Source organism: Embiotoca jacksoni, unplaced genomic scaffold (assembly GCF_022577435.1).
Source record: "Embiotoca jacksoni isolate LCO1_2020_lvr unplaced genomic scaffold, fEmbJac1.0.p SCAF_14, whole genome shotgun sequence".
NCBI lineage: Eukaryota > Metazoa > Chordata > Actinopteri > Embiotocidae > Embiotoca > Embiotoca jacksoni.
This window is the reverse complement of record NW_027185274.1, coordinates 9,824,112-9,946,007: the sequence shown is the minus strand read 5'-3', so window position 1 is coordinate 9,946,007 and position 121,896 is coordinate 9,824,112. Positions and strand designations below refer to the sequence as shown.

Below are 121,896 nucleotides of genomic sequence, written 5' to 3'. Positions count from 1 at the left end.
TGCTCCTGATCTCTAATGCTTGTCAACAGGAAATACCTAAACATGATCATCTTGGATGACTGAAGACAACTCCAAAGTCTGCTGGCAAAAAAAACAAGGATGATTCAAAGCTCTAATCAGTGCTATAAATTTATCTTGATGCAGTGAGGATTTTAATTGAAGGGGAATTCCCACTACTCATGATTACTGAGGCAGTAGGGGAACTGAATCCAGTGCTTATTCCCAGAACAAACAAAGGCATACCGTGATAATCTTTTTAAAAGGCTGAAGATTAGTCAACAAATTCAGACAGGGAAAAGTTTACAACACGCGCGCACACACACACACACACGCACGCGCATGCACGCGCACGCACACACGCACACGCGCACACACACACACACACACACACACACACACACGCACACACACGGTGAAACCAAGGAGATGTAAATGAATACGTGGAACAAAACTGCTTCCAGTAAACTCACCAGCTGCCGTGCTATCGCGAGAGAGAGGCATTAGTTGCCATAGCGACAATCGCCCAACAGAAACCCTCCGAGGACGGAGTGAATCATGCCACCGGCCAAAGCCAGAACTACTGGATGAAAGACAGCGAATCATTTACATAAAATGAAGAGCTGGTTATGGCATGAAAAGCTGGTAAACCAAAGAGAACCACGGAGACATTTTGGTAAGTTCAATTTAAGTAAACATGTTGTCGGGTGAGACTACGGTGCGCCATCAGCTTCACGTTTACAAGCTTCTTACTCAGCAGACAATTTGACGAGCAAAAAAAAAAAAAAATGTCAGGTGGAATTAATAACCCGAACAATGACCCAAGTGTCACATTAAGTTATTCTGGCGAGCCGGCATGCAAAATACCTGTTGGGAACAGCATGCTACGTGACATGGCAATTCATCACGTGTCTGTCACCAGCATGATAGTTTCTGAAACCTTTTAGGTGAGTCACCAGTAATTTTAGCCTCAGTTAGTCAATCATCTCTCTACACTCAACTCTCTGTTAGATGCTTTGCAAAAAAAAAAAAAAAAAAACCATTGTTACCATTGATTGTGTTGCATTAAGAGACAGGATTTCCCCATAACCCATTGTTGACTGTAGGTTAGGTTAGGTAGTTACTTTATTAATCCCAGAGGGGACATTTTTTTCGCTACAGCAGCATACAGGAAGCAATAAGATAATAATAGAATAATAGAAAAGCAATAAAATAGCAGTAAAATAACAGTAAACAAATATAAAATATAAAATGTAAAATGCACAGTATGCGGATTGTAACATATTTCTGTTTCCGGGTAAGAATCTAATTTGAAGTTTCATTTTCGATCAAGGGGGTTCAACAGACCTTTTGTAGGAACCTGTGCTCTCTAACTCCTAAGTGTTTAAAATACTGTAGATTTCCACTCAGAGCACCGATAAGCATTCGAAGCGTCAGTTGTTTGCTCTCTCAAATTGCACACATTTTTGTCTTTTTGAAGTTAAAAAGTAAGTAAGTTCAGGACTGGCGTAAGGTGTGTAAAGGTTTACAAGTGGAGTTTCAATGGGCACTAATTTATCCTAGATATCTAATGTATTTACTTACACGTTTGCTTTTCTTGTTATGACAAGTGAAAACAACCTCTCTGAAAGAGGTCTGTTAGTTTGCCATCATGTAAGTTGACTTTTAATTGAGGATCTGATTTTAGTCTAAATATTCTCCGCTTTTTACATTCTAGAGGGCGAAAGTTTACTTTTGCCAGCTACTTTTTAGTTGAGCTTTAGTGAAAGTCTTTGTGGTGACCCACCTTAAACAAAACTTAGACTGGCTCACTCATCTTCACCTCCAGCTGAGCAAGTGTGGCTGTCTTCCTATTATAATATCTTGTCTTACTGGCTCGTTTTCTTAAATGTCTTTCACTGCCCCAAAAACCACTTGTCATCCACATACTGTAAGTCTGCCAGATACTATTTAAACACCCAGAATTGCTGGTTTTAACTTCCTCTTATTCACTTGAGCAAATGCGTCCCTGCTCTTTTGCTCATTTCACTGGAGCAGTATTCATTTATAGTTGTGTGTGATTTAGCCCGGGCCCTGCATGATATTCAGTCTGTGTTTTTAAATTTTTTTTTTTTTTTTTATTGCAGAAGAGAGTCTTTGTAAAAAGCACAGCAAAAGACACGGGAGGAATTCCTGAGCCACCAGAAAGAAGAGACATGAATTTAAATGACTTTGTGGTGCTTCCTAACAACAAGGCCAGATCTGTCAAGCTCAATGCCAGGTAAGATGAGATAAGATCAATGATGTGATTTAAGGCATTTGGTAGAAACCCATTAGGGTTACTTGGCTGCCGTACTATTTTCATCTGGAGCCATTTACATTTTTTCAAGATAATGGCTTTCTCACAAAATGGACTTTCAGAGAAGGTAACCCTTATGAGCTGGGTTCTGCAGTTTTCAGTGCAATCTATATGTTTTCTTAATTATGCCCAGTGCAAAATGAAGTCCAGCCATCTACTGTAGTTCTCATTTGTCAACAGGTAATCGACCGAATTGATGCCTGGCTTGGTGGGATCCTGATCCAGTAACTAATTGATTAACATATTGATTACTCACAGCAACGGGGATCTGCTAGTACAGAAGAGGAATTGAACATATTGATGCAAGCCTGGCTGTCCAAGCTGATGGAGTAGGTCATTCGTATGATTGATTGTTGTTGACTGATTGCATGTATGTGTGTGCGTGTGTTTACGTTACCACAGGAACCTGCAAGAATTGAAAATGGAAACGGTGACTCTGACCAATGAGAGCAAAGACATGGAGGAGAAACTGCAACAGCTGAAATACAGCATGAGTAAAGAGAAGGAGGAGAGAGGGTGAGTATGAGTGTTAAAGACCTAGAGAAGAAGAGAAGGAGGAGAGGAGAGGAGAGGAGAGGAGAGGAGAGGAGGGCACAGGGGCAAATTTAAGAGGGGTGTTGAGATTGGAAGTAAGACATCAGCCTATTGCACAAACACTGTTGCTTCTCCTTGTGTTGTCTGCACCCCATCACGAGAGATGTTTGTGTAATTAGTTTGTTGTGATTTGACTTTTGACTTTTTGTTTGATTTTATATTGTAAACCCCACAAAGCACGAGGTTTCAAGAAAGGAGCTTCACATCTGTCTGTCTCTATGAGTGTTCAACACTTTAACCAACAACTATAGGCCGGATTACCATTCAAATTAAGTGCTGGACTATACAGTGTTGGATCATGCATGTTCCAATATTACAGTTGTACCATTGTCTGATTGTCGATTAATCTCCTCATACATCACTGAAATGTATTTTACTTAAACTCTCGGTAAAATGCTACATTGAGAAATCTCTTTGCAACCTTTGGTGGTTGCGAGAGCAGGACTAAGGATATCTTCCGACTGTCAGTCAAAATCCGATTTCTGTGCGTATCCAATTGGAATCCAATAGGATGTGAACAGCTTAACATCACATGAGACCTGGCTTTTACAAGTCTGTTTCAGACCACCTTCCTTTGGGGTTTGAAATACAATTACACAGTTCAGTTCTATTTGACTGCTTCTATTACTTTACATCTTTGACTTTTGATGCCACGTAAAGTTCATATGCACGTCACACGTACAGGAAACGTGTGAGTGTGGTGGCTGAGGGAACCAATCACAGCGGGTCTGTCTTGTCCATGGTCTTTGTTGGAAAGTGATACTGGTGTTGACAGCTGTGTGTATGAAATAAATCAGAGCAGGCAAATTTTCTCCATCCCTGACGCTGTCATATAATGTTTTTAAAAACTCATATCATTACCCTTGGTTATGTCAACTACTTCTACTTCCCGGCGCAGTGTCATTACTATAGCAACCACTGTAAATCAAAACAAAAATGAGGATTGCCACACAGACACACAGATCTGATCACTTGCAATGTATAATGCAGGCAGACAATCAGGAAGATTGGATTTTGATTGGATTTGCAAAAAATTTGATTCTGACTGACAGTTTGAACATCGCCTAAATTAAGCTGGTTTTGTTGTCTTCAGCTGTCACTCTTCTGAAATATGCTCCACTGATTGTTTCCTGTTGACTTTTTTTTCCCAAAACTAAAAAGATGTCCAAATGTTTTGGGTGCATACCACGAAAGCAAAAATTCCCTTAGCAGCAGAGTACCTGGTTTGAGTCCTGGCTGGCAGGGCCTTGACTACATGACATCCCCCGATCCTCTTTCCCAAATTTCCGGTCTATCTTCATTGTTACTGTCTAATAAAGCCAAAAATCCCTAAAAAAAAAAAAATAAAAATAAAAAAAGTCTTTTAATGAATGGAACAGGGAGAATATAAGAACTGCTGAGAGCAAGAAGGACAGATGAATGATTATCTTAATTGGTGAGAAAAAAGGAACAGAAGAAGTCACTGAAGGAGAGACATTATGCAGTGTGTGAGGCAGAGAAGGTGTGAAAAGACTGCAACAGCTTTAAAAGAGCAAGCAACAAAGAGGGACACTGAGTAACAGAGACAGATGAAGGAGGACACCAAACGAGAGACGAGGCAGGTCAATGACTTCTTCACCTATAAAGGTCAAGGAAGGGTTGCTGTGGAAGAAATAATGGAGCAGTCAGTGAATTGAAAAAGCCACTCGTGCAGTGAACTATTCTTAAAGTTAGTGGAGCAACTATACTTCCCTTCACTGAACATGTTGGCAGACAAGAATGACTAACAGTAATGTGAACGACCAAAGAGGGAAAGTTTTTTTTAATGTTAAGAGTAGCTTTTAAAAAAAAAAAAGGTTATAGAACTACTGCCACATGACCATTAACCCCATTTGTTTTTAGATTTATTTTCTCACATTTACTATCATCATCAAAGTCCTGATTGTACCTGCTGTTGATGTCATCATCTTGACATGCTTTTCTTTAGCGCCTCTAATTGCTGTTATGTATTCAATAAGGCTTATATTTGTTTGCAACCTTCACGGTTCTTTAGAGTAATTGCAGGTCTCACTGTTTTCTGGTGAAACGGGCAAGGCTGCCTCTGTTTGTATTTATTTCTATAAATTCATAATTCATTTTGACAGGCCAAGGCAACGATAAAGGCAAGTGTTACAAAAGTCAGTGATAACGGTGAGAAGTAACTTTCAGTATCTTTGAAAGTTTTACTTCAGCTCAGATATGAGTGCTGTTCCGGTGGCTTGTGAAAATCACTCTTCAAAACAGATGAACCATATGTTATTCCCATGATACAGTTCAGTGAACATTCAGATTGCCAGCAGCTACCCTTCAGTGAGAAATTGTGGTTATAAATTGTTAGTCTGTCATCTAAAAATAAAAAAACAAGAGAAAAAACAAAAAAAACAAGCGACGTGACAGGGAATACAGCATCAACTTGATTGATTAGAGTTTAATATAATTTCTTTGAGGTTTCACACCTCAAAGAAATAGGGTTAAACATTTATAACAAACCTTAACATGCCTGAAGTTGTCAGTTTTCTCCAAATGTAGTTCAGTTTAGTTTGTCTCTCGTTTGATAACGTCTGAGATATTTTGCATAGTTAACAAGAAACCTTTGTAGTCGCACTAGTTTAGGCTGAACATGCCGAGAAACATAGTGATCATGTTATATTTGAGGTGAATGCTAAATGCCACCGGTTTTCTTCTTGTAAAGGCCACTGCACTTAGTCACTGTGCAAATTGATAGTAAGCAATGGAGACAGACCTTTCTGCTGTTGCCGCCAGTTAGATTTCCAAATTCTCACTGGCTAAATGAAAAATGACAGGTTAAAGTCAAGATGGGTGACTAAAATGTTCTGTCCGTTTTTGTTTTGATGATAAACGCCATCTAAAAGTGGTTGTAGATACATGTTAGTGTCATAACAGGCCACATCTGCTGTAACTGATTCATAATCATCAGACATGAATCAATTAACGGCTGCTACACTGAGAGATGACGTTAGCCTATTGAAAAAGTTGTTTCCATCATTTCAGAGGTATTATATTGACTCACCTCACCCCAAGCCAAATCAAACCATACCCGAAGGTTCTTATTCAGACATAAATTCAATGATTTACATTATAAAGACTTGTTTTTGTCCACAAAACGGATGCAGGTTCCCAAAATGTAACTGTAAAACAGATCTATGTCCCGATAAGTAATACAAGTACACACACACACACACACACTGTGGACAGTCGGACACTGTGTGTGTGTGTGTTTGTCCTCTTGTCATTTGTTCTGTGTTTTCCAATAAACGTTTGGATTGCACAGGAGACTTCCCAGCATTTTCAAGGAGAAAGCGGGACAGTCGCTACATAAGGGACAAACACGTGCCTCCAAATGATAGTGGCCCATTACCAAGGCATCGCATCTTCACTTTATTTAAATATGCACACACACACATAAGATATTAATAATACTAATAGTAATTTCCTTCCCATGTCATTACAGGATATAGTGAAAATGTACCTGGCCCATTACCACGACAAGATTAATTTTCAGAACGAAAACAAACACTGGTTATTAATGAGATGGTTTTTATTTTCTATTCCCAGTTCACCTCATTTCATCTCATTTCATTAATAACTCTGCGACGTGTTACCCAGGTGAAGTTATGGAGAACAGCGTAATAGGGGCGTATATCACAATATATGTGCACATAACTCCGGGACAGCTTTAGGACGAAGCAGAATATGTATTTTAAACACACACTCTCTCCAATAATAACAGCCAGAAAGTCGGACACAAGCAAATGTACATTTAAAGGCATCACAGCTAATTATTATATCCGTGAGTAAGAGTTGAGGTATGGTGAGAGACATATGATGGATTTCTCCTGGTTCAGCTTCATACATCAACACCTGGGAAAGCAATGCATTTATTGTTTTAGAAGAGGGGTTGTACTGTAATGTACGTCCTTGTATTTGAGTGCTACTTTGTTTTTTTCAGCGGAGGCATATCTCTAATTAAGAAGCCATATATCATTATGGGGAGAGGGCCATTTTGTGAAGGCTGCACAAATGATAAGCACATAAACACAGTGTTTTCTGTCACACTGAAATACTGCAACATTTATCGCTCCACCGGCCACAAGATACGACAAGATGTCCGCGTCGCTGCCTGTGTGTATTTTTGATGCTGCCCCTCTATAAATAATGGCATTTGTGTTTGTGTGTGTCTTTACCGCTATGTGGATTTGTCTTTCGGTTTGCATTCCTTAATGAGTAAAGACGCACACAACTTCACCACGGGACTCCTGTTCAGGCTCCATGTCTTTGGATTATTACAGTATATTCTACAGCTAGTTTGAGAGCGATTTTACATTTTTGTTTGAAAGAGGTGGGAAACTATGGCAAACGTTTGTGTACGTGTGGGAGGGAAGGTAGGTGGAAGACTCAGCTGGCACAACCACAAAAAGAAAAGAGACGAAACGGTGCTCTCTGGATATGGTGGCTGAGTGGTATCTGGAAACAGAAAAAAAGGAAAAAAAAAAATATATTTTTGGTCTAATTTGTAGAAAATAAATATTCCTTCATTTTTAGATAGGTCATTGCTGATTATGCTCTGCCAGTTTGTTTTCATGTGCAGTCTTCTCTGTCCTGACCGTTGTCAAGGAGCACAGGGCAGAACATTTGAACACCCTTCAAATGTGGCTACAGATGATGAGTACTAAAATATGAGGGTAGATCAAAAAGTTCAGAGACTGCTCCCGTCGCACGCGATTGGTGCGCAGCTGTAACAGACAAGCTACGACCTTCATTAGTGAGTGAGCAGGGACCTCGGTGGGTTTCCTTGTCTTTATGCGTCTGAAACTTGAACAGACAGCGCACATCACATTTTTTGTCAAACTCTGGAAATTGACAACAAAGACCCTTGAAACGCTTCAGGAAGCCTACCGAAGCAACAGGCTGAGACAATCTGAAGCGTCTAATTGTGGCGTGATGGCACTCGGGTTCTCCAAAAATGACAAAGCACCTGCTCAGTGCTTTGAAAACACGCAAGTCTCTCGTCCACGACGACACAGTAGTCGCTCCCCACCACCCCTACTCGCTGGATTTTGGCTCTCTGCTGCGTCTTTCTGTTCCCTGATAGTTTGTTACACGCTTTGATGTGTGCTCTCTGCTCAGGTCTCTGGTGCATAAAGAATCACTGACGCATCCGAACCACTGCTCACAAAAGAATGTGAAACTCGTGGCACTAATTTTGATCAAATGACAAAGCTCGGAGTACTTACTCATGAAGGTTGTAGCTTCTCTGTTCTACGTGCACGTCACGGCAGTGCGCGCCATCTGCACGCGACACTAGCAGTCTCTGAACTTTTTTTTGAATCCACCCTCTTACAACAGTTGTCTTTTAAATTTGAAATCCACATTCATGTAACTGCAGTTCCCGTCTTCCTTTTGTCTGAAAGCCGTGTGCGTGTGTAGCGATCCAGCAGCATCTCGTGTGAAAACCTAGCTCAACCGTTTGAATCAAGTAATTGGTCCACCGACCATGAACGAGATGAAACGGCTTCTCATTTGTTCCTCTGTGACGTACGTGGCGGAAACCAGACAAATGTGAGGATTTGGTTAATCGTGGTTCTTGGGTGCGACGTGAACGTTACCTGAATTATCTCTAAACTTTCACCTTTTCCTCTCAGAACATCTTTGACAAACCTTTACTGTGGAGCTTCAAGCTGTGATTTATTCTCAGGCTGTGCAGAGTACTGTGTGCCTGGGTTATGCACTGCTCTGTTTTTCATACTCTGTCTGTCTGTTAGATCGCACAGTTCCAGAGTCGATGAATTGTTCATCTTTGTCTTAGAGCCTGGGCTACACACACACGCACGCACGCACGCACGCACGCACGCACGCACGCACGCACACACACACACACACACACACACACACACACACACACACATACATACATACACTTTCTCTCATGTATGCACCCAAAGAATAAGCGAACAAATTCAGTTTGCTGAGAGGGGGGTGTAGTATAATCAGTTTGTGAAGGGTACACAGGCGATAATAAAGCCCGAGCGGCAGCTCGGGGCAAACGCAGTACATCATTCTGTGTTGTGGCCTGCCCGACTCGCAGATTTAATGTAGCTTTGTCTTTAGGCCTTTCAGCTTACAGACACGAGCTCTCGTCTTATCTAAAAGTAGGGTTGAGCTTTCTTTTTCCCTGTTTCCTTTTCTGTCTCATCGCTGTACTTCTCATTCTATCGGCTGCCTCTTTTATTATTTTTTTTCCCTGCCGTCCTTTATTCCTTTTCTTTCTTTGTTTCATTGGGCTCCACCTACCACGTACCTGTTTCAGTAGGTATGCGTTCATACGTAGATGTGTGCGACCCGGTGACCTGACACTAATGCTGGAGTACAATGTCTTAAAGTTTGTCTTCACAGGATTTCATGTCTGGACTGTTCTTGCCTTTGGTATAAATTTCCCTCCCGTATCAACGCTCCATTTCTTTTTCCGTCCTTCCGTCTCACACCGATAAGGCATTAAGAGGAGACACGATTACTTTGGCATTAGACTTCAAAGTCTGCTTGCATTTGCATGTGTGTGTGGGGGGCGCAGATGTTGTCTCTTCTCCCTTTGGGTGCGAAGGGTCAGTTAAAGGTGATAGCCTCGTGTGTGTTTGGATGTATGTCCCAGACCTGAGTGTGCCCAGGACCGACAGGTGGTGTTTGCCTTGGGTTAACACTGAATCATTGGTGGTTCCTTCTCCTTTCATTGCAGTCTATCTGTATATTGTTTAAAAATATGAGTTTGCTCTAAACTAGTGTTTTCCTCAATGCATTTCGTCTGCTTTAAATGTGATGAAACACTTTTTTTTGACGGAGTGACAGCTTGATTTTGGTGTTTGATGTTTGTTTTCTAATATTGAAGTTGTGACACTGAGGCTGTCATCAGCAGTACATCTACTAGACAGTGAAAGGTGCACAGCCTTGTGTGATAGCGGTGTTTGCATGTGTGTGTGTGTGTCTGTCGTTCTTTCTTCATATAACATGAACATCTTTCTCACTGAATTGCAGATTTCTACATGTCTTTTTGAAGACTGACATTCATTCACTGACATCCATTTATTTCCAAACCTCTAACCTGAACCAGCACAACTAAATGCCTGAACCCGACCCTTACCCTAACCTAAACCTAAAGCTATTCAATCCTTAACCCCGAAACCAAGTCTTAACCCTCCAACAGCCCTTTGAAGGTCTCTGCCAAAGTGAGACAGGCCAAATTATCGAAACACAAGTACACAAACACGCAAGCACATATATGCTGTTATTGTTAGTTAAAAGTAGAGCAAAATAACTTTGGTTGTGCTTATTAAACTTTGCAGTTTGGAGTGTTGGATTCACTCAATGCAATGGGCTGAGATGAAAGTAAGTGTATGTGTGCTTCTGTGCGTGATTGTAAGGCAGAGAGACATTGACTATAGATGTGTATCTGCAGGCTTTTAAAGACAACAATTACGTTGAGGTGTTCGTTTACTCGTGTGTGTGTGGGTGTAATTCAGTGAGTGACTGTGTGGATTAAATAATGTGATCTAATGCAGTCCACAGAGATACACGAACACACACTTTATCTCTCCAGGTTGCCTGTCCTGAGGGGACACCCTGTCATCCCGCACCGACAGGGGTGTGCCTCAACTGTCTCCCCTAGCGACAGTCCAGTTGCCTAGGTGCTGTCGCTAGGATGATTACCTGACGCCGACCCTCAGTGTCAGCAGAGCCCAGCGATGGCATCACGGGTGTTGGGAACTCTTCCCGTCACATACACACACTGTGCCTTGACAGGCTGCCAGCTCAATCCAAAATAAACTTCTTTCCAAGACAGCCTGACATCACAATAGCATAAATAGCATAAATAATTCAACAAGATGAGCATGAATAACTCGCATCTAAATGAGGATCACTCTGCACTTCTTCACCTTCTGCAACTGACAGGAGTATCCTGCATGAGTGTTTACACGTGTGTCTGTGTGTGCGCCAATTAGTTTTCATCTTCATGTATTTGCGCCTGCATCTGCCTCTGTGTGTGTAGATACAATTCTTGTAACCTTTTCATGTATATTTTTGATGCGGGGCAATCTGTCGTGCCTAAATTCAACCAGCCTGTGAACTTCCCAACAAGAGTTGAGAACTCCATAGACTTGGTTTATACCCAAATCCACAGGTCTTACAAAGACACTCTCACATGTTGATAAAACCGATCCCACAGCAGTAGGGCTCCTACTATCTGATACCTCAGTGTTAAAACTATACAAGCCTGCCAGAAATAAGTCAATCAAGGCAGAGGGAGCAACACCAGCACTCCAAGACTGCAAGAATGCAGGGACATGTTCAGTTCTGCATCTGCCTCAGAATATACAGAAACTGTGGCCAACTACATTTGCAAATGTGTGTAGGGTGTCACCTTAGCTCACAGCAGAGGTGCGTGCACTATTGAAAACATAGGACACTGTCGTTTAAGTGGGTAATCAGGCTGAACTCAGGACTGCCAGAACAAATCTGTCTTGGGTTGTAGGGAAAGCAAAATGTACTCATGCACAGAAAATACAGGCTACGTTGTTAAATGGCACCGAGCCACTTCTGGGACGCTGTTGACATGAGCCATGGCGCGGACGGTGGAATCACGAGCATTTCCGGAACAGCAGAGATCAACTCCGGTGTCTGTTTCAGAGCCAGAACACGACCCAGCCTGTTACGGTTAGAATCTAGCTTGAGGCCTGGCGTATGTGGCAGGGCATCCTGTCTGACCACACTGACCACAAAACAACCCTGCAGGCCGACAACAGCCACGGGACCCCTCCCTGTTAGACTCAAGAAGCTTTATGCATATGTTGAGGATCTGAGCAACCTTCCTCCTACGGACGGACACCTGGACCTCTGCCGAATCACAGCTGAAATGAGGAACACTCTTCCCAGAGTGAGACCTCACGAGGCAAAGGGTGCCGACACCACTCTTGGTCTAACTGGAGTATGTGCTAACAATCCCTAATCTCTTTAACCCCCTCCTCTCCAGCAAGAGGTTCTGAAGCCTGAATGCTGAAACATTCTGCATGATAAACAGCCTTTACCTGCCAGCTGTGAGACTCCTCAACACCCTGCTGCCGCCCATCACGCAACTCCTCACACCCATACGTAGCGCAAATATCAGTGGCTATAAAGCATACATTAATCAAATCAAGGACTGAAACAGATATAATCACCAATTCTCTCTTTTTTTTTTTTTTTTTTTTATAAATCAAAGCTATGATTGTGTGGATGAGCTATGCTTGTCAAATTCAAAGGGGTTGTAATTTGAGATTATTGATTTTCAAAGAAAAACTCTCCCATTCTTGTTCACTCTGTTAGACATTCGGGACGGTTTAGGTGGACGTCTGGACAATGTGGTCCTTTAAACAGCAATTCTCAAACAAACAGCTCCAAGAAAAACAAGGAGCGCACACTCCAAAAGGTACAGTCGAAATACTTACATTTTTCTGTGCACATGAGCTTACCATTGTGTTTGTGTCATCCTGTTGAAGGTGATGGAGTCACTTTATCCACGGCCTCCATAAATGTCAGTGATGTAATATAATTATATTATTAAGTAAATTAGCTTACACATATGTTAACGCGCTAATTACTATCAGAACCTCACATGCAGAATCTGTTCTTTCTCTGAAGAAGATCATTCTCGTTGCCGCTCACCTGCACTGTAAAAGACGTCTCCTTACTCCTGTATGCTGTAGATGCACCATGTGCCATCCCAAAGCATACTACTAGTCCATCAGTGCACGCTGCCAAGCAGACTTGAGATAGCACTTTGCACCCTGCCTCTTGAATTGAGAAAATTAGCGTCCTGCATCTCAGGGGAGGAACCCTAATGACTGAGTTTACACGAGAACAAAGTCACTCCTCCTGTAAAGTTTGCAAACACCTTTAAATGGCCAACCATGAAACACGATGGTGGTAGGATGGTCGTCAAAGAAAGACAAAAAAAAAAAAATGCTTATTCCCATTTGGAAGCTGTAACCGCAGTATAGACTTTCATAAAACAAACAAACAAACAAACAAACAAAATCAAAATACTAAAATGAAAACACCCTTTCTAAATGACACAATGTGGTACATTCAGGGAGTCTTCAGGGTATGGTCTTTAAGTCAACAGGAGAGTTCGTACTAAAAAGATGTACTTTATTTATTCATTTCATTTCTATACTTACACCCATACACCCATAAAAAAAAAAGAAGTGCAGTGTTGTTAGTAGGCTGTGAGCATAAACAAACTGTTGCTGCTGAGTTGTTACTCTCCCCCTCCTCAACAGCTGTCAACAGGTAAACTGAAGATCCGAGTGCTGAAGGACGAACCACTGACAGGTGAGAAGTTTACAGACACAACCTGAGCTTGAAATGTGAGATATCTCCACCGAGCAGACTTGACACTGATGTGCCCTCGACCCCACACTGAAATTATTTCTTTTCCCTGAACCTTCATTTTGGAGCGCGACGAAGCAGTCCTTTTAAGCTCACAGCTTCAGTGTCCTGCTCACAGTTACTTCTGCAGATGCCAGACCTTGGAGCTCTCTTGTTAAGACTGATCTCTCTAAATATTAGCCAGCCTTGGCAAAGTTATTAATGTTTTAAACATGCCCCGAGGCTCAGATTCACACCTTGAATCGGAATGTTTGAAAATGTGCTGATGTCTTGTGTTAAATATATATACAGCACTTACATGTTTACAAGGACTGTCTTTGGTGTGTACAGTTCTAACAGGTTATGTAGCCTTTCTTTTTATTGCAATTACTGTATTTCACAACAGTGGCGGAAGATTCCACTTATCGTATGTTTATTGTTAATTTATTTTGTATAAAAACAAAAAGCCCTTTCGGTTCTTATACAATTTCGCCGCACATACTGAACTGTATTTTTGACACTCTCCTTATATCTCTGCTTGTGTGTTTTGCTGTCAGGCAGGTACTTGGTTACATAAATATTATTTAAATGGAAATTATATTCAATGAAGTCCCCTTGCCAAGTGTGAACAACAGTGTACTTGCTGTTCTTAGTTCCACCTCAGCCACCACCTCCAGCTCGTACCACCGGTCTCTGGATGACAAGAAAAAGCAGACTGAAGGGAACGATCTGTGGTCAGTGTGAAGTCAAGACTGCTGGAGTGGTACGCACACACACACACACACACACACACACACACACACACACACCAGTCTTGTAAAATTACCTGTTTTCAGGGATCAGATGTCAGTACTGAACTCAGATTAAACGTTTGTATGGAAACTGATATCTCGCACTGATCATTACAAACACAAACATGTACAGGTGGTTAAAAACACCAGGTGTCGTTTAACTTCACCTATATTCAAAGTTGAAATGCTTAATCTTTCATTTTCTGTCTCGCTCTTCCTCCTACTCTCTTTCTCTCCTCCTTGCTCTCTCTTCCCCCTGCACCACCTGTTTGCTCCATGTGCCACTCAGGTGCCCATTGTCTCCCACCCTGGTTCCCTCTTTGTCTCTGTGTTTACCCGTCTGTCTTTCTACCGCCACCTTTTCACCTCTCATCATTCTCAATTTTCCCATCTGCCGTATTCCAACCTGTTTCTGTCTGTCTGTCTGCACTCCCTCAGTCATGTTTATCTTTTTCTTTCTTCTCCCTGACTCTCTCTCTTTCTGTGCCTCAACTGTCCAATCTGCTGGTCTATCTGTGTGTTTGTGTTTGCACTGATAACAGTTTTGTTGGATCCATTTATCGATACTCGAGACCCCTGAGGGCACCATTGTTTATTCTCTCTCGCTCTTCATCTGCAGCTGCTCAGAAGGAGGGACCACATCCTGCAACTGTATGTGTGAATAAGAGGAAGCGGGACAGAAATGCTTTGCGTGTATGTGTCTATAATGGACTGTGGCAAACTGAGCTGAGTAATGGATGTTTGATGACCAGTTGCTCCCACTTCCCTGCCTCCTAAATCCTCAGCTACTTGTGTAATTCCAAGCCTGTTTCACGAGGAAGGCAGAAGACTCCAGTATTGAATAACTGATGCTTCGGAGAGGCTGTGAGACAGAAAATGAGTGCAATGGGGGGAGAGAGCAAGAGAGACTTATAGAGGAAATGAGGCAGAGGGAGGGGTTGAGCTAGTTGAGCAGGCATCCACCATTTTTCTGCCCCTTTTGTTATGGAATAACTTATTTAAGTGCAGCACACACAATGAGTTAAATGTAATGTGGCAATTTGCTTGATAGTGCATTTGATGGTGATGGCACTGAACTGTCCAATGAAGGGCCCAGTGCCCCCAGTGTCCCATAGTGATGGGCTTAATGGTGGCGCTCATAGTCGTCTGGGCAAGCACATAGGCCAAATGCACACACAAATACACACATTGCACTCATACACACGCACGTTTTGGATAGCTCTAGTATAATGATGGCAATAATGGGAAGCGTTACAACTGTCTCTGCCATTCTGTCTGGAACTGCACTTAGGCACACACACACACACACACACACACACACACACACACACATGCAAACACACAATCATTCGCACATCTGGGCTTGTTTTAAACAATGACGCACACCTACTGGCACAGATTTGACCATCACCACATGTGCACACATGTACACTCTGCACACCGAGCCTTGTGCTGTATTCTACAGTCATCCAGGCGAAAAAAAAAAAAAGTAGCTCATTTCTCTCTGCATAGAACAAAGAGTGCAGCGTTATGCTGCTTGGAGCCTGATAGGGATGCCGCGTCCCTGGGGAGTGGCTGTAATTTATCCTCAGGCCTGAAGAGGGGAAATGAGGCCCTGCTTTATGGGACCAATAAAGGACAATGTCGCAGCTGTAGGCTTGCTTGTGCACTCACACATACTGAAATGTGTGACAAAAGAGAATGAACACAATATTACACCTAAATGCATTAGTTACAGTAATCCATAACAAAGAACCAAAAGAGGGAGGAAGATAAGGGAGGAATGGCAGAAGTAGGGTTAATATGTGAATCAGTTGGTTCAAGTTTGCACAAGACCTCTTTCCTCTGCAAGGAATTTGTATGAAGCAGTGATTTGTTTATCTTAATTATCTTGTAGAGTAAGCAATGAATAATCAGGTAAGGAAGTAGAAAATATGCAAGTGAGCAAGAAAGGGACTATGGAAGAAGGTTCCAGGTCATTAGGAGCAGAAATATATCACACAGTAACACAAAAAGAGTCTCTCGACGGAGAAGTAGAATTTGTACTGTTTCTTCAGAGCCTGAACTAAACTACTACTGGCATTAATTAAATATCAACAGCATGGTAAATGAAAGGAACCAAAAGAATGCTAGTCCTTTCCTTCCTGTTTGTTGTTACGCAGCCTTGGTCCTTTTTTCTCCATCCCACCCTCCCGTCTTTGTGTCTCCACTCGTCCTGGCCTTGCCTGTGTTCCCAGTCCACCTGGTTGAGGCCTATTTTCCAAACCTGCTGATGCAAGGACTTTTCCCCACTAATAAGACCAGATTCTTAGAGATAGAAATGATAATGACCTCCCTTAAGATGCATTCACACACCCACACTCACATATAAAACACACACACACACACACACACACACACACCTCGCACAAATGCATCTGCACACAGGCACTCTCCTTCCCATGGTCTCTCTCTCTCTCTCTCTCTCTCTCTCTCTCTCTCTCTCTCTCTCTCTCTCTCTCTCTCTTTCTGTCTCTCTCTAAGTGTGGCCAAGGAGGTGCAAGCTTTCAGTTGGGATGGCTGGGCCGAGCTGTACTTGTTATTCTGATTCTCCTTGATAAAGTGTGTCAGCATTTTTTCTTGAGACATCAGATGGTTGTCTTGGGCTTCCTCCAGCAGTGTTGATCAACTATTCCTATCATAATGCTCATAAATGCATGTAAGATCACTTTTAACCCTCGTGTTGTCCTTGGATCAAAATGACCCGCAGCTGTGTTCAACCAAGTTCTATTTTATTTTCATATTTTTTTGGGATCATTGGTGACAAGGAGGCTGTGAGGGTTTCTTTAAAGAATGATGACCAATGATCCCAAAAAAATATAAAAATATAGAAATAAAATAGAACTTGGTTGAACAAAGCTGCGGGTCATTTTGACCCAAGGACAACATGAGGGTTAAATACATTTTCTGCTTCCATAAGATATGTAAACACACAAATCTCCACACTCCTCTTCTGCACCTTGTCTCTCTCTCTCTCTCTCTCTCTCTCTCTCTCTCTCTCTCTCTCTCTCTCTCTCTCTCACACTCTCTCTCACACACACACACACACACACACACACACACACTAACGGCACCATGTGTCTCTGTATTGTAGATGTGTGCTGAATGCACCGAGAACTACTGCATTGGCTGCTTTGGCAGATTTCACCAGAAGGGGGCACTGAAGCTCCACAGAATGATCCCCATTAAGGTGAGCTTCGTCACGTGCATCAAGTCTCTCTCCTGCTCTTGATGTCATTCACTGATACTTTAAATTAAATATTTTTCGATCCCATTCTCCTTCTGCTTCACTCATTCCTTCTTTTGCATTTCTTGCATCCCTGACTACAGTTTCTACTTATTTTAACCTCTCTTATCTTTCATCCTCTTTCTGTACTTCAGCCCCCTATCCTCCCCTTTGTATGTGTACACACACACACACACACACACACACACACACACACACACACACACACACAAACAAACCACGGCTGGTCAGTAAATCAAATAATTTGTTTAATCGACTTTCTCTCGTAAATGAATTATTTCAACTTCAACAATGAATCAAAGCTTACTTTACTAACAAACAACCAATCGCTGTCAGTTAGTATGTGTTTAACCCAGTGAGTATGCCATAACGATGTTATTGTCAGAGATATACAATTTGATACATTTCAGACAGTAAACAATTGGCAAACTCAGTTGCAATCTCAGAGATATATGTTTTGTTCTATGAGGCACCACCTATGGCATTAAGCAGTAATTGCAACTGTGTTTTTGTACTTCACTTCCCAGAGATCCAAACGCTGTATACTGTGCCATCAGTCAGTTGGCAGTTGAGCCTATTGTGTTAGCTCTGCCAACCCTCTCTGGTGGAATAACCACTGTTAGGTGATGGCAATTGCATCACTAATTGTGCGCCACTTCTGATTTTTCTTGGGAGCGTTGCCACAGACACAGAGCCTGTTGTTCGCATTGTAATAAATGCAAGGGCTCTCATCAGTGGGCCACCTGCTCAATCACCATCCCTTGACAGTGAGTTAGCATCTATTTAAATGAAAATCTCTGAGATTATTACTTTAAAAACTAAAAAAATAGTAAATGTTGAATTAGTGGGGCAAACAAATCAAAATCTCTTTGGAACTCTGCTAAAAGGAAATTGTTAAATGAATCATCCTTACCAAGGTAAATGTGGCAATTAATTGGGATATTGATTTTAAATGATGTCATACAATCTTACACAAACTCACGCAAAAACACATTCTGACAGAGAACAGAGAACAACAGGCCTCAGGCAGCACTCAACCCAACACCAGCAACCACAGTCGTCAGTCAAAGAAAGGACAGAAAGACAAGGCAGCGGGTCGAGGGCAGAGAGTTTGATTGAGCCAATACACTTGTGCTGGATCCACAAAGTAGACAAAGATTCTGCAGTACATCTACCCAGACTGCATCTATTAATTTTAATAATTGTGAGTACCGATAAAAGCCATGGATGACAAATGTGACATTCTATTTTGCACATCCATGTATTAAGGCAATGTAGGATAAAGAAATAAAACGAAGTTGAGAGCTGATTGACCTGCCAGAATTAAACATCGCTATGCTGTGCATACATCAAGAGTTGTAATAGAAAGATGTGGCAATTTAACATACTATAGTCATGTTGGACGTTGTTGATATCCGACAACTTTGACGGATCTTCGGTCACAAACTTACGCAAAACCTGCACTTCTTAAACCCCTCCAGTGTGTATATTTATGGGTATACAGTTAAATGATTTACATGAACACACAGATCTGTATGCTGAACTCACACAAAACACTTCACACTACATCACGAACAGAATACAGGGCACACCCAGCTCTGACCACACATGCACAGACTTACACACACACACACACACACACACACACACACACACACACACACACACACACACACACACACACACACACACACACACACACTCACTCACTCACTCAAACAATGGTTTGTATTTGTTAAGCAATGGACTATTAAATAAAATTTGTATGGAAAGCATTTTTAACAGGGAACCTCATTTATCCAAAGATATACCAAATGCTCATAATGAGACAGAATATGCTGTGTTGTTCAAACACCCTGTGAATGTGTAAACATGGGGAGTTTTCAAATGATCTTATCGATACATAAGATCATAGCAGTTTAAACTACATAGTATGGGATATTGAGCAGATATTGCTTGTTTTTCACACGACAATAATTTTTCACCAACATTCTTAACAAACTTTAGACTTAAACTCTTTAGATAACATCAAAAGCACCGATTTGTTATCTTAAGTATGCTTGCTTTAATGAACTGTTTCTCAAAGGAACTTTTTTTTTATCAAACTATCAATGAGTTGGTGTAGGAGAAATGATTCTGCTATTGTCACCCCCCCCCCCCCTCCGTAGCATAGTATAGCATGCTTTAGAACCATGCCAACCTGCTGCATTAACTGCAGCGACCTGTTATATTATCGTTCATCTTGGTCGCAAGACCAAGCGCTATTTGGGACTAGAGAGAAAGAAGGAAGCTGGTAAACAGACAGAAGGAGCCTCTTGTGGCCAAATTCAGGTCTCGTCCTTTTTTAACTTGATTAATATAAGATTAGCGAAGTGGAGTTTGTTTTTCTCTTTTGTGCATTCATACTTACTTGGTTCCTTCTATATGCAGAGGGCATGTATTCATTTTCTTTCGCAGTGTTTCTTCATGTGGACTGATTTAATGGCTTGCATGTTTTGTGTTGTTCCTATATGTACTTTTGGCTTTTGGGGGATCTTCTATTTTCTGCTAGCGGTGCTGTTTTCGCTCCCAGGATGTGTGCAATGCTCCCAGCTTCTTCGTTGTTTTCTTGGGTGCTATTATTTTCATCTAAAAGTACTCACAAAGAGACGTACTCCTCTGTGATGTACTCTTTGTGCAAGGATATAGCTCTGTGAATATGTACAGTAATTTCTGGGATTGATCCGACAACATGTTTTTCCTTACGTGAGGCCTGAGGCTTTCTGCTTGTTAATGTGTAGAACTGTACGACTTGGAACAACCACGATTAACCAGCCCTTTTACAGAACATATCAGTTTATCATCGTAATCTGCTTGTTCAGTTGTTATGTGGACGTGCTACCTGACTGCTGGTTGGGGTCAACACACTAATATGTGTTGGGTTACCATCGTAGTGGAACAAAGCCATGCACACTGACAGAGACAAAAAGTGCACACACTGAAACAGCTCAGTGAAACCACACACGACAACTCACTCTCCGTATCTCTTCAAGTGTTCATTTGTGTTTCTGTCCTCACTTTAGCCACCGGTAGCGCAAAACTGTCTATTTTGGCAAGATGTAAAGGCTGTGGATTATACACATGCAGCTGATGCAGGCAAATCTCTCTCTTTCCTCCGCTAATCCTTTTTCATTTGCCTTGGAAAGAATGAGTGAGAGAAAGATAAAATGAGTATTCATTTCATCAATATCCTGTGTTGGGGCTTTCATCAGGGCTTCATCAGCTCGTGTGTCCGGCCTCTCTCACACACACACCCACCTAACCCGTGTAGAGTACAGGATGGGTGTGGTTGTGCCATGGCATATCAAAACACTTAACAGGTCGTTTTTAGTTATACAATAACACAAACATTTACATTAGCATGTTTAATAAAGCTAATTTAAATTATATGATTTTTTTTTTTTTATTGTCCCCACTCACGTCTCTTTTTTTATTGGGTGCAACATTAAGGAAAACTACAGCACCATGTGAGCTTAGTCTTTATATTGCAGTTTTTATATTTTTTTTACTTGTGTAATAATCCGATTTGAGGTACCTGAAACCACAAAGAGCTCTTGTACAGTTGAATAATAGAGTAAGGGTAGGAGAGACACTAAGCCTGGTCACATGAGAAGTGGAAAGCCTCCCCTGCATCACTTTAATGTATGGTGTTTCAAAGGAAAATTTAATTTTCCATTGCTCCCTAAAAGAGGCAAGTCAAAGGTGGTGATTGCAGAGCTGAAACAGCATCCTGGAGCTGGTGTAGTTGAAGTTGCCCCACATAGATGTTGCTGATACTGTGTGCCAAAGTGTTGGCTTGAACTGTAGATTTTCCATTCGTTCTGTGCACAATTCACAGCAGATATCAATAGAGCAGGTTTTTTTTGGTTTGGTTTGGGTTTTTTGCCCACTAGCATGATTATGGAACCTTTTTCAATTATATTATTATTATTATTTTTATTATTATTATTATTATTATTGTTATTATTATTCTTGTTTATTCATTTGCTTTCTGTCAAATTACACAGTTGACTGTTGAAAATGACTGTTAGTTAAACGTTTAGTTAACTGTCAACCCAAATGAAGAAGAGATGAAGCCTAAGCAAACCTGACTTTGTAAACACCAAGCTTCACCACGTTGTCGAAAATAGTTGGACGAATGGACAAAACTTTGCACGTTACTCCTTGGTATATATAAGAGTGAAAAACTGTATAAAGTCTCTGTGAATTCTTGACAGTGCACTGTGATATTTTGATACCAGCACACACTTTTGGATAGTGTCTCCTTGAAGGCAGTCTTTGCATTGATAATAATAATAATTATAAACTTTATCTGAATAGCACCTTTCATACAAGAAATGCAGCTCAAAGTGCTTTACAGCAAGATAATTATATGCAGTGTGTCACATAAAAACAGATATAAAGGAACATTTAAAAATGTAGAAAATAAATGAGATGCAGAAGAACAGATAAAATGCATCAGAACCCATAAAATGCATAAGAAACAGATAAATGCATAAAATTAAACACAACTAGAGTTAAAATATAAAATAAGCAATATGCACTTTAAAGGCGCGGTAGTTCAAGTGCAGGCAAGTGCAAGAGAGCTTAAAGAGTAGCTAGTTAAAATGTGAATGTAAAGAGATATGTTTTGAGCTTTCTTTTAAAAGTATTTACCAAGCTAGCTTCCCTGATATCTAACAGGTAGTTTGTTCCACAGCTTTGGAGCGTAGCTGACAAAAGCTGAATCCCCAAATTTCTTTCGGCTGTTGCTGGGAACCTCCAACATGATATCAGCTGTACACATGAAAAGTGACAGAAGTTATTTAGAGAAGGAAAAAAGAGAGCTTGAGAGACGTTCAAAGCCTCACCTACTCCTACAACTCTGAACAGTTGGCGATTGTGTGAGGTTGGGATGATTTTTGGATTGTACGTTTGAGAAAGTTACTGCCAGACTTGGCCCATAGCAATTGTACCTCGAAAGGGGCATTCAGATACTGCTGGATGAACTGACAAGCTCTTAGTTTGAGGCATAACAGCACCTTCAGTGTCCATTGACGGGCACCTGTAAACCCAGCTGGCTGATGACCGAATAGAGAAAGAGAGCGAGAAGGATGGCTTTAGCATATGTACTGTTTAAAACTTCGTACGATGCACAGATTTGCCATGAGAGGGTCTTAAGATGAGAAAAATTATGTCCCCAGGCTTGTAGGATTGTTTTCAGACAAAGATTTGATTCTTAAAGATTTTATAGCCACTGGCAAATTCCCTCCCACGAGATACTGAATTCAGCACACGGATAGAGCATCACTGAATGAGCTCTGTTTTGCTTTCATCACTGAGTAGACCTAATATATTTCAGTTTCTGTCTTTGCCAAATTGGACTTATACAAATTGATCCATGTATAACAGCGTTATTACAGTATGCAACTGTTCAAGAACAAATGGAGAATCCATCACATAGACAAAGAGGTCCTGACAAGGATCCACTAAACATATGATGTTGCTTCCATCCTGCAGGAGAAAATGTCTGGTGTTGCCAAGAGAAGTGATGTAATGCTCAAAGAGGTCTGCTGTGTGTCACAGTTAATGCATATTTGGTTGATAGATATCCCACCCACATGTTAGATAGTGTTATGAGTTAAATTACCAAGGTCACCACAAAGGTTCCTGCTCCTTTTTCCTCTATGTTCAAAAAGTTTCTTCTATTTTAAAGAATCTCATCAGGCAGTGTGAATCTCTGTAAGGGCTGCAGGTCCACGTTTAGGAGCTCACAATGCAGAAGTCATTAAAACCCACAAATACCACACTGGAAAACATGGTCTCATGCTGCATGCGTGACAGTCAAGCTCCACACAAATGTAGAAATTCAGGTGGTTGATCATATCAGAGTAAAGCTGCTGGTTTCACCAGCCGACATTGAGATTTTAAAGAGCTGTTAAAAGTGTCACGCTTAATGTCATCAAATCCTCCTTTTGTCATAATTCCAACATAGTAAAAATGTACATTGGAGGTGTGAACTAGGGCAAACAAAGTGTCAAAGCCACGTGAGATATAACAAAACGCTTTTCTGAAAACATAAAGCAATCAAAAAGAAATGCAAAGACTGGGTTTCCTTCCCTGTTTGAAAATATAAAGTTGAAAATCATGCAAAAGAAAAATGATACAGAATAATTGGCCTGTATTGAATGCCAATCTCTGTGAATTGTTTTTAACAACAATAACTGATCTGCTGCTGGAAGCATATTGTCTCATTTCTGGTTGGCATTTCTGTGCTACTGATTCTTTGGTGCTGTATATTCTTCAGTACAACAGTTACTTACCTGCTGTACATTTAAACTTACACTTGTTTAGCTTAAGCAGATCCTCAGATAATTCAGATCTGCTACTCAATTGTCACTGACATTTCTTTGGTACAGTTTATTATATTTTAAAACCGGTTAACCCACATTGTTTGTCCACACTTACAAAATCTAAATCACAGACCATCAGGCTTTGGCTGCAGTATAGCAGTATGTTAGAAAAGTAAGCCTTCTACCTTTCCATTTTTCACAGCTTTTGTTGGGTTCCTAAATGGTGAAAGCCAGTTTTGCATAATGACTTAAGTCACCCACTGACTAAGAAGCTGACAGGCTTTGTTTGCCAATGGCTATGTATATTGTCAGCTGCACTCCTTTTTGTCATGGAAACCTGTCAATATGGAGCAAAACCGTTGTTCACTTTAAATGAATTCTAGATAGAGGTGATTGGTGATAAATAATTGAGTTTGAGGTGGAGTGTGAAAGAGATCTACAAAAGAGCATCATTCTAGTGTTAGCTGTTGTCAGTGGCTGCCAGCAAAGGTGACAAGAATTGAAAAGCAGTAAAATATTTCATGAAATTACCAAATTTATTTTTAGCTTCTTAGCATGGCCCAAACCTGTTTCAGTTCCTCCACCTTTCCGTAACTCCTCATTTGTTTCTGTGGTTCTGTTGGACACTCTAAAGGACGAGATATCAGTTTCCAAATGGGTTAACCTGAGCAGCCCTACTGGTCAGTGGTGATTAATGAAAGAGAATAATGAATTCAGCCTGTGGTATACAGAAAATCAATCAGCACTTTTGTAGTGTGCTTCACATTCTCTCATCCAATAGGGAGATATCTGATCACACTGTATGTAAATGCATTTTTTCCAAGAAAAACTGAGGATGTGTGTGTGTGTGTGTGTGTGTGTGTGTGTGTGTGTGTGTGCGCGCGCGTGTGCGATCTTTTATTGGACAAAGTTTAAATCCGCATTGCTTTGTAGCTAAAATGGGATATAATAAAAGCAGTAAACATGACTTGTGCTACCAGCTTGGTCATGTGATACACACTCCCAGTATCTTTCTGCTTTTTGTGGATTAATTTACATAAAATAAAGGTGCACATATTACGTAAAATGGAGATCACTGCTGTGGCTTTCAAGGTTATGCCAGTGATGTAGGTATGAGCACTTAAAATGATTAGGCTGTACCCTTTAAATGGGGTTCATGGCAGCTGTCTGGAGTGGCCTCATCTCATTGCCTTTATGTCATTAGTGTACATCAAGTGGGGCTTGCTTGGTACTTATTACCTTCATTTGTGGAAAAACTGTGACTGATACATCTCGTGTCTACAGTTTGATCATACGAAGCTTGTTGTTGTTGATCGCAGTTGCAGTGGTGACAATAACAGCACTGGCGATGAGCAGTCTACTTCCTTACTCTCAGTGAACAGAAAAGCCATCTGATCTACATTTTTTGCTGCTTGATGGGCAGAATCGTTGCTGACTTTGGTAATGTAAACATTCAACAAGAAGATTGAACTGTGAAATATTTCATCATAGAGTGGAACTTAGGCTAGCTGAATCGTTACAGTCTATAAAAACCTAAATAACAAAAAATACATTTTTAAAAGATTGCCTCATGGATCAATTTCTTGTTTTATGCTTCACTTCTTGCTTTAACTCGATGTATAATGCATCAACTCGCTTGCTTTTATTCATTGCATGTACATTAGTTTGTCTTTTATTTTCCATCCGCTCCTGATTCACTTAATATCCCTGCTATTTTATTGTATTTAGATGCTGTAATTCTGTTCAGCGTCAACAATCTTAATCTTGTGTCACACACTTTGCTCCTCTGTTACAGACAGACTTACAGACCCATGTTAGCACTCAAGATGTTGTCAGGTGCTTCCAGAAACAGAACAACCCGAGCTCCTATCCCAGTCCCAGTACCACCCCAAATTCCGATCCCACCATCACAGACTATGCGATTACCAGACGAGGAGACGAGAGCCCAGAAAAAGGAACACAGGCTGAGCAAAAACATATGGAATATTACTCTGACTGCAACGAGGTAGGTGGTAACTACGGCTATACTTATTTTCTCACCTTCACCACTACATGTACTGTATAAGTGATAATTTATTTATACATTTATAGAATTTTGTGAAGATGCATTGACTTAATCCGGCCTATACTCTACAGTATACGCAGTTTATTGATTTGCGAGCACATAACAGACAAGCACAATAAACAAACTCCTCCTAACTCACCACATTAAAGACTGCAGGAAACCACTTACTGGTTTGACTCCTCTGAACCTGATCAAGAAATGCACATGGTATTGAGTTTTTGACAAACCAAGAGAAGACAGGATCTCTTAAAAAGGAATTTAGAAAAACTAGGTTGATGCAGATCTTCTGCTTGTGCCAATGAGATTTTTATTACCTCAGTATGTGCCCTTTCATATGCTTCTGAGTATTAGCTTGTGACAACACAGGTCAGGTTTGTCTTAGTGTTTGTTCTGGACATGCTTTTACAAAGACTGCCCCAACAATTAACAAGTATTATTTTCAAGCGGTTATTGAACTGTGAACCAAATTTCTTTCAATTTAAAGTTCACTTGCTGTGACAATGCAGTAGAAACATATTAAACAAGCCTCTACACCATGTGAGTTTTACCTCAGCACCCTGTGAGTCAATTGAAAAGATTTCAAACAAACCCTAATTGACGCCATATCCACAGGCTGTATCTACAGGCAGGCGTGTGAACTGTATGTACCTCTGGACCAAATAATGCCCTCCAGCAGTGTAGGTCTGGCAAAAACAGTTAGATTGACATTTCAGACTCTTTACACCACAGAGCTCAGTTGACCTTATTCACACAGCAGTCATTTCAAACAGCTGGGGTCAGAAGGTACTGAGAAAATTATATATATACTGTATCAAGCTAGTATTTAACTTACTGAACATGTTTAGGCTTCAGAAACAGCCATGATAAATCACCAATCTGAAAGGCAACAGCTACATCAACTTCCTTCCTGTACATGAAGGTCAATATATTTGAAATCCTGTTGGCTGAATATATAAAAAAATATGAACCCTCTGTACACCTCTGTAGATAATTGAGATTCATTATTTTGACACATACATTGGAGCCAACTGTGTTTTGGTGTGCAGAAAAAATGCGTAGACTGGTATAACAGTTTTCCTAATTACAGTTTTTCATATGTGAAGGTTCCAAGAATACTTTTAGTGTATTATAAAGGGAGCCCGAGGAGGAGAAGCCATTAAGGTGTCCCATCACTGTGGATCTGAGGTGTAATAGTTCAAATTGTTGAGTTTTTAGCAGACCTTGTTTACCTTTATATGATTTCCAGAATCTGGAAATGAGAAAATTACTACTGCTACTGAATGACGGCTGACTCTTTAGTTGTTCAGGTGGATACTTATGTATTAAGGATGTAAAGACATAAATCATTCTATTATTTTCCTTCCGATGAACATTACTCTGAAATTTCATATGAATTTTATTTCAGTTGATCTGATACTTAGAGGTCTAATATGAATATCGATTGCGTTCCTTTGAAATAATGGAAGTTATAGTCAACGCTACAACAACGTAAACTTAAAAGACGCATTGTTGCTTGTCCCTGCCTGCAGAATCAGCAGACAGTAGTGCATGGAAAATCGTCAGCAACACATTTATATTTAGTAATGCAAACATCTACTTCATGTAAATTTGTTTGTGTTAGTATATGAGAAAAAAAAGAGTATCTGTGAGTCGTACTTGTGCTGCCCTTTAGTAATGAGACTGTATGCTCACACAGTTTGGGAGCTTCTTTGTCTTACATCACATTTTGGCCATCAGTTACTGAAGCTACATTCATGAGATATTCCTTTTGTTGCAGGTGTTGGTTGTGAGTCATGGAGAAGTGAAAACGGAGGTAATCGCCGGAGAAGATAGGAAAGAATCCCCCTCCCTGCTTCTTAACGGAGATTACAACGAGGAGGAGTCTGCAAAATCTTTCCAGGAGGCTCTGAGACAATGGAGAGGGGAGAGAATGGATGGAAGAAGAGAAGCCATGACCGCGGAGGCAATGTGGATACCCGTCAGACCAGGTGAACTGCTTCGACATGGTCGAAGGCACACAGACAAACACATAAACACAGGAAGGGGGTGGGTGAGGGAGGGGGTCGATGTCATAACCTGGCAACACATAAAACCATCATCGATGGTCACATGTACGGTACTATCCTGTTAGAAACGCCATCCTTCTTTTGGAGAAAACAGGCCTAATTCTTCGGTTGGAAAGTATTCATAGTTTCTCGAGATTTAAATGTTGCCAGTATTATGGATGAGACTGATGAGGAAATAATCCTCGTCCTTTACTTTCATGCTACTGTTTCTCATTATTTTCTTTCTCTGCCCTCTCCTCTTTCACTGTATTTACAGTGCGTTAGAGTGGGGCATCTAATGCAATGCAGTACAAGAGCCTCGCAGCAAATAACTCCCCTGGAACCTCACAATGTTTAATTTGTGTTGAGAGTGCCACAGATTCAACGAGATTAAACTATAAATGATGTTATGTATGCTGATAGTAGGTGATCTGCTGCAAGGTGCTTGAGTTGGACTGCATTAGAATGCATGAGTGTTCATAAGGTGAACTTGCCCATAATCTTTTCATATATTCTCCTTCTCCTCTAGCTTGTTGTTAATCCATCAGCTGGCTGGAGTACTGTGTAGAAATGCAGTTGGGTGATAACTGTATCGGCATTTTACCGTCAGTCAAACCTTTCACATTACACATAGTCATTTCATAATTAGTATACAAATATTAATTAATGCAACTTCAAGTAAAAGTAGGTAACCCTACTTTGGTAAAAAGCAAAGTTCCGTTTTAATCGTGCATCAAAAGACTGCATTTACTGCCTTATGGTTGCATGACTTAGCCAACCAGTTTCAGTTTACATCCATAGGTTGACTTGGCTTGACTTTGTTAGTCTTTGTTGTTCTTGTTCTGCTATCTACTGTATTAGTCTGTAAATTAATTAAACAATACATAGATCGATAAACAAAGCCACATTGTGTTCACATCCTTGGCCAATAACACTGATTCAGATAGAACACAAAGTTGTAGCCATGACTATTGACAATACTTTAAATATGGATGTTGCTACAGAGAAGTTATAAATTCTAAACATGAATGCTTCAAACACATTTTCAACCAAATGTGAGATATGTTTATAATCTGCCCTTCTGTTCCTAAGTTATGGTGTTGAACAATGGCCAGAAACATGTTTTTGCAGAACAGTTTGATGAAGGTGAAGGTGACCTCTGCCCTTTCGGATACAAAATGTCATCACTTAATTTTTTCCTATTAGAATTGAAAATGTTGTTGTAATTAGCATATGAATTATTGAGTTATAGCCACAAACCTGTTTTTTGAGGTCACAGTAACCTTGACCTTTGACCTTTGGCTAGCAAATTCTACTCGGTTTATCCTTGAGTCCAGGTGAACCTTTGTGCCAAATTTGAAAACATTTTCTCAGGGTGTTTCTGAGACGAGAATTGACAGGACACACAGACATCCCAGAAACATAATGCCTCCGCTCATGGCTCTCGCGGGCATTGATGGGAATGGAGTGAACGGGCTGTTGTATAAGAATACTACTAACCACATATCAGTAAAAATTACATGCGTTCTTGTAATTTTTTTCACCTTTCTCCATACTTCCCTTCCGAGCTCTTCCTCTACTCTTCCCTTCCATTTTCATGTTCTCCTCAGCTTTCCCGCTTCCTTCTCCCTGTCTGTGCATTGATCTGTTAGGGCCGCATAGAAAGTGCTTACCGCTGCAGTAGGAGGTAATCCATGGCAGTTGCATATTGAGATAATGAGAGCAATGTTAGTGGTGGCCCAACTCCACACCACACCACTAATCGCCTCTGCTGTATGAATGTGTGTGTACACAAGCTCCACTGTGTCAGGCAATTTTTGTGCCTTTTCCCATATACTGTGTTGCCACACGTGCAGTGCAGTTATTGTGTGTCCAGTTTTATGTTGGTGTGTATTATTATCATTATTATTCCAGGTTCTGCGTGTATGTGTCTAGGTGATTGTGCTTTTTATTAGCCCTCTTATTTTCTCTTCTTTACTGCTTGGACATACTCTTCTCCTCTACCTTTCGCTCTGCTCTGCAAATTGCTGCTAGCCCCTCCAGCCCTAATTATTTCTGTCAGACCAATGGCACCCCGGCCCAATTTAAAGCTGCCACTGTAGACTGCCAAAGTGTCTGGAGTACAATCATAACATTTCTTTCTTACTTCTATCTTTCCCTTTCTCTTATGCACTCACTATGTTCCTTTTGTATTGTGTGCATCTTCTTCTCATTCCCAGGGGGCTCTCTCCTGTCTGTTTGTGTTTTGGCACTTTTGGCATGGTGACAAGGTGTTCTCTCACTTCTTGGAAGGAGGTGTGTTGAGAAGCTGGCGGATTATATTTCCCTGCTTCCCTTTCTACCTTAGTCTCACTCTTTCTTACCTTAAGGCTATGTTTTCATCCTCTTATCTTAACTTTATTAGTGTGTGATCTCCCCCTCCTCATATTCCTCTTAGTATCAATGACAGCTATGGCAACCCAAGCGGACCTTCCGCCAGACAGAGGAGCTGAAGGACGAAGAAGAGGAGGGGGAGAAGAGAGGCTACCTGTCAAGGTGGAGTTCACAGAAAGCAGCCTCACCTACATGAACAGACTGCTTCTCAAGAAGCACCGCAGGTACAGACAACAATGTGCATGCACCACACATACAGTACATATTCTAAACCACGTAGGCTTCACTCATCATATTCAGACAGTAGCCGCCATGAAAAGCTTTGCTTCTCCCCTCTTCATTATGCATGACAACATATAGTTTTAGTTCTTTATAATTTTAGAACTTTACGTGATTGAAGAAGCTCACAGTTTGGTTTTGTGCCTCCAGAGGAAAAACATATGGTTGCTAAGCGAGACATAACTCTTTAGTTTAGCCACTGACATGTCTCGTGTTTATCACAGATTTTACCACAGCTTTTAATGTGACACAATCTGTCAAAAGTAAGGACTGTGATTATTTTTTAAATAATTACTACTTTACGTGGTGATTATAGCATTTTTACTGTTTGTGTAGGTTTGATACAGTATTTGTCATTGCTGTGCCAAATTATTGTTAAATTGAATATATTTAGTGCAGTTGTGCAAAGCTTTGTACTTACTTTTAGAAAACAACTAAAAACCCAGATAAAACCATTGTGATGTAATTCAAATGACATATTTCTGCACTAATGTGAAGGTAGATTTCCTGCTTCCTTTTCTACATCTATGTACATTAAGGTACATTTTTATTTATATTATTCATTGTGATTCATTTAGTTTTCATCATTGAGGTGTTGCATCATGGTGACTTGTATCCATGGACATCAAAAAATTGTAGTCAATTTGCCACCATTTTAACAGACACAGTCACTAAGTGACAATTTGCTGAGGTCACTGCTTGTACAAGTGTGAACATTGATATGACCACATGCACACACATTTTTAACATCAACTCCCAATTTCTCACATCACACACACCTTCTCTTGCTTTTTCCATTAATGGGGACACAAATGTACTCTCGTGCACACACACACACACACACACACACACACACACACACACACACACACACACACACACACACACACACACACACACACACACACACTTTCTGTCACCACAGCACATTTCTCCTGGCTCTCTGTGGTCAGCCTGCAGAAGTCACCAGTGTACAAAGCAGTTTCTTAGTACTTATTGTGTGGTGCACTGCCTGCGGGCTTGGCTTCAGCAGGTCCCATTATTACAGCCTTTATTTAAGCGGCTCCTTTTGGGCTGAGTAGTCCACTGGAGAGCAGGTCAGGGGAGAGGGGAGCAGAGTGCAGTTTTAGGCCCTTTGACTGCCTGAGCAGGAATGCTCTAAGTCCCCGGCCATAGCAGCCTTTAACTGTGGAATAGACCAGAGAACCAATCTAGAGTGCAATAAGCCTGCAGCAGTGATGGTGGCAGAGTTTAATGGAGAGACAGAGAGACTGGCTGGCTGGCAGAAAGATAGAAGGGGTGGTTGAATTTTAACAAGCTTCAATAATAATGGGGAAAAGAGTGAAAGAAGGAGGGAGTGTGGAGGAGGAAGAAGCTCTAAAGAATCCGCTAAAAGTGCTCAGCTACATTACAGTCGTAAACTCTATCACCTTGGTAGATTTGTGCGTGGCCTGCAGGTTACAGGAAGCGACCTTGTGACCAGGGCAGTATCACTCTGATTCCCTGGGTTGGATGGGCAGTGTGGGTGGGGTAAGTGAAGGCTTGTCCTTCCATCAACTGCCGGAGTATCTGTGATCAAGGCACTGAACCCTGAAATATAAGTCTGCAAAGGCATAAACCTGAGATCCTGGCACGTACCTGAATCTGTAAAACCTGATTTGACTGCGCCAGAGATCTAATGCTAAATTTATGACCCAAATCTGGCTTTTCTTATCTAAAAAAAAAAAAAAAAAAGCCTTTTAAAAATACATTTTCATTGTCAAACTATAAAAAATTACTAATCTTGGAGCCCCCATAGAGGCTTACACACAATAAGGTATGTTGGTTAAAACACAAATGGCTTCTATGAGATCTTGAACAAATGTTGGCTTAAAGACTCCAGTCCGGTCATGATGTTGCTCCATGTCTGAGCAAAAAAGAATGAAAGCAGAGCTATGAGGTTTTTCGATTCATATTTGGGCACCACTTTCCGTCTAGCAGAAAGAATCAAGATTTAATTTTAATAGGCTGTATAGGCATATATAAAAGTGATCAGTCAACATAGTCTGAACCATGACTTCTACATTCAGGGATTTCTTTCAATATCTTCCAGGAAATACACAGGAGCAAGTGCTTGGTCAATAAGGATATTTATTGAACAATTTTTACACCAACAATAAACTATATGAATATATATTGTAGTGTATGGATCATGTCATGAACAGGATTTCTGAGCTATAGCGGAGTGATGGTGGGAATGCATAATACTACACTTATAAGCGCAGCAGAGAGAGAATAAAACAGCGGCGTTGTCGGTTGCAGGAGATAATTCAAATCAATTAGTCTCAATTAAAAGTATGTGTTTTTCACTTGGTTTAAAGTCTACTTAGGTTTAATAAGAAATATGGAGCATGGTAACTCTAAGACGATCAGAAAGTGTGAGATTAACTTAAACACAGAGCGACTAATGATAAATATTAAGGTTAATCAGAAGAAGAGAAAAAGCCCGCTTCAGTCTGAGATTTACAGTTTTTATGAATAAACATCAATGATATGTACAAGTGTTATTAATTTGCATGAGAAACAAACAGAATAAAACATTATACGTGCATTATAGTTTCAGCTTGAAGACTGAGTTAGTCATTGTGGAGTTGTAACAATGTTCAACCATAGGGCAGCAGTCTGGATAGTTTCACCTTGTGGGGCTGATGGAAGGGTCAGAGATCAGCTGGTTCACAGCATGAGACAGAGTCAAACCCAAGATTGAAAGGGGAGTTTATGTTTGTCTATTCGGCCTGATGAGTTTTATGACGTGAAAGCTTTTTGGAGTTTATCTGTAGATCTGTGGTGTCCTGTGTCGTAAGTTCCTGTGACTTCAGGATGACCTGATGCTCTATGTGCTGAAGAGGATGTCTTGCTACACATACATACTGTAGATGCCAGGATGCCTCAAAACATGTTTTTCAGCAAAGTAGTTCAGTAATTACTGAATTATCTCCAATTCATTTTTATTTTTTTTTTTCATTTTAAAGAGACAATAAAAATTTGCCACTGCATTGCTTAACATAGAACGTCTCCAAATTGCTCTTTCTTATTGTGAAGAACAATGTTGTATGGATTCAAAAGTCTCCTCAAAGACACTTTACCAGAGTTGGTCTTTTCAACTAGGGATCTTAAACTCTTCATCCTCTGCTCCATATTGTACTTTTTCATAAATTTAAATACATTATATACTGTGTATGATGTATCAGGAAGGATTCAAACATACATCTCCAAAGGGAGGTAAAAATGCAGGACCAGAGGGAACCAAAAGAGCTTCATATATTTTTTTTTACTGCTTTCTGGCAAAAGCCTCAATGCAAACAACCTAAGGCGAGTGAGGCTACTGCATGTAAAGTACTGGATGTATGGAGGATGAAGAAAAGGACCCGCAAGATTAAATATAATGATCTGAAACAAAGAAAAGACAAACATAGCCAGGTTTGAAGATATGAATTAAGTTTGAAGAAAAGATATAAACTACAAGCAACTCCCCTGCTGCCTGCAAAGTGTGGCTCAACAGCCTCGCACTGGAGAGTTTAGACTTAAGGTATTGCTGTGGGCTGTTTGCATGGGGCTGCAGGATAGTGATCTAACAAGAGAACAAAACCATAAGGTGTCCATCTAATGGGTGATCCAGCTTTCAGGAAATAAGGAAAATGGAACGGTTGTTAGTTGATATTACTTTTTTGTCAGGAGTCCGGCCTGATTTCAACATGATTTTTCTGTTTCCAGAACACCAATTGAAATTTATCAGCCCTCACTGGCCTTTGGGACAGATTTAGTATCGGTACCTGCTACAAACACTGTGGAGAAGACTACAAGCAACCTAACTGGTAATACACACACGTGCACAACCACATACGTGTGTACATCTCTATGTTCAAAAACACCTTTTGACACTAAAATAGGACATTGACATACAACCTTGAAAATTATTTTCCTGTGCACTCCATCCTTTTCAATACACATACGACAAACAGGCTCTCAAACAGAACAGCCAAACCGCTCAAGAGTAGTTTGACAGATGGCCTGCATGAGCACACACACACACACACACACACACACACACACACACACATATACACATATATACAAATACACAATAGCAAAATCTCTCCCTCTCAACGGGTCAGGCGTATCAGTGCCAGCCCATCCATCCGTGGCACTGTGACGGGTAATCACTGGCTGTGATTGTGTGGGCAGCGGGCTGTTAGTGGTGGCTCAAGCCTGACAGGGTAAGGAATGGGGCAGGGAGAGAGGGGTGGGGTTCGGCCTGTAGTCTGGAGCTCACGGCCTGGAGCTCATCAGTCAGTGGAGTGTTCTGACTTTCTGCCCCCCAGTCAAGGCTGAACGGAGACAGGTACACCAGGATTATCTCTCCCCTTCCAAACCTCTCGACCCCGCGGCTGTCAACTGCCTCTCATCACCTCAATCAACATTCTCAAGAAGATGTGTTTTGAAGAAAGACTTGATTAAGCAACAGTGAACTTAAGTTCAAATCCTTGTTTTTTTGCTTGCTGCAAAGAAAAAAGAAAAAAAGTCACGCCCTAACAATTACTTTGTAATGCCATGAAAACTGTTAGAGGACAGTTTTACACAGGGAAAGTGGTCAGCAATGTCTATGTGGAGTTTGCATGTTCTCTCTGGGCCTGGGCTTGGTTTATTCCAACGGTCCAAAGAAATTTATGCTTGGTTATTAGGTAATTCTAAATTGAATTGAAATTGTGAATATAAGCACAGATGGTGGTCTGTCTCCTGTGCTGGCCCTTTAATGAACTGTCCTCGTCCATCCTGTGATGGACTGGCAGCCTGTCCAGTGTGGACCCAATGTCAGCTGGAATAGGCTCTAGCATCCCCTGTGACCCTGTACAGGTTGAAGTGTGAAGAAATAATGGATGAATGGATGTTTTTTTTTATCATGCTGGAAGATGAGTCATTCACATCAGAGAATTGCACTACTAGTTCCAAATGGTTATTTTGTAATATTAAATTGAAAACGCTCTGCTGTTGAGAGACCCTCCTGAAGGAGGGGTTCTCAATTGAATTTGATTTTTTTTTTTTTTTTTTTTTTTTTTTAAACTGAATGTTTCCTTGTGAAATTGAATTGATTTGCTCTGAAACTGTATTTGCTCCTCACGGAAACGTCAACTTTTTACATTCAGTTCACAATTCAAATTCTGTTAATGAAATTCTATTGTAGTTTGTGTCACACATCCAGGTCTTTGAGAAAGAGCAGGTAAGTGCAGATTCTCAGAACTTCTTTTCATGGCTGCAGTTATGCTATCATTTGTATACATACATTTTCCTCTCATACGAAGCACAATCAAAAAGTTCTTAGACTGCTTTTGTTGCGTGCAAACCGAGCTCCGCATCATGACATGCACGGACCGGGGGGAAGCTATAAGTTTCATTAGTAGGCATGTTTTATACTTGCCTATTAAGAATGGTTAGTGAACAGTTGGTTATCCCTCACTTTTCTATAGCAAAACTCAGCCCTTCTCTATTCATATAGAAATTCACATCAGAGCTTTCATATTTGTGCTCACAATTTAATAATTGATACCTCACTGTTTTTTGTTACATGCAGATGTAAGGAAGACCATATTGTGTTTGGGAAATGTAGAGCTCTTCAACAGCTGATAAACTATTCCTTCCACCTGCTTCAAACTTTCCTAATGTACGCCAATTACAACAGGCTGCAGAGCTTCTCCTCCTCTCCTGTCTTTGAATATGAAAGGGTGGGCAATGTGTGTGTCCATGAATAATAAAAGATGTTTTCTGGCATCATGGAGGGAGCACCCCCCCTTGTTTTAAATTCGCATTTTCCTGAGATGTCAGACCCATGTGGTGATGTGATAGAAAGATTGTTAGTATGAGAGAGAAAGAGGAAGCGAGGGAGGTGGCACAGACAGGTATCTTGCAGTGGTAGAACAGCAATAGAAGAACACATACAAATCAAGAGAAAAGAAAGGGAAATATCAGCATACAGGTTTTATAATAGTAAGTTGTACAAGTTATGATCGTTTGATCAACTTGCGTTCATGTGCCTATCAAAGTAAGATGATGTATACTATGGATATTAAACACATATCCCCAGAAGACGAAGGCATACAGTATAGGAACTGTAGATGATCACATGTGTGTGCTGTACTCATAGCAGTGAGGTAGTATCCTCAGCCATGACACCATCATTCATCCCCTGCTGTGTCAGCATCATCTTTCAATTTAAACAAAATTATAAATGAATACAGAACCAAGTGAGCAACTCTCTACGACCCGGACTTCTCATCAGTGGAGGAGGAGGAGGGTATAAGGGAAGACATATGTCTGTTGATCTCAAGTATTCAGTCATGGCCGTTAGCATGTTTCACCTGCAGAAGAATTTACACTCCTGTGCAAAAGTCTGAGGCAATACAAGTAAGTGCAGGATACTTTAAAAAGTATGAGTTTTTCTACCTCAATGCAATGTAAAGTAAACAGTAAGAAATCAATTTAAATTCTGGTGTTCTCTGAAATGCACAATTATTCAAGGTACTTGGCACAGGTAGGATGTTTCAAGCACCTCTGAGAACTTGCCACTGTTCTTACTGTCTCATCATGCAATCCGACTTGTTCTTCTTGTTGCTGAAGATGCTTCTTATCACTGTGGCTGTAGTTTGGGGCCACAGTCGTGCTGCAGATTTCATTTGGGACAGATAAGACACATCCCTGATGGTATTGTTTGATCGACAACAAGAACATGTTCTATTCAGTTTTTGCCATTATAAATAATGCAGTAATGATAACCCATATTTAATAGCCTGGCCAGTTTTGTTTTGTTTGTTTGTTTGTTTGTTTTTTTGCCAGTTTTGGTTTGCCTATCTGAATGTTGAGGTATTTTTGATGGAAAAGTTATTTTTGATGGCTTGGAAGTAAATGTATATAATGAGGGGTACCAAAAAATAAATAATAAAAACAGATTTTTTTTTTTTTTGGGGGGGGGAAATTCTATTAAATATTTGGTTTTGATTTAATCCCCCAATTTATGTCCATCATTTATCATTCAGAGGTGGGTCACCTTCAGTGCTGCCGGAGCATAAAAAAAGTTCAGTAGAAGAGTTGGCTGAATGCCAAAAGCTGAGCATTGACCTGAGAGGTGAGCAGAATGCTGAGGGTTGGTTCGGCCTGTGATTGGTACATCGGCCAGTATGCATGGTTTATGACAAAGGCTCCTGTCAGTGCAAACTCTGAATGATAAATGCCTTACAGAGTTGGGATTTCTTTTATCAACTATAATTTTACCATTAAAGAACACGTTTACCTGTAATTATCTTTTATAAAAATATGTCTTTAATTAATGTGTTCCTCTTAAAGTAGCTTTCTAAAGATAATATGTTTATACAGATAAATCTGGCAGCATCAAAAACAAAGGAAGGTAACAGATGCCCTGAGTCTCTCATATTACAACATACATCATGGCTCTCTTTTTCTCTTGCCCTGTCTTGATTTGTGTGTGTGTGTGTGTGTGTGTGTGTGTGTGTGTGTGTGTGTGTGTGTGTGTGTGTGCGTGCGTGCATGCGTGCGTGCGTGCGTGTGCATGTGCGTGTGCACGTGTCTGTCTTTAGCTGAGGAGGAGGATTTGCGTCGCTACTGTGCATCACTGTTCACTGTCCCTGTCAGCAGGGGCAGAACTGAGCCACAGATTACTACACCTGAGTCGTGCCTTGTCATAGAAGTCCTGGATGAGGTGAGAACAACTGAAGCAAACATTTTCCCTGCATGAACACATGTTGAACCTCTACACAGGGCGAATGGGAGAGTCTACACAGATAATGTTAACACCTGCACACAGGGCTTCACAACACCGCCGTATTCTGTCTTTCCATCTCTGCCTCACTCACAACACTGATCTCTTGTTTTCTGCAGCCATGCAGAGACATAAAGGGGAACTGTGCTGCTGAACAGAGGACAGACATCAACAGAGAGTAAGCCTCAATTTAAAATAAGTGTATCAGGACCTCTCGGGTACCTACCACATGCACACTACCCTGCTTGATAAAAAAAAAAAAGCAGAGGTTGAACCGACTACACTCATCTTACATGCAGACACACAGCCAAGGGAATTCTATGGAAAATTCCAAAAGTGGATCTACTAAATAAGATTGACAGAATCTCCATTTATTATTGATCAGTTCTCGTTCATCAGCTTTTCTACCACAGTAATATTCCTCTGAGAAATACACACAAGTTTAAGGCCGGCTTATTCCATGCCAAAAGATACCAACAATAACTGAGATGACTCCTAAATCCTTTTAATGACAATTGCATGTTACGCAACATGTCATGGCTATGTAGTGTGTTAATGTGTGTTACAGAGAGAATACAAAAAACTCTCTTAATTCCCATTTGTCTCAAGAAAAGATACTGATACTTTCTCACAGAATGGAAATTTGTAGCTGAAACCATAAAACCCAATAATTTACAATATAATTTGTAAATACTTAGTAGATGAGTCTCATGAGTTGACAACCTCTCTTTTTTTTAATTTAAGGGTTAAAGGGCGATTTCTGAACATTTCTAAGCAGCTGGTAACCCATCAGGTGAACAACAGGTCTCCACTTCATTTAATTAGCTTTTTGTTCCTTGGAGACGAAAGAGAAAATGATCAGATCATTCACATCATTTCTGTGCATATCTTAGTAAAATCAAAAGAGCAATATTGTGGAAGCTGGTGTCAGTATTCAGTGTTTGTGGTATAAACAGCAGAATGTTAATTGCATTATTTAACCTTCAGACTATTCATATTTAAGAAGGAATCCTGTTATTAAAGTAAAATGTGTTAAATCTTTCACATGTTTAGACATTATCAGGTGAATGTGGAGTCATTCACAAAGTGCTGTTTTTCACACACAGGTTCCCCTCTGTTCAAGAAATCTCCAGGAAAGAAAAAACACTGGTGCCCCAAACAGCTGTATCCAGTGGTGGGTTGTCAAGAGTCAGCCCCTCTTCTGCCGGTCCAGCACAACTATCCAGACAGTCTGGAGCACCCAAAACAGCCCAGAAGCTGCATTCATCTGAGACTCAGACTTCACAAGCACAACGCTCAGTTGAATGTAAGTTTTTCAGGGAAAAGTAAAAGGGCAAAGCTTTCTGTGGAAACATTTTTGTACCAGGGGGAGATCAAAATGTTCAGAATGGTACATTTTTGGGGTGGTTTGCAACATGAAGGTGCACTATTTAAACTATGTAGATAAATACAAAGATATCCTGAAATTAAACCTCTATAAGTTCCAGTGTGCCCACTGATTCATCATTGTTAAATTCATGTGACTTTTTTGCAATGTAAGCACATTTGCCATGACTCTGCACTCTGCAGTGGCTCATGAGGAGAGATGGATGGCAGACATTTGTTTGTTAAGGGGCACACAGTGTGGTGTTACACTGACGATTTAGCAAAACTGAAAATGATGTCACTGGTTCATGTTTTAAAGTATAGAAAATACAGTACCTGACTGAAGAGGTATTTGCAAAGTCAAAATACAATTCGGAGCTGTATAACTTGTTCATTTTATAGTGATCTAAGCTATTTTATGAGAGCCATTTGCACAGTGTGATAATACAGGGTTTTAGTGTATCTGGCCTCAAGGACTGAGAACATTGTTGTCTGTAGATCAGGTGTGAAAGGCAATTGATTGATTCTATTTTTACATTGAAAAAAACAATCCAAACATCATGCTAGAAGTAAATTAGAAAAGATATAAAGCTATGGGGTAATGCACAGGGACTAATTGGTTTGTTCTGATAATCCTGTGTGGGAACCTTTTTTTTTCCTATATCGCAGAAACGTGACCGCATGCTTGCAAAATAATACACTTAATATTGATTGTATCTCATCCTTTTCACAGCATTGCCCCATACAAGTAAACCCACAGAAACACAAAGAACTTCAATGGCATCAATCAAGACACTAGCCTCAGAGCCACCAGGGACCATCTGCTCTCCCACTATTCACAAATCAAAAGCTAAATGTAAATCACCACAACTTTTGTCCTCATTGCCACATTCCCAGTCTGAGATTCCCAAATCTTCACCCTCCCCTCTCTTATATTCAGCTTTGGATGGTAACAGCTCACCAGTCCCAGAAGAACATTTCTCCCCTTCTCCATCTATATCTGTGTCCCTTAGGTCCACTTTCACAGTCTCACCATCAAGCTCTAATGAGTCGACCCTACTACCCAGAGTTTATTCAGCCCCATTACGAAAAGGTTCAGACTCATCTTCCTTTCAAGAACAACCTCAGTCCTCCCAGTTATTTGCAGAAACAATCTCATCTCCAAAGCTTTGCGAATCACCAAGAAGCAATCTGATGTCCCCACAGCAATCCCAACATTCCTTGTGTGACCCAGAGTTTCTTCTATCAGATAATCAACTCCTGCTGCCTTTGTCACCCGTGTCTGCTAGTCCACAGCTGCCACTGAAAACACCGGCACCAGGTCTGGGACAAACCACCTCTGTGCCATACGGTGTATTTGCAAAAACCCCATCAACGTTATCTCTATTTAATGAGTCCCCTCCAGATGCATATTCTAGATATAGGTCAACTCCAACATATGGGGATGGTCCGGTGTCCATGTCATCTACCCCAATATCTGATGACCTCAAATCAACTCTGTCACATCAGGAGACACATTGTGTCCCTTCATCCCATCTCCTGAATGTCATCCAGAACCCTGCTTTAGCTGTGGAATCGGAGGAGGAAGAGGAGCTATCGATAGGTAAATAAAGTGTAATAACAACCTCTCTTTTGGTGTGTGTGTGTGTGTGTGTGTGTGTGTGTGTGTGTGTGTGTGTGTGTGTGTGTGTGTGTGTGTGTGTGTGTGTGTGTGTGCTATTATTTGCACCAGCGCAGGCAGATACGATTAAACATTCATTTCTTTCTTTATCCTCATTATTCAAAAAGAAGTGCCAATTTACACCTCATACAATTAACAGTTCTAACTAAGAGAATTTTATTTGGGAAGAATATTTCCACCTCTGCTCTCATGGCCGAGATCTTGAATTTGTCAAAGTAGGGTTTCTGGTATAATTTCATCCACTTGCAAGGTGGAGAAGGAACGTGAAAGGGCCATGCCTAACAATTAGTTTCTAAATAGCCAGGTTAATAAGGGTTAGAAACAATTTTAAATCAGTAATGATTATAGAGCTGCATAAATCTGTTGGTAATTAGCTACATTTTGCAGCTACAAGTCTGCTTGAAGGCAAATATATACTCTATATGCCTATCTACCCAAACCTCCTTACTTACCACTGCACTAATACAATTTGTACACAGTACTTCTGTTATACAGCCTATTTCCCATAAATTGATTTTATTCATTTTGCATTTCAAAACAATATTTGCAGAGATTCCCAGAGACCACGCCATACTTTCTTGGAGTTTAGATTTGGGTTACAAAAATATGAAAAAGAGAATTAAACACATTCATGTTTATGGATGGAGAGGCACAGCTCTTTGCTGTAAAGTGATTCCTACACACTACACCACAGTTTGGACACAATTCTCAGTAGTCAGGCAGTTTATGTGAATAAACTGTTTGTGGATCTTTTTATTCTAAGCCAATTTAAATCCAACCATAAAAAAAAGTGTTATTTCTATTTTTATTCATATTGATTAAGGTTTGGTTTTAAGTAAATACCTAACATAAAACTACAACAGACGGAAAGGTAATTAAAACTGCAAGCAGTGATATGCGGGCCCTCGCACGCTGCACGTTGGGGATCCAGCGGGTCGGGGCCGCCGGCTCCCAGACGTGCAGCGTGCGAGGGTCCGCATATTCCCGCTTGTAGTTACAATTTTTTTTCTCGATCTTGTTCCTTATTCTTTTTAAACAAAAATTGCCTTTTTTTTGGCAGCTTTAACATTTTCAAAAACTCATGAAAGTTGGTGCCTGACGCACGTGCAAAGTTTCGTGAGGTTTGGAGCATCGTTTGACCTTAAACATCAACTTCCTGTGTCACAGCGAAACATCAAATTTAGCCGCATCGGCCGGGCTATACTATATACAAAAATGACTTTTGGGTCACTTTTTTGACGTGATGCTATCGACATGTATCTTTTTTTTTTTTTTTTATCATAGTTTGGACAACATGCTATATTATGACTTTTCTTTGAATATTTTGGATGACATACTTTGGATATTTTGGATTACCTTTTTATCACTTTTTGTATTAAAATGTATGACCTTTTTCTGAACTGACACGCATGCCTCAAATTACTTCTCACTGTGAGGCAACTGCTCCAACCACTACACCACTGTGTCATACATGTTGTCCGAAATATGAAAAAACATGAAATGAAAAGTGTCTTTTGGGGGATTTTTATTTTTGTTTGGGTTTTGTATTGTTGTTGCCCTTTGGTTTGGTATTAGTATGACCGCATTTACAAACTTGAACCAGTGTGGCTTACCCTTAGAGGGCACACGGGTGGGCCACGGGCACACCGATCGACGAAGACGTATAATTTTGATAACTTTTAATTCCAAACATGTTAAGAGTGCACAGACTCAATTTCAAGTTGGTCCGACAATATCTGCAGGAGAAGTTTGTTAAAGTACAATATGTGTGAATTGCCAAAAATGGCGACTAAATTTCAAAACGGCGGACTTCCTGTTGAGTTGACGTAATGGTGAGTTGGAACTTTTTCGTTCATCTAGGTGTGATACGCATGTCCAAGATTGCAGTGTGAAATATTTGTATTATGTACATCAATCTGCACACGAGCAGATCGGTTTCCTCTTCAGGGAAGAGTTCTCTCCAACTACTTTGCAAATCTTCTGTCATAATGGCAGTCCGCCAAGGTGCACCTGTCTCTCAAAGGGAATGAGTGATGACACTGATGTTACACCCAAAATAGACCTATGATTATTTAAAAGACTCGATACCGAGCTGTGAACGATGCACCTTACTTTGTGCTCAGATTATCTGTCAGACAAGCAAAAGGTTTTGGACGTGGGCCTAAATGCACTTGCTCTGTGCGCTTAGATCGTGAGAATAGTGTGCTCCATGTTCCTTCGTAAGATTTTCCACATGTAAGACCTGTTCACAAAGCCCCCCGAAGAGAGCAAGTCTTAGTAAGGAACAGCAAGAACTCCGAAGCTGAGAGGAAGGGTGGAGTTGACCTCGTAGCTATGGATGACATTGCGTTTCATCAATTAATTTAAGGACAAGTCTACATTGGTTGGTTGACAAATGCCAGGTCTGTGTCTGGGAATGTGAAAAATACATGCAATTAATAAGGAACGAGAAGTAACTTTTGGTAGATAGATAGATGAAATACTGACTGGTTAAGTGTGTTTGTATCTGGTACCAATTAACATAATAGGACGTTTATTTTTCAGCTGACTAAACCAATCATTATATTTTGATGTTATAATTCTGTATACATTCTACAGTTTTACAGACAATATTCCAGTGATGATGATGATGAAATCACCTTATTTTATGTATATATCACAGTTTAAATAATGTATTTTGCTCTTAAATAACAAGCCTTAAGATGTTTTGTGAATTCTGCCCCAGATCCCAGTTAATGACCCGACTGTTTGCATATGTCCCATTTGTTTTTCACTGACTATATTGTTGTGGGTCTGTTTGTGAGGCCATTCATGTGCCCACACTATAAATGTGTCTGTACAGGTTATGATTTGCTGAGGCCTATTTGTTTTTCAGAAACATTGGTAAATGTAGGAGATCCTTTTTAGAATTAAAACTGTGCAAAAAAAATCTGGGCTTTAAATTCAAAACCTTGTGTCTTGTGAACTGTGGTATCAGTTTAGAAAAGCCTATTATTTCACAACTTTTCTTAATCTTGCTTTTACTTTATCTCAGTTCCACTGCCTGCCTCACACCTCTACCTCTCTTCCTCGATTCATCCATCATCTCTGTTCTTTCCTTCATCCTTTGCATCCTTCACTTCTGCCACTTCCTACAGCTCTTTGACCAGCGTGGCACTGAATGCCTGCTTTATCAGTTTATCAGAGCTTTTCAGTGTCAAGGACACTCACATCACGTGTTACGTTTTTCCTTGTATGTTAGAGATGAAAATGTTGCTTCAGTGGTTCAAAGCACAATAAACAAGGACAGTCAGCGTGTTTTTACCATTCACCTTGAAAGTCCAACATTGTTTAAACCACGTAAATACAATGCTATTCTTTTAGATTAGAGTCCAGCACGAGGAAAAATAGCCTTTGTTCATCTTGAATCATAACTAAACTGCAGTTACTTAACACGTGTGTCTGTATTTTTCATGAAGACAGCGGAGATGAAATGTCCAGTGATAGCCTCGGTCTGGCTCCACATGAAGACGACTCTTCAGACGAAGAAGCACAGATGCAAGGACGTTTAACGAGAGAGAGATCCAGAGAAGAGCAAAAGAATCCTGCCATATCTCATCAAGAAGATTCCTTTGTTCCTGCAGAGGCAGAAACGGAGAAAGATTTGCAGACTGATAAGCCAGAGCAGCTGTCAAAACCATCCACGGTAACATATTTCAACATTCCTGTGTGCTTTTGGTTCTTAAAAGGGTGGACACAGAGTTGTAATAGCTCTGGGAAGCTCTAAGTACGTTTTATAAGTGGGAAACTCTAAAGGCATGAATATGTAAGAAATTACTGGCATGAGCCTACTAAATTCAATCCATAATGTAGTCTGTATTTAACCATTGTTTCAATGTGACTTAGTTTTCAGTCATAAAAGACTGACTCATTACTTTTGAGAAGACATTTTTTTGGCCACCCTATTGAAGCCTGGATAGCACTTTATTTTGATGCAGAGGTGCAAATTACTGATGTAACAAAATTCACAGCACCACAAAGTTTTTCATCTCAAAAGCAGAAGTCCTTTTGCTTAATAAAGATTCAACACAGTCTCTGCAAATGACTGTGGTGAAAAATATTTGATTGCATACAAATTGCCAACAAACGAACGGAAGAATGTATGGTTCTAGTAATATTCCCGTGCACTGAAGTTTGTCTTAGAAATTTCTCAAGGCTGGTTAATAAAAGGAATACATTGGCAAGTTTTAGAAGTTCAGTACACCGGACATAATTGCCGTGTGGAACGAGAAGACTTCCGCGACTTACAGTCAGTTTCTTATTGTACCTGACCCGATCTATTAGATAACATTTGTATCCTGGTAATTACTTTACATGATTCATCTATAGCTCAGAGATATCTAAAGCTGTGGTGTTAAAGGTGCTAACCATTGAGGGAAGAAAAGAGAAACAGAGTGGATTAAAAAGGCACTGCCTGAATGGTCAATGGACTTATCAGCCATTTAATGGTATGAATCCTTTACACTGTGACAGAGGAATGAAAAAATAAGGGGTGGGGTGGGGGGGGAGGGTCTAGTTGCTTTATTAAAAAGCTGGAACAAAATTAAATTCATGATTGTAAGGCTGGTGGTTATCAGTGGCCTTTGGACCTGAATCAAACTGCTCCTAAAATGATTAGATAGTGTTTCTCTCTCTCTCTCTGGCCCTGATCTCTTCTGCTCTCGTCTTCCGTAAATGTTTTACACTTTTCTGCCTCTCTTTCCTTTTATCCATCTTTTTTTCGGCCCTCTTTTCTGATGTTCGTCCTCCTTTTTCTTTTACCTTTTACCCTTGTAGTTAAGGCAGCTAGTCAACTACAGCTCCCTTTCCTTATGAGGAGATCTGGTCTGCACAAAGAGACCTCACATTTTTCTCACTGCACAGTGTCATTGTGTCTGGTCACTTGCCGTTTCATTCTTATGCCTTCGTTCCCTTCTTTTACCCTTGTCTTCCTCTTGTCATTCTCCATCCTTGCTCCTTCCTTGCTCTAAGTAGCGCTATTCCCACATGCCTTCCTTTCTATCTCCCGGTCCATCTGCAATGTCCTGCAAGGCTAGCATGCTAATGCATCAGATCTAATCTTAACCAAACAGAGCTTCCTCATTTTACCCTTGTCTCACAGGAGCGCACCTGCACGAGAAGAACAGCTAACCCACCACGCCATTGTGAGATTCTCTCACCAGCTCCAGGGGTTAATTAAAAATCAATTCATCAAGTGGAAACAAAGGAAACAGGGAGAGAGGGGAATAATCTCCAGTAAAAGACACCGGCTTAATATTATGCTTTTACACTGTCGAAATGGGAAAATAAAAATGTAACACACTTACCTGAATTGTTAAAAATTAATTAAATTAAGCTTTGAGACCAGTCTATGTTTTTTTTTTTTTTTTATCTTAATCACTCTATTTCCATGTTCTTTTTATATATATATATATATATATATATATATTCCCCCTCCTATAACCTCCTCAACTCCCTTCATAATGTATCCATATATTCCTTCCCATTTCCCTTTGTGTATCATCTCAATCTCACTCTAACATGACCTGTTTTTCTCCCTGTCTTCATTTTTCTATTCCCTTTTCTACTGCTTACCCCCCTTCTTCGTTCCAACCCTCCTTCTCCTACATCCCTTCCATCTGTTTCCATATCCCCTTAGGTGATGCACAACCAGAGTGCTGGGCCTGGATCAGAGCAGTTCTGTGATCTGGATGGGTTCTCGCCTCCAGGTTTTGACGTGAATAACACTATTCACGCCGGCACACCAGAACATGCACACTGTGAGGCTAACCACACAATCCAGTCTTCGCCGCATGACCCAGGCCCAACAGGTAGGTTGAAGAGGGAAAGTCTTTTAATGTGTGTGGGTGAGAGCTTGATTTTTTTTATGGTTCAGTTTCAATGGGAAGTTTGTCAATCTGAATCATGTTTTCCTATAAACTACATCAGAAAGCGATTAGATTTTGAAGATTACCTCTGTGTCCAGCTTTTGCCTGGAGATATTTTCCAATTTGCAAGTGTTATTCATATCACAAAAGCCTCATAATAGGATTTAGAACAAATATGTAAAAATGTGGAGCTTACAAGAGACATGAAAATGAGTTTTAAACCCAGAGGAGTGCCGGGTGCTTTGTGAAAAATGAGAGATGGGGGACAACACCAATAATTTACTGCTGGTGGGTCCGAGGGGAGCTTTCCTGAGTTGTTGTTGTGTGTGTGTGTGTGTGTGTGTGCGCGTGTGCGTGTGTGCGTGTGTGTGCGTGCATGCATGCGTCTTTGTTTATGCATGCTTCTAAGCCTGTGTGCCTCTTTTTTTTTGTTGCCTATATTTAGTTCCTAAATTTTCTTAAACCGGAGGAGAATGCAGGCACACATTGACGTGCACAGACCGCACAGCCGACACCACCACCACCACCCATAAACTGCCCATAAATCATCACAAAGACTCACTCAGACAACACAGCCTTTCTGTCTTGTTTCTTTCTCAGCTGAAAAGTGTGGATAACAATGCCTGTGTCCTTCACACGGCACACAAAGAGTACTTTGACTTTACTTTTCAGAGGAATGTTGTAAGGCATATTTTATGTCGTCTCTGTATTGTCATGTTTTCACTACGCCTCTGAAAACCTGTTCTCTAATCAGTCATTATTGTCCAGAAGATTCTGGACAAATATAGTTTAAAGTAAAGCCTAGTTCTGTACATCTTTGTGGGAGGTATTTTATGCAGTAGTTATTGCTGTTGCTTTTGTTTCAGTTTACTTTATATAGTTTTTATCCCCATCACTAGCCTTTGCCTGTAGATACATTTTCTTTCATGGTTTTGGAGTATTTTCCTTCATTGCCAAGTTTCACCTTCAACTACATCAAGCACATTCTGCTGCAATAAGATGTTTTTTTTTTTTTAAATGGTCAGACATTAACTGTGTCTGGTAGACCGTGCTGTAGCTACTGAGGAATATGCCCCCAAGGTTCATGATGAATTTCGTATTTGTGGCCACAGCATGGGCGTTCAGAATTTGTTACCACTAATAATTAGTAAACTGCTCAGACTGTGCACTGGTGGAAGTCAAGCATGCACCTCCAAATTGCAAGAGTTAAAGTAATTTTATTTGGATTGCATCAGATGCTACGATTTATCTGAACACATGGTGCTTATTAAACCTCGCTATCTTGTCCAAGGCTGTTGAATTACATGCATTTCAAAAAGCGGTTACTGTTTTCATTCAGCAAGGATTTCAAATTGTTTGCTTAAGTTAATTGCCTCTGCCCAAAATGATCCCATCAACCTTTTCTTTCATCCATTGTTCCATCCTTTTCACTGTTCCATTGTCAAGCCTGGGTTAAATGAACGAGGTTAACAGTGATAGACTCCCACAAGGGCACCACGAACCTCCTCACACCAAGCAGCCAGCCACTCGTCAAATCCCGCACTGTCTCTGCCACCATCGTTAAAGCTCCAAAGTTAATGAGAGGGAAAGGTTAGAGAGGAGGAATATCACCTTGACAACACTTCACACTCATTTATACCCCTCCATCCCTCCATCTGTCTACTCTATTTTCCTTTTTTTTTTTTTTCCTGGCAGGGCTGAGATCCAACAGGTTTTTTATGTCTCCTGTTTTACCGTTTCACCTTTCTCACCTTTTTCACATTCTCCCCGTCACCTCATCAGTCAGAAAATGAGGTTGTTTGTGTGCAGTTTCTGTCGCACGTGCATCCAGTTCAACAACAACGAAAGGGAGAGACCGACACTCAACAAAAATATCAACGCAACGCATTTGTTTTCGACCCCATTTTTCATGATGTAAAAATCGAGCCCTTATTTTATGCACGCAAAAGATTTATTTTTCTCAAATTATTTTCATAATTTGTCAAAATCTGTGTGTGTGAACACCTGGCAGGTGTGGCACTGCAATATGCAGATTAAACCGTGTGATTATTGCACAGGCGTTCCTTGGACTGTTTTTTTACGGTGTTTGGCAAAAAAAACATTCAGTATCTGATGTCACCATTCCCCTCATGCAGTGCGACACATCTCCTCGTCATAGAGTTGACAGGTTGTTGATTCCCGGTGAGAGCTCAGATGAACTATGATTTCTGAGAGTTTGTGTCGAATTTCTTTGGTTGTGCAAACGAACTGGTGCATCAGCATGCCCATTGCGTGCTCCCTCAAAACTTGTGACATCCGTGGCATTGTGTTGCAGGATAAAACTTGCACATTTACAGTTTACAGATTTGAACAAATTTGTGAAAAACATTTGGGAGAAACAAACCTGTTCTGTGCGTAAAAGAAGTCTTCGATCTTTTACTTCAACTAATACAGAATGTATTTTTATGGTTTGAGTGTACATAGAAAAAGAGCAAGAAAAGTGACACAGGTAGCTGTTGGAGTCACTAGCAGTAAGGGATGGTGCAAATCAGACACATTTATGAAGAAATAGGCAAAAAGACAGGGACATGTACAGCTTCTCTGAAAGACAAAAGGCAAGAAGAAGAAAAGACAGACCATCAGACTTGCGGAATTCCAGTGGTATCTTCGAATGATCTTCAACTTTCTCCCTTCTTTTCTTTAGTGGGTTTAGAAGCTGGATATCTGACTGCTCTCCCACTATCCTCTCTTTATTTACAGCGTATTTAGACTAGTTAGTAGATTCTTCTTTCAGTCAATAGTATTAATGAATTGACTGACCACTGGAGAGAAAGAGGAAAACAGCAGTAATTGCATTGGAGCTGTCAGAACCGGCTGAACAGGCTTGTTAAGCAATATCGGTTTGGTGCTGAATAGGTAAATAGATTATTGTATCAAATGTAATTACTAAATTTACTTCAATTCATTTAGGGAATTGTCAGCATTTATTGGCAAATAGATTTTTTTAGTAAACTGAGATCCTCTTCACAACCATCCTTTATTCTGGCATTTGAGGCTGGTGTTGTAGTAGCCAGTAGTTTGTCGGTGCACCGTCAGCATGGGTGCCTGTTTAAGCCTGTAGGGATCGTTGAGGACTCTTCATGTATTTATGGAACTACGGTAACAATGATAAGCTTTGTTTTGTATCTGTGTTGCGAACTGCTATTATTAGCTATTCATTTCTACATTTTATGATATAAAGCATTAAAAGATTTGAATGATTCAGGACCATAACCTAGACTGACTTTTTTAATTGATAAACAACCATGAAAAAAAAAACGGGAAAAAAACCCCACTATTCTTAATTTCCTCTGCTTTATATTCTGTGTAGCATTCATATGCAGTCATGGCTGCAAAGTTATTTAATATGTCGGAGCTATCGAAAAATCTCAAACTGTTGGAGTTAGATAGCAAAGCAAATGCATTGCTAGCTATACATCCAACTGATAGCGGCGTGACAGTGCATGATCGGTGTCTTTGGATTTCATTTATCTTGTATGCAGGTATTCCAACTGCCTCTAAAAGCGCGTAAAGGGCAATGACGGAACGTGAAAGTGGGTAGAGTGATGGGATACTTTTCAAACAGAGCCGCTAGAAGAGAAACCAGAGGAAAAGTTGATGGGATATAACAGAGTGCTCTCAAACTACAGACATGCTGCTGCATGCTGTTTGTTTTTCAATGTTTTGTGTCAGGCATTTATGCATGGCTGGTCTTGGTGAGCCTTTTTATTTATTTATTTATTTTATTTTATTTTTTTATCCAACTCTGAATTGATGACCCCTCTCTTACTTTTTCACCCTCTCTTTCAGGGTCAGAGAGTTATGGATCAAGCAGCAGCCTCTCAACCTCCACTGAGGAACACCTGCTTTTTAGAGCGATGAAGGACAACCACACGCAGCCAACTGGAATTCGCATTCACTCAACCAGGAGAAGAGAGATATTAGCGTGTGAACCAGGAACATCCGGTAAACGCATGCACACGTGTGCTCTCGCACATGCTTGTGTGTATTTTGCCCGTGTGAATATTTTCAGGCACGCTGAGCTCTTCCTGTTATTCATTTACTCTCCGACACCCAAAACTCCATTTCATACACAATCAATGCACCTGATTTCCACATACAGCCACACTCTCACGGCACTGAGTGTGTGCAGGTTTCTTAAAGAGAGTATACAGTCTTACTCTCAGGCACAAACTGGCACGCATGTCACGTACCCGCATACTGTGCACAAATACATGCAGGATTGGACGTCTCATCACTTCCTTCACCCAGATCCTAGAAACACTGTAGTCAACTGTTTTTGTAGACACACACACACACACACACACACACACACACACACACACACACACACACACACACACACACACACACACACACACACACACACAAACAGACAGCTGAGAGACAGAGTGGTAATCTGTTTTACGCAGCGATATATCTAATACCCACCAATGATAATCGGTTCTCAGGCTTACTTTTCCCTCCCCCCCCCCACTTTACTGTAAACAACTGCATTTTATTCCTCCACTCTCTACTATCACTATTTAGCCCCGGCTGTCTTGTGTCATGTCCATTCGTCGTATTGCGAAGTCGTCAAAACTTTGACCTATTTATTGTAATCTTTATTTCAATTTTATACTCACTCTTTTCTAGCCACGGTATCAGCTCCAAAGTGAATCATTTGTGACATTGAGGCCGAGATTGTCCACACTCGTGGCAACTCGCACTTAAGATCCACAGTTGTTAAACCACTCAAGAGTTAAAACAAACTTTTTTTTTTTAAAGCCTATTTAATTATAGCATCACGTTTCCAGTGTTTTTACTTCCACAAGGGAACCTAAGCACAGACGTTTCGGCAAGTTGCCTCACTGAGGGTGCTTCATTGTGCTGTCTTGTCAGTGTGCCGCTCCAGCGTGCTGTCTGACAGCACGCTGAAGAGGGCTCCTCGCCAAAACATCTGTACTTTGGCTCCCTTGTGCTATCAGTGAATGTCTCGAAATAGCTCCTGAGCATATTTGTGTAAGAGGGGAACTCCTTTTAAAGTTCACCGCGTTTAGTTTACCATGTTTTGTCCTCGTGCATTTTTTTAGTGCGTTGCAAAGATCTGACATTATAATTTGTAACACGAAAATGATACACACGTCAATGACTGCATCTTAATATGACTCGAGGCTATGACTACAACGAACACGCAGAAACACGCAAAAAGTCAAATTGAAATCTGACCACCTTCAGGAACTCTTGAGGGAGGAGAGATCAGATTTGAATCTTTCTCTTATTTTACACTTGATACATTTCAAAGCTGGCACAGAATTTGATCAGCAGCACAAATCTCGACGCACAATATGTCCCGTCTGCTTTGAAATGGAAGTAAATTGAGTCCAGAAGTATGTGTACATCTACGTGTGTTAGCAGCACCGCACCGCGCGCTTCGCTCCTCCCATGCTGCTTAGTTTGACAGCGCAGGTGGTTGTGAAACACTAAGTGGAGGTTCTGTGCTTGTTGAAAGAAGGAGTCAGGCACTGAGAGCGGAGGAGAGAGGGATGGGGTGACGAGACAATGGAAGATTGAAAGACTGAAAGACTTAACACTGGAGCTAAAACTGGTTAGACAGCACGCAGCATGAGGAACCGGTGTGCTGCCGACACACACATGCACACCCACGCCATCATAGCTTCTCTGTGGGGGCCTCGATGTAATTTACAGTGAGCAGGTGGGAATGGATGTTCAATCTGATTCAATTTGATGTGGCTCGCAGTGGAGTGGGATGAGACACCACTCGTTCCTCTGACTGTTGTGATCGTTTTTGTATCTCTCACCCTCTTTCCCTGAATCCTGAGCAGCACAGCTTCTTCTTACATTCTCCTTTCTTCCTCTCCGTGCCCTCTCATCACTTTCTCACACACACACACACGCACACACACACGCACGCACGCACGCACACACACGCACACACACACACACACACACACACACACACACACACACACACACACACTTTCTCTCGTTATTTTCTCAAAACGGCCCATCATTGCATTTATCCATCGGTCCTTATGTGCACTGTTAAGTTTCTCTTTACATATCTCTCTTTTGTTTTTTATTCAGGGTCGGGGTCGAACCTGCCTGGCAACCCCACACCTATTGTTTCTCACCCTCGAAGGACAAATCCAAGTCCTCTCTCTGCATCTGTCTCTCCCTGCCTCTCCCATTCCCCCTCTCCTCTTCCTCTCTCTGCCCGCCTGTGTCGTCCCACATCGGGATCCCAATTTGTTCCGGCATTTCGTCCGTTGTCCCGAGCGGCCCGAGAGATCATGGAGATCTGTGGTGTGGATCGGACAGGCTGTGAGGACCCGGACCTGGACGCCGACGCAACTGCACATACACTCCACGCTCTGGAGCGGGAACTGAGACTCGGAGCCGAGGGTACAGAAACACACATACAACAGCAAGTCATGCACGCAAACACATTCAATTTAGCCTTTCATGAATCAATGTAGGACTTTGTATATTGATGACAACACAAGGGTGTTTGGAGGACAATTACAGAAATGCCTGATGATGAATTATGAGTTACAACAGTGACAGCATTAACCGTCTTTTATATCTACCTCAGAAACAGAGACTCTGGTGTTTGGTACCAAAAACAGTGGAAACAAAGATGAGCATGCGAGTCCTCGTTTCACACGGTGGGTAACAAACTGAACACACTCCCATGTAGTAACTTTGTTGCTCAGGGATCACAATGTACATGACCTTATCCTAAAGGGTAACCTCAAGTGTCTGTTATTGGACCTGGAAATGGTAGTAATGTATGATTTCTGCCCATTCGGGACAATTGCACGTCCTCTGCAATTTAAAGTTAGAGTTTAAGCAGTTGTTAAAATTTCCATTCTAATTTGATATCCTAAAAAAAAAGGAGGGTGGGGGGGGGGTTATCCCTCTTTTTCTTTTGTGCGCCGTCAATCCCCCGTCTCTGCCGGATATGTGCAGTGTGTAATGGATCGTTAGCCAGCAGAACGACTTTAGCTTTGACAGCATGTTGGGTATCGGGCCTTAATGTGCTGCTTAACGTGTGTGTGTGTGAGACGAGAGTGTGTCAATGTATTTTTTTCTCGTATATCAGATGCTGAATGCGTGGGTGTGTGTGTGTGTGTGTGTGTGTGTGTGTGTGTGTGTGTGTCTGTGCATTGTTGACGTTTTGCGCTAGTGCGTGCGTGTCGCGGGCATAATCTGCGCTGGAGGCCTTGTGCTGAGCACAGCACTGTGAATATCACATTGAGACGTGTAATAAACGGATTAGCACATAGTACAGAGAGAGCTCCCAAAACAGCTCTTTACATCTTTAAAACATACACACATGCACACACCAATATATATACACACACACACACACACACACACACACACACACACACACACGCAGGCACGCAGAGGCACTTAATCTGACTGCTTCTGCTTCGCTGTACAGGTATCTTTTTGTTCCTGTCTCGGCGCAACTCTCACCTTTTGCGATTACTGTCACTTTTCCTTCTCGCATGCAGTTTTTTGATAATATTCAGCTGACAGAATATCCAAAAACACAGGCTTTTGGGATAATAGGAACCCTTTAATGCGGTTAGTTGACGCGTTGCTGTAACATTATTTTTTTTTTTTACAACGCTCACTACAAACGGGAAATACAAATTCATTTTTAACGTAGAGCTATCATTCTGTAGATGTTTAACTCAGAAGTCACTCCCTTGATGCACAATGGATTCACTCTACCGTCTGAGAGGGACACTGTCCTAATAGACCGAGTGGGTGGCTGCTGCAGCATCGTAGAGCAGATGTATGTCGACGATTTCGGCTGCGGAGCGGTCTCTGCCGCAAACCAGTCGCGAAGAGTTTTCAATCTGGTCTCGTATTGAATCGATAAAATATACATTTGTTTCATTGAATATTCCAGTAATAGGAAATGTACACTCTAAAGTAGAGTCCCGCTACACTAAAGTGCATCTTATGACATAGCATGTTACGTGCAGTGTGCGTGTGTCCCTTGATGCACGTGTCTGATGTGATTCAGCCTCAATCTTCAGACAGCGATTCATCACGTATCTTTGCTCTGACTCATTCAACTGCCTGCAGTTGCTTGGCTGTGCTTTCGTGTTGCCCCCATCTTTTGGCTGTCTGTGATCTAACCTGCAGTAAGTGCAGATTTTTCAGAGTCTTGTCACATTAATATTCCGAAAATGGACGTATTGAAGTTTTTTTCATGTTCAATTTATGCAACTCAGAATTCACAGGAGCATAACATGAATATAACAGGAATTAAATATATATATATATATATATATTTTTTTTTTTAAATATATCAAAAACATGACTGTACCCTGTATGAATGTTTTGACTGACTTCCTGTAAAATGAATATCAGCTTGTTCTTTCTTGTCTGTGGTCACACTCCATTCATTAAACCTGCAGCACAGTTTGCAGCTTGAAGGTACAACGCAGGTTATGACACAAACAATGAGTCGGAATGATTATTCAGTTTTACAAGTCAAGTCAACTTTTAAAGACTCGGTTCAGTTGTGGACCTTTTATGATATGTCAACCTGCTCAGAGAGGAAACGTCATGCATATATAAAGTTTAAGCAAAGCAACATTTTCAATCTGAGAAAACTTCTGAACTTCCAACACTCTGTATGAATTGAATCTGAGTCACTCATCAATCATCTGAGGAAAATAAGGGGATTCTTGATAAAAGAAAAAGGCCGTCACACCTGCTGGCCGAGTTGACGCCAATAGAGCAACTCTAGTTTCAGCGCAGGTGGGCAGTGAGGATGGCATTGATATGCCTGCTGTCCTTTATGACTCCCAAGTTAATTTGGCCTTGTCATAGCTGAATGCTAAGTTGGGGAGGCTTCTCCTAAATGTCTCAATAAATACAGGTGGCGAGGGCCAGTTGGTGCAGTTATTGTATCTTCTTCTTCTTGTGGATGTTTTAAATATGATCAGTCACAACATTTCTTCTTTTGTCTTCTTTTTCTTCAGTTTTTTTTTATTTTATTTTTTTTATCATTCCTAACATTGCTACACAATCTATACTTTGGTGGACCTTAATTTGCTCATTAGATGTGTAAGTGAGCTGCTGTGTCCATCTGATACTTGTAAGAAATGTGTCTGGAACAAACTCTGTGATGTCAGCATCTGTAACTACCTACGAAAGGCTCAGCACATCTTCTCCTTTAATCATAGGCTGGTATTTTAGCTTTGAGTATGTGGGATGCTCTGCCTTTAATTGTTGGATTCGGTCTTGCAGGGCCGAGGTCACCGAGGAACAAAAGGACGAGGAGGAGGCTGCGAAGAGAGACCGGCAGAGTGTTCTATTACTACCCTGAGAAACACACACACACACACACACACACACACACACACACACACACACACACACACACACACACACACACACACACACACACACACACAAGAGAGTCCCGCAAGAGATCAGAGACAGGACAAATGACACAATGGATGTCATTTGAATTGTGCTCGTGTGGTGGGAAGGCTGGTGCAGATGCCCTTCAACTCCGAAAACAAATTCACCAGGGAACTCTCTGTGTGCAAATAGATGAAAGTATAATTGTTATGCTTTGAAAAACAATGAGGAATAAATGCTGCTTTGAGCTCATTTATGATCAGTCTCTTTTTGTATGTGTCCTTGTTTTCTGTGCAGCATATTTAATTCACTCGTGTAGATGAGCGGTTACTGAGATGCATGCCTGTGGATGGATTAGCTGAAGGTACGAAACAATGAGACAGACGAAGAATGATGAGGATGGGAGGGGGGTTGGGTGTGTGTGTGGGGGGGGTAGGGGGGGCAGCAAATGGGAACTTTGTTTTTACTCTCAGCAGGGGTCCCCTTTGTGTGTTTATCACAGTGTGTGTGTGTGTGTGTGTGTGTGTGTGTGTGTGTGTGTGTGTGTGTGTGTGTGTGTGTGTGTGCGCGCTGTCTGAGATGTGCATTAAAGGGCAGACGTCCAGGGGCAGGTGGCTGCAGTACCAATTTTACCACAAGGGGTTAGGAAGAACAATTTTCTCTGTTGTCATCAGTTTGTTTCTTAATAAGGTTAGGGTGGCACTGGATCAGGTCACAGTGTACACACACACACACACACACACACACACACACACACACACACACACAGTGGGGCTCCTGCAGGTGATAAATTATGTTTGTGAGGGAGGGAATAAGGAGCTGTGCCAGTGCCTGCCATCTCTATGTGTGTGCTGGAGTGGGGGAAGATAAACACCAGGCACTGGAACTGGTTTGTTGTCGCTGTGGTGAATGTGTACATGCTCCATTGGTGTGTGTTAGTGTGTACTTCGTGGTGTTTTGTTTTTTTTCCCAGTTCTGCTGTTTTTCATTAGTCTCCACAGCCAGTCCTAATCTATCACGACTGCCACTGTCCTTAGCTGAGTTAACAGCCCACCGTCCACTACTTTATCTCCAGCTGATATGCATGCAAGGATCAAACGAGGACAAACAGGTACGGGAGAAAATCAGGCCTATATTGCGCAACCAAACACATACCGAAGCTCAAGAAGTAGAATGGACGTCAATAGATGCTAAACTTTGTGATTGAATTCAGGATTAAAGTTAATTTGTGCGCCGCAGGTGGTTGCGTGTGCCAATGTGAGCGCACGTGGCTCGGCTCTTTACTCTCGTCACCGTGGAGGGATAGAAGGGTATTTTATTTGTCCCGACGTTAATCGCTGGGTGCAGACAGCAAAAGCCCTGTAATCCAACAGCAATCACCACAAGACTGATTGATAGCACAAGGACAGAGCGAGAAAGACAGAGAGACCAAGAGATAGACAAGGAGAGAGAGGTGAAAAGGTAGATCTTTGTTATTGTGTCCTTCACTGAGTTTATCACTTACTGTTTAGGAGAGGAAAATAACAGAGACATAAATCTGATGGATATCGAACCGCAGGGCTGAGTTTAAACTACTCTGAGATCTGTGCACTACATTCCTCGCCCATTCACTCCCTCTCCCACTCACACACACACACACACACACACACACACAGACAGATGCATACAAACAGGAAAAGAGAATAGAAAAAGAGAGCTGACCTTTGTTAGATTTGGCGTTGTCTGTGATGGTGTTGATGCTGTCAGAAAGACTGTGAAACTGGGGGAGTTGACATTTAACTCCACTATATTAACTGACCCTTCTACGGAACTGGAGCTCAGACTTGGTGAGCCGCAAAACCGCTGGCAGACCAATATGCTGGGTTATGAAACTAACTTTTTTTTTTTTTAATCTTGGGTGAATTTAGAAAAGTTTTCCTTTTTTTACAGTGAATTCTGAAAGACATCTTGTACCATTTTCATTTTTAGATATAACACAACAGTCGACATTGGTGACAAATGGAAGAATGCTGTTGTCCCCTCTCCCCCCCCTCTCTCTGTCTGATTTCTTTTTACCATATTATATATTTTGGTTTTCATGGGTTTTGGTGTTTTGTTTGACAGCAAGTTGCAGAGCAGATGCATTTTCTTCTCTTCTTGGATGCACATCTTGTTTTCTGATGAAAAGCCATTCAATTTTCCACACCCAGAGGGCCCTGAAAGCACTCCCTTGTTCACGGTGTCTAACAGGTCACCTACAGTGAGCCGCAAGGGAAAAGCTGCTGCATCCTCGTGACGATGTGAGTCCACAAATAAACCACGCAATGAGTAAAACGGAAGAAAAGACAGTCCTAATATACTGTAGAACTGGGTTGTTTTCCCTTTTATGAACTGTCAAAGGAACAGTTTAATATTTTAGAGCACAAATCTTCTGTCTTTTATGTCTTATGTATAGTCTGCAGCAACCCAAACTGGGATTTGAAAGAGGCAGGCCAGAAACAGGAACAAAGGATGGAACTGTAGGCAGGCAAATAATGAGTGTAAAGTTGAAATGAAGGGACAGAAACAACTTGTCTGTCAGACAGAATACCTTCTTTCTTTACAGTATCACAAAATAGATGCTCAATACATTTGTTTTACGCATTCTTATTTTATTTCTTTAATGGGGGCATATTAATTGCATGGTTTTCCTGATGTTTCTGAGGGCTTAGGTGCTGTTGTTACAGCCTGTGGTGGGCACTGAGCACTTATTTGATTATAACTGTGCTTTCTTAAATACACTGTTTTCTATTTACGTGTTACTGTAATTAAACCCAACAGAAAAGGTTTCATTCTACAAAAATTATTAAACATATTTTCCCTAACTTTGAACTTTGAAGTCAATTTGATCCATAACGCAACAGGAGGGTTAACTAATATGTTCCTTTAAAATCTTTCTCTGATCATTTTTCCTAATGTTGTTTAAAAAAAAGAAAAAGAAAAAAACGTCTTGACATCATGAAATAGTTTTCAGACATGTTTGGTATCATGTTTGTTGTACGTAGACAGAGTTTGATTGCTATTGATATAAAGTAATAATGTGATATAATAATAATGTGTTTGATGGGTGCTAATGGTTGGTTTCAGAAAAGTATTTCTAACTGCCTTTTATTACTGTTGTTGAAAGTAAGAGATGTATTTGGAAAAATAGTGGAAAATGCTCCTTTTCCCCTCAGGGAGTGGGGTGGAGGGTGGGGGGGGGGGGGATCTGCAGGTGTGTATTTGAGTTTGATTGACAGCAACGCGCAGGTTGAGCGCCAGAGGTGGGAGCAGACAAACGGACCCTGTTGCTAACATGTCTGGGGTACTGAGGAGTAATCGGGCCTCACCGGCACGCAAGCGGACCGAGGTGACACCGGCAAGTAGGCCTAGGTTTACCTGCAGTGTAATTTAACGTGTTGCAGCTCATGCATTAAATGGACCGACTGGTTTGCGACCGACACGAGCAGCGCCAGGTTTCCCAGCTGCGCGTGTGCTTGGTCGCTCGTCCAACAAGCGGAGGAGCAGAACGACGCGTGGGAGGTCGAAATGAATGAAACGTTTGCAAGCAAACTCACGTGGTTTGTTCAGAGCGACGGGCTGCAGGCCTGTAGTGTGACTGACAACACTTTTGGCTGACGAGCCGCTATATAGAGGCCTGTATGTGTTCCTATGTGCATTTTAGTTTTGTTTATCCATTCAGCACACAGGATATGTGATTTGCAGTGCACTTCTGTATGACAAGACAGCAATAGCAGTTTGATTCAGTTGGACTTTAAATGCAAAATTAATGAGACTATTGGTGTTTGGACATTTGAGACAACATGTCACCTGACAGTACAATCACACGCGGTCTCCCAGTTGTCGTCTTCTCTGGATGTTCGATGCAGGGAATGCAAAAGCACAACCAGCCGACCCTGACAATGCACCACGAGTGAAGCATATACCGTCGGCCTTTTTAAAAAAAAAAAAAAAATTATATCTTCCTCTTCAAGTATACTATCTGCACCTGCGCTGGATGAATGAGTGGCTTCTTTCCCTCTGTGGTTGTCAGGTCTGGGGTATATTTGCTGCGAATGTGCCATTTAATCATGTCCCATGTTGTGTGTTGGAGCCCTGCAGCCTCATTACAGGAGAGGAAGAAGATGTGTTGTCTGTCATTGTGAGATGTAGCTATTTAGTTTGTGCTGGCTGCTGGATGTGTCTTACCTTATTATTCCCAGGCTGTGAATAGACAGTGTAACACAAGTGTGGGGGTAACGCTGCTGGCAAACATAGTAATGGGAAATCTTGAGTGTGCACGTGACCACCAAATACATATTCTTAACATCTATCTTGACGGACAGACGGTTGTTTCTCTTCACACAAACCACTGTGTTGTGGCTACTGTTGTTATTATTTCTCCCTGATCATGTCCCTGCAGTGTCCTCACATGTTGCAGCCTACGCAGGTATAACTTTCAAGGTTATAGCCTCATCTTTCCTTAAATGACCCTGTATGCTAGAGATGGAAGTATAGTATGCCCTGGACAGAAAGTTCAGGTGGAGGAAGTTATAATGGAGGGGAGGAGCGCGGGAGATGAAGTGAGAAAATATAAGGAACAGAGAGGTTGAGGAGGGAGAAGGTGGGAATTAAAGAAAGGTCAACAGAGGACATGAAAGAAATGGGGCGGCAATATAGGCGGGAGAACGCCATCTAGTTTGACAAGGAAATGTACTTTCCACTCTTCCTACTCCTACTTCCCCTTTACAGGTCTATGTTTCTGTCCCTCCCTCCCTCCGTCTGTCTCCATTCTCCTTCTCATTTTCCTTTTCTTACACTTCCTCCATCACTCTTTTCCTCCGTCCTCCCCTGTAGGGAGCTTTCTCCTTCACAGCCCTTCTCCATGGTTTCTCCTCCTCACCGTCACTCCTTTTCTAATTCCATCTGTCCCTCCCTAATTTCTCCTTTTCTTATGTCTCTTTTCATTGCTTCCATTTTTGTCCTCCCGCCTCCTCCATTCCTTTCCTCTTTTTAATCCCTCCATTTGTCCCTTGTCCCTCCAGTTCGGTGGCAGTCTCCCGGTGCACTGGTTGAGCCACCGGGACCTGCTGACAAATCGATACATCACTGTAATTGATTCTGTCGGGTCTCAAAGTGTTTAATGAGGACCCCCCCCCCCCCCCCCCCCCACACACACACACACACACACACCTCCTCTCTTTCCCTCCTCATCTTTGCACATGGGTTTTAGTGCTGTCCAGTTTAATGGTTAATGGAGTGGAGGCATCCATGTGCAGCGAAGTGATCCTGGTGGTGGGTGAGGGCTGGGGGAGGTGGGGACGGACGGACGAAGGGGGATGATACAGGTGAGGTGAGGAGGGGGAGGGGGGAGTTTCGTGGATGATGGGGAGGGTTTTAAGGTGTTGAGGGTTAATCAGAGCAGCTCTCTAGGTGATGGATTGGTCCAGCTAGTTAATTAAGACAGGTAAAGGCTAGATGTAAAATGAGTGGCCTTGGGAGGAAAGAACCAGGTGTAAAAGTGTGTGTATGTGTGTGTGTGTGCGCGTGCGCGTGTGCGCGTGCGCGTGTGCGTGAGCGTGAGCTTGAAGTTGCTCTCTGCACCTCCTCGACGGCATGACGCCGATAACCTGTTGCAGGTTGATCCGATACAGTCTGCTCCGTCTTCTTCGGCTCACTCCTGCAGTGGATTACCAGAGGCACACTCGCTCACACACAGATGGTAGGAATAACATTAAGCAAGAGTAAAGCAACAGGGTTGATGTAGAAAGGGATGTATTAAGAATTAAAAAAAAAAAAACCAAAAAAACAGATGTGAAGCAAAATTATAGGAAAACAAGGAACAGGAGCTAAAAGACAAATCTTTTTTTTTTTTTTTTTTTTTTTTTTTTTCCAGTTGAAAAAGCACAAAAGGCCAGAGCCCAGAGAGAAGAGGGAGGGATGGCGGGTGATATAGTGTGTTTGTGAGCCTCAGCTTGTTTTTCGGTGTGTGTGTGTATGTCGACGTAGAGGGAATGGGGAATCTTATGGACAGTGAATCATTAATATCAGCAGCCTGTAAGACACTAATGAATAACACGGGAATATATCAGCTCATCGTTTGCTTCTCCCCTCTTCGCTCTCCCCACCCTCTCCCTCTTTCTCTCTCCTTCTCTGCACTAGATTCGTTTCTTCTGCTTTTAATGAGAAACACCTGTTAGAGCTCCTCGTTAGGCGTCCCTCGTTCAGGCCCCATTAGACTTGTAGTTTCTCTCCATACAGGATGTGTGCGCTTGTGTATACCTCGTGTCCTTGGTTCAGTTAAAAAGAAGAAAAAAAAAAAGAAAAAAGAAAAGCACTTTTGAGGACAGCGATGCAGAAGGTGAGCTTTTGGTTTGTAAGATTGAGTTAAAAATGTCAAGGATGGAGAAGGAAGAAAAAAAAAAAAAAACAACAACATTGCTGCGGATGCTGGAGCAGTCCAAGAATTCTGTTTAAGTTTAATTTTGCAGCGCAGTAAATTTGAAGGACGTTCATCGTTGTTCAATACACGTGAAAAGTACGGCTGTCACGAGAACCGAGTAAGTCGTCCAAGTTTCGTTGCTTCCGAGGGGAGGAATGTCGCTGTCCAAAAACTGAAGAAGGCACATCAGGTCAGGAGCGAAACCGTGAGGGTTTTCTTTCAGGTTCGCGGGGTGGTGCACCGCGAATTCATCCCCCGGGGTCAGACGGTCAACAATGAGTTCTACTGTAATGCTCCTTCTGTTATATTTTTTTAATTCCACTTTTTTCCAGTCGTACTCCAACTCGTTGCACTTGCATTCATTTTTTTTTGTTTTACCCAGCTTGCCTCTCTCTCTCTCTCTCTCTCTCTCCCTCCCCCCTTCTTTGTCATTTTAACACTTGGCCTTTTGTCCTTCATTATCCATCTCTTGTTTGCATGTTCCCTTCTAACATGCCACTGTTTTTTTCAAGGCTTCTCTGTCATTGCTCTTTTTGTCTCTGACTTTCTTGTCATTGTCTCCACACACACACACACACCCCTCGTCTGCCTCTTTAAAATGTGTGTGTAGCAGACTGCCAATGAGGTGATTAATGACTTGTTTGTTTGTCTGTGTCACTGTATCCAGTCTCTTCATCCTAATTAAAGATGTATCTGCTGATTTGGCTGGGCCCCACCAGTGTAGTGCTGTTTATACAGCTGATTCCTACAATACAGTCCTGTTAAGCTGATGCTCTACAGTAGTTTGATGAATGTCCTTTAACTTTTTTTTTGATGGGGATGGGATGATTATGTTTGTGAAGAGTAGACATGCCCAGAGTATTAATGAAGCTCCCTGTGAATGTGCACTGTGTTTGGTTATGTGTACGTGTAAAAATGCAAGCGTGTTGCTGCAGTACACATGAAGGTTTGTGTTTGATTTTGTTTGTTGTCCAAATTATCGTTCCCTGAAATGCTTACAGATTGTTTTCCGGGATAGTTACAGGCACCTAAATCTGTGGAACTTTCAGGATTGTCACAAAATGAAGACCAATTTTTAGCCAACGTAAAACAAACCAAAACGTGTTGATGTAAGTCCGTGACATGAAGCTTAAAGGAATACTGGCAATAAAAGGAACACTGGCAATACTCCGATATATCCAAAATATATTGGGAAGATGCTGAATATATTGGCTATATTTGCCTTTTTCACAATGTTAACCTTAAAAACACAAAATAACCTTTGTTGAACTTTTCACAGTGTGTCATTACAAAAACCTTATTTCTCTGTATCAAAACCGCGGCGAGCTAACTGAATTTATTTCCTTACGTCCTTCCATTCTACAAACCACGACCTATCACGGTATGTGCTGTGTGAGAGGCAGGGTGCACGCTAGGAACGTCACAATCTTTACAGTCCTGCACGGCATTCATGTTTTGTACATGGGATTACACAAAAGTTCTAATGGAAGAAGCCTCGTCTGTATTTACATCTAAAACTAAACTTTGAGAGAGGCCTTTTATTGGAGAGTGATCTTTATTTTTTTTGTCATGTTTTCATAGAAATCTCAGCTGTGATATATATACGTACTCCTGTTTGGTGTGTGTATTTGTTCATGCTGCTGTTTGCTTTTAATGGAATAGTGTATACAGCACTGTTCAGTGCCAATGCAGAAATGTAGTGTTCCCCCAGAGTAGCACAGCAGATGGGAAGGGTGTGGAGGTTTGAATGGTGAATGTCTGTGTATTGACCTTCTCACAAGGCTCGGTACCGAACTTCAATACTTTTATGGCATCGACCGAATTGCTTCGATACTATCTGCTTGGGGAAAAATGCCTTGTCAGTACTAAATTTGGATCACAAGGCTACATTCGCTCAAATAGTTTTCAGTTTAGATTGCATGATGTCAGTGAGCTACAACAGTGTTTTCCCTCCGTTGCCGCTATGGCTCCACTCGGGCAGCCCGCCTGTCTGAGTTGCAGGTGCTGCAGTAACTGAGGACTGAAGGCATCTGCAGCCGGCCGCCTCTCGTCTGCCAGCAGCCTTCATGTGAGGGGTTAAGGAAACATTGGTAAATTGTAGCCACAAAAGTAACCAGGTTTATTCTTTTCTGCTCTAAACTGCATGAAAACTAAAGATTTGTACCATAATGTGTAATGCAATTTTATTTTCCTTAAAAAGGGATTTTTATAAAAAAAATAGCATCGGAAACAAGTGTCGTTGAGTTACTAGTATCAAAGTGAATGTAACGGTACTGGTATTACATTTTTGAACGATATCCAGCACAACTCCTTTCACAGACCGACAGCGCACTTGTGCTCGATGGTTGTCTAACCAAACTAACTTAACGTAACTCAAACCAAGTTTTATTTGCTCAATTCCCACATCTTGGAGAAAGTAAGAATTCAAAATGTTGGTAACGAACGTTGGCGTTGTGCTCCTCAATAGGGTCGTGTAATCAGACACTCTCAGTATGCTAACAAATGGACATTTACATCTCTGGTAGTTAGAATACAAGTTTTTGTACTGTGTGAGGAAATCTACACAAACACTTGAAAAAACATACCAAGTTCACACAGAAAAGCCCTGGCATGCCTATTTGGACCCGAGACCTTCTTGCTGTGAGGCGTTGTGTCACACCACACCAAAAACTTCAAAACAGGAGGACGAAATGGCTCCAAAGGCAGCAATACAGCTGCATGTTAAACACAACGGTGTTTCTTGCTCCCTGACTGAACTGTAGTTAAACATAAAAAGACGTTTTGTGTTTCTCTGTGAAAGCGTGCATACAAGCTGCTGTGTCCCTATGTGGGACAACCGTGTGGGATTACTGTGTGTGTGTGTGTGTGTGTGTGTGTGTGTGTGTGTGTGTGTGTGTGTGTGTGTGTGTGTGTAAAACAGTGTTTGCCGCAGCACTGTGTTAAGGCTAAACACACTTAAGGCTAAGCAATCAGCGAGTAAAGTTTTCCCGCCGCTGTCATTAAAGCTCCACATAAAAGCTTAAGCTGCTTTTATCCTTCCAAGGAAGAAAGGGAGAATGTCAGCACATAATTAAATTAGATGAAAGGAGGGGAATTAGAGGCTTCCTCCTCTTTAAACACAAACGACTTAATCAGAACCTTGGGCTAAATGAGAGACAGACGGCTACACGATCATGGGGAGGATAAACATCCCTCTTCTTGCCTCCATTCTTTTGGCTGTCTCACTTTACTTTATGTCTTTATTATATCTATTACCTGCAGTATATATCCTAACGTCTGCCCCTTTGTCTACCTCCTCTCCATTATACAACATTGTCTCTTGTTCATTCAAAATTATGCACAAGCATCCTTTCTATCTTCTATGTTTTCTCTCTCCCATCCCACAAACTCGCTTCTACTCCCATATCCTAGACTTCATTTTGAATTTCACCTCTCACTCACACCACTTTCTTCGAATCTAACCTGCCACCTTCTCGCTCTGTGAAAAGAAAAAAAGTTAGGACCTTGAATACACCACCCGGAGCATACATAGTTTCATGTGTTAGAAGCGGTTAGACCTTGATGTGTAACCCCTTATTGATTCAGAATATGAATCCCATTGTACCTGACATTGATCTGTTTCATCATGTACTCCCTCAGAGAGTGCCAGTTTATTTTTTTATATGATCCTTATAAACACTGGTTTGAAGGAGGGCATGATGTAAGGGAGTGCATCAGAGGGGGAAAAAAAGCCCCTGTGATCTTGTTTGTTAGATTGAGCTCTACACTTAATGTCTGGGAAGGGTTCCATCCTGAAATGACATCCACCACTACTTCTGGCACTAATAGATGCTAATGAAGTTATTAATTATCACGAGGAAGGTCTTGTCTTTTGCAGGGTGGGACCACTCGTAAATACGGAGTATTTAACAGATAGGGGAATTCGATTTCAATTAGTATGCAGGTTTATTCAGTCAACCTATGACATATTGTTGCAGGTTTAGATGTAGACAGTTAGGCCTTGTTCAGACTGCCAGCCCAAATCTGTTGTGATCATATTCAAATTCTAGCTGGACTGGTATTTGAAAGTCTGGACAGCAAAAAAAACACAAAATTAGGGATGGCATTTCATGCAAAAGTACTACTTGACAGTCGCTCTGACTAGTGATTGATTATTAAAACCGGTGCCTTACCACCACCTTCTGATGGGAGTATTGTATATACATGGGGAATAAGGAAGGATGATAGTCACACATACTAATAAGTGCAGACAATCTGTTCTAACGGATCTGATTTTAGTAACAAATCTGATTTGACATTTATACCACCCTTGTGTCTGTGTAGGCTGGGCATCATTTAAAAAACTATTAAAGTTCAGTACCCAATCCTATGTTTGTATGGTAAATATTAGCTAATGACCAGCAGCCAGTTAGCATAGCTTAGCATAAACACATGAAACAAAGAAACACTATGACAACGCTCTGTTTGGCAGTAACAAGTTCTAGCCTCGCTGTACCTCTAACGTTGTGTTACACTTACCAAAATTCATACAAAAAACTAAGTAAAAACCTTGTGAATTGTATCAATCTTCACATTAAACTCTTCAAAACCAATGTTGAATTATTCCATTTTAAAGAAATGAGAATTTTTTTTTTTCTTTTATTCTTTTTGTCTCCTGCAACTATTCCTCCTCTAGTTCCCCCTCCGAAGTATCAGATTGCACTGGCGCCGGCAGCCGTAATCCTGCATTTACACCGGGGGTCTCCAACCTTCTTTCCTGAGAGCTGAGAGCCTGATTTTCATATTGCTGCATTATACAGTTATTTCTTAAAGTTTATTAATGTTGCCTACACACAACGGTAGACTTTCCTTTCACCTGTTTACTGTAAACGTATCTCTGGAAAAACTGGCTTTCATTTAATTTAGAAGAAATTCCAGGGTTATGGCTATTCTACTTGTCGTCCTCAGGTGGATAGAAAGAGGAGGAGAGGCAGAGGAGATGGATGGAAAGAGTAACGTGATTAGGGGGTTGTAGTAAGGGAGTAAGATACAGGATAGAAACAAGAGGCGAGGCAACAATTACAGAGTGAAAAACCGAGTAAAGCTGTGGTGAGAAGAGTGACTTACATTCTGCAGGATTTTCTTGCTCATTTTACATTGTCAAATTAATTATCTCCATGCTTCTTGCTTTGTTTTTTGTTGTTTCCCTGATTGCATCCCTAAATGGGTGTGAGAGCTTATTTGTGTGTATGTGTTTTTGTATTTCAGTATGAAAGCCTGTTGTCCCACAGACTTCACTGTGGACCTGGGGGAAACCATGAGAGTGCTAATTAGCAGCACAGAGGGAAGCAGCCCCAGCGGCCAATCAAATCTGCTTTTGAAACCGCTTCCCCCTGAGACTCCTTTGAAACAGGGTGACTGAGTAACCCAGGCGATGTGATATGATGTCATCTATTTAGAGGTACAAAATTACTGTAATTTTCTTTTAATCCAAAATGAGATGAAAGATTTTTTTTGTACTCAAATGTGAACATAGTCTCTCTTGTGCTACTGTTTTTCCTGACAGTTCTGGGCTGTTCTTGTCCCTGTAGTCATCTCATTCGCCCATTTAGTGTTTTCAAAGGGGAGATGTTGAGGAAGGAGTTCAAAGATAGAGGCAGGTTCACCCGGAGTGCATGTTGTAGATGAATTGTTTTTTTTCCGCAGACATGTTTTGAGTCATCCAGCACAAATAGCAGCAGACAATTTCACGCAATGGGTTGTATATTTAGAGTGCACCAAAACACTTTGCTTTAGGTGTGTTCCTTTCTTGCTTGTGGGCAGGATAATACAGAGTAAAATAAATAATGTGTGTTGATGGTTGTAATTCTTGATACAAATTTGCAGTGGGATGAATTTCACAATCCATCATCACAGCAGGAAGTGACATTGGGTTACAGCTTCCTTTTGGGGATGATTATATGATACGAAACAAACTGAAATATTAGAGCGAATGAAATGTCCTGATATACTGAGAACGAGCGAACAAAGAGGACAGGCAAAAGATGGAAGGCATGGCAGCCTTGTAGTACAAAATTGAAGCAGTCTATCACTCTGCAGATCACATCGTCTTCCTCTGAACAATATCTGTGTGCTAATGGTCTTCTGCACCTGTTTGTGCATATGTGTGTCAGTGTGAGCATTTACTTTAACATATCAGGGAATAGATCATTTCTGAGCATAGGTTGGTGCCACATCTTCGATTTTTATTTTATTTTATTTCTTTATTTATTTTTTTAATCTATTAGGTTAGGTTAGGTAGTTACTTTATTAATCCCAGAGGGGACACTTTTTCGCTGCAGCAGCATACAGAAGCAATAAGATAATAATAGAATAATAGAAAAGCAATAAAATAGCAGTAAAATAGCAGTAAAAAATATAAAATATAAAATGCACAGTATATGCAGTACAGTATATATCTATATGTATTATTCATCTGCTCATCCATTTATCCCCCACCACAATTACAAAGGTCAACTGTCCTCGTGTGTACTGTACATAGACTCTCACACAGAAACTCAGCAATAATTGTAAACAGATTGCTGAATATTGTATGCTGAAAAAGTGGGCGGAGCAGAAAATATTATCAACAGGGTAGTCAGCTATTGGCTGATGACAGCGTTCCACCTTTTTAACACCTCGTCGTTATCTCAGTGTCCCAGATCGCTGGCAGCCATTTAGGACCTCTTCTATTACACAGTCTTTTAAGGGCAAACCACACTGTTGTTGACTCTCTAATTGGCTCTGCCTTTCACAGGTCAAAGTTCAACTATCTTGAAGGAGTGTCAACAAGGTAGGATCATTGCTTTTTGCATCAGACAAATAATAGTGGATTTATGATTCTCCGAGGATACACGTAAACTTCTCTGCAGACATCCCAAAACTCAACAAAAACAAAAGAATGGACGCTCACTAATGATGGGTGTGTTTACTTTTGTTGTTTCAAGGTTGTACTTTGAAGCCCATAATTTTAACGTAGTCTTTCTTTTTAAAAAAAACATATTTATATGATCATATACCCTATGCTTTAAATGTGAAATTGTCGTTATTGTACCAATATTTTAGTGATACTGCACATTGAACTCGGTTTAGTCGTATACTAGTGATGGGAATTTTAGGCAAAAATATAACCGGAAGCATATCTTTGACGATCGTCCTTGAGATGAGGGCTGTTGTCTGCTGTGCTCATCTGTATGAGCATCAAATGTACATACATGACCAGTGACAATCTTTGATCTTGTCAAAGGACCATCTGTGGTAAACTTTGATATACTAGCTTTACCTGAAAGAATTTTCAGTGTACTTATTATTTATTTTCACACAGAAATGTTTGACCGCTGTATTCGTCTTGACATGATTCTGCAGTTTCGACCTTAGTTCCTGGCAGTAACATGTTCTTCTTTTGTTGCTTAATGGAAGTTGGCAAACAGCTTATAGGTACATTTCTGCCCCCTTCTGTCAATGGTAACATGTTGCTACCAGGCGCTGCTAAAAACAAGCGACAAGGAATCTTTTTTTTTTAATGCTAATTTGAACATTTTAAACCCATGACCCATTCCTTTTGTATACTGTAATTCTAGCTTAGTTGGGACACATTGTCATATGTGCCGTTAAGGAAATATTTCTACATTTTGGGCAAGAAAGAAATTGGGGCTATTTTGGAAAAAATTCAAACTATTCCTTTATTTCTGCAAGGTTTCTCTTTTTTCTCCATCTTTTTTTCTGTCTCTTCTGGGATAAGCATTATGAAGTCTGCAGTGGAAATAATTAAGAGAGCTCTTTCAAGAGCAAATTCACAAGGCTAATTCACCTACCAAGCATGTAGACCCATTTGAAGAGGGAGCAAACTCGCCTCCATGGAAAATCCAAATGATAATGCGATGGACAGCGTGCATGGCAGCATTTGATAAGAAACATGTTCTTTGAACAGGCTCAACACAAATTTCTTGGGGATACTACTATATTATGCTACATTTCAATCATACCTAGAAACAGTGACTTCTTTTATCTAGTGTGAGTGCACTGCATGAATCACTGACACTGAGGGTAAATTTCTACATCTGAATGGACAGTAGGTAGTCATGTGAGAATTGAGATTCAATGTTGTTGCACCAGCCCCCTCTGAGCACTGAGTCAGAGTTGCATTGAGCAAACTATGCTCAGTTCATCACAAAAACAATCTGGCCATGCCAGTTTCTCACTTATCCACTTTTTTTAATCCCAGAAATGTTGGAGGAAGGATTTAATTTAGCAACAAGAGAGAGAAGAAAATGATCAAAGACGAAAACAGTGTTGTAAAAAGTGAACATGTTTATGGTAGAGAGCAAGCAGAAAAGGATGGGAGCATCGAGCAAGAAAATGCTGGTCACATTTAGCTTGTAAATAGAACAAGGAAAAAAAACAGAATTATATCATAAGCCTGATCTAGTGCTGGAACAATATTAACAATACCATCTAATTTTACAAATAGAAAATGTGTTGCCTAAATGATTTTGGCATCCCTAAAACTTTAGAGACAGATTCAGTCTTTGTTAAAGGTGCAAACAGATACATACATACATACATACATACATACATACATACATTCCCACATATTTTGTTCTTGCAGAGGCCACAGCAATCGCTAATCTTGCTCTCTGAGACACGGGTTGCACTCAGGCCTGACCAGTTTTAAAAATGTAGTGACAGCTGCAGCTTTAATGCCTGCTAAATACCCCGATGACAGACTTAATCTTGATGTGCAAAATTTTTAGACGTATTTCCCCCTAATACGGACTTGTGCACATTCCATGTCTTTGTAGCCCTAATCCTGATTTATCCTGTCTCTTCTACTTTACCCACGTCTCCCCCTTGATTATCAAAGTGGATTTAAGGTAAAAGCAAAAAGAGATTCTCCTGGATTCACCTGGTCAGTCTGTTCTATACTAAGAACTCATGCTCTTAATAGTTTGCACTGCCAGTGTGTGAGGTGATGATCAAACAGCCAGGGTCTTCTACAGCCCAGTAGTGTCTGTTTTGAGATCAGCAGTGGACAACTGCTTTGTTAAAAAGGCAGTGGAACAAAGCTGGAGTGTGCTGCATTGTAAAAGGAAAGAACTGCTTTCATTTTCACATTAAAGACTTCTATTACACTTTGTGTGAAGCAGTCTTTTGTTTTGTAGTTTCAAGTTCAAGCCTTTATGTTCAAGGTGTTAGTACTTTTCATAACTTCCAAGGTTTGTGGAGTTTCACTCGTATCCCCCTGTGCTTATGTGTGTGTAGAAGAGGAGACATTCATTTATAATTTGTGTTTTTTGTTTATGAGTAAGTGTGTGTGCACATACAAGCGTGTGTGTAACTGCTGTCTGTTTACAATTCATTACGTACATGTTCAAGTGGCTGAGCATCGACTGACGTGTTAATTATCTCAACTAATTGTGCAATGTGTTAAGGACAAGTACTCTCAAGACTTAACTGCCTCTTGTTATGCGTTAATACAGTCGTGCTTCTGTGATTGGGAAAGGATTAAAAATAAATAGAACAAACACCACAGAAATATGACTGTTCTTCTGTCCCTCGAGATCTCCACATTTCCAATAGGTGGGCAGTTCTCATCACACTCACTCAGTCTTTACCCGTTTCTAGGTCAGCTGGCACGATACTTGGGTGCAGGGTCAATTATGTATTACGATTTTTAAGTACTGACAACTTTGCAAGTATTGCGGAGTATTTTTAAACACTAGGACATGGGAAAACTTTTTTTCTTGTATGAATATCATGAATTGTATGAACAAAAACATCGCACATCACAGTGCATGAAGGTCAGTCTTTGAGTTTTATTTCATCATTGGGATAAACTATTAACTATTAAACTCTGTCTTAAAGCCATGCTTGCATGAGTAAGAGGTCGGTAGGCCATAAGCCAATGTAGAAGTATCCTGACTGTTATTAAATAAAATGCTGTTATAATGGAGTTAAATATAGCACTGTTGTAATTAAGTGAAATACGGTACTGTTATAATGAAATGAGTCAATGCATAACTACTAGTGCTTTTACTGTGAAAGCCTCCGGCTCGAAGTGTTGATATCGTTGCAGCTTCTGGTCAAAAAACGGTCGAAAAACAAGCTTTAGCTGTTAGCAATTAGCACGGAGTTTAGTTGTTACTGGTCAGCGGTGCTGTTCAACTTGTGGACTTATTTACTGTGAGCGTTAAACAAACTGACAGCTCTGTGAGTCACTTTGGGCAAACACTGATGCTTACAGGCAAGGTAGTTTCCAGCTATCCTATCATCATTTGCCTCTCTCCATTACACTATTACCAAAATAACTAAATCCACCTGTTCCAGAAGCACAATGGTGTAGAGGACTTGTCTGTGTAGTCCCTTTCAGCATAGAGGTGGCTGCCTGAGAAGCACTGTGGTTCCTCCTGCTAATACTAATTTAATGCTGACAGTGTGATATTATCACAACAATCAAATCTGTGAAAGTGCTTTAACCTGAAAGCACATCTTGACTGACTCGAGTAAAGAATAAACACAGCGCAGGTGTCTGTGTAACAGCATTACCATCACCACACATCTGTCATATTTAATGTAAGCAGATCATCATCCACACTGATAGCACATACTGGCACTGGACAAGTCATGCTGTAACATCTGCCACTGCCATGATTCACTTACCATTTAACAGCCATGATTCAGGGCTTCTGGCTCATTGGAAATAACGTCCTCTTGACTAACCCTGCGCTTTGCTGCCATTCGGGTTTTGATGAGGGCTGTGAAGGGAGCCCTAACAATGGTGATGATAATCTTCACGCACTAGTGGTTGTTCATGTGCTCGTCTTTATCTATTCCTCGTCCTCTGGCACATCTCCACACTGTTTAAATATGCAGCTGTTCAATTATGCTAATTATCTGCCCAAACTTCGGGTTTTCAAGCGAAATGTCACGCACTGAGCTCCAACAAAAAAACATTCCCCAAGATTACATGTAAAATGCACGGAGAGTAAACAAGTGCATATGTTACCAGGTATAGGGGTGTGCCATTTCACGATATTGTTGTAATTGTTAATGTAATTTTAAATAATCCATATTGTGATAATGGAAAATTTAGAGCTATTGATGTCGTTTGTTACATATGAACAGCAACAACCAGCATGGCTGAATGGGGCTTTTCAGTGAAGGTATTGGTTCCACAAAGGGGAGAGACTTGTGGAAGGGATTTTGTTGCAAAAGCTCAAATGTACAACAAACCGCAGTGATGTGTCAGTTTTTACTGAATATTTAAAGGCAAACTGCTGTTATTTATTAACTTAAAAAGCTGTAACACTAATTTTGTGGCAATTTCATGTTCTTGAAATTAATAATGCAATATTTTTCTGTATTTTGTCATATTTTCAAGCATATTGTTATGGAATATAGAATACACTGAGATAGTGGAATATTATTTTAGTACCAGTTACAATCCTCTCATGCGGAATGATGGTAAATGTAGGAAAGACCTCATTGTGGACATGTGGACATTTACTTCATCGGACAGCACAAGACAGTTGAACTATTGCCGAATTGGTCATGTACAGGTAAAAAATAGTATGAATTCAGAATAGAGCTGTATTAACCAACTACTTATGCCACGGCAACATTTTCTACTCTGAGTCTTTGTCCTATTAAAAGCATTCAACTGGCAAAACATCCTTTACAAAACAAATTATTTCCAGTCCGTCTTTACAGTATCGCAAAAACAAATTAAAACATGTCTGATTTACTTAAAAGTCCATTTTATAAGTTGCCAAGTTTGGTATGGCTACAGATTTCCCTTAGATGTGGATGCGAAAGATATTTTATAGATTGAAACTAACAGCAGTGAGTTATATTGATGCACAGTTATGTGTCATAACACTGAATATTAGTCTACTTTTCAATTAAGGGGAATGATCCTTATATTTGTATTAGTTGCTGTTAAAGAATTCATTTTTAGTGGTATAATATACATATAATATACAGTACATATACTTATTTTAGTCAGCAAGTAAGACTTACCAAAATATATGTCAGCTTCTACATTACAAGGCAATACATATTAAACTGATGACTGATGACTCTGAATCTGCGAGCAGAAACCAGTTCGAGCGAATCACTCCTTGACATGGAAGACTACTTACCAGGATATTATTTCCAGGCCACTGAGCATAATTTCTGTCATTATTCGTCCCTCCTGTTGTAAAATGTTTAGCCTGTAAAATGTGCCAGCTTCCTGCCTGAATTCATTTCTGATCCTGCTTGTCCCTGACCGGAGCTCATTGTCTCTTGCTAACATTCCATTCAGGAATGCTTTTTAATGTTCCGCTTGCATTCTTCCATTCCGTTCGTCAGAATCTCTCCCAATCTGTTTTACTTTGAACATCCAGCCACAGCCGTGAACGCTCCACTGGGTTTCCAAGTGCCGCGGAATGGCACCCCTCCTGCTAATGAATATGCCTTTTGTGGTGTTGTGCTGGAGACTGACTGAATGGTTAGATGCATATGTCTCAGAAAACAGCCCTCTGATAAGCACATGCGCACACACATACACACAAATATGCACTGTTGGTATCCTTTTACCGGGAACATCCTAACTAATGAATGCTCTTTCTTTTAATGGCAAGTCAATGAACCATCCAAGCCTAAGTCTGTGAGAGATTCATGAGTGTGAGTTTGTTTGTGTGTGTGTGTGTGTGTGTGTGTGTGTGTGTGTGTGTGTGTGTGTGTGTGTGTGTTTTCTGTCAATGAAAGTTATAGTAGCAGATAGTTGTGTAGCACTGAGCTTAAGTACTATGAATGAAATGTTTGTGGTGATTAACAAACAGTGCAGTACCTTAAGGTCACAGTCCATCTGTTCCAGTAACCAAGCATTACATGTCTTATATTAGACCCTAACAATGACAGCTTATCACACGTCTCACCAATACATGCACTATTGTGATACTGCTTAGGAAATAAAACTGTAAAATAAAACACAGTCAAACCTTTCAATGAATAAAATCAATTTTGGATAAACAAAGAATGCTCCCAAACTAAATATTGGCTGCAAATATTGTCAGACAATTGGAGGAAAATTGTTTTAACATGTTAGTTTTCTTTCAAAGTAACAATAACAGACTGATCGAGGCAGCGGTAGAACAGCAACTCCCATGTTCTTTGCCAAAGGTGTCTGGTGGCTTTTGAGAGGAGTATAATTCCTTCAGTTCGCTGTCGTAAAAGGCTGTCCGACATCAAAGAAAAGTGGTTCAAATATCCCTAACATAGTATACAACCACTCATGATCTTGCTTGCTTCCACGGCACATTAACTTATAAATGAAACTGTAAAGTGGCCTCTAGTTTATTTCCATAGACAGCATGCTGCGTTGAATATCTGTTGTTGTTCTTTTGCACATGCAGGTCAGTTCAAGACTGCCATTAGGTCACAATGGAGCGTGATATAGGCCACATTTAAATAAAAATACAAATTAAAATGTGAAAAGGCAAACCAAAAAGATTGTGGGCATTATTGGTCAATCTGAGTTGAGCTCTAAGCCTTCCAGTGTGGATGTAGCTGTGGTTGACAACATCCAATGCTGAATCTGGGATGCTTCATGACATCCTTACAACAAGTAAAATGTGTTTTTTTTCTCCCTTCCTTCCCACCATGTGACGACTGCGCTTCTTCTCACACAAGGAGATACAGTCCTGTTGTGAAATGCACGCATCAGCCCAGTATCACTGCAAAGCGTCCACTGCCATAGCAACGCCTGGTGCTGTCTTGGCATGAAAATAATACGCACGTAAATGTTGATCTGTCATGGGATGTGTGACCGGTGTGTCTAGTACACGCTTTGCCGTGATAATGGGTTGCATGGAAGGTAACACACTTTCTTCTTTTTGTAATTTTTTTTAGGCACAAAACAGCCAGTATCATTCACACCATTGTTTGTTCAAATTTTTTATGATTATAGTTGCTTCCTGGAACCTCCTTCTCAATGACAAATTGTGACTGTGAGCTGTGTCAGGGAACAGCGTGTAGTCTGTCATGTGTCAAGTCATGGAGGGAATTTATGACTTCATAATCATCCTGATCTGACAGCGACCATCTTATCAGGCAGAAATATTGTTGTTTGAACCCGGTTTGAGTCTTCAAAGTGTGCAAACACACTCAACTCATTAATACAGAGGATACTAAATAAGGCTGAGCTTGTTTTCTACTTCAGCACCCACCTTATGGGTAGCTAAAGTCTTTAACAAACATGCAATGTTTCAAAAATATAGACCCATTTATCAACTTGTCTTTTTTCCACATCACATTTCCACATAAATAGAGGAAGGTTGTCCGAGCCATACGGATGCAGCTGAAGAGAGGACAACCACGTTAGCATTTCTCCTTAACCACCTCCCTAGGAAAATAAATATTGCATCACAGTAGTCATTCTACTCACTTTCTAACTGAGCCATGCCTGTCCCCCTTAATGTGGGCTATAACCCACTGCGCCATGATCATTCTGGATCGGTTTACAATCTCATAAACTGCCATGACACACAATTACAAGCCACTCAATTTACCCTGCAACTATGGAAAAGAATGAGCGAGCATTAATGACGTCCCTGGACACTCTAATTGACACTTTCAACTTTAACACAAAAATTAAAACCACTGAATTGGCAAACTGGATAAGAGACACAGCAGCCCTGAGTACTGTATATATATATTTTTCCCTCCTGCAAAACCTCTACAGAGCGCAGCCTCCCTGTCAGCTCAGATAAACAAGACACAATTTTTTATGATCACTGAGTTGGCAAACAAGTTACAGTCTTGGATAAAGTTAGCTGGTTTGGACTGCAAAATCATTCTGATTTATTAAAAAGTGAAGCCTTGAACTGCACGCTTCATCCATCATGAAATCACCATAAGTTTAGATTGGGGGAAAAAAAGTTGAATTATCTTCTAGCAAAGCTTTTCAAAGATACATCTCAGACCTGTCTGCAGGCTAGTAGCTAAACCAACCCTTTAAATAAAGCACGGGAGAGAAAGTCATAATAACTTGGATTCAACTTGGATTCAACTCGTACCATACTATTCCTGAGGAAGATGTTGAGATATCTGTTGTATCTTTCTTAAGTATGTGTGATACAGTTAGAGACTTTGAGATGTGAAGAAGATATATTACTCCCTCATTCAAGTCACACAAATTCATAGTGTGTATTAACTTTTAAATTTTTTGCAGCCAGGTCTTTCCTGAAACGGTTACATCCCAGGTGACAAAACACACAATAATGTCACTCTTTTAGAGTCATTGATGTTCAGTTTAGCTCAGCTGTGCCATCTGGTCAAAGTGAAGTTGGCTGCCAAATCAAACCTGATGGCAAAACTGCCACAGAGAAATGTGTCATAACAGGGCGAAATCCTGTTTATCACTTCACAGAAAATTAGTTGCAATAGCTTTGTAGAGTATGACTGTCACTGTAAAGTAACAGCCAGTTTCGAAAAAAAAAAAAAAAAAAAAGCTTTTATACACAAAACCCTCTTCCAAAGTATATTATCAATTAATATATATCAATTATTATGTTAGACTGTAACAATCTGAGTCATCTGTCCAGCTCAAGACGGCTGCGATCAAAACCTCCAATGAACATACTGTGAGAGTGTGTGTGTGTGTGTGTGTGTGTGTGTGTGTGTGTGTGTGTGTGTGTGAGAAAATGAATATTTGATGTTGAGAGTCTCACTGCATGCTCCTCTGTCAGATCATGACATCATGTTGGGACCAGAGATAATTTCTGCATAATGCATGAGGTCACTTGCTCATCAAATCAAACTACAACTGATTCAACCCCGTGTACTTCCTCGTGTTCTTTCTGCCTCTAGATTTTCCTCTTTTTTTCTCTTTTTTTTCTTCTGTGCTATACACTGAGGGCATTTTATCAAATATTAAATTAAATTGGAAGCTTGTGAGCACTGGAGATTAAACAGTCAACCCCATATAAACCATCTCTTCCGAATTTATATCATTAAAAATATCTAGCATTTCAAAGTTGACGATTGAATTTAATATCTATCAGTGGGCAACATACGAGATATACTGCCAGTCATTTCATTAGAAAATAAACTGTCCTGGATATATTTAATTTCAGAACATGGCATCAGCCGCAATGAAGCTTGTGAATGACCAGCATATCGCAGGTATGAATGGATACTGCATGTGATCAGTATAAAGTCTGGTCCAGTACACTATTCCTTATGGTTTATGAGCTGCAGGCTTTGATAATTGGGCTGTATTGGTAAGTAGATATGATTTTGTTCTGTGATTTTTATTTTTAAAAATGATATTCATGAACTGATATAAATCACATGAATCTGTTGTGACATAGGTAATTACCAAATATTGATGTACAGTGTTTGTTTTGGAACCAAAAGAGAAATCTTTTGTTGGTTTAAAGAAGAATTATCAAGTTGATTTCCTTATATTCTGATAATCAAAAATAGTTATGGAAATCCAACTTCCATCTGAGAAACTGCAATTTTACTGTGCCTTGCATTATTTCACCCATTTTTGGAATTCCTTGGTTAATTGGGATGCAGCACGGACCACAGCACCTCCAAATTCTTAACTTTACCCATTTCAAATTTTTACTTTGAAGGTAATGCCATCGATGGTGTGAGCAAGTTGTATGACCCTGAGCCCATGATACACTTTGAAAGTGGTCACAATATTATGAAAACATCTAAGAATGTCGGTGAGAAAAGGACCCTTTCCCCCTGAAACATGGAGTGTTGGAGATGAAAGCAGCATCTGTTGTGTTGTCAGTTCAAGTTCAGTTCATGCCCTCCTTCTACCCCCCCCCCCCCCATCTATCATACTGTTCTCAACTTTGAACTGAACAAAAAACGCAGCGAAACGAAGGGCAAGACTACAAATTTCACAGAGCTAAGTTGAGTCAAAACACCTAAATGCAAACTAGAAAGAAGCGAGGAATGGTAATTATGTGCGTGTTTGTCTGCGTGTGCATGTGTGGGATGCAGGCTGGTTGCACCGGCCCCCAACTGTGAGGCAGAGAGGAGTTAGCGAAGTCGTCCTCCCTCCTTCCTCTCCACATTTCTTTCTGAACAGCTCGCAGGAATCAAGCTGTGCAACAGTGAGAAGGAGGGAGAGGCGTAAAAAGAGAGAAAGACGGACAGGGAAAGATGGAGGGAGAGAGGGAAACAGGGAAACAGGGAAAGAGGGAGAGAGGGAAACCGGGAAAGAGGGAGAGAGGGAGAGAGGGAAAGAGGGAGAGAGGGAAAGAGGGAGAGAGGGCATCAAACACTGTAATAATTGTCTCTAATTAAGACCAGAGGGAATAGGGGAGTTATTAGCTGTCATAAGCAAGTTTATCACATCCAGCGAGAGCAGATGTGTGTGTGTTTCTGTATGTGTGTGTGAGTATCTGCCTGTTTATACATTTTTACTCTATGTGGGTGCACATGTGTGTGAGAGACATAGAGATAGAAAATTATGTCTCTGCTTAGCCTTGTGTGTGTATGTGTGTGTGTGTGTGCATGCTTGTTTGTGTGTTCACACAAGCTAGCTGTAATAGTGGAGCAGTAGTATTCCCTCCAAACACCCCAAATGTTATTAATATGTATGCAGCTGAGAGAAATACCCTCACATCTCCTAGCTCATCAAAAAACACTCACAAACGCATTATTATCAATCCCTATTAAGCTGCCACACACACACACACACACACACACACACACACACACACACACACACACACACACACACACACACACACACAGACAGACAGAAAGAGAGCGACATCTATCAGCAAACAAATAATACGTGTTTTGCAATCTGAGGCACTTGTTTTTTCTATGAAGTAGCTCTTTAACTTAAGTGACTTATTGTTGTGTTGTCGTTATGCATCCGCTCTGGCGACAGCATCATACTTTTGGGTTGTCCTTCTATATGTATGTCTGTTCCATGCTTCTGAATGTATGATCTCAGGAATACCTTGAGATAATTTCTTCAAATTTGGTGCAAAGTTCTACCGTGGCGTACCCAGACTCGTATATTAACTTAGTCTGCCACTGCCTTTTGTTTTTCAGTCACTGAGAGCTGAAATATTTTCAAATCTGGGTAAAATGCTGCACTTGTCACTGTTTACCCAGCTGTCCAATCACAGTAAAACAGTAAAGGAGAGACGGTAAAAACACACTTTACCCCCGACACTGGTCCCTGATTGGTTTGCCCTGCAGAGTGGCTGAGCATTGCCAATACGAGCAGCGTATCCAGATTGTAATCCCTACAGAAAACTGAAGCTCTGAGCAATAGTCTGGTGGAGCCAGGCTATATTTGTTAACTTGCTCCCAAAGGTGAATTGATTATATTTTGGTGGTCAAAGGTCAAGGTCTCTGTTACATCACGTTCGTCACATCTATCTGTACCATTCTTGTTAACGCAATATCTCAATAACACCTTAAGGACATTTCTTCAAATGTAGCACAAACCTTCACTTGGATTTAAGGATGAACTGCTTAGAATTTGATAGTCAAATGTCACTATTGATCTCACAGATATGTTATACATCTCTGGACAAATATGGACGTAAACTGCAAATTGACTGGTTGGCGATGGCATACAACCGGGAGGTGTTTTGTTAATGTTGGCCTTCTACCAGTTGTCTGGGATTTAGATGCACATAGGCATACATGTAGTGCAGGCCTGGCCAACCCGCGGCTCCCGAGCCGCATGCGGCTCTTTGCCTGGTTTCATGCGGCTCTTTTACGTTCATATCAACATTTGTGTTTGTGTTTTTTTTTTTGTGCGTGTTCGCTTCGCTTGAGTTCAATACGGTATTTTCGTCAAACGCGCATGCGCATGAGGTGAAATTCCGCAAAGCAGGAGGGGCAAACCCATTGGAGTAAACAATTTGTGTCAATTTCGCTCTCAAAATGGCAGGAAAAAATGCACAGCTAAACGAAAATATGAAGATGAACACAGGACGTTTTTAACAGAGTGGGAAAGTTTATATTTTTTTGTTGAACGTAATGGCGAGCCAGTCTGCCTGATATGTCAGACGTCATTAGCGCATTTCAAAGCTTCAAATCTTCAGCACCACTTCAGCTCACTCCACGCTAACATCGACCAGGGATTTCCAAAAGGGACTGAACTTCACAAGCACAAGTTGGACACTTTGAAAAGTCAGGCAGAAAAGCAGGTACAGTTTTTCCAAAAAATTACGAAGCACTCAGAGACTGTCACGCTTGCATCGTATCAACTGGCTTGGGACATTGCACGGGCTAAAAAGCCATTTAATGAAGGGGAGTTCGTTAAAAAATGCCTCAGTGACGTTGTTGAAATCTTGTCTCCTGAAAACGACAAACATAAACGGATGGTATCAGATGTCCAACTGTCCCGCCACACTGTTGAACACAATATCGGACATTAACACGGCTGTTGAATCACAGCTGCACTCTGACCTTCAAGCATGTGAGTATTTTAGTGTCGCATTGGATGAGAGTTGTGACGTACAAGACGAGCCTCAGCTGGCAATATTTACACGGTCTGTGTCAAAAGATTGTGTGATCAAAGAAGAACTCCTTGATGTTGTGCCATTAAAAGACTGAACCCGTGGCATAGATGTGAAAGAAACAATGATGGCTGCATTTGCGAAAGCAAATCTGCCCACACCGAAGCTAACTGCAGTAGCCACGGATGGAGCGCCGGCCATGATCGGATCTGTGGACGGACTTGTGGGGCTGTGCAAAGCTGACCAAACATTTCCCGAGTTTTGGGATTTCCACTGCATCATCCACAGGGAGCAACTCGTGTCTAAATCATTGAATTTAGACAACGTCATGAAGCCTGTGATGGAAATCGTCAACTACATCCGCACACATGCGCTGAACCACAGGCAACTCAAGGATCTCATCGCTGAGCTGGACCAAGGACTTCCAGGTGACCTGCCGCTGCACTGTGAGGTGGCTGTCCAAAGGCAAGGTGCTCGCTCGCTTCTTTGAGCTTTTGGATGCTGTGAAACTGTTCATGGAAGAGAAGGACAAGGACTATCCCGAGCTCTCGGACCTCGAGTGGATTATGGATCTGGCCTTTTTGGTCGACATGCTGTGTCACTTGGACAGACTGAACCTGACCCTGCAGGGTAAGTTAAAAATGCTGCCTGACCTGGTGCAAAGTGTGTTTGCGTTTGTCAACAAACTGAAGCTGTTCAAGGCGCATATTCAAAAGGGAGATTTAACGCATTTTCCCACTCTGCTAAAAGCCAGCGGGCAAGTCACCAGCACCGCCCTGAATAAGCAAAGAGCCAGATATGCAACACTGGTTGAAAACCTGCACGAAAGCTTTGTCATCCGGTTCCGTGATCTACAACTGAAAAGGCCACAGATGTTCCTCTCGACCCATTTAATGCGGAGACGGACTGTTTGAAAGCCCCGCTAGTCACAGATGAGGCCGCGGCTGAGTTGGAGATGATCGATCTTTGAGAGGAGGACCAACTGAAACCTGCTTTAAGGGAAGGGACCATTGAGTTCTGGAAAAGTGTGCCAATGGAAAAATACCCCAATGTCAAACAGGCTGCGCTTAAGATACTGTCAATGTTTGGGTCAACATACGTCTGCGAGTCTGTGTTTTCTACCCTGAAACACGTGAAATCAAAGCATCGATCTTTCTGACTGACACCCATGAGAAAGAATTGCTTCGAGTGGCAACAACAGAATACAAGCCAGATCTGAAGAGGATTGTTCAAGGCAAGGAATGCCAGAAGTCGCACTAAGCAACATGCATAGTAAGTGAAAAACGCTATTGTAAATTATTTATATTTTTGTTTGTGGACTTGGTTGAACTGAGAGTTTGTGTGTGTGAGACAGTGCACACAATGTTCATTGTTGAAAATGACTGGCCTGTGGTCTTAGTACTGTAGGAGTCAATTTCTGTCATTATCATGTTGGTGTGTGACATGATAATGTCACACAATAAATTTGGCTGAGCAGAGGTGTGTGTGTAAGAGGAAGGGATGGGGTGATGTTCATGTGTGCCCATGTGTATGATGTGGCTCTTTGCGGTAACACAGTAAAAAATGTGGCTCTTAGTCTCTGACTGGTTGGCCACCCCTGATATAGTGGAACATAACTAAGTACAGTTTCTTTCAGGACTGTTTTTGAATGCACAGTGTTTCCATTTTATGATGAAAATGAGAATGATGAAAGCTGTTACCCATAAATAAAAATATAGATTTGTTTATTGTCATTGCAGAGAGTACAACAAAACTGAGTGGCAATCCTGACGGATAAACAGTAATTAAAAATAGGAAAGAAGTTCAAACTAAACTAATTTGAAGTGTATATACATACAATTTAACTTAAAAGCACAAGTAAGCTTAGAGTGCTCTGGCCTTCAACTATACTGCATGTTGTTCCACTGCTGTTGTTATAGTGAAACTGTTCCTAAAGTCCCGGTGGAAATAAAGGCAGGCTCAATTGAAGTTCACAAGACCCCAAATAGATGCCAATAATAGAGAGGGCAGGAGTCATGGCTGCTCAATACTGCTGTCAGCTATGTTCACAGGTCAGGTAAGCAAAGAAGAATAAGAACTACTTGAAACTGAGGATGTATTCAGAAACATGCACAAATGTTAATCTTTTTTTTTTTTACAGATATATCCACACTAGACTTCCTCAGCTGTTTTCTTCCTTTGTCTTTCTCATGCATTTGTCTATTGTTATTGTTCATTTCCTCCTCATTGGAGCCAATTTCCGTGCAATGCTTTTCTCAAGCCACACAGGGGGTTTGAATAAGGCGGCGCAATTATGCAGAAATTTGCCGGTGCTGATAAATGGCTTTATTTCTTTTTTTTTGTGTACATCACACCTACATTTACACTCTGCCTTTCACCTACAACTGTGGACTTGGATTACTTTATTTCCTGGTCCAAATTTTCCCCTTTAATTCACTTAATGTATTTTTTATCCACTAATTGTTCTTTCTTTTTCCACCTCTCTTTCGTCTCTCTCGGCCCACAGTCACATCTTTTTGTGTTTGTTCTCTCTCTCTCTCCCTCCACTCAGCCATCCTCTCTGCTTCTCCCTTGACCATGCATTCCATTACAGTGCAGCCTCCATTGATTTGCTCTCTGGCTGAAGTGCTATTGATTACAATACATGCTCCACTGCTACTGAGCTCAGGCAGTACCGCTGTGCAAAAATCGTACATATACATGCACACACCAGTCTCGCAAACACACTGTTCCTCTTTCTTCCTTTTCTTCTACTTTTCTACTTCTACCTTTACATCTCACATCCACAGCAGAACATTTCGCAATACACAAGATCCCTTCTCGATCTTTTCCTTATTTCCACCGACATTGCATCTCGGTATTTATCGGCATATTGATTGGCTCTGCGCTAAGAAAAGACATATGCCTTCATGTGCACTTCCTCAACCATTGTTTTGGAACTGATTGTTAGAAAGAGATTTAGCCGAAAGCCGAGCTTGACATTGAGAGAAAGCAGCCGCTCTCACCGAGAGTTTTTCCCTGGAAGGAGAGCCTCATAAGCACATATTTGTGCATGTGTTTGCGTGTGAGTGTGTGTGTGTTTAGAGAAGAAGAAATCTGTTGAGAGTCTCTCATCCAGTAAACCATGAATTTATGTATTTATGCTAATGCACTGAGTGCAAGTGCTTTTTAATGAGAGCGAGAGAGTGATCGAAGGAGGACGGGCCCTGATGAGGCAGGAAATGTCCAAGCCTGCGTGTCGCTGGAAGTGACGTATTCGCATGCTATGAAGCTGAAGAGGGAATTTGCCGATGTGGAAAACTGCTGACATGCTCACTGCCACGTGGACTGATTCATACATCGATGCTTATAAGATCTTTTCAGCAATCCCAGTCTCCCTATTGTTCTTTCTCTCTCACCCGTTGCATTTGTGTTAACCTGTTTGTTTTATGTTAACTTTTTTATCGTTAGTTTTTATCCCTGTTGAATTGAGACCAAAGTCAAATGTCTACCTCTTTTAGATTATTTTTTACTTCTCCATGCACCTCGGCAGTAGGTGAAGTTGTGCCAGAAACCCCCATTCTTCTTTTATAGACCAAAGTTTGTCAAACAAATTGTCCCATCTTGGCCACATCCTTAAAGCCTGTTGGCTTTCTATCATAGCTTATTTTTCATTGGGGCAGCGAGCTCATCCAACAAGCCAAGCTGCGTTCAGATTGTCATCTATGTAGCGGACGAGTGGACAATCTGAAAGCAGTACCAATCTGACAAGCAAGCGTCAGGTCCAAATGTCAAATTCAGCATTGTCCACAACTGAGCTGTGTTTTTGAATGTCACATATCCACGTGCATCTATGTGTTTGTCTGTTAAATATATTCGAGCAAAAATAATATTTGAGAAAATAAAACTATTTCATCATGTCTTAAAGGAACCTATAATGCAATGAAAGACTGAAAACTCTCTCTTTGCTTGTGTCCAATTGTGGAGCATAGCTCAGGTGCCGCATTGACATCACACTTACATTAGCTTACAATCACTGGCTCATTCATCAGCTCTTTGTCTATAACGTCCAGTCTTGACACATCTCACTATAATGCCACAGTCTGACTGAAATCAGACAGGCAAAATGTATCAGCACGGTGTGGTCAAAGGTGGGCAGGTCAGGAAAGACCATGGTTTGAGTTGTAAACATAAATTGTAGGAGTTGCTTTGGATAACAAAGCTGTCCAGTTTGCATAGTTGTGACTTGTACATTGTTGTTTTACTGTCACTGCCCTTGTTCTCACTGCAGACAATCAGCATCACTCCTTCTCTGCCGGCTGTATTACTTCACTGTGCAGTTTTAAAACAAGAATATAAACAGTATTTTCAGAATGAAAGGTCAGACCTGCCCCTCGCTTCTTTAACTTTGTTGTCCAATATATTTGATCTTTTTTAATGGATTATACATTTTACTATAAATGATCAGTTCTTTGAGCTAATTAACCCATGCATCATTCATATTCAATTGACAATCCAAAATTTTAAAATGTAAAAATAATCGGTCTCTCCTGGAGTGAAATTCTGCATTGATGAGGGGAGCTACAGGTGCAGCTATCAGGTCTGCAGGAAGCAGAGATGATGTGGAAGCAGCTTGGCAGCTTTTAGTTGATTTTTAATACCCGTATTACATTAGACAGCTTGTAAGCTATTTTAACAGAGACATTTCAGCAAAGGGTATCTTCACAGGTGATCTATGTCCCAGCATGATATTCAGATCTGAGAACTGATTGAAAAAACATACTTGCACATAAAGATGACACAAGAATGCCATTGGATATTGAACATTGTATTGCTTAGTGAGTGAGTAATACTCAAACACTGAATGTGGTTGACATGAAGTAAAAAAAAAAAAAAAAAAAAAAAAAAAAGCAATCACACAAAATCTAGCTAATAGCACCAGACTCAACGGAATAGGATTTCTCGAAATCCGAAACACGGGCAGGTCGCTTTGATTATTTTCTTTTTCTTTTGCTTAAGTTTGGCCAGAAAATGCTTTTGCCTTTCAAGTTGAATTGTGATGCCAGCCTCCCTCTGCCTCCAACAGTGTGCGCGCCCCATCACACACACATTTACACATACATGCCCCCATACACACACATACAACAGACACACTCATGGCAGGGCAATCAATAGCAGTGGTGATGAATGCTGCATGCTGATGTACGTGCTGCCCTCTGACCTGTAATTGAATGTGCAGGGTTCAGACACTTTATCACGATAGGGCCATTCGCTCCACAGGTCATCGGCTGCTAAATGGTTGATAAGCCGGCACAGTCTGCGTCTGCTGCTCATATGTCTTCTGTCAAAGCAATGGGCTTTGCTGACTGATTTCCACAAAGTGTGAGAAAGCCAGAGTTTGTGCAGGAAGTTCAGCGAGAATGTGTGAGTAAGTTGGTGCGCGTGTGTGTGTACGTGCCTGTGGGCAACAGTGTGTATGAGAAAGAGCACAAGTGTAGAGAGTCGTCCAATCGATTCCTAATGCCTGTCTGCCCCGGTCATTTCTCATCAGAGGCGACTCTGATGGCTCTGGAAACAAATGAGTTGGAATATGGCATCGCTATCAGCATCATGCCCGGTCCATGAACCATTCAATGGCCTCAAAGTTTTAACACCGTCCCAGGCATTTAACTCTTTAAGACAGAGGCCTCCCTCTGGCTCAGCTGCTCCTTTTAACTTCAGTTTCATTGTGTTCGTTCAAAATGAATGTTATGAAGCGGATATTAAACTATAACATTCTTTGAAAACTTCCTGTAAAACTGTACAATAAATGAATTCAGTGTGGGATACAATTTATAAACAGAAAACACAGCGGAATTAAACTCATTAAAGTTCAATTTTATATTTTCAGTCATATTTCCTGCTTTGGTTGAGGAATCCCATTCAGGAAACTCACAAAGCTGCAATAACTTGGGTAATTGGTGATGAGTCCCTGAATGAGGAGCATTTCAAATAATTTCTAAATCACTCAGCAGAAAGATCAGATAATGCAAACAGGAGCTGCAATAAAAACAGGTAAATTAAAAAGGGAATTAGAAAGAAATGTATTTTCACAAACCACTTTTCTCTTACATTTGCATCAGTAGTTAAATTCTGTGCTTTCGATTATTGGAGTCAGCTTTATTGTTGCCTTTTCCTCAGAGGCATCCAACATTTTTCAGCTAATAGCGTTAGTAATGTGACTCATTAGTCGTGCCAAATAGTTCATTTTTCCATCGTTAGTTGGCTGTAATTGTTGCAGGTTGATAATTGTCACTTGCCATATTACAAGCATCAGAAAAGATGAGTCATTTTTAGCTGTTTTTAATGACCTGCAAAACTAATGACATTCCTATCAGCTTCCCATGTGTTTTGTAGCTTGATCATCATCAACACCTGTTACACCTTTTCCGTGAGTGCTGGTCTGGGTGCACGGCAATTTGGTCATGTACCTGAAACTTCAGGGGGGAGAGCGCTTCAAAGTCTGTCAAATTTTTGTGGAACATAAACAGTTGTCAGGCAGCCAAATCCAGTTAATAGGAGTGGTAGGAAGCAACGACGTACAGTATGTGTAGTTGCAGGTGAGAATCTTGTATTTTCAGCGCGATGTGTGAGGACGCATTGTCATGTGTGAGAACCAAAGAGCCAACGCGCCACAGTTGCGGTCATTTGCACTAAAAGTTTTCCCTCAGATGCTCAGAACGTCACAGTAGAACTGTGTTGACATTCTGCTCCCGGGGGACAAATTCACGGTGCTCAACCCCACAAATATCAAAGAAAACCCGCCTGGTTGAGCGCCTGAGCAGAGCGCCTCTTTTTAGTTTTGGACTGGTTTTGGACCTCCCCTCGGGGACTTAAATGTCACTCAAAACGCTTCGCCCGCCACATTGCTTCATCGCCGTAGGCTTTCTGAAGATTTTCAGGGGTCTCCGTTGCCAATTTCCTGAGTTTGGCACAAAATTTGTTGTCTGCTTTCTGCTCATGTCCACGGAGAAATTGCAGACATACCCACACCACTGGTCACAAAAAACGCGTTGAACAAAACTTGGAATATCTACTCGTGAAGGCGATGGCTTCTCTATGCTCCGTGCACGTCACAGGGCTATCACTGTTAACGCGCAACAGGAGCATTCTCTGAACGGCATTGCGGCATGCTGATGTTAGCATTTGGTTCAGAGCACTCGTTCACAGCCTGACAGAGCTGTTACCATGGCTGTACACCAGCACCATCCCACTGATTGTCAACACACTTTGTTTGCCAACTGACAGGCTTCAGCAAGTTTGTACCTGATCTCATTCATGACAGCACTCTCCTGTAGAACTGCTGTATCTTCAGACAGTGTTTAAAAAAGGTTGAATTCAGCTGTAAATCACTGTGTCCTAAATTTGTCTGAATCTGCCAAGCTTGTCATCATCTTTTAAGTAAGTTACTCTTGTGGTTTGTGGCTTTTTGTCTCTTGGTTTGGCCTCTAACTGACGCAAGTTCATAAACTGAAATGTGTGTTCAGACATCAAGAAATAGTATAACTTAAGATATTGTTATCAATTATGGGTTTTCATTTGAATATAGCAAGCTCCAGCATGGAGAGATTTTCTATGCATGGAACAATGATAATCTAAACTGATTTCCAACAGGATGCTGAATTTCTGAAATTTGCACTTAAGGCCACTGCCCTGATGTATTCATGTTCCTTCCATCACATTGATTGCCTGTTTTAGCTCAACCCCATGGCTGGCTGGCTCGGTTTTGGGGATAATCTGATTGGTTCCTTTGTGCCAGACAAGATACATTAATCACCGAAAACTTATACCACAGATTTTTTTTTCAAAGTGGTAGTCCTTACAGAACAGCTAGCTTTCTTTTTCACTGTGATATTGAAGACTTGAAGGATATAGTACTATCTGTGCATTGTTTTTAAAGCTGGGCATGGGAAATCATATTTATCATGTTTCCTCTCCGTGTGCGCATTTATTTGTGTTTGTGTATGCGTTTAAATGTTGCTCTGCCCTAGGTAGCGGCTTTTGCTATGTTGTGTTATTTCAGGATCCACTCATTACACACATACACACACATAGGTTTTAGCAGGACATTTGGAGGAGAGTAAACACAGAATATTTCATCAGCTGTGTGAGCTGGCAATATTTGGGCCTGTGGTAACAGCATTACAGTCTATTTGTTTGAGGTTGTGTGTGTGTGTGTGTGTGTGTGTGTGTGTGTGTGCGTCAGTGGTGCCAAAGCCTATGGTGGTGTGGGATGGAAGCTCACCTGAGTTGGTTTGTTTGGAATAATAAGACGGCATACAGCATCTCGGGTGGTGGAAAAATACTGAGTGGGTGCAAGAAAAATAACCATATAGGAACATATGCTTTCCATGAAGTAGACTGACCACATCCATTCAGGTGCGATCTTACACGTGTTATGAAACCAGCTTTCTAAATCCAGTGCAAAGTGTTGTGTAGATGAAGTGGAGGTCATGGGTTAAGACATTTTAGCTTTGAGGTAGTTTACGGCAAAACAAAAGGTATGAGATGCCGCTATACCAAGACCTGCTGACAGGCTATTTTCTGTCCTGTTGGCATGTAAATACATGAACACTAACTGCTGAGGTAGCTCTTTCATCTGAAGTAGTCTTATTTAAGTAAACTTTAACTGTGCCACAACATACTGTGTGTTGTGTAAAAACAGCATGAACAGAATTATTAAAATTCATAATCTTCCTTCAAGTAAACGTCAGAGATGTTAATTTGCAGTTAAAAGGCTGTTGTTGGGGAGAGAAGTACAAAAGAAGAGGAGACCATTGTTGTGTGTTTAAATTAGACTCCCACAGGGCCTTAAAACATTGCAATGATCATGTTGTAAATGGTAACTTTCATCTTACGTTAAAGAAACATTATGCAACTCATTTACCTTCAATTTGATACTTTATATCTGATATAATAATATGATATTTGATATCAATTTTATTTTTGATAGTACACTGACTTGTAATAGGGAGAGTAGCACTTCTTTCATTCCCACTCTGTGCCTTGAACGCCTGTCTTGCACGATGTAACTTCTTCGCTTCTCAGCATTATTTCACACACCACTAACTATGAAACATAGAAGAAAAAAGCGACCTCTACTTTTTCAATTGGGAAATCAAAATCGTAGCAAAGGCAAAGGAAAAAGCGACCAGAGAGGGTGTTAACGGTGCATGGTAAGAGAAAAAGAGAATGATCAAGCAAGAGACCGGACTGGAGTCAATTTTGGATTGTCTTCTCGTTGTTGGCGAGCACTTTGGGAAATGAAAAGGAATACAAGGCTGGCACCAAGATGGCCGTCTTGGTGTTGGATTAGGGAGTAATGTTAGCTGGCTTGCTACATCTTATGTAGTTGCACTTGCTTCATGTTTGGATGTGTTATCAAAGTTGTCGACTTGCTAGTTTTTGATCATAAGGCGAGTCACCCCACTGCGACGGACATGGTGTTGGCAAACTTGCTGTATAACATACTTGGACATCGGTACTGGTAATAAGGGCTTCAGCATTGGTTTATGTCCAGCTATCTTGGCTAGCTGGCGACCCAACTGTGCATCACTTTGGGTAAGAGGGATCCAAACGATCAAAGGTTAATTTAGTCTCCCAGACAATCTTTGTCTGTTAGCATCGTCTGTGTTCTGACTTGAAATGACTGTACATCGCAATTCCTGATTTGTATTGGAAGTTGTGATTGTGTGTGATTACCACTTGCAGCCACTGAGGGTGCTGTTGTTGCTGCTCAGCAAAAGTTACGTAGCCTGGCTTTTAAATGTAGATATGATTATATTTGTTGTCTTTTAGACTTTTTTTTTTTTTTATAACTTAAGATTTACATAAAGACACTATCCTTCGACTCTCACAAAGTTTAAAGAAGTGCAGGACCTGGTAACTTCAGTGATGCCTCATTTATGTGTTCTTACTTGGCTAGCTAATGCTAACTACAGTTTAGTCAACATTTAAGGGAAGGGCAGGTGGGTTCAAAATGTGGCTTTACTGTGAGAACAAGATTTCTGTAGTGTTGCACGTCACTGGGACTGAGGTTAAGTTCGCTGTTGATGGCAAAAACGCAAGCTGGCTGCTGGTTAAGCCATCATCATATATTCATCCCTTGACTTCATCAACTTCTCGGCTGTCGCTTCTCTCACCCTCATGTTACACCTCGTAATTTCCCTCCGTCCTGTTCGTAATTAGGTCCCCTGACACTTTCCTCTCTGTCCAGCTGCGAGGGTGTGTGTGTGTGTGTGTGTGTGTGTGTGTGTGTGTGTGTGTGTGTGTGCATCCTTGTGCTTGTGATGTTGATAAAGAACACCTACTATCATGTCAGGGGTATTTGTCCGTGCTGAATTGAGAGTTTAAGAGTGGCTGTATCTTCTTTAGTGCTAGAAAGTGTTCGTGCATGCGTGTGTGTGCGCGTGTGTGTGTGTGTGTGTGTGTGCGTGCGTGCGTGTGTGTGTGTGTGTGTGCGTGTGTGTGTGTATGTATATGTATCTAATGAGCATTTGTATGTGATGCAAGCAGTGAGAGAGACAGCAAAGAGAGAGAGTTGAAGGACAGTGCATGTTCTTGAAAAAAATATGTCTGTATCATACCCAAAAGGTTTACAAAGTAGTTTCCTTTCATCCAGCGTGTCACATGTAGGTTCATCCCCTGCCTGTGGAGGGCAGTGTGACCCCAATAATTCTGATGACACCTGAGAATTATAGAAAAAAAAAATACAAATTAAATGGTGCAGAAATATTTTAGATGAAGCTGCATGAAACCGTTGTAACTATATGTATCTGTTTATTTAAATCGTTTAAATACTGAGTAGCTCCGTAGATTGGTTGTTCTTTTGTTTTACCACTTTTAAACTACCGCATATTTTCCGTTGAATACACGCTTTCAAGGACTCCATGTTCATCTTGTCCTCTTGTCTTACATTGAAAATATCGAGAAGTTGTTGAATAGATGATATTGCGTTGCCGCCATATTTCATCAGTGCCACATGTCGGGAGCCATACTTATGATAAGTAGACTCTTCACAATGCTTCACATAAGTGTTATGTGTTGAGTTATTTTATGTGTATGTAGTTACCATAGCATATGCCACCTGCCTTTGTCCAACTTTGCATTGCACAAAATAATTCCAGATTTCTCTCCAGTGTTTTTACAATTTGCAGGTGTGTTTCTCTGCAGTGAAATTACTTTGACATGACTCTGTCATATCAGCTTTACAAAGTATTTGTATCTACGTTTTAATGATATTCAAAGTACAAATATGACAACTTATCTTCCCTTTCATCCCCAAGGCAACAAGTGCAAAGTGCTGGCAGCTCCAGGCTGATCTTTGCCCTTTTTATGCTTTTAATCTGTGACTACTCTCCCTAAAAAGTTGGGGTATAGCTTGAGAATGCAAATCACTGCAACTACTCTAAATGGTGGATCTTTATTGTGTGATTGAGAGAAATAGTGGGTGTCCTGCCTGGAGGCAAACAGACCCACGTCCACTTTTTCTGAATTGTGTACAGATACGACTCACCCTGACAGCTTCCCTCTGGACATGATGTTGGCCTCTAAGTTTTGAAGGCTCATAATGTCAATCACATTTTTTGCGAAGGCAGAGACTCTTAATGGGTGGATGTCATATTTTTTCTCATGGATCAAAAGATATGGATATTTTTGCTAGCAGCCTCTGCTGACATCAAGGTATCCCTTAAGATCAGGTATAGTTTAGGTCCAGTAGGAGAACATTTCAGAGAAATCATACCGAGCTGAATAAATTACAAAGCCTCCTGGTCCCTGCCCAGCAGCATGTCTTCCTCGTTATCATCATCAGAGGAAGTGTGAAATGGTAGACCTTAAGTGTTGGCAGTTTCAGTGATCATGGCTTCGTACGAAGGGTCTGAGGAACTCTTGAGGTAAAGCTGAGTTTTGTGCTGCTTCACGACTGAATCACAGTAGAGGATTAGCACAGCCCATGTAGGACATGTACCCATACACTTATTCAGTGTGACTAAGCATGTAAATGACAGGTTTTGTTGTTTGGAGTTAGTTGATTCCTCAAGAGTCAACAGCTTTGTAAGAAAGCAACACGGTTTGGTTACCTAACAGCAGCAAAAATGCTGTACAACATAAATAAACCATGAAAACAAGGGAAATAGGGGAAGGAAAAACAAGGAGAGGAAGAAATCACTTTCACAGTATTTTGATATGCCCCCATATTATACTTTATGCTCCCTGTGGGACAACCTTTGTGTTTGCGCCATTTCTCTTTTAAATCCCCTCGATTACTTTGTCTAAAAGGCATTTGAAATGCTGCTCTACAAAGTACACTACTTCTGCTAAAGCCTTAGGGCTAGCACTATTATGCACTAACTGGGGATTATAGGCTTGTATTTGCCATTTACCCCTTGTTATTGGTCTTCGGTGAATAGCTCCATTTCCTGTGTATGAGAGCCCTCCGACTGTACAGGACTCAGCTGAAATATCTCTATGCATAGTGATGCATTGGGTAGCATGCTGAATTATTGATTGGTTCCCATGGACGACGATGATGATGATGATGAGAATTTGTAGCTTGCTGGGTTAGCTCAGGGGCAGACGCTTTGATTTAGAAGAGTACCCCTCTTCTCCTGCTGAGCGAGAGAAACGGAGAAAGAGAGAGGAAGAGGAGGGGTAGGAAAAATATAATACATTTATCAGTGGACAACACATCTTCAAAACATTTGGATAGAGAGAGGGAGAAAGAGGAAAAGGAAAAAGAGAGTAAGGGTAGAGGGCGCGTGTGGGGATGCATAAAAACTGTGAAAAAGCTGATCAAAGAATAAAGAGGAACCGAATAAAGGGGGAAGTATGAAGTGTACAAATGGGAAAATCCCACTGTCAAGACAGTAAATGTTTTACAGTCTATGGGAAACTACTCTAGGCGTTCAGCCCAGCACTGCCTAGGCTGACTCTGAAAGGGTTGAGTCAATTTTTTTGCAAAATAACCTCACTAGGTTGATGTAACACTACCACTGCAGAATGCTGTTCAATTTGCATGTCATGCTTTCTTTCTGCTGTATAACTCTGAATTGAAATAATTTGTCTGGTCTCAGAAATCCCAACATAACAATTCTCTGGTACCAGTGTTGCTTCCTCAATCTCTGCAATGCTTTTAAGCAAAGTCACTGTTTTGCATAGTTGTGTTCTGTGTGCCTTTTGTATGTTTAATGCTTTACAGTACAAACAAAAATGTCACGATAAATGTGCATTTTGTTATTATAAAGTGTTTTTTTGAAAGGGCTCATTGGCTCAGAAATGACCCATTACACTATTTCAGCTAAATCTAAGAGCTTTCTTGAAATTCAGCAGGCTTTTGCTTAGACTAAAGTTATGTGGTTTGTTTAGGAAGGCACTGCTTCCTCTTCGACTTCGGACACTAGCAATAGAACCTTTCTGGAGCAGGTTATGGTTTATAGATACGTAGGATCTGCCTAAATAGCACAGTGTCCTTCTCTCACCGTGTCACTATATTGCAGTCAAAGGTAAAGACAAAACTTGGTTTTCTCTGTAGAAATCCTTCCACTTTTAAACCTGCTGCCAAATACATGATCGTTCAAATGACCATACTTTCCTTGTTTTATTATCGGGATACAATCTATAGAGTGGCTTGCAAAGTAACCTCTCAAAGGTTTGACACAATATATGTTCAATTGGTTTCAAATGTGTCCTTTAACATACATCACTGCCCGATGTATTCTCTGGTCAAATAGCCCTCTCTGCATACTTATCGTAATAGTCACTGGTTTACGCTTATTTATAAAACTCTTCTTGGACACTCACCCCTCTATTTATGTCAGTTATGAAATAATCTGTTTGCCTGCACAGTTAGCAGTTCACCTTTTACATCAGTATAAAGGACTCTAAATCCAACACATCTTTTCAGTTTTGCTCATTTCAGTCTGCTGCTGCTAATCAGAAACTGTTAAATCACTCAAACTGGATCAATTTATGTCTGTGCTTTTAAGATACTAATTGTGGATATTTTCAATAATAAAGGCCAACATTGTAAAAAGGAATTTGTTCTTAATGTCTAGCCCGGTTAAATAAAGGTGAAATTTAAATGAATAGGAAACCAAAATGCTTACTGAGGTTAAAATAACACCAGTTACAAAGGCAATGGAATCTCTAGATTAATATACTCTGAATCATTCATTGTTTACTTTGTTGTACCTCTTTTGACCTTTTTTAATATAAATGCTTTTCATCTCTGTAAGTACCATTCAGCAGCTGCATAACTTGCCACTTTATTTGACCAGATTTCAATCTATCACCAAATAAAATTTAAGCAAAATGAAAGCAGTGTTAACTCCCTTTTTCTTTATTTCTTTTCTTCCCATCTCTCTCTTTCTTGCCTCTCATCCTCCCTTTTCCTATGGAGCTTAACACCCTCTTTTTTCTGTCTCACTTGTTTCATTCTCTCTGCTTCACTGTCTTTTACCTCAAGTTGTTTTAAAGACAGGGGGTTTCTGTCTTAATTGGAGCCAGTCAATAAAGGGAGTGTGACCTAAGGCAAGAAAAGCTAGTACTGTGCTAATATATCTTAGAGACCGATTAAGTGTATTTGTGTCTGCAGTTGTGTCTGTACTCTATATGCAAGTATGCAGTTGAACTGCATGCAGGTTTCGTGGACGTGGCCAACCATTTCTTTCAAATGCGCATGGCAAAAAGCGGTAAATACATTACAGCAAAGATGATTCAAAGTAAAAATGATGGCCGGTATACTGTATATCTTTTGAGAATAGAGAGAAGAATGCAATCAGACTTGGTCAGCTGCATTGATATCGACAACCTTCTCTTCTGATTGGATAACTTTTTTTCTGCGACATGCACACCCAGGCCAAACACTGGTTTCCATTTGGTCTCGTAGCTTGCTAGCTTTGTGACATTTAAGGTCGTACACTGGGCTGTGCTAAGGGTGGACATAGGGCATGAGTGTATGTTTCTGGCATCACAAACCTCAGGAAGTCAAAGCAGCACAGTTGCTGAATCTGGGCTGTGTGCTCCTCCATGGGCTGAGCTTTTTAACACATTCACAGTATTTATAATAGCTCAAAATGAGAAATGGAATTCAGAATTCAGGCAATGTGGGACCTTTAAGAAAATAAAACTGTGCATGCAAGATTATAGGTCATCGAACTCTGCCTCTTCTTATTAGCTTTAACAAGCACAGCAACAGTTGGTAGTGCAAGTAGTAGTTAGCAAATGTTTCTTTGCAGAAGGTGATACAAAATGGCTAACTCATTATTCAGGAGAAGTATAGACAACGACCACTACACAAAGTTGTAATCAAATCCTGTGAAAAGACCAAAACCAGTTATGAATTAATCTCAAACTATTGTATTGAAGGCTTGATTTAGATTAATCTTGTGCTCTATGCTATTATTTCTTTGTTATTGTCATACATATTTCCTTCTTGCTTTTGAATCCTGCAGAAATGACTGAAAATGTGCACAGTTATCCCCTCTGCCGTGGCCGCCAACTTTTTAATCAACATTTCATTGTGGCCGTTTGAAACATGTTTGATTTCTAATGTAACGATAGCCTTTATTAGTCTGTGAAACTGTTTCTGTAACAACTACAGTGCCGATATTTTTTGTAATGGAGAAAAATGTCACCCAGTGCAAAGGCGTGGTTTACTGATGTGTTTTTAATTGTTTTTACATGATGGAGCTCTTATGGTGCAGAAGAGTAAGCTAAATCAGGATTTGGATATACTTGGATATGCAATATACATGTATTGTTGTGTAACATAAATATAGAAAATCACCAGCCATGAACAAAATCCATTTTGAGATGTCTTTTCAAGCAATTTGTCGTTATTGCCCGATTTCTCTGCCGTTCACATTGTGTCAATCCCCTCCTGTCTCAGTAAACATTTAAATATTGCCCTACACGTGTTAAGTTGATTTTAATTGATGCAGTGAGCCAGCAAAAAAAAGAAAATAAAAAATCTTATGGACATATACATGCACGCACGCACACACACACACACACACACACACACACACACACACACACACACACACACACACACACACACACACACACGGATATGCCGACTCACATGCATCCCTAAACCTCACATACAAGTGGTGCCTTTACCTGTACTTTCGAGTGTCCCTCATATACATGTATTATTTTGCAGGTATGTCAGTTTGCAGATGTAATCACATATAATTTGTGTGTGTGTGTGTCTGCGTGTTTGTGCAGATGTGTGAGTGTAATACATGATGAATTGTAGCACACCTATGAGTTCGATTAACTGGCTTTGAGGTCTGATTGTAGTGGTCAGCCAAAAGGCCAAAAACTGCTCAAGCTGTCAAGAAGCACGACAATGTAAACAATGTAAAATCTTGGTGAATCAAGATTGGTCTTAATTTTGTTTATGGTTATAATCATGTAGTTTATTTAAGAGCGGACGTTTTTAGTGTTATGTGAAAACCACAGGCCACTGACAAGACTCCCAATGATACTGTATATGCCTGAACTATGTATGAAATGAGAGGACTTTATTTTAAAACAAAGACTTTTGATTTGAAACAGACACCAGAAGAGATAGCATTCGGCTGACCAATAGTGTAACTTTATTAATCAGTCAGTCAATAACTCAATCACTCACTCAGTGACAAACATTTGCATTTATAATGTAGGGCTGGTCCTGCTGTTGCATTCCTGCCACTAATAATAATAATAATAATAATAATAATAAGGGATGGAAATATGGATCTTTGTGTTGGTTTGCAGATGCTCCAGACCATTTATATAAATTTGTTTTTATGTGTACATATTTAAAAAATGACAAAATACTAAAAAGTTTACAAATTAATTTTATGTCCAAGTCAGATCTTGTTCAATGAATGAGACATTGCCTCTCAAAAAACTGCAGGTTAAGAAAAAACGGCAACCTTTCGTAAGGCTAAGGTAGATTCAGAGAGCCAAGACCATGAAATGAGGAAGCGCAGATTAAAAAAGGTTAACCTCTATCTCGCTGCACTTATCAGACTACCATGTAGTCCATTTCATTCTTTCTTTTAACTCTTCTCCCTTCTTCTGATGACTTAACCCCCTGCCTGTAAAATAAAAAATGGAAAGTGTTCCTGTTTTTACACCCCATTTACCAGCAGGACAGTAACTTATATTTCATGTGAGTAATCCTCAGCAATTCATCATCATGTCTGTCCTATCAAGCAGGTAGACCATGAATTCCCCTTATAAATTGGTTATAATAATAATAGAATGGAAAAAAAATGTGGAGAATCACACTACATTGAAAAGGTTCAGGTAGTTTCAGTCATATTACATCAGATTAAAACCTTAAAAACAGCTGGGATTTTAATGGCAGGACCTGTTGTTGTGCTGCACATTAAATGATGCCAGTTTTAAGATTTATTCATGGAAACAGAATGTGTTGCAAGTAAATATATGTCTCGCGCGCACACACACACACACACGCACACACACGCACGCACGCACGCACGTAACAGCATCTATTGTCTTTCACCGTGTCTTTTGCTTCTCACTTCACTCTACTTCTTTATGATACCCTCTCTATCAAACAGTCACTTGTTTCCTCTCTCTGCAGTGTCATTTCCACTTTACTGACAACTGTGATGTAAGTACACCTTTCTCCCTCACTGTCGTTTTCGTTTTTAGGTCTCTCTCTTTTACCTTTTTGCTCTCTCTTTCTCCCTCTCTCTCTCCTTCTCCCCCTGTCAGCCTAACATATCTCCCTCAGGCCAATATTTCCCAGCCCATAATTCTTTGCCGTGGGCCTGTGATGATTGCCAATTCCTTGCTGTAGATCTGGATGTGACTTTTTTAGGTCACTATGTGTTTGGTGTTTTCTGTCCAGTTTTCTGACAAAGTTGGAGAAGTTGACTGCCCATACGTGTGAATGTCAGCATTAACGGTTGTCTGTCTCTGTGTCAGCCAAGTGATTGACTGGTAACATGTCCAGGGTGTACCCTGCCTCTCACCCAGTGTCAGCTGAGTAAGATTCCAGCCTACCAAAACTCTCTAAAGCATAAACAGGTATTGATAAAAGATGGAATAGTTTCTGGAAGTAGTGTGCGTGAATTTCCCCTTATTTACTTATTTGTGGTCTTCTGTAGTTTTCTTAAAATAATTGCATGACTTATTATGATCGAGAACTTTCTAGTTTGAGAGATTCTCTATCAACAACAGTGACATTTTTTTTTAATATAGTGTCTAATTTCTAATATTTCATCATTTATTTTTGCATCGCATCTGTAGTTAGCATTTGAATCATTGTGTTTGTCACATTTCTCAATGCACTGAAATATTGCTGTAACTCAGCTGTCATTTGTAATATTCATAAATGCAGATCATAAAGTATGAGTTTTGCATATTACAGGCATCAGCCATGAAAGGAGAACAAACACAAAACCAATCAAGTATAAATTGCACATCTCATTATGTTTTTGGGGTTCATTCTTAAATTGCCCATTTCAATGACGGTCATTCTGTGATATGACAAACCAAAAAACTCAGATCCTTTCTGTTTGTTCTTTGACCAGTAAAATAGTCAAGTATGGGTGCATGTTTTGCCTGCAGATTAAAAGACTTCAAACAACCAGGAAGACTGCAGAACAGAAAGTCTCTGGATGCTTTGAAGTAAACACAAAAACAAGTAATTGTTTCTGCTGGTATAGACATCAGTCTTTATTTCTGGATAGAAATAGTGAAGAGAGTTGTGACGTAAGAACAAGAAAGTTAAGGCTTTGTATACTTCTCATTTTTGAAATCAATATTTTCTGTACTATCCACTGCGAGTTTGGTCTTTCCTTCTTCTGTGTTACATCTTACTGATCGATTTACCATTTCTGTGTATAACATTTATTACAGTGTTGGTGGTGACAGACAATGAACTGGGATTAACTTTAATTCAGTACACAGTATGTAGCTTTTTATGGTTTTGTGGTATTTCATTTTCATGATGTGTTGGTCAGTATTGTTTCAGTAACGTAATGGTTTAACAGAAATGCATGTAGTTTCCATCTCCACATTTCCACAGTCACTGTTGCCAAGTGAGGCTGTCATATAACTTGGTTTTTATGGGGTCTATTTTAAAGATAGTTTGCTGTGATTATAGGTCACGTGAATAAATATAAAACATATGCTTTAATGAAAGAAATTGTTTATGTGCCATCTATGAAAATGACTATAAACCTAAATATACATTTTTTTGTGTGGTTTTGCAAAAATGGGAGGACACCTGGGAGCCAGCAGCTCCTCTCACCAAAAGGATGTGATTCCAAACAAACTCTGCTCATGCACAGCAGAACACAAAATTGCATAATAAAAAACTGAATTGGCTTTCACTGGTGCATATGAATATATGACCAAATACCAGACATAAAACTACCACCCATGGCAGCGCACAAGTAATTACATAATGATATACGATATGATGCAATTCAACAGCCCCAACCATTTAGATACATTTCATGCCCCTGTGATGCCATAAGCTAAAATGATTTATTATTCTACTTCCAAACCCTATACAGTTAGGTAGATATCACATATGGCCAAACCAGGAATCTTTGTGATGACCTACTCATTTCCAACAAGAAGTATATTTTAGACTCACAACCTTTTTGTTTTTTAATAGCAAAGTTACAAAATGGGTCATGATGGATATGAAAATCTGTATTCATTTGAGTTTGCTTTGTTACCAGTGTGCTGCCGTGACATAACAGAGAAGAAGTCCATCTCGCTAATGTATGGATACACTAATGGCTTGGATGGCTTTTATGTTGGCAAATGTCAGAAGAGTTTTAATGAAAAAAAAAAAGTGAAAAATATGACAAAACCATAATTTTCCCAAAATATCATACAGCATATATTGTAAAACTTTTAGAGTACTCTTTGGATAGTTAGGAATCGAGTTGAGACTATTGGAGTGTTTTGGTGAAAAAGAAACTCTCGTCGAAGCTCACTACAGAATGTCACTTTAGTTTTTTCAAGAATTACAAGTGTAGTCATGGCCGCACATAGTAACACATAGTAACTCCCTCAAACCTGGTCACTGTTGTCACAAGAGGAGATGTTAGGAATTCACAACAAATACATGCGCACTTTTGCTTTATGTTTGGATCAAACAAATTAGATCTATAACACATTGAAAACCTTGCTGCAGAAGTATTGGTAGGTGGGTTGTGTTACCTTTTGACATTTGCAGGCTCTGGTTTGAGCTGTGCTATGCCCAGGCCTTATTAATATGTGTCTGCAGTGCAACTGTTTTTTTTTACGCAAACCCCAGTTCATAAATCGGAGGGCTTCCTCCACTTCCTGTGGAATGTTAATGTGGAGTGTAGGCGCTGCAGAGAACAAAGGTGAGAAAATCATGTCTGCTTGGGTAATCCTGCTGGTGTCAAACAGGCTCAGCTTTTATTTTGTAAAGGCAAGAAGAGAGAAGAGGGAAGGACACAGACATACTCTCTCGCTGGAGCAGGTAGATAGTAATGCTCATCGTTAGAGCAGCATGCAGACGGATAGACGGAGGCACCGACTAGCTGGAGGAAATGAGCAGAATATTAAAACCCTCACAACAAGACAGATTCTGTGTCATTATCTCTCGGTAAGTGCATAGGGAGATAGGTGAGGGTAGATGACACAAAGATATAAGAGATGGTACATAACAAACATGCAAAAGAGAGAGAAGGAAAGGAACTGTAGCAGCCATTGGACTTAATTACTTCTATTGCTCAGCTCGGAAAGATCTAATTCATGTTTCTAACATCGGCGACATTAATTAGAAGCAATATCTGAGCTATTGTGCCCTTCCCCAGTGTCATTCAGCCTTCATTACAACCACTTTGATACTGAAATGAAAAAGCCTTCAGCCGAATTGTGGCCATTATACCGTAGAGGCTTGCTGCTATTCAGCCAAAATTACATAATCAAGTTCCTTTTGGGTTAAGCTCGCTGTGTCTGGTTTGGTAATTTGTTATTTTGAATGCCTGTGTGTGTGTCAGTTGGTGCATTTGTGGATTGGAATCCACATGTGCGAGCTTGCATACTGCTGTGTAATAGTACATTTGTTTATATTTTAGTGCAAACATGCAGATTTGATTTTGGGGTGAATGGTGCCTCCCCTTGTATGTGTTTAAAGAGGACACAAAGTGAGGCATTAAAATTAAACAATTCAAAGCAGACAGGAGAAACTCTCAGGCAATGACAAATTCAAACACATCTAGTGGAGTAATACACACACGAGAACACACATTTTTAGAGCTGCACAGGAAGGCTTACAAATCCAGAATCATGTTTGATAAATAAGTTCCAAATCTGCTCCTTTCTGTTTTTGTGAGCAGTGGTCCAGGTGCATCTTTGATGTTTTACGCACCTGAAACTTGAGCAAAGAGTGCACATCAAAGTTTGTGACAAGTTATTGGGGAACAGAAAGACGTCACAGGGAGCCAAATCCAGTGAGTCGTGAGTTTTCCATTTGTTGTGAGTGGGTGCATTGTCATGGCGCCACACTGTATGTGGTTTGCAGCAAATGTTTTTCCTCAGATATCTCAGAACATCACAGAAGAACTTTGTGTTGACAGTCTGACCCTGTGGAAGGAATTCAAGGTACACAATCTTGCGAATGTCCTGAAAACCCAGCTGGTTGCGTACCTGACCTGATGCCCCTTTTTTCGGTTTTGGACAGTTACATTTAGTTCCTCAGAAACACAAAGGTCACTCAAAACTGCTCTCCAGACTCATTCCTTCATGGCCACAGGCTTCCTGTATCAATTCAAGGGTCTCCGTTGCCAATATCTAGAGTCTGACCCAAAAGTTTATGTACGTCCTCTGGTCATGTCCAAGGAGAAAACGCCATGCGCATGGACTAGCACTAACAAAAACCTGCATAACTCTGGTGCTGATTTTGATTAAGCAACAAAATGTTATAAGACTCATTTGGGTTGCAGCATCCTCCTTTTCTGGTCATGTCACGGTTACTGTAATGAAATTCTAATCTTACTGTTTCATAACATGTGGGTCGGCCGGCGATCAGTGAGTACAAGTGCAATAAATTAATACAGTTTAGATTCGGTACCCTTTTTAGACAATATGCATACACTCCTTGCTGTGTCGGAGCTACACATATATGAACAAATATACGTAATTCAGTTGCAAATTTGGTGCATATTTTGAAGGTTGTGGGTAAAGCTGTGCTAATGCTGTTGGAGAAAACCAACACAGTGACTTCACAGTTAGGCTTGTTTTTAATATATTCTGATGATTTCTGGTTTGTCTTTTGTTCATGTTTATGCTCAGCTAAACCAGTAAAAGATATACTGTGAGCATATGGGATTTTATGTAATATCAGCAATACCAGGTCTGCAAATTTCAGATTGTGAAACAAGACCAGACACCAGTAACAATTTAGTCAGAGCTTTTTTTTTTTTTTTTTGGTAATTCACTGTAATGAAAAAAATGTGTGCAATGCAGTGAGACTAATATGCAGTTCTTTTGAATTGGAGTCATAACATTCTGGCCTTGCGCAACTGCTGTGTGTGAATAATTTATAGATGCTGGAAAATCCAGCCATGTTAAAAAATGCGGCATAAAAAAGGATTTTTTTATTTGACGTAGCCGTCATTGAATTTGATTGGAAGCTTTTCCTGTCAATGATTTGAGTACTAAGAATAGCACTGCTAATTTCATAATTGATGAGACACGTTAGCCTCTGTGTCACTGCTCAATATGTTAAGAACCTCCACACACGCACACGCACGCACGCACGCACGCACACACACACACACACACACACACACACACACACACACACACACACCACACACCCCTCATTCGTCTGCCTTCAGAATCTGTTCCAATGAGTGACGCTGTTAATCCACTTTTCTTCAGACACTACCCCTCATCTCCCCTATTTCATCGTCTTTTATCCTCCCTTTCACTTTCCGAACATCTGCACTGTATCAAAGCCCTGTTCATAAAAGAAATAATTCAATTTCTGTGTCACTATATAAACACTCTACCTTAAATGCTTAAAGCTGAAGTGTGAGACTTTTACATATAAATGGACGTCCGTTACGTTTAAGCCCCTTGCCAAACTAGTTCACATAATGCTGATTAAGCCTATCACTGCAAGAAAAAGCTCTCTGCATTTCACAGTGTACGGAGTTTTTAAGTCTGGTGTTTGGTGAGACATTCCTGTGCTGGCACCGGTTCTGATGCATCTTACGGCAGAGCTGAGGAGGGGGAGGGGACAATAGTTGCAACCATAGCGATGGAGAAGGGTAGGCTGCAGCAGCTAAGAATATGTTTCTGGAGTGGATACTCCTGATAAGAAAGAACCTTCGGTGTTCAGAGGAACGATCGAGGTCAAACAAATAAATGAATCGATAGCGAGCACAAGCACGATAAGTCATTGGTGTAGCTTTTTGCTGATGGAAAGTTGCTGAAAGAAGTGAAGGGACTGAGCGCAGACACAGCTATCATGTTATTGGCCATGTTAGTTTTGTAAAACATTTAGAGTGGGTTATGTAGCTATTGCGCGTTTTTGTAATTACTCAGACTGCCAGAATGGGTCGACAGAAGTTCCGGACTGCAGGTTTAAATCTAATCTTCAGCTTTAGGGATTTTTTTTTTTTTTAACAAGAAAAATACTCATCTCATTGCAGTTAAATTTCTGAACAATATTTGCAGTATTTTCATTTTTCAATATATATTGCTTTTTATTAATATACAGTAAAATGTGCATATCCTTGAAGGACATATGCTGCAGCAGAACTGCATTAGACACATTACACACAAATATACAGACACATGCACACGATCCTCTTGTCCAACCTTGTCACACCGCTCACTAACCAATCTTCACACACCCAAGTGAAAGGAGTACCTCAGTTAAAATTTACAACCCCATGCATCTTAAGCTTGTATGTTTATTGCCTGAAATGGCAGGATGAAATCAAATTCATTACAAGGCACTACATCATTCTAAGCTGCCTGCCAAGGGCTTTATGTTCCCGCTGCAGCTCAGCTTCCCACCACAGAAATACTGGGCAGGAGTAACTGTGTGTGTGTGTGTGTGTGTGTGTGTGTGTGTGTGTGTGTGTGTGTGTGTGTGTGTGTGTGTGTTTGCTTAGCATGTTAATTTTGAGACCTCCATGTCAATGTCAGGCAAAGGCTGCCAGCAGGGGTTTGTAAATATTTTCAGCTTGGGACTGAAATTTACTCTTTCTCTGTGGTTCCCAGGCTCATTAAAACATATTGCTTTTCTTGTCTGTTTGCTATTTTGGATCTGGACCTGGAGCAGCGGCAGCAGCCAGGCCCGCTCTGATACTGGCTGAATGTGTAGCACATTATGAGTTACGAGATGGAGTGCGGTTTAGGATTAAATTCACTGTTATCTTTTTTTACACGACGCAGGCTCGGTCTCGCCTGTGACGAGGAGCTCTTGCAACAAGCTAGCCAGAGAGAAACACTTGTGTATATCAAGGTCTCGCTTTCTCTTCCTCCATTCCTCTCCGTTTCAGCCCGTATCAGCCCTCATTCCGTGCTTTCATCTCCCCTTTCTGAAACCTACACCTCCTCTCCATCCCCTGTCTCCTCCTCCTATATTATGTACCACCTCTGCCTCCTTCCTTCTCTCCCTGCTCCAGCACTCTACATGTTCACTCTTAACTGTGCAGAATGAGATTATGGCTCCTGTCAAATTTACTTAAAAAAACACTCTCCACTTCCTCCACCCTCCACCTTTCTCTGCTCCATCTCTCCTGGTGTCACCATCCTCCTAACCTTGCCTTCTCCTTCCCTTCCTCCTCTGTCAGCGTCCCTTCTCTCTAGTTTTTCCTGACTCCCTCTTGCCTTTCACCCCACCCGCTACAAGAGTGACAAGATAAGAGATTGCATTTCTCCGCTCAACAGTCCGAGCTTGTAGAGGGTGTCATGTTTAAGAAGGGGGGAGTACCTGACACCACACATCAAACCTTTGTAACATTTCAATGGGCTTCCTATTTCTCTCCACCACATCTTGTCAAGCATCAGCCTATTATTGACAGATTGTGGATTAGAGAAGTGGAGGGGGAACCCTGGGCTTTCAGCAGATTGCTGCTATCTGTGTTTGCTGCTATCTGCAGTACAGAGCGCTACGGGACAAATGCTTGAGGAGGCAATAGGATTTTCTCTGCTTGGATGACAGTGTGTAAGCGATGTCAGGTTGTTGTACTGCACAGATTCGACAATAGGTACAAGCAAAGAGGTGGGGCTAAAGAGGAAAACAAGAGAAGGACTAGGAAGGATTATTTGAAACAAAGGAAGAGAGAGTGGAAACTATATCTGGTGGAAAGGAGGCATGGGGCGAGACTTTTAGTTGACCGGTAAACTTTCAAACCTATCTACTTTACCAAAACAACTGGCTCATTTGTTCCTGAGCTCTTGAGTTTGCTCAGTTGACATGGAACTGCCACTGTTGGATGGATTAAAGGCCAAAGTATTGGTCATACTGAGACTAAGTAAATCAGTAAAATTATAGGCAAAAAAAAAATGGATCTATCTTAAATTAGATCACGTTCTGTTCACATGAAAACATCTCAGCGCATGCACACTCTGCTTCACTGCCACTGTTGTAATAAGAAGATCTCCGCCGACAAACTTTAACTGGAAAAAAAACAGTAACGGGCTGCATCCGTCTTCCAGGAGGGACAGATATGCAAAATATGCTGGTTGTACAGCATGGGCAGAAAAAAACAACAGTTGACTTATAATATATAGAAACATCATTTTTTGTAGATAGATAGCAAGAGGGTAGAGTCCTTAAACACAGACAAACTGTTTTGTGTTCTGTCCTGTGAACCACATTCGAGATGTCTAAAATGAGGGATGGAGACCAAAGAGAGAGATAGAGCAGTCCAGCGCAAACAAACCTCTGTTCTGAGAAGTGTCTCAGTATTATTAAAATAGGATCTGCACTGCTGTAGCAGGAATGTCCAGTTTAAACTCTAAGGCATGGCTTTACTGATTGAACCACCACATGTTTTGTCTGCATTGTGCCCAGATTTCTCCCCACATGAACCTCTGATCACATTATTAGGCAGGGGACATCGTCTCACATGCAGGCTGGCTCACTGGAGTGCAGGGATCTGACAGTTAATGGGCCCTGGCATGAACAAAAAAAATCATACTGGAAAAGATGAGGGCAACTTTGGGTCATGCCACTAGCAGAGAGAAAAAAGGACATAGAGGGTAAAATTTGAGGCAGAGACAACCCGGGTGGCGGTTGAATCAAGAGAGTCCTGAGAGAAGGGAGAAGTAGAGAGCCAGAAGACAGAGAGAGGAGACTTACTGATCACCTCTGGGGGAGGAGGAGCAGCAGGTTAGATGGGGAGAGGAGCCCCAGAAAGACAGAGCAGGATTTGGAGTGTGAATTTTCACTCAGGAGGAAATATTTTAATTGAAATCTTTTAACGGTAACTGAAGTTTATTTCAGTTTATTTAGAGGCAATTTACTTTCGTCGACAGTTTGACAACTTGGATTGATAAAGGGAAATGAATTGGCAGATTGGACATTTTACCTAAAAATTTACTTTTGCCAATGACAGTTTAGATTTTTTTTTACTGGATGGAAATAATGGTTTTCTGTAACAGTGTGACATGACCACTATGCATCATGACAAGTCATTCTAAACTTCAAATCTCTGTCATCTATACCTGCTATTTGCCAAATCCACTTTTTAAAAAAAAATTGGATCTATTGATATTGCTATAACTTCAGCAGCTCAGGAAGTAGTAGTCTCAGGTGTCACAGCTGAGCCGAGTTCAGCTTGAGTTTGTGTCAGTGTAAACCTTCCCCCTGTCACAACCCAAAATAGGACTTTTACTGCTACCATCCCTGTGAGACCAGTGAAAGCCATCAAAACACATCAGAGTTAAAATGCTTCAAGTGTCCAAAGTGTTTAATATCACGGCAGGGCATCAGTAGGCCGTGCCAATGGAGCTTCTCAGTCTGAGCTAGAATGGTGGAGATGAGAGATGGTTCTCCACTGCAGTTTCACTAAATGATTGAATTTTGAAGGCAAAGTGGTGACACTGTGAAGAGGGATTGCACTGGAACAGCATCAGTCACAGTGCCGATGACAGTGTGGATGCTTGGTAAACAGCTAGACTGGGGACATATTGTGTGCAGTGTAAAAGACAGAGGAAAGTGGGAAGGGAGAGAAGAGCCAGATAGATGGTATGGGAGGAAGTATGAAATGAAGAAATAAGGAAGCAAGGGTGAGGATAGATTGAAGGAATACAGGGGCTGTTTAGTGGATGAAAACAGGTTGAAAAAAAGATGGGATAAAGGAGAAGCCAACAAATAAAGTGAGGAAAATCGGTTCAGAGGATATGGGCATACCATTTGTCACAATCTCAGTTGCTACAATCACAGTCTGGTGTGAATGTAACTGTGTCTGAGGTCGAGGGAGAGCAGAAACACGCAGCAGAGCTTGTCCTTAAATTCGCAGTTGAGTCAAATATAATATTGATACACTCAGGCCATCTGGGGAAAACAAAACAGCTGACTCATGGGGGGGAACAGTGAGAGAAATTCAACTAAAGTAAAAGTACTGTTATAATTGATGGCCTTTTTTTTCATGAAGGGGAGGATCATTGAAATGTATATTATAATTTATTATAATAAATGTATTATTATAATTGTTATGAGGATCATTTAACAATATGTATATATTAATACAGGATGTTTTTTTTAATAAAAATAAAAAAAAAAATAATTTTTGGAGAGCCATCCCCGTGGTGATGTCTTCAGGCTAATATTGTGATAGGATGTTCAAAAAGTTAAAGACTTTCCTGCGTCAACTGTGCCAAATGCACGCTCCTATTTCAATAATACTGAGAGACACTTATGTAGTCCGTTTCCTCCTTGTCTTTATGGCAGAGAGGGGGTGATGTGGCTGCTCCCAGATCCAGAACTTTTGTTCTACTGCTTTTCAATGCTACTGTATGAGATATTTTTAATAGTCATTTAAGTAATTTTAAAACACCTATTTTGTTTTCAGGTATAATGACTTGTTGATCCTGGTAAATCATTACGTGTGGACACCTTGCTATGGGCAGAATTGCATGAAAGCATTATAAACATAATTTTTGAGGTAAAAATAAATGTTTTTAACAATCCTTTATTTGATATTAGCTTTGTTGATTCCGTAATTGACATGCTTTTACATCTCACAGTAGAATTCGACACAATAAAGTATCCTCTTTCCTCACCTGAAGCACTGTCAGCATTAAAGGTACTGCTCTGGAGAGTTTCAGGTCTTACTTGTCTGACAGAAGTTTTTTGTCAGCCTTGGTGACTCTGTATCCTTTGCAGCGCCTCTCCTTGGCATGACATCTTATTACACTGGTATGTAGATGACGATCAAAATGTACCTGCCTTGGACACAGAGAGACTCTAACTCATTGAAGCCAGTGTTGGAATGTCCTGAAGACAACAGAGCTTGGATGGCCTTTCCTTTTTTAAATTTGAATTAGAATAAAACTATTGTCTTGACATCTAGAGCCAATGGTGCTGGTGATACCTCTCATATGGATCTGTGTTCATCTGGTACCGTATGTGAAATTTGGGTATGCTAAAGGACCTTAATTCTGAATTGGCCAAACATATAGACTCTAGCTTTTTACAACTGACGCTCTTTTCTAAGGTCAAAACCTTTTTTCATCATCTATTGTTTTTGAAAGGGGTTATACATGTTTTTATGTCATCCTGACTTGCCTACTTTAATGCCATTTATGTTGGTGTTAGCCAAGGCCTCCCTCTCATGTTTACAGTCGGCCCAGAAGGCTGCAACTCGTGTTTTAACAAGCACACCCAAGGGACAACACGTTTCCCTTGAACTGACCTCACCTCACCGGCTCCCTGTATGTTTATGGATTTACTTTAAGATTTTTTTTTTATGCCTCAGTACTGGTGATAGCCATAGCAGGAGGCATTATTTATTTTGGTTGTCCATCCATCCATTGGTACATCCCACATGTCCATCTGCTCTTCCGTCCGCCCGTTCTCGTGAAAGAGATATCTCGAGAATGCCTTCAGGGAATTTTGTCAATTATTATTTAAAAATAAATAAATCACTTAATACCCAGGATTAACTGATTAGATTTTGTGAGTCAAAGGTCAGGTTCGCTGTGATCCCGATTTGACACATTCACATTAACATGATATTTAAGGAATGTCTGGATGGAATTTCGTTAGATGTCGCACAATCATTCACTTTGGCCTCAAGGATGAACTGATTAGTTTGGTGGTCAAAGGTCAAAGCTCAAGGTCACTGTGACCTCACATCTTTTACATTCTTGTGAATTAGATATCTAAGGAATGGCTTGAGGGACTGTGGGTTCACATCGCTTTCCAATTTTGAATGTGATATCTCAGAAAAGCCTTCAGAGAAACTCTTAAAATTTGGCACAAAAATTCACTTGGACTCAAGGATAAAGTGAATAGATTTTAGTAATCAGAGGTCAAGGTCAATATGACCACACATCCATCCTATCCATCAGTCCTATTCTTATGAATGTGATATCTCAAGAAGACTTTAAGGGGATTTCTTAAAATCTGGCACTGACCTTTACTTGGAATCAAGGATAAACTGATTACTGATTTGGTGGTCAAAGGTAACTGTGACATCACGAAACATATTTGTGGCCAAAACTTAAAATGTAAAATAACTAACAGGATAAAGTGATTATTTTTGTTTTCTGTCCATTTTTAACACCAAAACTGAGGGGCAGAAGGAGAGATTGTTACCATATTTCATTTTTTTTTTTTTTTTTTTACAGATACTAAGTATGTGACATTACCACTGGGTGTCTAGCTAGAAATTGTGGTGATTGTATAGGTCTGTGATGTCAGGATTGAAGTTATGTGTGAACCATCCATATTTTAGAATTTATAGTTTATCGCCAACATCTATATTGGTTTGGACTACAAACTACAAATTGAGTGGTTAGCAGAGGCATAAAACCGCGATAGATGGTAATTATATATCCATTTTCCATTGAAATTGTTTTGCCTACAAATCATCAATTGGGCCAGCTTCAACCTATTTCTCTGACCCCTTACAACCACACGTCCCATTATGGTCACCTCAATGACATTGACTGCACAACTTCAAACATATGAGATGCCTAAAAACAAAATTTGGCTCTGTTTTTAACAAACACTTGAACATAACACTGATTAAATTTAGCAGGAGCTCATATCCAGAGTGATGTACAATATGTGGAGCAGTTCAGCAACAGAGGAGCAGCAGTTTGAATTCAGCCATTAGAAACAAGCAGGTGGTATGGAGGGAGTGTGAGGGTACAGCAGTGCGGAGGCACTGTATGTACAACCTGTAGATTTTAGGTAGGTAGGTAGGTAGGTATATACTTTATTAATCCCCGAGGGGAAATTTTTTCGCCACAGCAGCATACATACAGAAGCAATAATAGAACAATAGAATAAAATAATAGAATAGAATATATAATAGAAAAGCAATAAAATAAAATAGCAGTAAATAGTAGTAAAAAATATAAATATAAAATATAAAATGCACAGCATATACAGTATATATACAGTACAGTATATATCTATATATATAATATACACATAATATACAAGCAACCAAGAAACACAGTCATCAGTGTTATTGTACTGTGATGGATTTTGCCAGAGGTGAGTTATTGTAAAGTCTTATGGCAGTGGGCAGGAATGATTTCCTGTATCTGTCCTTGTGACAGCGGAGCTGGAGGAATCTTTTAGAGAAAGTGCTCCGCTGTCCCTGCAGCAGGTGGTGGAGAGGGTGGACAGGATTATCCAAGATGGACAATAGTTTGTTCAGCGTCCTCCTCTCCACCACCTTTTCCAGACTATCTAGTTTGTAGCCGATGATGGAGCCGGCCTTCTTAACCAGCTTGTTAAGTTTGTTGGTGTCACCGGCTCCAATGCTGCTCCCCCAGCAGACCCCAGCGAAGTACAATGCACTGGCCACAACAGACTGGTAAAACATCTCCAGCATCATGCTGCACACATTGAAGGATCGAAGTTTCCTCAAGAAAAAGAGTCGACTCATCACCTTCTTGTAGACAGCATTGATGTTGGTCTTCCATTTCAGTCTGTTGTCGATGGACACACCCAGGTACTTGTACTCCTCAACCATGTCCACCTCCTCTCTCAGCGGTTGTGGAGCCGTCGTCTTCCTCCTGAAGTCGACCACCATTTTAGCACAGTATCAAAATAATGCAGACCCATGAAAAGTAATGAAATTTAAGTCAATACCTTTAATTTCTTAGAAAGAAGTGTGCATTTAGCATTTATGTTTATTACTCTGACAGTTGCAGTCAATTGTTGTTACTGCGAAATCCATCTTCTTTCACCAGTTTTTACTATCATCCAATCTATAGAAACTAATAAAGCAGGGACTGCCTTGAGAAATTGCATGAAAACATCAGTCTCATTATGCTGCTGTGCCTTGTTAGTACTGCATATTGTCTACAATTCCAGCATATGCCTTACATTTCCTATTTTTTACCCCTCAGGCCTTCTACCCCACTCTGACATGGTCAAATTAGTCATTGAGGCAATGGTCGACCAGAACAGTCGGAATTGGAGACAGCTTAAAAAGAAAACTGTGCCATGAGGCAGGTGTCAAGAATAGCCTGTGATTGCTTGGTTAAAAAAATAGCCTGGAGTCAACATACATGTGCTACATATGACACACATACATCTTGTGAAAAGATAGCATGTCTTTGACAGCAAACACACACAGGAGTGGCCTTTACATCCTGCTGGCTGAAACAGATGGCTTTAAACAAGATGTGTGAGTGTGTGTGTGGGAGGGGGGGGGGGGCTTGTTTCCTCTCTGCTGGTCTTTTTTTACTCATTGCCTTAGTGTGTTTTCACCACAGGCCTCTCGCCTTCAACATGACTCATGCTGAGATGTGGAAAGGAGGAGCTAATAAAAGTGACATGGGTTGACTTTAATCAGATCCGTGACCGAGTTCAAAAGTTGAAGGGTTAAAGATCAAAAGATTACAGTTTGATGGTATGAACAGAGTGTCAGGTTATATTATTATGACACATAGTAGAAACTCACTATGATGGAGAACATTGGTGCTGTGTGTGTTTGTACTTGTGGTATTTAGTAAAAAGATACTGTGAATTATGTTTCCCTGTAAAGTAACTGAAGTCTTTTGTAAGAGTATTTAGTGTGCAGCTCAGTATAAGTTTACTTGAGCATCAATCGTATTTCTGAGTGACACTTTTAATTTGCATGTGTTTGTGTGTGTGTGTGTGTGTGTGTGTGTGTGTGTTTTGGCAGATTGGACACGTTAGAAGGTAAACAAATCAGTGGAAAGTCAGGTCTCTGCTTTGCCATAAATCATATTGAAACTGCTTCATCACTCACACACACACACGAGCTGCTCAGTGAGTCAGGTGCCAACAAGGTGTTTGTAGACCCAAATCAACAATGATTGGATGTAATATTACTTTTTAAAATCACATTGTGCAGGTTTTTTTGTGTTTGTGTCATTGTGGAAGTGAGAGAACAATAAATACACAGAGAATTGTGTATTAGCACAAAAGTATTTTAATGTCAACAAAAATGTTAAAAAAAAATATATAACAAAATGAAATAAATAGCTCAACATCTGTTGTTCATACCTCATGTCATCTCTCATCAATCTTTCAGTCTCCTGCTCACCTCACTCAGTCTACATGATGCATAGAGAAATATGGCTAGTGACTGTAGTGCTGTTGTCAAGGTCCTTTTCATCTGTTACGTTTTGTTGTTTTCATTTTTTTGACATGAGTTCTAAGTTGGAAAACCTTTTGAAATAAATGATATGTTGGCCCTAAAAAACTTTTTTTGATGCCACATTTGCACACAAATGCACAGAGTTGTGCTAGGTTTGCATAAGGTCTGACTTATACCTGCCTTAAAACTTTAATCAAATAAATGATGAAACACAAGGGCAAGATTGAACTGAAAGGGTGTAAGGTAAGGAGAGTGGAAATGTAATAAAAAGGGGGGGAAAAGGGGGAAAAAAGGACAAGATGAAAGAAAACAAATGTCAGAATATAGACAACATCACTGCGAATATTTGCCTATAAACACTTTTAACCTGTGATGCACCATATTTTCATCGTCAGTGTGTCAGGTTTCACATAAAAGTCGTATGAGCTGAAACCTTTTAAGTACTTGTAGTTGTTCCCTAATGTGGAACTGTCTATGGTACTGATCTTCCACTACAGTTGTCCGTAGCACTAGATTTTTAGCTCATATTTGAATACTCTGTCTCATGAAATATACAAAGGTAGAAGTCACATGAAAGTCAGCGATCTGCAGATGAAGAAAATTCTCATTGAATATTTATGACAATATACAGAGCTATTCTCTCCTCCCGTAGTGTTACTGAAGCTACGGGAAACACAGTTATAAAAGTTCAATCAGAGTTCAAACAGATTTGACTTCTCGCTCTAAGCTAAATCCGTGTCAGAAGGAGCCAGAGGTTTCTTCAGGGGGGCTTCAGACATGAACGATGCTGTTAAAATCCCAGCTCTGTTTAGATACATTCTTTCCAGCTGCAATCCCACCTCTTTGCTCTGAAGTAGTGTGCAGTAGAGTCAGTGGAAGACAGTAGTTGCACAGCTTCCCAGAAATGTGCATGTGCGTGTGTTTTTATTCGAATGTGGGAGTTTTTTTTTTGTCTTCATGCATCCATTTGTGTGCGTGTAGACATTCCCTCCTCCACAACTTCACCTGGTAACACTGCTGTGAAAATGAGACCACACTTCCCATTCAGCCATGCCCAGATAAATAAAGGGGAGGCAACTAGTTATCAACTTCTTGCATGACTGAATGTCACAAATAGTGCCACGACTCTGTCACTCAGCACTGAAGCTTTGAATTGTACCGCTGAGACCTCTGCAGCTCAACAACTTACCCGTCATTTGTGGTAATGATGAATAGATGACAGAGGAAGCGTTCAAGAGGAACAGTACGGTCGTGAACCTGGCGTAGGAGGGAAAGCACAGCGGCTAAAAGAGTGGAGGTACGCGTAGAGCAAGAGCATGAATGAGAGTAAATGAGAGCATCCAGTCTGATAACAAAAGGCTATGAATAATAGGCAGTTGAGAAAAATGTAGAGGGAAAAAACTATTTGATGAAAGCAGTAAGCGAACATGGAGATGAGAAGTGGGAACATTGAGAGTGGTCTATGCTGGATAAAAAAAAAGATGCTCTCTCTTGAGGCTATATGTGAATCAAACCTGCGTGTCAGTCATCCCACCAACACTTCTTGAGAAGCACAAACTGCTGCATCTGTATGTGAACTTCCTGCCTGGCATGTTTCATGTACAAGTGAAGTTAGTTAACAGAAATCCTTGATGTGATCTCTCTGCGTGTGTAAATAGTGCTTGTAATTTCCACCCAAAAAAAAGTACAGGGGAGGTAAAGAGAAGGATTGAGAAGAGTTAGTGTGAAAAGCTTTCGAAAAAATGGAAAAGAAACCAAACGGGAAGGAGGTGAAGAAGAGGAAAAGGGTGAGAAGAGGGGAACACAGAAAGTCAGTTAAAGATGAAGAACGTAAAGAGATAGAGAAGGCTGGCTTTCCCAAAGGTAAACGCTCACACAACAGCATAAACACACATTCAGATGTACCATCATTTAATGGGGACCGAGCTGTTTCACCACACGCTGTCTCAATACTGGAAATCTGTAACGCATATTTCCTCTCCCGTGGACACAGACAGTGGTTGACGTTTTCAAAAATGTCTGCATGTGTGTGTATGTTTGTGGTGTTAAAAGTAGATCTAAGCCGTATGTCACTAACAGGAAATCTCTGACCTGGGAAACATGTTCAATACGGTAGCATGGGTGTGTACTTTGAAGGGCAAGACCAACCAATTAGAGACCCCTCATGAAACTGTTTGTTACCATCATTGTGATGCAGCAAATGTCCTACACCTGCATTAATATGTCACTGCATAGAGCTACATATTCTTAGTGCTCTAAAGAGTATAAGCAAGCCATATACAAATGATTGAGAGGCTTGTATCTCTATCTTTCTCTTTACATTCCTTTATATATACTCTCACATTTGTCTCTCAATCTTAGATAGTCTGACTTTGCTCAGATATTTGAGGCTTTGCACTCTCTGGGTTTGGCCTCTGTGAAAGCACTGGCTACAATATTACTTCAGATTATCTCCTGACGCACCAAATATATAGCTGATGGGTAACCCGCACTGTCTTCTGTGGGGGGAAAAAAAGAAAAACAAATCCCTGAGTACATTTCTAGAAAAGCTCTAGGCACATGATTGAGTACTACAACATTATTTCACTGCAATTAAATGAGATGTTTTATTGGTGTGTGCTGCATAAGCTCAAAACCCAATGAATCCTTGGTGTGAGTGTGTCTGTACAAATTGACTTGGCTAACAGGTTAGTTGGCAGGCTCCTTAGCCTTATGAAGCTGTAATTTTAAACTAGATAATTATGGTGGAATGTAACAACGGGGCAGGGACAAAATAATATCACATTCTGTGTGTGTGTGTGTATAAGAGTTCGACAGACGCACTATGATTAGGCTGCAGTTTTTGCTAGCTGTTTATCCCCATTACTGCTGCCAAGGAGCTTACCAGCTAAATTGGGCAAATTCTGGTCCCCTAAACAAATTACTCGCTCTATTTGAGGAGGGAAATCAAATTAAGAAATTAGCACAGATCCAGCACTGTATCCCAGCCAGTAATACTATTAGCTCTTAGTTTAAATTTCATCTTTTCTCCATCAACTAAGCTCGGGGATACCGTTTGAATGCCGATGCTTTTGGATTACTTTTACCATGCCAACTGTAAGTATACCCGTAAGTTTTGATTAAACAGCAAAATGCATTCGTACCAGCAGAATCTTGTTACACTGGCAAATGGGCCTTTGCGTCTCGCTTTTTGTTCTCCAGTTTCTGTTTTCCGGCTTACCTCAAAGACTAACTGTTTGAGAAGTTCTGAATCAGTAATGCAGGGTAAAAGCAGGATGGCTGACTCTTGACAATGCCTCTGCAACTCTGGTGGAGCAGAGGGATTGCTGTAAAGAAAGTTTTTAAAGGAACATTTTATGCTTATAATGGCAAGTTTAAAGCATGCAAATTGAATAAAACATTTTTTTAAATCAGATAAGCAATATAATATAATATAATATAATATAATATAATATAAGTGTTGCAGTCTCATTATAAGTATATAATTTTTCACACCAGTGAAGCCATCACAAACCTTGACACAGACCGTTAAAAAATATTGCGCACTCAAATGCACAAAGTGTTAGTTAACATAAAGTAAGGCTGCATTTGCATTTGTTAGTATTAGCACAAGCTGTGTGCAGGTGAAATGATTTGGGCACTGGCATGTGGCTGTTCCACAGATTACTGCAGGCCTTGGAACAAAAGGATGAGAAAGAAAGTAATGGAATAAAAAGGACGGAGGGAGGGATAGAATGGAGACTGCGGGAAATGGGAAAACATTAAAAGTGTGCAGTTCAGGTGTGAGTGTGTTAGTGGAGAGAAAAAAAAAATTAGCAGTAAGAAACAAAAAAAGGTGATGCAACAAATGAAATGATTGAAACAGAGTGCAAAAAAAAAAAAAAAAAAAAAAAACAACTTATGAAGAAAGATAGAGATAGAAGGCGGGAGAAGAGAAATCACCAGCCATACGTCACCTGCCTCCTCTCCTCTCTCTTCTTCCCCCACTTACATTTAAACCACCATTGCTGCCCATCTCTCTACTCCCCGATGCCCTCCCTGTTCCTCCCAACGCATTTTCACCTGAGCAAGATTAATCGTTCCAGTCGAATCAAATTACCTCCCAGCCCAACTCCAACCTCCCCGTACACACTCACAGGGGGAGAGAGGGTCTGTGAGCAGGAGAGGGAGGTGGAGGGTGGGGTATTGGGGGAGCTGAATGCATGGATGGTCTGCTCATTTAACTCATCACATTATTTTAGCCCTGTGCTTTATTACATTTAACTGGGACACTAGGCACTCACTCACACACACACACACACACACACACACTCACACTCACACACTCACAATCACACATATTCCTGTCCACTCATCTATCCTGAAACGCAGGTTTGCCGTAATATGTTTATGACGTCGCATGTTTAATTTGGGGAAGAGGATGATTTATGGCCCCTGATAACAATGCTTCATCATCCCCCCAAAGCACCTATGACATAATGACGGGCTGTGCAAGGTGGCAAAACTGTTGTTAATGGGATGCTAATCATGTCATAACCTGGAAAATGGTCCAACAGGCACAACCCCTAAAGCAAATGTGTACATGTGTATTATGTGTGCATGTTTATTGATGTTTATTTGCATTGTTTTTCTGTGCGTAGCTGTGTTGGCGGTGCGGTGTCCACATTTGCGAGCTGGAGTGTCTTGGTGTTTATGCATATGAGGGTGAATATTGATCTATCGCTATGTGCTCTATCACCCTGCCAAGCATAACAGGGAAGAATGGGACACTAAGCAGGTGCTCTCCCACTGCTGATTTATAAAACATATGCACCGGAGTAAACACCTCACTCACTTGAAGGGGCAAGGCTTTGAGAATTAATAACATTTGCAGACTGTAGGGATAATGCATTCTTAGTTTTTATGCATACGACCTCTTAAGGTATTTAAGATACAGTATCTTATTTTATATTGTTTTTTTAGGTGCAGTGAATAAATTCAGGGATAATCTCTTGGGGAAAAAAAAATAAAATCAATGTGTAGGCTAAATGGGGTGAAACTAGCCAAGAGTGAACTTGGCAATACTTTGACATGAATGAGTCTGTCAGCAGGCTACATTTTTACGCTACTGAAAACAAAGTGAATGGTTATGATCTATTTTTCTTTCTTTTAGCCCCATGTAGGCATCCCCCCCCTCCAAGCCACTTGAATAAAAGTGTGAAAATAAGTCAAATTTGATATGTTGAATCAGTCATGTGGCCATGTTCCAGTGATACATGATGGTTCTGTCTACTTCCCAAAACAACAGTACATTGACTGTATACTGGTGCAAAGGGCATTTTTTTTCACACCGCAGTAAGCAACATATTTATACATCAGTCACATAAAGGCATATCTGAAAGCTGTCAATCACTGATATTAATGCTGCACAGGTGAACACAAGCACTCCTTTTGCAGTAGATCCTGCAGGATCATAGTCTTACTTTAACAAATTGTATATAAGTAAATGTCTTCTGTTTCCTGTCTCTTGTCCTCAACCTCTGCCTGCAGACACAGGTTGTTATGTGGAGGATATTGCTGGTCAGGTCTCAGGGCGTTCCAGTGTTAGTCTGCGTGTGTGGTGTTTTTAAATAAGACTGTGACACTGTGGGTTATTCTGGTCCGATAGCTACTATCCAGTGTGACCTATCGCCTTCTGTTATCTCAGAGAGAGGTGAACCTCACCAACAGCTTCACCTTTGTCACTCTTTCTCACAATATTTCCCGTCTAAGTTGTTTCATATCTCGCATCTGTTTTGTAATTTCCTCCCGTCTCCATCTACCTCAACCTTCCCCTCCACTATCATGTCTGAGCCCTTGTGATAAAATGATTTTCTTCTCTTTTTACAGCTGTCATTTTTTGTGTTTAGCCCTCTTCTGTCATCTCTTTTTCTTTCTCTACTCCTTGCAACACGGACATGTTTCTCTCTAACTGCCTCTCTCTTTCCTTCCTTGTATTCCACCTCTGACATGACTGTCTGTCTCTGCTCCATGTCTTATAAACCTGCCAATCAATCAAAGGTAATATAGTTTTATTTGACATGTGTCCCTGTGTCATTGGCCTCTGATAGACAGGGCTACACCCACCACTTGCACTTTGTAAAATGAACAGGCCGCACAGGATGGAAATAGTTAATAATATATAAATCAAACTGATACGTGCCATAATCTCCTCATGCACTCTGATGCACTCTGAAAAGGCTGCACACTGGAGATGGAGGGAACAACTTGACTTGCCACAGTTCTACTTTAAATGTGTTATAAACTTTAATATTGACCTGAGTGTCAGAATGAATAGCGATGCTATGTACACATTACATGCTCCAGGTTAAAGCTATG

The 121,896-nt window shown here is 40.7% G+C and overlaps 1 protein-coding gene across 1 annotated transcript; it reads left to right on the top strand.

The window, feature by feature from the left end:
- The first annotated feature begins 550 nt into the window (after positions 1 to 550).
- Positions 551 to 57,009, top strand: zbbx (zinc finger, B-box domain containing). Its single transcript, XM_069147885.1, has 21 exons — positions 551 to 673; positions 2,124 to 2,257; positions 2,738 to 2,851; positions 12,320 to 12,422; positions 13,276 to 13,327; positions 14,017 to 14,126; positions 17,288 to 17,383; positions 25,607 to 25,816; positions 27,654 to 27,864; positions 30,359 to 30,518; positions 34,327 to 34,427; positions 38,199 to 38,320; positions 38,500 to 38,558; positions 39,487 to 39,686; positions 40,479 to 41,348; positions 44,885 to 45,111; positions 47,104 to 47,275; positions 51,161 to 51,316; positions 53,459 to 53,776; positions 53,967 to 54,039; positions 56,651 to 57,009. Exons 2-21 carry the CDS (start codon positions 2,193 to 2,195, stop codon positions 56,727 to 56,729), a joined length of 3,498 nt encoding a protein of 1,165 aa, XP_069003986.1. The 5' UTR covers positions 551 to 673; positions 2,124 to 2,192; the 3' UTR covers positions 56,730 to 57,009.
- Positions 57,010 to 121,896: the final 64,887 nt, after the last annotated feature.

Coding starts and splice junctions, on each gene's coding strand:
- zbbx (XM_069147885.1), top strand. CDS start 2,193: ATGAATTTAAATGACTTTGTGGTGCTTCCTAACAACAAGGCCAGATCT. Junction 17,384..25,606: donor ACAGAATGATCCCCATTAAG/GTGAGCTTCGTC, acceptor CCTCTGTTACAG/ACAGACTTACAGACCCATGT. Junction 38,321..38,499: donor TCATAGAAGTCCTGGATGAG/GTGAGAACAACT, acceptor TGTTTTCTGCAG/CCATGCAGAGACATAAAGGG.